A 111,739-nucleotide genomic window follows, 5' to 3' on the forward strand; every position below is an offset into this window, starting at 1 on the left:
TGTGATTGTGGCATTTGAGAGGCTTTTAGATAAGTACATGAAGGTGGCATGGATAATGTGCAGGCAGATGAGATCCGGGTTCAATCCTGACCGTGGGTGCTGTCTGTACAGAATCTTACAGAGTTCTCCCCGTGACCGCATAGGATTTCTCCGGGTGCTCCGGTTTCCTCCCACATTCCAAAGATGTATTAGTTTTTGGATTAATTGGCTTTGGTAAAAAATAAATGTAAATTGTCCCTAGTGTGTAGAATAGTGTTAGTGTATGGGGTGATAGATGGTTGTCACGGAGTCGATCAGCTGATGGGCCTGTTTCCGTGCTGTATCTTGAATCTCTACCTTTGTCTGGTCTCCTACTAAAAGCAGAATGAGGTGAACGGGAAATGGCCATTTGTGGGATTAAAGTAGTTTATTTACCCATGATGTGTAACTCTGTTACTAACTGCATCAAGTCCAAGTCAACGACGACTACCTGATGATCGACTCTGAGAGCGAACATTTTGTGTACACACCAGTGTCCTGAGGATGAGCAGCATTGTCCGTGGCTTTGTCTGCCACACAGCTGCTGCTTTGCACTTCCCTGGCATGTTAATTAGCGGAGCAGACTTCTGGGCACCAACAAGGTAAATAAATCTGTGTGTAATGGCTGCCTCCAACTGATTCACTGACATCTTCAAGCTGGTAATGAAACACTTGATCCCAAAGTCCCAACAGAAACAGTGTAGGCATTAATGAGAGATGCTCTGTTAATCCTTCGCATATTTGGCAATGGGGTTCTGGCTCTTTCTCCAGTGTCATGAAGCCTGGTTGCCCAGTTGTGGAGAGGTTAGTATCAGTCTTTGTTGTTCCCTCTCCTTCGAAACATAGAAACATAGAAAAATAGGTGCAGGAGTAGGCCATTCGGCCGTTCGAGCCAGCACCATCATTCAATATGATCATGGCTGATCATCTAAAATCAGTATCCCATTCCTGCTTTTTCCCCATATCTCTTGATTCCTTTAGCCCCAAGACCGAAATCTAACTCGCTTCCTGCCTTTCTTCCTTGTTATCCATTCTTGGAAAAAATAAAACTTCAGGATTTTCTTTCACAGGTCACTCGGGACACAACAGTTATGATGGAATCCATGACTATACATGAGTGTAGCCATATTTATCTATTTTTATTATTTCCCATAAAAGATACAGTCAGATTCTCTGTAGCAGTTGTTGGAAAAAAGGAACAATGATAACGAACCTCAGTAGGACTTGCTCCTTACACTTCTGTTAAATTGTTGTGCTGGTTATCTTTGGTCATGTTTGAATGGCGTTTAATAGTTGTGACCCTCTTCTGTGAAATATCTCCTTGTTCCATGAAAAGTACGACATTCTTTGGTACACATACAATATCAACACTACCCATATGATTTTTGCGTCCTTTACAACTTTCATTCAGTATAAGCAAAAGTGAACCTGTGAATGTTGTCTTTAGTAGCGGCTTATTCAAGCTTGCCATGTCTTGCAGCTTTTACACATGCAGAGTGAGAAGCATGGTGGAGACCACATCCAGAATGTGAGATGTGAAAGAGAAGCACTCAAACATCCTGGGAGTAAATAACACCATCAAGCTTCTCAGCTTTTCATGGATGAGCCTTTGGTGGCAATTTTAGAATCACCTGTGAATATTCAGATCACTACATTTAGGTTAGTTTAGTTTGATGGAGCTGTGCAAGTCTTTGATGAAACCACACTTGGAGTATTGTGTGCAGTTTTGGTCGTCCAGCTACAGGAAGAATGCCATTACGTTGGAAAAAGTGCAGAAAAGATTCATCAGAATGTTACCTGGACTGAGAGCTTGAGTCACAGGGAGTGGCCGGGACCTTTTTCCTTTGGCGTAGAAAGCTGAGTGACTTTACAGATGTGTACAAGATTATTAAGGTCATGGATAAAGTGAATCCTCATATCATTTTAATAAGTTTATAAGACATTGGAGCAGAATTAGGCCATTCGGCCATTCAAGTCTATTCCGTCATTCAATCATGGTTGATCTATCTTTCCTTCACAACTCCATTCTACTGCCTTCGCCCCGTAACCTTTGACACCATTACTAATCAAGAACCTGTCAATCTCCGCTTTAAAAATACCCAATGACTTGGCCTCCACAGCCACCCTTGACAGTGAATTCCACAGATTCACCATCATCTGGCTGAAGAAAATCCTCCTCATCTCCTTTCTAAAGGTACATCCTTTTACTCTGAGGCTGTGCCCTCTAAACTCTCCCACTAGTGGAAACATCCCCTCCACATCCACTCTATCCAGGCCTTTCATTATTTGGTAGGTTTCAATGAGATTCCCCTCATTTTCCCAGAGTAGAGGATTCTAAAAGTAGATGCCTGTTTCCATACTGTTAAGCTCTATGACCCAATGATTCTAGTAAAAGGAAAATAAATCCAAAATCAGTCAATCAACAAAATCTTGAAATATCAATGCTTGGTTGTTTAAATTTAATTTCACATTTCTCTTAACCATTCATGTATGTCTATTTTACTCAAGAATGATTATTACTGGGTGTAAATGATGGAAAATGGAAACAATTGCTTTATTCTTTCACATAAGAAATTTCCGGAGAATTGTGGCCAGAAATTATGTGAATGCTGAAAGGGATGGTGCAAAAAGTAAGCAAAGAAGTTAATGATCATCTTACGTCTTCTGAAATGCTTGTGGTCAGGTGGGGCCTGTGTGCAGTCTGTTCCAACGCAGATGTTGGTTGGGATTTTCCTTAAGGAGGTTGGAATGCCAAAGTGAGAATGCCATGCTTCAATTGCACAGACTTGTACAGATCCCATTTGGAATACCTCGTTCTATTTTTGATATCAAGTTACAAAAGTATCCAAAACTTTAAATACTGTAAATCTGAAATATTAACAGAAAATGCTGGAAATGTTGAGCCATTGTCAGCGGGAATGCAAACCAGATGAGCACCATCCTTAATGCCGAGAAACGTTGACTCCTGATAAAAGTTTTATGCTCTGTGCAGCAGATATCTTTTTTTTTCCATTAGGAAATTGACAGTAGAATTGGTCTATCACCATGGCTTGTGACACTTTGAATTACCTTTAAGTATTTAAGTATTTTAAGTATGAGGTTAGAATGAAGAGAGAGATAATGTGCACCAATGAATTGTATAGCAGTATGATGCTCGTCCTGAAATAAAATGCATACGCTCACATTTATGTTATACTCTCACATTTATTGTTGTTCCTCACCAAAAGGTTCTTGCCAGCAACCATCAGGCTCTGGAACACTGTACAACACTAACTACTACCTCAGCAAATATGATCTTTAGACATAGAGTCATCGAGTCATCCAGCACAGAAACAACAGGCCTACTTGTCCATGCCAAGCAGTTGCCCTATTTACATCAATCCCACTTGTGTGTTTGGCCCATATTCCTCTAAACCTTTCCTATCCATGTACCTGTCCAACAAATGTTTAAATGCTCATCCATGGACTTTATGGACTTTGGTTTTGCACTATTTTGATTCCCTGGTATTACTGATTATTAATCCATTTTGTTATTGATTATTGTACATTTATTTGTGATATTGTGCTAATTGGCCTGTTAGACTACAGCGTGTAAAATGGCATTGTTCTGTTGCCTGTACGTATGACAATTAAACAGCCTTGACTCTTGAAAAGGAATAAAAATATCTGTTGAGAAACTCACTCATTAACTACAGTCGATAAAACATCAGTGGAAATATTTCACAATCTGGAATGGAATGGCAGAAGCAAACAATGGTAAGAACAGCTTTCATGAGAGAATTTTATAAAAGACTGAAAGGGAAACATTTATAAGACTATTGGGAAAAGACAGTCTCACTTACAATATAGTGAATGGTGTCATTCAGTGCTATGTGATTTTATGACTCATTATGTTAGAAATTTGTCTTCAGCTTTTTAAGCTGAAATTGTAGTAAAGGTGAACGAGCTTGGTGATTTGCTCTGTAATGGAAGTACATTTTGGATGCAGAGAACATGCACAACTACCACAATATTGTGCAGTAGTACTAAAGACCAATAAATAAATTGTATTCAATGATTCATCACTGAATATCAATTCCATTTCTGTAATGCTGCTAATACTTAATCCAGGCATTTCCACACTCAATGGATGTTATTATTTCACAGAGGGAACTTTACTACAATTCAGAAATCAGTGTGCTTAGTTTGGACAGAAAGGTAACATTTAAAAAAAAAACGTGAGACTGAAACCCACTACACTTTGTGTCCACCCATTTTTGGCTTTAATGGAGCAACAACATGAATTCATGATCAATACATGCAGCATGATTCTTCTTCACAAGCTTTCATATGGTCAGTCATGTTTCTCAGCCAGTTGGAATCCTGACCTTTGTAAATAAATCTGGATCTAAAAAATCACGTTGTTCAACAAAATAGGTTCAGCAAAGTATTTTATGCAAGCTAATCTTACTTTATGTGATTCTATGTGTAGACAGTGCACGATTATATCTCATGGAACTTATTTTGCTTTGTGCCTTTGGAGTTTAATACTTTCTTCTTCAATTTATATATAAAGGTGAAATTTCATATTCATGTAAAAATGATGTAAAAAAATATGAAATTCTCCATGATTTTTAAATTTGAATATGATTCAACATAGAACAGCACAGGAACAGGATCTTCAGCTCACAATGTCTCTGCTGAACGCTGCCATGACCAACTCTTATTTGCCTGCACATAATCCATATCCCTCCATTCCTCTTCAAAAGTCTCCGAAAGTGACTATTGTATTTCCTCATTTCAGTCCTAAATGTCCTACCCCTTATTCTTAAACTGTAACCCCTGGTTCTGGAATCCCCCAACATCAGGAACATGCATTCCTGTATCTAGCCTGTCAAATCTCCTCTCATCCTTCTAAATTCCAGTTAATACAAACCCAGTTAATCCATTCTTTCATCATATGTCAGTCCCGCCATCCCGAGAATTAGCCTCGTGAACCTACGTTGCACTCCCTCAATAGCAAGAATGTCCTTCCTCAAATTAGGAGACCAAAACTGCACACAATACTCCAGGTGTGGTCTCACCAGAGCCCTGTACAACTGCAGTAGGACCTCCTTGCTCCTATACGCAAACCCTCTCACTATGAAGGCCAACATGCCATTTGCTTTCTTCACAGCCTGCTTTACCTGCATGCTTACTTTCAGTGACTGATGTACAAGGACACCCAGGTCTCGTTGCCCTTTCCTAATCTGACACCATTCAGATAATAATCTGCCTTCTTGTTCTTGCCACAAAAGTGGATAACCTCACATTTATCCACATTCTACTGCATCTGCCATGCATCTGCCCACTCAGACAAACTATCCAAGTCACCCTGCAGCCTCATAGCATTCTCCTCGCAGCTCACACTGCCACCCAGCTTTGTGTCATCCGTAAACTTGGAGATGCTACATTCAATTCCTTCATCTAAATCGTTAATATATATTGTAAATAACTGGGATCCCAACATTGAGCCTTGCGGCACCCCACTAGTCACTGCCTGCCATTTCATTCATATTTTAATTAGTTTCACTCTCAATGTCCTCTTTTAGCTTTTGTATTCCTGGCATAATTTCTAATTTCTGTTTGAGAGAAAATGCAAATAAAGTAAAGCTTCAATCCTGAAAGGTAAGAAGCAATTTTTCTCCAGTGGGTTAATAAGAGATAAGTGACTTTCAGTCTATTGCCACACTGCATTGTTCCAGTCTTAAATAAGGTCATCAATGCATTTTTGTTATTTATCAAATGCTCAATCCTCCTTATTCTCTGTACTCTTCATTTCCCATGCTCTTTGATCTTTCTCATTTTAATTGGCATTTCTTTATAAGAAACACGGCAGTTAAGCTATTGGCATGTCTGATTGGCTTTTGTATTTATGTCTGAGTTACTTCCCTAATATCACTGTGACTTTTGTATTGAAATAGCCCATGTGGCTTATGGATAACCAAATATTACCCAGTTGTTAAACTATCCAAACATAATAACAACTATGAGTTTTATGCATTGCCCATTTGTGCAAGAATATTAGAATCTGATACAATTTCATCTATTAGCATACATTTTAACTTTAATGTCCTACTTTAGGAAATTCAATTCTACAGCTAATTGTTATGTTGCTGGATCCTTTTAACGATCCTATCTAAAAATTGTAATTGAGTATGAATTGAATGGTTAGATTGCTTTGACATAAAATTGTAGTATTTTGCAGCATTTGAACAGAAGCTCCATTTTGAGGTGTTACTAGCCGGGCTTGGACCCGTTGGGCCCAAACCTCTCCTGTGGGCCCGGCAAGCCCCGTTGTGTCCAAACCTCTCCTGCAGGCCCGGCAACCCTCTCGCAATTGACGACCCGTGGACTCGTTGCCGGCCTGGAAGTCTCCCCCGAGCCCAGGGGCAGGCGAGGAGGGAGAGGAAAGAGGAGAGGGAGCCACTGATCCCGGCCCCCTGCGGCCATCGCGGTGGCCGCAGCAGGAGAGCTCTCCTCAACCCCCCCCCCCCCTCATTGGCCGCCACTCCCATAACTCGGGCGGGTACAACCAGCAACCTTCCCCCAACTGCGCACGCGTGGATCCAGCGGGCATCTTACGTAAGTATTACATCAACGGGCCCCTACTGCGCAGGCGCAGAGCCGTTGGGTTCCCATTGTGACGTCGAACACGGCTGACGGGCAGGGCAAGTGGAAAAGGGATTTATTAAAGTTTAAAAAGTGATTTATTAAAGTTTAAAAAGTGAAAAACCATTAAAATATAACAACCATTTGGACGTGTAAGAAAATAACTGCAGATGCTGGTAGAAATCGAAGGTATTTATTCACAAAATGCTGGAGTAACTCAGCAGTTCAGGCAACATCTCAGGAGAGAAGGAATGGGTGATGTTTCGGGTCGAGACCCTTCTTCAGACAACCATTTGAACCGCAGGTTGAACTCTCATCGTTAATTCAAGAAACAAGCCGATCTTATGTGTGTTTTACAGGACATATTTACCCCTCTGAGAGGAAGCTGTCTACCATATTTCCATGCTTATCCATTGCAACCCAAATAACCACACACGAAGAAAGGAAACAAGAAAAGGGAAGTGGGAGAGTGGAACTGCTTCTGTGGTTTCAAGAATTAAAGTTTAAAAAAATTACATTTATACAGTGTTTATTGTAGCAATTTGTGACAGGATGCCTGGATATAATAGGCCTGGCTTTGAAGCCAGTGGTAAAGGAATCACATTCTCCAGTTATCTAAGAACTGTCTGCAGCTTTGAGATCCATCTTTAAGTTTAGTTTAGTTTAGAGATACAACGCGGAAACAGGCCTTTAGGTCCACCGAGTTCGGTGCCGACCAGCGATCCCCACACATTAGCACTACCCTACATGCACTAGGGACAATTTACAATTTTACCAAACCTATTAGCCTACAAACGTACGTCTTCACAGTGTGGGATGCAATCAGAGATCCTGGAGAAAAGCAACGCGGTCACGTGGAGAAGGTAAAAACTCCGTACAGACAGCACTCGTAGTCAGGATCGTACATGGGTTTCTGGTGCTGTAAGGCAGCAACTCTACTGCTGTGCCACAGTGCTGCCCATGTGTTGTTTATGTGATCCAGCGTAATGCCCTCTGGAAGGAATCTATGTGAAAGGCCAAGTGGGTGCCTGTCATTTAACCAATAACCTCATTGTGGGGGATGTTAACAGGATGAAACGTATGAACCTTGATGCGGGTACTGGGGGAAGGCCAGTAAAGCATGGCAAGGTCTGACCTACCAACGCCTGGCTTTCACTCTACTGCTACATTACTTACATGCAACTCTCTGGAGAGAGCAGGAACACCAATTGATATTTGCTAGTTGCGCAATTAAAGTGACACTCACATGGGGTTTTAAATTGAACATGGGGTCCATGGGGTTTGCAACTTTCATGAAATCAAGACATTGACAGCAATTAAGAAGTGCCCAGATAAATACTTGAATTGCTAGGCATAGAAATCCGCAGGCCACGTGCAGGAAGTTGGGATAATGCAGATGGGATCCCACTGGGCAGCAAGGATGTGGTGGGCCGAATGGTCTGTTTTGCATGTTGTATGTCTTTATGACTTTAAGTGAGAACATTATGGTAATTATGGTATTGAAGTTATCTTATCGAAATATGACAATAAATACTCAAAAATTACAGTTGGTTTCTTCACTGAAAATGGGAAAGAGTTTGTTGATGTTATCTTTGTAGAGGGTTTAGTTTCCTTGCTAAAGTCCATCATAGTTGAGAAAGGATGAAGCAGCTGAGAGGCCAATAAAGAGATTGGGCAAGGGTAGAGCAGCAGAAGAGAGGACCCAGAAGAGGGGGGAGCAGCGAAGGAATGAAGGACGAGAGGGAAGCAGAGAGGGAAGCAAAGGAATAGAGAGAAGAGGGCAACCGCACAGAGGGAATCAGGGAGGGGAGCAAAGAAGTGCAGTAGAGAAGGAGAGCAGGGAGGGAGCAGAAAGTGGTGCTGGTGGGGAAGAGAGGAGTGGGGAGGGGGGAGCAGAGAGTGGGGCTGGTGGGGAAGAGTGGGGAGGGAGCAGAGAGTGGGGCTGGTGGGGAAGAGAGGAGTGGGGAGGGGGAGCAGAGAGTGGGGCTGGTGGGGAAGAGTGGGGAGGGAGCAGAGAGTGGGGCTGGTGGGGAAGAGAGGAGTGGGGAGGGGGGAGCAGAGAGTGGGGCTGGTGGGGAAGAGAGGAGTGGGGAGGGGGGAGCAGAGAGTGGGGCTGGTGGGGAAGAGAGGAGTGGGGAGGGAGCAGAGAGTGGGGCTGGTGGGGAAGAGAGGAGTGGGGAGGGGGGAGCAGAGAGTGGGGCTGGTGGGGAAGAAAGGAGTGGGGAGGGAGCAGAGAGTGGGGCTGGTGGGGAAGAGAGGAGTGGGGAGGGAGCAGAAAGTGGGGCTGGTGGGGAAGAGAGGAGTGGGGAGGGGGGAGCAGAGAGTGGGGCTGGTGGGGAAGAGAGGAGTGGGGAGGGGGAGCAGAGAGTGGGGCTGGTGGGGAAGAGAGGAGTGGGGAGGGAGCAGAGAGTGGGGCTGGTGGGGAAGAGAGGAGTGGGGAGGGGGGAGCAGAGAGTGGGGCTGGTGGGGAAGAGAGGAGTGGGGAGGGAGCAGAGAGTGGGGCTGGTGGGGAAGAGAGCAGTGGGGAGGGAGCAGAGAGTGGGGCTGGTGGGGAAGAGTGGGGAGGGAGCAGAAAGTGGGGCTGGTGGGGAAGAGAGGAGTGGGGAGGGGGGAGCAGAGAGTGGGGCTGGTGGGGAAGAGAGGAGTGGGGAGGGGGGAGCAGAGAGTGGGGCTGGTGGGGAAGAGAGGAGTGGGGAGGGAGCAGAGAGTGGGGCTGGTGGGGAAGAGAGGAGTGGGGAGGGAGCAGAAAGTGGGGCTGGTGGGGAAGAGAGGAGTGGGGAGGGAGCAGAGAGTGGGGCTGGTGGGGAAGAGAGGAGTGGGGAGGGGGGAGCAGAGAGTGGGGCTGGTGGGGAAGAGAGGAGTGGGGAGGGGGGAGCAGAGAGTGGGGCTGGTGGGGAAGAGAGGAGTGGGGAGGGAGCAGAGAGTGGGGCTGGTGGGGAAGAGTGGGGAGGGAGCAGAAAGTGGGGCTGGTGGGGAAGAGAGGAGTGGGGAGGGGGGAGCAGAGAGTGGGGCTGGTGGGGAAGAGAGGAGTGGGGAGGGGGGAGCAGAGAGTGGGGCTGGTGGGGAAGAGAGGAGTGGGGAGGGGGGAGCAGAGAGTGGGGCTGGTGGGGAAGTGGGGAGGGAGCAGCAGGGTGAGGGAACAGTCAATTACAGGTCAGGGAAGGTAGCAGCTTCCAATGTAGGAGAGGAGAGCAGCAGACGAGTATCAGAGACACAAAGTGCTGGAGTAACTCAGCTGGCCTGGCAGCATCTCTGGAGCACACGAGAAAATGCCACTTATCCAGAGGTGCTGACTGACCTGCTGAGTTAGTCCAGCACTTTGTGTCTTTATTACTCCTCTGCTGCTCCCCTCTCCTACATGTCCTCTTGTGTATTGACTAGCATGTGCAGTTCCTTGTATCTACCGAGGAGTAATGAGGGCAGCAGAGAGGGGAACATCAGTTAGGGGAGTAACAGCTCTATCGACAGCTCATAGAGTGATACAGCGCGGAAACAGGCCCTTCAGCCCAACTTGCCCACACCGATCAACATTTCCCAGCTACACTAGTCCCACCTGCCTGCGTTTGGCCCATATCCCTCTAAGCCTGTCCTATCCATGCACCAGTCGAATCGTTTCTTAAAGATTGCGATAGTCGCTGCCTCAATTACCTCCTCTGGCAGCTTGTTCAATACACTCACCACCCTTTCTGTGAAAAAAGTACCCCTCAGATTCCTTTAAATCTTTTCCCTTTCACCTTAAACCTATATCATTTGGTCCTTGATTCTCCTACTCAGGGCAAGGGACTACCCGATCTATTCCTCTCATGATTTTATACACCTCTGTGAGATCACCCCTGAGCTCCAAGGAATAGAGTCCCAGCCTACTCAACCTCTCCCTATAGCTCAGACCCTTGAGTCCTGGCAACATCCTTGTTAATCTTCTCTGTACCCATTCCATCTTGACAATAGACAATAGACAATAGGTGCAGGAGTAGGCCATTCAGCCCTTCGAGCGAGCACCGCCATTCAATGCGATCATGGCTGATCACTCTCAATCAGTACCCTGTTCCTGCCTTCTCCCCATACCCCCTCACTCCGCTATCCTTAAGAGCTCTATCCAGCTCTCTCTTGAAAGCATCCAACGAACTGGCCTCCACTGCCTTCTGAGGCAGAGAATTCCACACCTTCACCACTCTCTGACTGAAAAAGCTCTTCCTCATCTCCGTTCTAAATGGCCTACCCCTTATTCTTAAACTGTGGCTCCTTGTTCTGGACTCCCCCAACATTGGGAACATGTTTCCTGCCTCTATTGTGTCCAATCCCCTAATTATCTTATATGTTTCAATAAGATCCCCCCTCATCCTTCTAAATTCCAGTGTATACAAGCCTAATTGCTCCAGCCTTTCAACATACGACAGTCCCGCCATTCCGGGAATTAACCTAGTGAACCTACGCTGCACGCCCTCAATAGCAAGAATATCCTTCCTCAAATTTGGAGACCAAAACTGCACACAGTACTCCAGGTGCGGTCTCACCAGGGCCTGGTACAACTGTAGAAGGACCTCTTTGCTCCTATACTCAACTCCTCTTGTTACGAAGGCCAACATTCCATTGGCTTTTTTCACTGCCTGCTGTACCTGCATGCTTCCTTTCAGTGACTGATGCACTAGGACACCCAGATCTCGTTGAACATCCCCTCTTCCTAACTTGACACCATTCAGATAATAATCTGCCTTTCTATTCTTACTTCCAAAGTGAATAACCTCACACTTATCTACATTAAACTGCATCTGCCATGTATCCGCCCACTCACACAACCTGTCCAAGTCACCCTGCAGCCTTATTGCATCTTCCTCACAATTCACACTACCCCCCAGCTTAGTATCATCTGCAAATTTGACAACATCTTTCCTCTAACATGGTGCCCAGAACTGAACACAATACTCTAAATGCGATCTCACCAACTCCTTATATAACTGCAACATGACCTCCCAACTTCTATGCTTAATACTCTGACTGACGATCAGCTATCAAAATTGCTATTGAGGGCGTGCAGCGTAGGTTCACTAGGTTAATTCCCGGAATGGCGGGACTGTCGTATGTTGAAAGGCTGGAGCAATTAGGCTTGTATACACTGGAATTTAGAAGGATGAGGGGGGATCTTATTGAAACATATAATATAATTAGGGGATTGGACACATTAGAGGCAGGAAACATGTTCCCAATGTTGGGGGAGTCCAGAACAAGGGGCCACAGTTTAAGAATAAGGGGTAGGCCATTTAGAACGGAGATGAGGAAGAACTTTTTCAGTCAGAGAGTGGTGAAGGTGTGGAATTCTCTGCCTCAGAAGGCAGTGGAGGCCAGTTCGTTGGATGCTTTCAAGAGAGAGCTGGATAGAGGTCTTAAGGATAGCGGAGTGAGGGGGTATGGGGAGAAGGCAGGAACGGGGTACTGATTGAGAGTGATCAGCCATGATCGCATTGAATGGCGGTGCTGGCTCGAAGGGCTGAATGGCTTACTCCTGCACCTATTGTCTATTGTCTATTGTCTATTGTCTATTGTCTAAAATCACCAATGCCCTCTATCTATTGGCTTCATACTGCTCCTGGGTTGTGCAGCAGGCATTTGTCAGATTTCCAAGTCAGAGTTTCCCAAACACATTGGGCAGATAGGTTGCTCTCAACTTTGCCAGTGATGGAGACAGTCAAAATGAGCAAACGCTTGGCTTTGTGGCTTTGGCTGGCTTCCCACAAGTGTGGAGCTTCATTGACTGTAGCATGTGGCAATCTGGCCAACCCGACATCAAACAGGAATAATCTTCAACCACATCTATGTGCAGCTAGTGTGTAACCACAGAAATAATTCTGCAAGGCTGTGCCAGATTTATGGTGAGCTTTTATCTGTTTATTAATAGCCTGAATTTATTCTCCACATTTATTCTATGTTCTGACCCCTAAGGTTTACAACAGAACAGATACCCTGTAAAGAACTTGCCACTGTTTAATGGTGATAGAGTATGACTGCAATGAAGAGTCTCGACCCAAAAAGTCACCCACTCCTTCTCCCCAGAGATGCTGCCTGTCCCGCTGAGTTACTCCAGCATTTTGTGTCTATCTTCGATTTAAACCTGCATCTGCAGTTCTTTCCTACACATTGTTTGATAGGAAGTTGGGTTCTAATATTCCACTCCAAATAAGCTCTGAACTACATAGACTTGGGGACATTGGTTTTGCTTTTTGCACTATTACTGTTTAAAAAAAAATTGTACTGCATGTGTGTGTATATATATATATATATATATATATATATACACACACACACACACACATATACATATGCAACTATATATATATGCACACACATACAGTACACATTTAAAAAAATGTGTAACACATATATATGTGTCTACACATTTTTAAAAATGTGTACCATATGTGTATATGAATATATACTGTATGTGTGTATGTATGTATGTGTGTATATGGAAATATATGCACACTGAACTTTTTTTTTCTCGTATATGATATTGTTTAGTGTACTATGTTTGCATATTCTGTTGTGCTGCTGCAAGCAGGAAGTTCATTGTTCTATCTGGGACGTATGGCAATAAAACACTCTTGACCCTCTTGATCCGTACACAACCGTGAATGAATGTGGGAAGCATTGAGAAAGCTGGGAGCTTCTGAGGTTGTGGCTTGGAAGACAAAATGAAAATTGAGTCAAATGGTAAAAAATATATAGTTTATGCAACATCCCTAGAGACTGCTAAATAGCCACACTAATTCAACTAATTTATTGCAAATTTTGCAAATATTGCAAATTTACTGATGCCAAAGTGGGACTGATAATACTAAGGTGTTAATTTTGGTTAGAACATAAAGTGCTAGAGTAACTTGGCGGGTCAGGCAACATCTCTGGAGGACATGGACAGGTGACATTTTGGATCAAGACACTTCTTCAGGGGTACAGGACCCTTCTACAGGGGTGATTGTACTGGAGGGGTGGAAGCTGGAAGAGAGGTGACAAAGCCAGGCAAGTGATAGGTGGATCCAGGTGATGGATTTGATTGGCAGATTAGAGGAGAAAGGCTGGGGTAAAAATGAGTCCAAAGGTGACAAAAAAAGACAGAAGAACACAAAAGACTGTCAGATCAAACTTTTATTCCATATCTCAATTTTTTTGAGTCGGTATTTGTGCTTTCTGTGAAGGCATCCGTTACCTGAACTAATGTAACAAGAGAGTTGCCTGTATCCTACAGTAATAGGATATACTGATGTTTGAAGAGATAACAATATATACATTTTATTATGTTTGCTGGTTAGTAAGTAGTTAATGAATAAAGCCAAGCATGCTCGTAGGTCAGTGCATTAGAAATATTTAAGCAGATTGGCAAAAGTTATTGTAGACTCAGCTAATCACTCCAAATAAAATTAGCGCTATTTGGCAAACAGCATGAGTCTTGGCTCTGATGCTTACGCGGAATTAAATCCGAGTGTATTTGGTCATAAAGAAAGAATTTGCATTAACAAAGAGCTATCAGCACATCAGGGCTAAAGCGCTGCACAGCTTTGCGTGGGCTTTCAGACTTTAAAGCTTTCCCAATTAATGTCTTGCAGCTCCAGGCACAGCTACAACTTGTGCCTTCCTCAGGATAGGAGACCCCTTGCATCAAAAATGCTTCCATTCAGTTCCTTAATTGTACGGCTGCCCCAATGGATTTTCTAATAAGATGTCAGTTAATAGATAATCCATTTTACCGAAGCAGCTCACAGATTTCATCTAATTGAATCACAACTGCTTAGATGTATGCCAGTCTTAATCCCAGCTGATGCGCCGATGGAAATCATTCACATAACATCAGAACACGAATGCACAGATGGATACTTCCATGCTGGACCTTGGCATTGATTGTTTAATCATATGATGGAACTGGTGTTGGTCATTTATAGTTGGTATGTACCATATGGTTTGGGTATGATTGTCCTTAATTAACAGGGCAGCACAGTGGCGCCATGGTAGAGTTGCTGCCACGCAGCGCCAGAGACCCGGGTTCGATGCTGACTACAGGATCCTGTATGTTTGTATGTTCTCCCTGTGACCAAGTGCGTTTTCTCCAGGAGTTTGCAGGTTAATTGGCTCTGGTCGGCACGGACTCAGAGTGCCGAAGGCCCTGTTTTCACACTGTATCTCTAAACTAAAATAAATATGACTAAACGAAATACAAAGCAAATATGGGGCTGTATGATATGTTTCGTTAGTGATCCACAAGTTGACTTGGAATAACTAATAGGAATCTGCCAACAGAAAATAGGAACTGGAGTGGGTCATTTGGCTCTTCAAGACTTCGCTACCTTTCTGTGTGATCATGGCTGATCAACCCTAGGCATCAGTTATAACATTCAGTCCCCCAATCTTTCAATCATTTATCCATCTCCACTTAGAAACATAGAAACATAGAAAATAGGTGCAGGAGTAGGCCATTCGGCCCTTCGAGCCTGCACCGCCATTCAATATGACCATGGCTGATCATTCAGCTCAGTGGCCTGTACCTGCCTTCTCTCCATACCCCCTGATCCCTTTAGCAAAAAGGGCCACATCTAACTCCCTCTTAAATATAGCCAATGAACTGGCCTCAACTACCTTCTGTGGCAGAGAATTCCACAGACTCGCCACTCTCTGTGTGAAGAAATGTTTTCTCATCTCGGTCCTAAAAGACTTCCCCCTTATCCTTAAGCTGTGACCCCTGGTTCTGGACTCCCCCAACATCGGGAACAATCTTCCCGCATCTAGCCTCTCCAACCCCTTAAGAATTTTATATGTTTCTATAAGATCCCCCCTCAGTCTTCTAAATTCCAGCGAGTACAAGCCCAGTCTATCTAGTCATTCCTCATATGTAAGTCCCGCCATCCCAGGGATCAATCTGGTGAACCTTCTCTGTACTCCCTCTAAGGCAAGAACGTATTTCCTCAGGTTAGGAGACCAAAACTGCACACAATACTCCAGTTGCGGTCTCACCAAGGCCCTGTACAACTGCAGCAGAACCTCCCTGCTCCTAAACTCAAATCCTCTTGCTATGAATGCCAACATACCATTCGCTTTCTTCACTGCCTGCTGCACCTGCATGCTTGCTTTCAATGACTGGTGCACCATGACACCCAGGTCACGTTGCATCTCCCCTTCTCCCAATCGGTCACCATTCAGGTAATACTCTGCTTTCCTGTTCTTGCCGCCAAAGTGGATAACCTCACATTTATCCACATTATATTGCATCTGCCATGCATTTGCCCACTTGCCTAATCTATCCAAGTCACTCTGCAGCCTCCTAGCATCCTCCTCGCAGCTAACACTGCCACCCAGCTTCGTGTCATCCGCAAACTTAGAGATGTTGCATTCAATTCCCTCGTCCAAATCATTAATATACACTGTAAATAACTGGGGTCCCAGCACTGAGCCTTGCGGTACCCCACTAGTCACTGCCTGCCATTCCGAAAAGGACCCATTTATTCCTACTCTTTGCTTCCTGTCCGCCAACCAATTTTCTATCCACCTCAACACTGAACCCTCAATACCGTGTGCTTTAAGTTTGTACACCAATCTCCTATGTGGGACCTTGTCGAAGGCCTTCTGAAAGTCCAGATATAACACATCGACTGGTTCTCCCTTATCCACTCTACTAGTTACATCCTCGAAAAATTCTATAAGATTCGTCAGACATGATTGGCCTTTGGTAAATCCATGCTGACTTTGTCCGATGATTTCACAACTTTCCAAATGTAATGCTATCACATCTTTAATAACTGACTCTAGCATTTTCCCCACTACCAATGTTAGGCTAACTGGTCTATAATTCCCCATTTTCTCTCTCCCTCCCTTTTTAAAAAGTGGGATTACATTAGCTACCCTCCAGTCCTCAGGAACTACTCCAGAATCTAAAGAGTTTTGAAAAATTATCACTAATGCATCCACTATTTCTGAAGCTACTTCCTTAAGCACTCTGGGATGCAGCCTATCTGGCCCTGGGGATTTATCTGCCTTTAATCCATTTAATTTACCTAACACCACTTCCCGACTAACCTGGATTTCCCTCAGTTCCTCCATCTCTTTAGACCCCCGGTCCCTCGCTATTTCCGGCAGACGGTTTATGTCTTCCTTAGTGAAGACAGAACCAAAGTATTTGTTCAATTGGTCTGCCATCTCCTTGTTCCCTATGATCAATTCACCTGTTTCCGACTGCAAGGGACCTACATTTGCCTTAACTAATATTTTTCTCTTGACATATCTATAAAAGCTTTTGCAGTCTGTTTTTATGTTCCTTGCCAGTTTTCCCTCATAATCTATTTTCCCTTTCCTAATTAAGCCCTTTGTCCTCCTCTGCTGGACTCTGAATTTCTCCCAGTCCTCTGGTATGCTACTTTTTCTGGCTAATCTGTATGCTTCATCTTTTGTTTTAATACTATCCTTGATTTCCCTTGTTAGCCACGGATGCACTACCTTTCCTGGTTTGTTCTGCCATCTTTGACTACTTATGATCTCGCCTCCAAAACTCTCTGTGATAAATTATAGAAATTATAGAAATTCCATTATCCTCTGCGAGAAGAAGTTTCTATGGACCTCGACTTCAAATGACTAGCTCTTATTGTGAAACACGACTCATCTACTGAAAAAACATCTTCACATCTATCCTGTTGGATCACCTTGGAATCTTACATGGTTGAATCAGATCAGTTTGTATTGTTCTAAACACCAAAGAAAACAGACCCAACCTGTTTAACCTCTCTTGGATACAAAGTGCTGGAGTAACTCAGCAGGTCAGGCAACATCTCTGGAGAACATGGATAGGTGACATTTTACACGAAGACCCTTCTCCAGACTTTTTAACATCTCTTGATTGTACAATCCTCTTAACCAGGGAAATAACCTGAAGAATTTCCTTTGGACTGGTTACAGTATTCTTCCTTAGGTAAGGGAACCAAAACTTGGCGTTGTATTCCAGGTGTGGTCACACCAATAGTATAAATATAAAATTTCTCACTTTCTAAATTCAAACCCCTTTGCTATAAAGGCCAAAAGGCCATTTGCCTTCTAAAGTACTCGTCGCACCTGCCTGCCAAGTTTTATGCTTAAAAACACCTAGATTGGAAAGCAGTGATGGAATCGGTCAAAGTCAGCATGGATTTATGATGGGGAAATCGTGCTTGACTAATCTTTTGGAATTTTTTGAGGATGTAACAAGTAGAATGGATAAGGGAATGGATAAGTGGATGTGGTGTATCTGGACTTTCAAAAAGCCTTTGACAAGGTCCCACACAAGCGATTTGTGTGCAAAATTAGAGCACATGGTATTGGGGGAAGGGTATTGACATGGATAGAGAAATGTTGGCAGACAGGAAGCAAAGAGTAGGAATTAACGGGTCCTTTTCAGAATGTTAGACAGTGACTAGTGGGGTGCCGCAAGGCTCGGTGCTGGGACCCCAGTTGTTTACAATATATATTAACAATTTAGACAAGGGAATTAAATGTAACATCTCTAAATTTGCGGATGGCACAAAGCTGGGTGGCAGTGTGAGCTGCGAGGAGGCTATGAGGCTGCCGGGTGACTTGGATAGGTTGGGTGAGTGGGCAAAGCATGGCAGATGCAGTATAATGTGGATAAATGTGAGATTATCCACTGGTGGCAAGAACAGGAAGGCAGATTATTATCTGAATGGTGTCAGATTAGGAGAAGGGGAGGTGCAACGAGGCCTGGGTGTGCTTGTACATCAGTCACTGAAAGTAAGCATGCAGGTGCAGCAGGCAGTGAAGAAAGCTAATGGCATGTTGGCCTTCATTATATCAATATACTTTTGCTGGTGTTGGATCAGCCTTGGTCAGGAAATAATTTCCAGTGGAGTGGAATGTCAACACTTGGTTTGGGCTCTGACATAATTGAATAGCAAATTGAGGAGAGATTTGCCAACGGCAGTTGGACAGTGCCCTGAAAAAGATGTTTGCCTTTATGTGAGATGCAAGCAGAAAAAAACGGAGCGAAAATCCCAAAAGAAAAATCTTTTTCACAGAATTAAAGGACGTTCTTTTAGGAAGAAGATGAGGAGAAATTTCTTTTGGCAAATCTGTGGAATTCTTTGCCACAGAAGGCTGTAGAGGCCAAGTCTGCGGATATTTTTTTAAGGCAGAGATAGATAGATTCTTGATTAGTACAGGTGTCAGAGGTTATGGGGAGAAGGCAGGAGAATGGGGTTGGGAGGGAGAGATAGATCAGCCAAGATTGAATGGCGGAGTAGACTTGATGGGCCGAATGGTCTAATTCTACTATTCCTTATGATCTTATCATGATATCATCATAACATATCATATATATACAGCCGGAAACAGGCCTTTTCGGCCCTCCAAGTCCGTGCCGCCCAGTGATCCCTGCACATTAACACTATCCTACACCCACTAGGGACAATTTTTAAAAAACATTTTACCCAGCCAATTAACCTACATACCTGTACGTCTATGGGTTCAGACACATAGGCATCTATCCTCCTGATCTGCTGTTGGACTCAGTCAGAACTCAGGACAGGGCAGGGGTGAAAGATAGTCATGCTGAGGGAGAGAGTGGGGCCACTTTGCATTCCTTCCCTCACCATTACACCCCTTATATTTGGCACATAGCTTGGTATTGTTTGAATGGTATCATGGACTTGAATTTTAAAGATAAGTTTCCTTTTCAAGTCAATCTTAATCATTTTAATTAAGTTGCACTACTTAAACATTACCATGCTGAGATGGCATGGTCTGGATCTCCATTTGATTTGTGGGGCTACAAATAGTAAGTGTGACTGCAGCAATTTTGTTGGGATAGGAACACGGAGAGTGAGAAGTGATCTGGATCAAGCATGACTTGGACAAATGCCTGTCTGAATATTATAATGGTGAAATGGTGGAACAACATTCATTGGCATTTGTTACTTCCCCCCTTCCAAATAAACTTTATTCAGAATAAAAAATATATACAAAATAATAATCGTGCATAAACTCCAGACAATCTCAGCGTCTACACATTCATGAGTGTCGTACTCAGTAGGTTGGCACCTATCTTTAGTTTAGTTTAGAGATACAGCGCGGAAACAGGCCCTTCATCCCACCGAGTCCTCACCGAGCCGAGAGCCCAGCATATTAATACTATCCTACACCCACTAGGGACAATATTTTTACATTTACCAAGCTAATTTACCTATACTGTATACCTGTACATCTTTGGAGTGTGGGAGGAAACCGAAGATCTCGGAGAAAACCCACGCAGGTCACGGGGAGAATGTACAAACCCCGTACAGACAGCACCCGTAGTCGGAATCGAACCCGGGTCTCCGGCGCTGTAAGCGCTTGTAAGGCAGCAACTCTACCGCTGCGCCACCGTACTGCCCTTCAAACACACCTCTTTAAACAAAACAAAACACTCTTACCACTCATCGGGCCCCCTGGAGTGATATCAATTCCATTTTTTGATGGGTGTCCCTACCAGGCCCTGCTGGCTACTGAACCTATTCCAAATTCGGGCACTTTTTGTTTAAAATTTCAGAATTCAAGATGTGGGCTCGACTGTTCTTGATGTCAATGAAACAGTTGATTAAGTATGACATCAAGAACCACTGTGAAATTGAACAAAATGGAAATCAAGGGAAATATTTTTCTCCCGGCACATATTTTGTGGTTGTTGAATGTCAATCGTTTCAGCCTCAGTCTTCCCTGCCCTTTCCCCATGCCTCTGTATCTTGTTTCTTATTCAAATGTTTAGCCAATTCAGTTTGAAGACTATTATTGAATCTGCATCCAGATCTTAACCACTTGCTTGAAGATGGTTTTCCTGAAGTTACCTCTGGTTCCTTTATCGATCACCTTTACTCTCCGTTTTCTGGTTACTAACTCTCCAGCCTCTGTAAACAATTTGTCAATTTACTCTGGGAACAGCCTCTGCCCCATGGCCCTTCAGTCAGTTTCTGTTCTGAGAAGAAAACCACGGGCCTTTCCACTTAACTGCAATCCCTGGGATTCATTCCAGGAAGTCTTTTTTGTAACCTCTTCAAAGCTTTCAAGCCTTTCCTAAAAGTGCTGACCAACATTTTACTGAATAAAACTTACAAAAGGTTTGTTCTAACATTTTGGCTTTTGCACTGTTTGGTGTTTACTTATAATGTTCAAGATCACAATTGTTTCATTAACTATTTCCTGCCATCTTCAAAGATCTGGAAGCAAACACCCACATGTTTCTTTCTCTTTCAATCTCATTAAATTGTCCCTTGTGGCAAGCAATGTATCTTCTCATATTTTTCAACAAATTATATCTGCTCATATTGTTTTGCATTGAATTTGGGCTGCTGCAGACTGAGGCAGAGCCTTCCGACACTGGAGTTACATTCTCACAAATTTGATTGATTTTTTAAAGAAGTAACCAAGAAGTGAGAAGGGCTTGGCTAGAGGCACCGTCTATATCTCACGTTTCTCTTATCCCTAACCAGTCTGAAGAGGGGTCTTGACCCGAAACATCACCCATTCCTTCTCTCCAGAGATGCTGTCTGTCCCCCTGAGTTACTCCAGCTGTATGTGCCTATCTTTGGCTAAAGACATAAACTTTCTGGACTTCAGCAAGGCATTTGATAAGATTCTGCATGACATGCTGCTCTGGAAGGTGGGATCACATGGGATCCTAGCTCTTAATGATCTATTGTACACTTGATCTCCATCCCTTTTGTCTTGTTTTCACGCCTTGCACTTCCTTATCTCTGTATCTCCCTCTCCCCTGACTCAGTCTGAAGAAGGGGCTCGACCTGAAATGTCACCCATTCCTTCTATCCAGAGGAACTGCCCGTCCCGCTGAGTTACACCAGCATCTTCGAGTGAATGCAGTCTTTTTCCCAGGGTTGTTAAAATAAGAACTAGAGGGCACGGGTTTAAGGAGAGAGGGACAAGATTTAATAGGAACTTTGTCCACACATTAGGTGGTGGGTATATGGAATGAGCTGCCACTGGTACGTGGATAAGAAAGGTTTAGAATGATATGTGGCAAGCACGGGTAAATGGGCCTAACTTAAATTGGGCATCTTCGCCTACATGGATGAGTTGGGCCAAAGAGCCTGTTTTTGTTCTGTATGACTCTGAATCTAAATTCTAAGGAATTTCCTCAATACTGAGCAGATGCATTAGGATGCTTTTACTTTACCTTGTGGAGTTTATTTCATTTCATTCATCACACGCTTGAGAAATAATATTCTTTCCAACTGCTGAATGTAGTCAGAGCTCCCCTGAGTTCTCAGCAAGAATACCTGCAGGGATTGAGGCTAAATCCAGTGCTTTCCGAGCTAATGCACTGGCAATCTTGTGGAAAATCCTTTAAGGAGTTTTGATATTACAAGACTTGAATTCACTGCTGGTATTGTTGTTGAGTAAATGTTTAATGTACCTGTATGATATATTTTTCCTTTTACAATTTAAACTCCAGCTGGAACCTGTTTTAATTACATGGGTAATTTGTCCTTTCTGTAAAAAGAGAGAGTGGGGCTTTACCGAAGAATGTCCTGTTAAGCTATGCGGACTCTGTAAGTCTTTGCAGAGTTTGAAATGAATAAATTATTAATTCCCAACGATGTAATAGTCATATCATTGAAACTTTGATTGATAAATATGCTATAAATGTGAAGATTAAGTGTTTACCCACCAGCATTTAAAAACATATAATTTCATTTTTTATTAAAAATCTGTATAGCAGCCTGACTCATGTGAATGTACTGAACAGTGATTTTTATTCATCAGTTTAGCTCTGGGGTCAATTTAAAAAATAAAAGACTGCCAATAAAAAAGTCACAGAATTCAACTGTTAAGTTTCACCTAATCTTCACCTAGATATATACAATTGGAGCCTCATGGTGTTTTATACAGTTCTTCCATACATGGAACTTATAACGATGAAGAATCTGTTCCTTCTGTATTGTACAATTAGTTGGATTGTTCAATCCATGGTTGTGTGTTACACTCCCCTCCCCCAACCCTCCCTGCCCACCAATCCCACACAATTACCAGGGGATTATGTTAATCAAGGGATGTTAACAACGTAACGATTGTTGGAGCAATAAATAGCTGCTGTCTATCTGTAATATTGGTATTCAACAGAAAAAAAAAACTTCCCAGGATTTGTTTGAGGAACAGGACCTCACAGTAACGGAGTAAGTTAAAACAAAATGGACCCGCCAACTTGCATCCTGTCCTGGTCCTGCATATAACTTCCTGTTGGACATATTTGTAACTATTACCAGATCTTGCTGTGAAAGTCTGGTTTATAATATATAACTGGACCAAGTGGACGTGTTGGGCCCAAACCTCTCCTGCATTGGTGCAGCACCCTCTCCTCCCTCTCTTCCCCTCCCCTCCCCCCCTCCACCTCCCCCATTCCCCTCCCCCCCCCACTATCCCCCTCAACCCCCTTATCCTCCCTCCTCCCCTTCCCTCCCAGCCTCTCCCTCCCTCCCCCCTCGCTACCTAGGAGATAGATTTAAACTTTAAAATGTGAATAACTTAAAAAATATAACACTGATTTCAATGAAACTTTTTCCAATAGCACCAAAGGGACGACGGTGAGTAAGGTGGGCCTAAAATTGTTGCGCTATCCTGTACTGTTTTGGCTGTAGTTCAGGAACAAACAAACAAACAAACGAGAGTTTAGTATATAGATTAAATCAATCACATCGCACACCTGAAATTTTAATAATGACCTGATTGCCTGTAGAAAAAGGACACCAGTTTTTAAAAAGGAATTTTAATTTTCCTCAAAGCTGGTCTCAAACTTGGCCTGCTGATTTTGTATTAATGTCATAACGATCTTCTGCCTGAACACTTCTCCCACCAATGTATTTTTGATCTTTTTAACAGAAGGGAGAATGCAGTAAGTCCTGTCTTCCCGCCTTCCTTCTTGGTGTTCCAGCCACACAAATTACATATCTCTCCGTGTGTAAGGAGTTAATTCTGCTGAGGAAACCACCTTTGTTAGGCTGGAGATGACTTGGAGATCACCACCCCATCTATAAGGAAAAGTTGCTTGGGGTCACTGGCTGTGAGTGAAGAAGAGCAGTACCCTGCTGTGTCCTGTTCCCACCAGGGTAGGAGGCACTTAATGTTCCACATGACGGGGAAGGAGTGGGTTGGCATTAATGAGTTCTCTTCACAACAAATTATCCTCGTTCCTTCCCTCTCTCTTGATCTTAATACCCACTGTGCAGCTGCATTCCAAAAAAGTTTTTGTCCCCTGATCTTTCTTGACGCGAATCTTAAACCTTCGTCCTCTTATTCCATTGCTGGTCCTGAATATGTAGAAAGCACAGAAAGAGGAGGGCCCATGTTTAGTCCCATGAAAACTAGAGTAGAGCACATAATGTTGGTGCTGAGAGCGGCAATTCTGACAACTTATTTGGAGCACGGATTTCAAGATTCAAGATTCAAGATTCAAGATAGCTTTATTTGTCATCCAAATTGGACGAAATTCAGTCACCCACAGTCCAACAATAAAAGCATTAAATAGGCATTAAAATTACACAACCCCAAAAACACACAAAAAAAGAAACATCCATCAAAGAAACATCCATCACAGTGAGTCTCCTCCAGTCCTCTCCTCACTGTGATGGAAGGCCACAATGTCTTTCCCTTCTCCTGCCGTCCTCTCCCGCAGTCAGGCTGTTGTGGTTGGAGGCCGCGCCGGACGGTCCGCAGCGGCCCGAGCCTAAGGCGAGTCGCAGCCGCTCCCGCAGCCTCCGAAGACGGCCGGCTCCGGTGATGGTAAGTCCGGTCCGCGGGCTCTGCGAACCGGAGCCCTGGAGGCCGCCAGCTCCAGGAGTTGGGCCGATGGTAGGCCGCAGCAGGAATGGAGACAACACCCAGAAAACAAAGGTCGGGTCTCCGTTCGGAAGGGACACATATTTACAGTTTTACAGTCCCCCCCCCCCCCCCCCCACATACACACATAGTACACAAACACAAAAACACGACATCACAACTACAATTAAGACAAAAAAACAACAAAAACACAAAGACAAATGGACCGCAGGTAAGCCGCAGCTGCTATGGCAGCGCCGCCATTTTGGGACCGTGCAGGAAGATCATTAGTTTGTGAACTTGGGCCTGGGATAGAGTTTAGTTTAGAGATACAGTGCGGAAACAAGCCCTTTCGGCCTACCGGGTCCACGCCGACCAGCGATCCCCGCACATTAACACTATCCTACACCCAATAGGGACAATTTTGCTTTACATTTACCAAGCCAATTAACCTACATACCTGTACGTCTTTGGAGTGTGGGAGGAAACCGAAGATCTTGGAGAAAACCCACACAGGTCACGGGGAGAACGTAGAAACTCTGTACAGACAGCACCCCTAGTCGGGATCGAACCCGGGTCTCCGGCGCTGCATTCGCTGTAAGGCAGCAACTCTACCGCTGCGCCATCACAAGTTGATGGAACGGTGCATCACATCACAATGCATCATATCTGCGTTGTGGCAGGTGTTGCATGTATATCATCTTCCACCTACGTTATCTGACCTGGAGTAGGAACTCATTCCCAATTTAATGAATAAAACCATGAGCTGACCTAGTTTATAAATCCATGAAATTGAGCATGTTCCACAAATGTGACAGAAATTACAGAATCCAATTCAGGTCACTTTGATTGTTTTTTTTATTGAAATTCAAACAAGTAGTTTTGAAGGTTCACTGTTTTCGAGAATTCAGCACAAATGCACATTCACTTAGATTCATTTTAACTATCTACAATCAGATTTGTTTGGATTTTCAATTAACTTTCTCTTCTTAAGGGGGCACTTTTCTTATGCGTCTTGTAATTTGTCAGAAATGAACTAACCTTGCCGTTTGATATGAAATTGTCTCATTGTAATTGTTTATGCTGACGAGATGGTCTTTGCCCATTTAACAGTCTTGCTCTGAAACTGATCAGCAATTGAGTAGTATGCATTAAGTCTGCATTATTTAAGTTATTCTGTTTTTTCCCACACTCTGACCCGAACCTTAAAAAACCCATTGGAGGTCTTCAATAGAAAAATTGTTTTTTTAATTTTTAATTTACTTTAATCTGGAAGTCAAGAGGTGCAGGAATTGTTAATAAATTCATATAAAAATCAGACTATTTCCATTTTAATGAAATTGAAATATGTTCATATTTTTGTTAAATAATGTAAGCAGAGAGATTTCATTCTCGGAGATTAGTGTGTGCTGTCTATCGTAAAGAATCATTTCAACCGATACATGATCTAATTTACATCAGACCTTCTGTTCAGTTTCAAATAAATGAACACAATAATCTTGTATTCTTTCAAAACACAAATTTCTTTCCCTTTGCTTTCACTCAATTTAAACTTGCCGATTTTATCTTTGTCATCCATTGCAAAATCCATACCAAACAAACCTAAGGTATTTAAGAAGGATAGCAAGGATAAGCCAGGGAACTGGACGCCAGTGAGGCTATCATCAATGGTGGGTAAGTTGCTGGAAGGCATTTTGAGGGACAGGATTTACCAGCATTTGATAGACAAAGACTGGTTACGGTAGTTAGCATAGCTTGGGAAATCGTGCATCACAATTTTGTTCAGAGTTTTTCGAAGAGGTAACCACGAGGATTGATGGGGGAGGTTAGTGGCCGTCGTGTATATGGACTTTAGCAAGGCCTTTGACAGAGGCCCGCGAGGTAGGCTAATCTACAAAGTTAGACCGTATGGAATCCAGGGAGAATTTGCAAATTGGGTACATAATTGGCTTGATTGTAGGAAGCAGAGGGTGATGATGGCAGACTGTTTTTTGGACTAGACTCCTGTGATTTGTAGTATTGCAGAGGGACTGGTGCTGGGCCCATTGGCGTTTGTCATTTATATAAACGATTTGGATGACAATGTACAAGGCATTGTTAGTAAGTATGCAGATGACACCAAAATAAATAGTTTTGTGGACAGCGATGAAGGTTATAATAATAATAATAATAATGCATTACATTTATATAGCGCTTTTCATATACTCAAAGACGCTTTACAGAGATTTAGAGAACATAGGGAAATGAATAAATAGATAAATAAGTAAATAAGTAAACGATCAGAGAAAGGAGACAGAAGGTGAGGTGACCTTCAGAGGTTGAAGGCAGTACTGAACAGGTGAGACTTCAACGATGTTTTGAATGTGGTGAGTGTGGAGGAGTCTCTAACGGTTTGGGGTAGTGAGTTCCATAGGGTGGGAGCAGCGATGGAGAAAGCCCTGTCCCCCCAGGATCTGAGTTTGGTCCGGATGTGGGGGGATAGGAGATTGGCAGCAGCAGAGCGGAGGGTGCAGGTGGGAGTGTGCCTGTGGAGGAGGTCGTTCAGGTAGGATGGGGCCAGGTTATGGAGGGCTTTGTAGGTTATGAGGAGGATTTTGTACTGGATTCTCTGGGGGATGGGGAGCCAGTGGAGTTTGTAAAGGACGGGGGTGATATGGTCACGGATCGGGGTGTGGGTGAGTAGACGGGCAGCGGAGTTTTGAATGTATTGAAGTTTACTGATGATTTTTGAGGGTGCGCCATAGAGGAGGCTGTTGCTGTAGTCCAGACGGGAGGTGATGAAGGCGTGGATGAGGGTTTCTGCAGCTGTGGAGGAGAGGGATGGACGGAGACGAGCAATGTTTTTGAGGTGGAAGAAGGCTGTCTTTGTGATGTGTTTGATGTGTCACAAAGTATAAAGAGATCCTGATCAGCTGGGTATGTGGGTTGAGGAATGGCAAATGACATTCAATTCAGTTAACTGTGAGGTGTTGCATTTTTGTAAGTCAAACATGATAGGATTTTTTTCAATGAACAGCAGGGCCCTTGGGGAGTGTTGTAGAACAGAGGTACTAGGAGTACAAGTACATGGTTCCCTGAAAGGGGCAGCACAGGTAAGAAAGAGTTTGACACACTGCCCATCATCAGTCAGGACATTGAATATAGGAGTTGGGATGTTATATTGCAGTTGTATAAGATGTTGACGAGACCACACTTGGAGTCTTGTGCACAATTCTAGTTATACAAGTTTGTTAGACGTGCCAGCGAAGGAGAGAAGGGCATTTTCATCGGGGTTGCCAGCCGAGAAACGGAGAAACATAGAAAATAGGCGCAGTAGGCCATTCGATCCTTTGAGCCAGCACCGCCATTCAATAAGATCATGGCTGGTCATCCAAAATCAGTACCCTGTTCCTGCTTTCTCCCCATGCCGCTTTGCAACTTGTGACTGCAACTTACAACTGTGCAGCTAGCGCCTGCACACAACGCCCTGCACACGGCCGCCCTGCATGACCGCCCCGTACACAGCGCCCCGCACAAAGATACTAGAGGAACAAGATGGACCACTCTGTTGAAATTGCGTACACTGAGGTGTAATACGCAAAGGAGTGGAACGGCCACCATTTTAGTAGGCAAAACCAGCTGTTCGCTATGCCTCTCGCAGTGTAATCAGTGTTGTGGGGGAACAGTATGTGTGATGATACCATTAAAATGCAGAAAATATCTCATCTATCAACTATTTTTTTTAGTTGTTTTTATTTTTAAATGTTTTCCCCTTGCTTAATTTCTCTGATTTTATTCTTAGTTTCTGCCCATTTTCCTCCCATCCTTCCTCCCCAGCCCCCTCTTTTGTGCAGTTTCCTTTGTTTCACTCAATCACACACTCTGCACAAATTTAACTTATTATATATACGTTCCTTCTCATGGATCAGAAGCAACTTTGATTTAAAGCAATGCTCCATTTCTCTCTTCATCTTATTCTTCACATGATGTACATAAACCATAAAGGCGATTCGATCTTTATGGTTTATGTATATTCATATATACACACACCCATATATATATATTCATATAAACACACACCCATATATATATATATATATAGTTTATTTCTTGTGAATTCCTCTAATTGTTTATTTAGCAACCTTTTTCTTTCAATCTCTCTCTCTCTCTCTATATATATATATATATATATATATATATATATATATATGTATAGTCATGCACACACTTCTCAGCACATGGTTTTCCCTATCATGATCACTGTTCTCTCACATACATTTCATTAGGGCCTACCCATATACATTCTCAATCAGTAACATCAAACTTATTTCCAGAAATCTTAATAATGTGAATAAAATAACTATGAACACAAGTCAAAATATTTTTTTATTCTTTTCATTCTATAGTAGTGTAATAAAATGTAATGCATACATACCTACACTGATACAGAAGTGCTAGCTTTAGACATGAATAATGTACATTACTACCATAGTTAAGTTTTGAATTTAACATATAATTGAGGGGGTCGGTGAAATAAAGTGCTAATCCTCACTTTTATGAAAAAAGAGTTACATGCATTAACACGATCCTTACCCACTAAATTGCATATTTAAATTCAACCGATAAGTTGGTCAAATAACATAGGCACCTTCTTGTTTTTTTTGTGATTTATGGATTTTTCAAATGTGAATATCTCATGACACATTTGTGGGTTAGCAGTATATTGCACCACCCCCTTCAATTTTACATCATTCAAAAATGAACTTCATAAACAAGGATAACACTTTTTATTTCTGTCCTTCATGGTAAGATTGACATCATTTTGTGTGCGAGATATACAGGGTTGCACTGTTTCACATATCGGCTAACCAATTAAAAGATCAGGTCCTGATTTATACCAGCTCTTCATCTCCTCCCTCTCCCCCCCCCCCCCCTTGACTGAAGAAGGGTCCCAACCTGAAACATCACCCATCCTTTTTCTCCAGATGCTGCCTGACCTGGTGATTTACTCCACCACTGTTTCTCTTTGAATTGGATTCATACTTCTGTATCACGTCAGGCAGCATTGGTCATTTTAGTAGCTGTCAGGGGTTTTTAACTAATCAATTCACCAATTCAAATTTTCTTGTCTCTAAGTATAAAGTTTAATGTCTTTTCAATTATATTGTGGATGCAGTAGAGTTCTATTGTTTGCAAATGCCTAATTGCTGCTTCCATAACTTTTAAAAAGAAAACAAAAAGAGATACAGCTTGTGGAGGTGAAATTAAAATTAACAGAGAAAGCAAATAAGAACAGTTCATTAAATATGATCAATTGGCTTGATAGAGAGTGGATCTCTGGTGGAAACATTCAATCAGTAACATCCAAAGTTTAAAGATCACGAAGCGAGAACTCTTGAAGAAATAGTTATAAATGTCAACTATCAACCTATCCAAGAAGTTGAACGAAAATAATTGTTTGCAAACATTTAATATACGAAGAAATCGCAGAAAGTTGTGAATACTGTCCAGTCCAGCACACAGAATCTGCCTGCTAAAATGGCGCTGAAATGTACCGATGACCTACTCCGGTGTTTAGGGTCGAGTGATCTATCTTGCTCCTCTAGTATCTTTGCCCCCGGGTCCGCCCTCCCCCTGCAGTCCCCGCGCCGCTGCGATTGGCTGCCGCGGCACGGGCGGGCGGGCGGGGTGAAGGGTCGCGGGCGGGCTCCTGGCGCATGCGCGGCGGTCCGGTCCGGTGGCGGTCCCGCTCCTGGCGGGGAGCGCGCATGCGCGCGGGGGAGGGGCAGGAGATCTGTTGCTGCGCTCGCACTTTGTCGGTTCATCTTCAAACCTTTTTTTCTGTTTGTGCCGGAAAGAAAGAGGCCAACGAATAATATACTCCCTCCCCCCACTCTCCCTTGGGTTTTGTCTCAGACTCAGCGTTAGTGGAGAGTCGGGGCCTGTGTGGGTTGGCGGCGGCGGCGGCGGTGGCTCTCTGGGGCGCCCGGCCCTCTCTCTCTCTCTCTCTCTCTCCCCCCCGCTCCCCCTCTCCCCCCTCCTTCTACCCCCCGCTCACTCTCTCCCCCCACTCACCCTCTTACCCCCTCTCACCCCCTCGCTCCCCTCACCCTCTCCTCACCCTCTTCTCCTCTCCCGTCGCCGGCCGGCTGCCCGCAGCAGGATCCGGGCAAACACACCAGCAGGAAGGCAAAGCGAGCACGAAACGCACACAACAACATCCCCAGAACAGCGGGGAATGTGCGGCAGAGTGAGAGGAGCAGCTCCGCCTGAGTCTCCTGGTGCCAACACAACAGTCGGTGGGTGTTTGTCCCCGTTCTCCCCCCCCCCTCCCCCAAGAGGGCAGCAGCCGGGTGGATAGGTCCTGCTGCATCTTTATCATGGAAAACCTGCCTTTGAAAACCTACCTTTTCCCCTCTGAAAAGAAAGGTGTAAGGCTGTCGCGAATGACAGGTTTTCTATGTGTTTTCCGTTGCACGAATCCTTTTGTTTTCTGTGTGCATAATAATATGACAATTTGAATGATGCCTTTCAGGAGGTTGTGAACATGATTTTGTCGTTAAAAAAAAACTGGTCTGTAAATTAGTATATGTTTTCATAACATAGTTGACTGGCAAATATGTGTCGGAGCTGTTTCCATGCTGTATAATAATAAATTAATAATAAATTTTATTTGTCATATGTAGGTTGGCACAGGGTCAACGGTACAATGAAATGTATTTGACAAGACAACGGGTCACCTCAGCAGTAATATTCCAAGGATAAATAAGATAAAAAATGACATTAGTAAGGTAAAAAGACAATATTAAAAATAGGTAAAAAAGACAATATTATAAATAATCAACATATATGATTTGAAATGTGTTTGAGTTCAGAAGCCTGATGGCCTGATGGTAGAAACTGTTCTTAAGTCTGGTGGTACCCGCAGTCATACTCCTGTATCGTCTGCCTGACGGTAACAAGGAGAACAGCCTGCGTGCTGGATGGCGGTGGTCCTTGATGATGCTGCGTGCCTTCCGCAGGCACCGCCGGTAGAAAATGTCCTGAATGGCTGGGAGACAGTTGCCAGTGATGTGCTGTGCCGTCTTCACCACTCTCTGTAGTGATTTGTCGCTGTGGGCAGAACAGTTCCCGTACCAGACTGTAATGCAGTCCGTCAGCAGGGTCTCGATGGTGCATCTGTAGAAGTTTGTGAGGATGCTGGCGTTCATGCCAAACTTTCTCAGTCTTCTCAGGAAAAAGAGCCGCTGGTGGGCGTTCTTTGTTATTGTGTCCGTGTGCAGTGTCCAGGAAAGGTCCTCAGTGATGTGCACACCGAGGAACTTAAAGCTGCTGACGCTTTCAACCTCAGCATCACCAACGTGGATGGGGAGGTGTCCACTCCCCCGCTGTCTCCTGTCGTCCACAATCATCGCTTTAGTTTTGCTGACATTGAGAGAGAGAGGTTATTTTCCTGGCACCAGCTGTTTAGTGCCTTTACCTCCTCTCAGTAGGCCGTCTCATTGTTGTCTGTGATGAGGCCCAAGATGGTCGTGTCGTCAGCAAACTTTAGGATGCTGTTTGAGCTGCGTTTAGCAGTACAGTCGTGCGTGAACAGGGAGTACAGGAGAGGACTGAGCACACAGCCCTGTGGTGTGCCTGTGTTGAGGATCAGTGAGGAAGAGGTGTGGCTGCCAATTCTCACCACCTGTATCTCTAAACTTTAAACATCTGTCACCATGGCTTTAAGATAGTGCTGCAATCTGTTGAGAAATAAGACTTATTAATTGCATGAGGTATTTGAATGACTTACAGTTTCATTTCAGCAGAAATATTTAGCTATTTAACAAAATCATTGTGACCACCGCCTGAAAAATATCATTCAAATTGAATTATTCTAATTATGGGACTAAAGTGAATCGTCCTATTAGGCTAACAATCATTCCAGCAGCACAGTTGATAATTTTGATTTTATGTCGTTGAACAGTATGTTTAAAACGTGATTATATTTCCCTTTTGCAATTTTAACATTTACAGTCATTTAACTTGTAAAGGTATCTTGTTGACAGCAGTTAAAGAATGTTTGCAGCTTGTATGGAAACTGGATTATTTCAGAGCTTACCAAAAATAACTGCTGCGATAAATGCAAACTTTTACTACAGATTACCTATTGTAGTGTAAAACTCCTTGCTATGTTCTCTCTGTCATATTAGTAACCAGGCGAATAGGACTGTTACTTTAGTCCTAATCTTGGGTATTTTATGAAGAATTTGACAATTATAACTCCTTTTTGTATTAATAGGTATCATATTTCTTCATGTGCATGTTAATTGAAAACTTTTTTTAGTGTAATGAAGATGCAGGGTAACTTAGTAATTACAGCAGCAGTGTTTTTAAATTAATTGTATGTGTAATTCTTTGGAAAATGTGCTAATTTGTGCTTTGGATCTTTACTCGTGAGTTTGCTTTGAATATTTTATAATTATTTAATATAAAATTATTGCAACTGGTTGACCACTATTCAAATAGAATTTGAGCCCAAGTCTGCTGGTTAATTTGGCCCTTAAAGCATTCATTGCATTGTGTACTGCATTTTGGCAGTAGTTCATCAAATGTGCTATTGCCAAATTTATAATTGCCATGTGTTATGAATTTTTCTGCTGCAGATCAGAATCTCGTGTATAATCGTATAAAAGATATGAAAAGGAAGTAATGTGTGATAAGTTTGTTAGTTGGTAAAGATTGGAATCAGGTAGAATAGAGAAGAGGCAACCACTAGATTTGATGTATTTGGACTTGAAGCCCTCCAGTGAGGTATTGGATAAAATATTAGTATGAATAGATCATTTTTTGGTTGAGAGACTGAGGTTCATGGCTTACTAGAGGGCTTAGTGGTGGGAACTCAGCTATTCATATATAATTCACGACATGGTCAAGGGCAATATGTCCATACATGCTGCCGATACACCTATGGATAATGTGAGGAAGATGCAGAGGGATTTCAGGCTAGATGAATGTGTGAGAGCATGACAGATAAAATTTAAAGTGGAAAAGTGCAAGGCCATCTGCTTTAGTAAACTTCTTTACATCGGCGAAACCAAACGCAGGCTCGGCGATCGTTTCGCTCAACACCTTCGCTAAGTCCGCCTTAACCAACCTGATCTCCCGGTGGCTGAGCACTTCAACTCCCCCTCCCACTCCCAGTCTGACCTTTCTGTCATGGGTCTCCTCCAGTGCCATAGTGAGGCCCACCGGAAATTGGAGGAACAGCACCTCATATTTTGCTTGGGCAGCTTGCAGCCCAGCGGTATAAACATTGACTTCTCCAACTTTAGATAGTTCCTCTGCCCCTCTCTCCCCCTCCCCCCTTCCCAGTTCTCCCTCTATCTTCCTGTCTCCACCTATATCCTTCCTTTGTCCTGCCCCCCTGACATCAGTCTGAAGAAGGGTCTCGACCCAAAACGTCACCCATTCCTTCTCTCCTGAGATGCTGCCTGACCTGCTGTTACTCCAGCATTTTGTGAAATAAATACCTTTGCTTTAGTAAACCAATATGTTTTAAAAAGATAAGCGAATGAAAGATGTGTTCAGAAGTAGGTGAATCCCTGGAGGTTAGTATACAAGTAGAGCGAGCATTTAGGAAGACACGGTGTATTACAACAGGATTTGCTCATAGGAACAAAGCAGTCTGACTGACATTTTTACATGGGGTCAAGGTGATTCTGCACCTAGAATGTTGGGTAATGGTCTGGTCTCCCCATTTACATGCCATAGTGTGTGTAAAACAAAAAGCTTGCCAAATTGAAAAGCAAAGGGCTAGCATTTGTGGAGAGAGCAACAGTTAACATTTCAGGTTGCTGACTCTCGTTCTGATGAAGGGTCGTTAACCTGAAACAGTAACTTTATTTCTCCACAGATACTGTCTGGCGTGCCAAGAGCATACGGTATTTTCTGTTGTTTCATCAGTTTGATTCTTTAGATGGAGTCTTCATTCATTATGTAAAACTAAGCAGAATGGGCTTATATCGTATTCACGAGAAGAATGAGAAGCAATCTTACTTAAACATAACATTTTTGCGGTGCTAGACCCCTTGCAATTTATGTATAGGACAAATGGGTCTATGGAAGACACCATTTCTCTTGCACTGCATTTGGCCCTGGATCTCCTTGACAATAAGAATACCTATGTCAGGATGCTATTCATTGCCTTCAACACCATAATAACAAATAAGCTCACCTCAAACATCTGGATCTATGCCTGGGGGTCTCCATCTGTAACTGGATTCTGAACTTCTTGATCAGCAGATGTCATTTGACTAGAATTGGTCATAACATTTCCTCTGCTTGACTTTCAGCACTGGTGCTCCTCGGGGTAGTGTGCTCTGTCCCTTGCCTGACAGACACCCTGGACACCCATGACTGAATGGCCAAATACCACACTGATGATACAACAGTGTTGCCCAGATCTACAATGAGTCAAAGTACGAGAGAAATGTATTGTCATGGTGTCAGAATGATAATCCAGTTCTTAATGTCAGCAAGACAAGGGTTGATAATTGATCTAAGAAAGTGAGGGGGAGAGCACTGCCCTGTCCTCATGAATGGACCTACTATAGAGATGGTTAGTAGCTTCAAATTCCTAGGCATCCATAGCACCAGCGACCTAACGTGGTCCATTCATACTCGTGCAGTGATTGAGAAAGCACATTTAATTTGGCATGTGAGAAGATTCATGTGCTGAAGATTCTTCAAACCTACAGTTTAGTTTATTGTCACGTGTACTGAGGTACAGAGATAAGCTTTTTTTGTTGCGTGCTATCTAGTTAGCAAAACAATGATATACATAATTACAATCAAGCTGTCCACAGTGTACAGATACAGGATAAACGGAATAATGTTTTCTGCAAGAGCAGGTCCAGTAAAATTCGAATAAAGAGACTAAGAGGGTCTCCAATGAGGTAGATTGTCGGTCAGGATCACTCCATAGTTGGTGCTAGGATGGTTCAGTTGCCTGGTAACGGTTGGGAAGAAACTGTCCTTGAATCTGGAGGTATGCATTTTCATACTTCTGTACCTTTTGCCTGATGGGAGAAGGGAGACATGGGCGTGTCTGGGTTGAGACTCATCCGTGATTATGCTGGTGGCCTTGCCGAGGCAGCATGAAGGTTAAATGGAGTCAATGAAAGGGAGGTTGGTTTGTATTATGGTCTGGACTGTCCACAATTCTCTGCAATTTCTTGTGGTCTTGGATGGCGATATTCCCAAACCATGTTGAGATGCATCCCGATAAAATGCTTTCTACGGTGCAACTGTAGAAGTTGGTGAGAGTTGTTGGGGACATGTCGAACTTCCTAAGCCTTCCAATGAAGTAGAGGCATTGGTTTGCTTTCTTGGCTATTTCTTTGATATGGCTGGTCCAGGACAAGTTGCTGATGATATTTGCTCCTCGGATCTTGAAGCTTTCAACCATCTCTACTTCGCCGTCGATGTAAACTGGGGTATGTGTACCGCTTCGCTAACTGAAGTTGATCACAATCTCCTTTGGCTTGCTGATATTGAGGGAAAGGTTGTTGTCGGCACCAGGTTACGAGGTTCTCAATATCCTTCCTGTACTCCTCTCATCATTATTTGATATCTGGCCCACTGATGGTGGTGTCTGTGAATTTGTAAATTGAGTTGGATTTGTATTTGGCTGCACAGTTGTGGGTGTATAAGGAGTAAAGGAGAGGGCTGCGAACGCACATTTGTGGGGCACTAGCTTTGAGGATTATCATAGAGAATGGTTAGTCACCTCTCCTCACTAGTCTGTTGCTTAAAAAGCCGAGGACCCATTTGCATTGATGAGTTCTGACTCCAAGTTCCATGAGTTTGGAGATGAGCTTGGATGGAATAATGGTGTTGAAAGCAAAGCTATAGTCTATGAATTGAAGTCCGATGTAGGTGTCTGTCTTGTCCAAGTGTTCTCGGGATTAATGTAGGACCAGGGAGATGGCATCAGCCATGGACCTGTTGTGGTAGTAGGCGAACTGCAGTATGTCAAGATTTCTTGGTAGACTGGATTTAATGCGTACCATAACCAGCATCCCAAAGCACTTCATGATGATAGATGCCAAGGCCACTGGACAGTAGTCATTGAGACAGGACATCTTGCTTTGGCACTGGGATGATAATGGCCGTCTTGAATTGGGTACCTCAGAACAGAGAAGGGAGAGATTAAAGATATCTGTGAACACTCCTGCTCGTTGGTCTGTTGTCAGTGACTCTGTCCGGGTCAGTAGCTTTCCGTGGGTTCACCCTCAGGAAGGCCGATCAGAGGTCTACAACAGTGACCCTGGGAAGAGGCTCACTTGAGCATCACCAGTGATATTGCCTGACTTTGCTTTACAGCCAGTTATAGTATTCAGGCCTTGCTACAAACAGCAGGTATCCAAATGATGATGGTGAGACTCAGGTTTTTCCCAGTATTGTCTCTTGGCATTCTTGATGGCTTTGCAAAGATCAAGCAAACCTTCTTGTACTGCTCGGGATCATTTGACTTGTCTGCAGAGGAGCTGGCTTTCACCAGGGAATGTACCTCACGGGTCGTGGTTTCCGGTTGGGGAATACTCTAATTGTTTTTTCTTTGGCAAGCATTTCTCAACACACTTGCTGATGAAGTCAGTCACAGCAGTGGCGTACTCATTCAGGTTGGTTGCAGAATCCCTGCATGTGGAACAGTCCACTGACTCTAAAGCAGTCGCGTAGGATATCATCTGTGTCAGCCAGCCAGCATTGAAAAACTTTTTGTACCAGATCTTCCTGCTTCAGTTTTTGTTTGTAGGCAGGTAGTAGGAGCACAACTATGTGGTCAGATTTCTCAATGTTGCTGTGGAATCTAGTAGACATTTGTTAGGGATGTGTAGCAGATGCGCTATGGAAAGTATTCTGATGGGATGCATCTAAGCCTGATGTCTGTTCTACTCTTGGCTGCCCAAACCTGCAGAGAGAGGTGAACACAGCCCAGTACTTCATGCGCTCAACACTTCCACCCATCCATTCCATCTTCGCTTGTTGCATCAGGAAGGCTGGAAGTCTTGTCAGTCTTGTAGAGGCCCAATGCTGTCAAAGGCTCATCATATGCTAACCCACTCATTCCTGGAATCATTATAAACCTCCTCTGGACGTTCTCCAGAGCCAGCACATCCTTCCTCGGATATGCGGCCCAAATCTGCTCACCGTACTCCAAATGCGACCTGACCAGCGCCGTATAGAGCCTCAGCATTACATCTCTGTTTTTGTATTCCAGTCCTCTTGATATAAATGGTAGCATTGAATTTGCCTTCCTTACTACTGATTCGACTTGCAAATGAACGTTTTGGGAGTCCTGCACCAGCATTCCCAAGTCCCTTTGTACCTCCGATTTCTGGATTTTCTCTCCATTTTGAAAATAATCTATGCATTTATTCTTATTACCAAAAAGCATGACCTCGCACTTTGCTATACTGAATTTCATCTGCCACTTCTCTGCTCACTCTCCTAACCTGTCCAAGTCTTTCTGCAGAATCCTTGCTTCCTCTGGGACAGGCACTGCCTGCCCCTCCACCTATCTTTGCATCATCTACAAACTTGGCCACAAAGCCTTCAATCCCCTTATCCAAATCATTAATATACAATGTGAAGGGAAGTGATCCCAGCACCGACTATTGCAGAACTCTACTAGTCATTAGCAGCCAACCTGAAACAGCGCCTTTTATTGCAACTCTTTGCCTTCTGCCATCCAGCCAACTTGCTATCCAGGCTAGTATCTTCCCTTCAATACCATGGCTCTCATCATCCCTAGCAGCCTGATGTGCGGTACCTTATCGAAGGCTTTCTGAAAATCTAGATAATCAACATCTACAGCCTCCCCTCTGTCTGTCCTGCTATTAACTTATCATCATATCATCATATCATATATATCATATATATACAGCCGGAAACAGGCCTTTTCGGCCCACCAAGTCCGTGCCGCCCAGCGATCCCTGCACATTAACACTATCCTACACCCACTAGGGACAATTTTTACATTTACCCAGCCAATTAACCTACATAACTTCCTCAAAGAACTCCAGCAGATTCATCAGGCAAGATCTTCCCTTCACAAAACCATGATGACTTCGGCCTATTTTATCGTGAACTTCCAAGTACTGCGTAACCTCATCCTTTACAATTGACTCTAAAATCTTACCAACCACCGAAGTCAGGCTAACCGACCTATCGTTTCCGCTCTTCTGCTTTGTTCCCTTCATTTACAGTGGGGTGATATTCACAATTTTCCAATCTTCAGGAATCATTCCTAACTCCAGTGATTCTTGAAGTAGCACAACTAATGCCTCCGCAATCTCTGAGGCGACCTCCTTCTGAACCCTGGGGTGCAGTCCATCCAGTCCAGGTGACTTATCCACCCTGAGACCTTTCAATTTTCTGAGCACCTTCTCCAACATTCCAACTGGAAAATGTCAAATTTTGTTTGATAATGTCTGCTTGAAATGCTTTTGATATTTCCTGGCTTATAAGCAAGCACCTTGTGAGTATAACTTTGATCAAATTTCTATTTGGTTTACGCAGGCAAAGTGTATCAGCGTAGCTAAGCATCGGGGTGGACATGGGCGAGATGGGCCGAAAGGTTCTGCTTCTGTGCTGCATGATTGAGATTCTATGTAAAGCTGCAATAAAAGTATTTAACAAGTCAGATACTATTGCAGGGAGTCAGATCTTTTAGCTCAACAACCACTCATTAATATTTTTTTAATAAGTACTGCAGATGCTGGAAATTTGATCTTAAAAACAGAATATGCCAGAAACACTCGTCGGGTAGCACCTGTGGAAAGAGATCTAGGTGAATGCGTCCTGCTGAAGGGTCTTTGACTGAAATATTAACTTTTTCTATCCATGGGTGCTGCTGAACTTATTGAATGTTCCCTGCAATTTTGTTTTTATTTTAATGTTTCATGAGAGCCAGTGGAAATGATTGCAGTTGAAACCACTATAAATGTTTCAATATTCTGACGTTTATCAAATTTCTTTATGTTGTAAAATTAATTACACTTCAAATGGTTATTGGATTTGCAAGACCCCAAAATGTTTTTTTTTAAAATTGAGCTTTCAACTGCAGCATTAATTCAGAGATCCTTTTGACTTTCTGGATGCTTAGGAGTGACTATTTTCTGAATTATGGTGCATGTAGGCTCTGTTTACTTCACCCCCAATCACGTGTTTCCTACAAGGCAATATTGACAGTGACTGGAAGCAAAACCCTTCCCAAGTGCAAGGTCAATGGTCTAACATCTCATTAGGAAAATGATACCTCTGATCATTCCCTCAGCATTGCAATTGGTAAATGTCCCTCATGGGCCTGCTTTCTCCCCAAGATAATTGATGGAAGAAGGATTTGAACGGAATCAATCGGAAATTGTGAGATTCAAAGACAAGATCCTTCTGTTCATTAACATTTCTTCGTATCTTACCCATTACTCGACATGTCCTGTCCCTGTTTGACTTCCAAAATGTATCACCTTGCATTGGAGTCTGAAGAAGGATTCTGACTCAGTGTAGTCTGTCCATTCATTTCGCAGATACTGCCCACGGAGTTCCTCCAACACATTTTGTTCAAGATTCCAGCATGTGTACTTTCCTGTGTCTCCTCCTTTCACCTTTCAGGATTAAATTCCGTCTGTTAATGCTCCATGTCGCTTTCTATCTCATCTATATTCCGCTGTGGCCTCAGAAAACCATTCTCACTATTGACAACGGCAACTTCCATGTCATCAACAAACTTAATTAATTATACCTTGTATGTTCACGTCTGAGTTGTTAATTTATATTGACAACGAACAATGTCCATGCATCGATCCCTGCTGTGCACCATTGATCACAGACTTCCAATCGGGGAGAACGTCCTTTCCTCTGCCTTCCATCTCTCTGCCAATTTTGTATGCAAACTAGTCAGCTTGCCTTAGATCCTATGCGTCTTAACCTTCTGGGCCAGTTTACAATGTGAGACCTTGCCAAATAGCTTTTTGAATTCCATGTTGACAGCATCTATTCTTAACAGCTTTTTGGCTTCTCTACTCCTGCATTTGTCTATCCATCTGCCATTCACCCCCCCCCATCTCCTTGCCTGTCTACACCTGTCACCTGCCCAACAGCCAACAATCGACCATTATGGGCTCCACCATTTCATTGTTGCTTTTTGCATTTATTTCATTTGTTTGTTTATTTACCTTCTATATCTCTCATTTCCCTTTTCCGTGACTCTCGGTCTGTAGGATCCCGACCGGAAACGTCACCTTTTCCTTTTCTCCAGAGATGCTGCCTGACCCGCTGAATAACTCCTGCTTTTTGTGTCTATCTTCAGTGTAAACCGGCATCTGCAGTTCCTTCCTACACACCAATCACCTGCCTAGCTTTACCCCGTCCCCATCTCTTACAGCTGGTGATCCAAATGCTGAACCATGCTCCAAGTTCATCCGATTTACCTGTGAGGCTCCCAGCACTAAAGTCAATGTCGTTGAGCCTAACAGCCCTAACCTGTTCTCTAACTTGCCTCTGTTTGCTCTGCCACTGGACTTGCTTGATTTATTCTTCCCCCAACTTCCTGTACTGCTAAAATGCTGTTAGGGTGCAATCTCTCCTTGTATGGTTCCCAACTAAGCCAGTGGAGTTCCAATGCTCAAAGCACCTAAAGTCCTTTCTCCTGCACCAGCTCATTAACCACATGTTCATCTCTCAATCTCTTCATGTTTTTACTGTTTCAACTGGCAATAGAGGGAGGAGGTACAATGTGACTGTCTTTAATAGATGTGTGCAAGCCCTTACTTTGTAAACGCCACAACAGAATAGTATGTAAACGTGATTGGGGAAAATTGAGTAGAGAAACTGACCATCTAATGATTACTTTGAAATAGAAGTAGAATGATGATTGACCTGCTGCATGGATTGGAGGGGAAAATAGTATTTGGTATGGTGCTTTATTGGTATGGTACTTTATCTATCACATGTACCGAGGTACAGTGAAATTCATTTTTGTATACAGTTCAGTACGTATCACTATGCATAAGCACTCAGACACATATTAGATAAGCATCTCAGATGCAGTTCAAATGTATAGTAGCAGTACACTGGGACAATATACAGTGTTGACAGCTTGGCGCCATTTTCAAGACCCAGTTGTAAGTGCAGGGACCTTGATCTGACCATGAAGGTCTATTGTCCTGGCAGCGTTGCAGGGTCGGCCTGGCTAAGCGTAGCCGTCGTGTCCTCCACCGCTGTAGGCCACGTCTGGTCCGCATGCTCGGCCTCTGGGAGCGGCGCCCGGACCAGCCGAGCCCCAGGCTGCTGCAGGGCTTCCAACCGTTGAGGCGGTGCACTCCCTCCCACAGCTGGTCTGCTTACCGGCTCTCCAGGTGGGTTCCGTGGATCCTTGATTCGAGGTGGGCGAACCGGTCCTTCTGGGCGGATTCCGGTCCACGGGTCCTCTGTCCTTGGAGGGCGAGCCAGTTCTGAGCGGGTTTGGATTGAAAGCAGTAGGGAGATTAGGGAAACTGCACGCTCTGGTCCTGTGAATTATTTGCAGCAGTATTGGTGTCTGAAATAGCATTATAGGAGTGAGTGCATTCATCGGGCTGCTTTAGGTGTTTGTGGTCTGTGTAGGTAACGATTAACTCAGCCTTGATGTTGATCAAGTCTTTGAAAATAAGTTCATCCCTTCCAGAGATCGTGCTAGTCTTTAAAAATGTATCTCTTTACTTTCTAAAAATCCACATTTAACACAACATTTGCTTTTAATATTAAACTATCTTTTAAATGTGGCTTAGCTATCATTCAAAATAATACAACTTGTGCATCAATTCACACTGATCAGGTGAATGTGGAAAGAAGCAGAAATGTAACTTTCATGAGATTGTCTTCTAAGCATTTTAAGTGTTACTGCTAGATGCTGTGCCATTTAATTATTAAAATGATTAGCCCTACTACTGAGGTGAGGGCCCAACTGCCCGATTCTGCAGCAGTCCAGGTCTTTGTTGTAATGAGTTAGAGTTTGTGAGAAGTATCCTTTAAGTTGTGGCATTGCTTCCACAGAATATCCTTCATGGCCTTAAATTATGAACCCAACTTTGAAATATTTGAAGGGTCGGATTGGTAATATAGAGGATCAATCAATGATCCTTAAACTTTATACAATTCCAATGTAGATTTTAGTTTCATGAAAATATTCTGGTGTATCATAGAGTTCTGTGTAAATGAAACCTGCCTTGCAGGAAGACTTTCACATTGCTTGACTCTTACCAATGTTTATTGAGAAAGGATGTTTTATTTTAAGATTTACGAGTTATCTAATGAGTTTTTGAGCTATGTAAAATATTGTGCAAGTCTGCCATTAATAATGACAATGAACAATGACTGGATTTAAAGCCACTTAAGTGAGTTGAAAATTTAAAATTATACTTCAATCAAAACTGATGCTGCTCAGGGCATTAGTTTCAATAAATTGAGAGAGACTGTCTTGTGCAATGTAACGATAACAAAACCTTGGCATATTGCCTTAGAATATATTTGATGCTTGCACTATGGAGAAAATTAAAAGCTTGTAATTCATTTTAGAGTCATAAGTATACCACACAGAAACAGGCTCAATAGCCAATGCTTCTGCACTCACCGTAAAGCACCTGTTTACACCAATCCCATTGTTTTAATTCCAACATTCCCTTAACTTCCTTGGGATTCAAACACTCAACTATATGCAAGGTGCAATTTATATGGGCTAATTAATCTATCAACCTGTGCATCTTTGGGATGTGGGAAGAAACCAGATCACCTGATGAAACCCACATGGCTATGGAGAGAATGTTTGAACTTCACACGGGTAGCACCGGAAGATGGGATTGAACCTGGATTGCTGGGGCTGTGAGGCAACAACTCCGTTGGCTGTATCACCTTGCATCATTTCCCTCAAATTTTAGAAGCTGGGAATAATAGTTTATTAGTACTTCATTCACCTTAGTTTACCATATTCTTTGTTCATAATTAATTTGCATAGAGGTGCCCCACTCAATAGTCACTCAGTTCACATCAAGTCCTGAGTTTCCTGTTGCTTTAACTCTCCATTCTCATTTTGATCCCTTTGAACCTCTCTGAAGCTCAGTGAATGTTTAAAGAACAGTAGTTTATTTTTTGATTATGCACAATTGAGTTCTTGGTCTAATGTTTGAGTTCAGCGATTTCAAGAATCATAGAAAACGTGTTATTTAAAATGAGCTACCCAAACTTATCCCACTGAGAGCATTTGATTCATAGCCTTCAAGGCCACAGACGTTCAGATACAAAATGTGGTGTTTAAGTGTGGTGAGGACTTTTTTTTATCATCTTCCCTTCAATCCTTTTAACAATTACTTTCAATCTGTGTCCTGTGTTTTGGAATTGGCTCAAGGAAATGGCTCTTTTTTATAATTCTATCTCCACCTGTAATAAGTTTGGACACCTCAGTTAAGATTCCTTTTAGCGAACTGTGCTCTAAAGAAAACAACTCCAGCCTATTCAGTCTAACTTCACAGCTTAAATTCTATAGTCCTGATAATATTCTTCTAAAACTTCCTTTGCCATCCTGTCCCATTTTGTGCCTTTTTCCTGTAGTGTGAAGAGCAGAACTATACTCGTTACTTCCTAACCAGCATTATTCAATTCTGGTATAATCCCCCCATCTTCTGTGCTGTCTGAGAAACTTTACCATTAGGCCAAAACTGCACTTTTCCTTCGTCAATCCCTTTGAAAGATGGCTTATCAAATAACAAAATTAATCAAGTTCTAAAGCTTTGATAGTTCATAAACATTGTCTGAAACAGGAGTTTTGATTGAAGTTATTCAAAACATTTTTTTCTGCTGATTCTAAGAAAGGATTCTACATCATGCCTTTCAGCTAGGGAAATATTTGTATTTCTTTGTTCAGAGCAAACTTCTGTTTCTGATTATGGTTGTGGTTTTATAGGAGATAGAGGCAAGTTAGAAGCAGGACAAAGTAGAAATGTGAGACACACTAAGTAACACTAAAGAAGACAGCTAGTGTCTACAGAGTTTTCAGACCATGCTTACGAATTTACAATAGATTTCACAAGAAATTGGCAAAGAAGCATAAAGTAACCACATCGTGTTCCAAACTGATGTACAAATCACTTCTCAAATTCAGTGAATGGGCAGATGTATTTAAGAACCCTCACTCTTGTCTTTCAAAGCTGCTTTAATATTCATGGATTTGCACATGATACAACAATTAGTCCTGGTGTCTCCTTTGTAATTTGTTCATGTGCTAAAATGATCTAAGAGTTAAGGTTCTAAGTGCTTAGCTGTGATGAGATTTTGGGAGCCTGTTGGAACACATTTTCTTTTTTGTTAACGGGATTTTTCATGAGGGTCCAGACCCATTTGTGTGATCAACTTGATCTTGTTTGATGAGTTTTGCAAGTACAGCCATCTGTTGAAACACCTGGGAGATCACATGGTGTGTCATTAGGAGAGAGGACATGTAGGAAAATAACTGCAGATGCTGGTACAAATCGAAGGTATTTATTCACAAAATGCTGGAGTAACTCAGCAGGTCAGGCAGCATCTTAGGAGAGAAGGAATGGGTGACGTTTCGGGTCGAGACCCTTCTTCAGACTGATGTCAGGGGGGCGGGACAAAGGAAGGATATAGGTGGAGACAGGAAGATAGAGGGAGAAGGGGGAGGGGGACAGAGGAACTATCTAAAGTTGGAGAAGTCAATGTTCATACCGCTAGGCTGCAAGCTGCCCAAGCGAAATATGAGGTGCTGTTCCTCCAATTTCCGGTGGGCCTCACTGTGGCACTGGAGGAGGCCCATGACAGAAAGGTCAGACTGGGAGTGGGAGGGGGAGTTGAAGTGCTCAGCCATCGGGAGATCAGGTTGGTTAAGGCGGACTGAGCGAAGGTGTTGAGCGAAACGATTGCCGAGCCTGCTTTTGGTTTTGCCGATATAAAGAAGCTGACATCTAGAGCAGCGTTGGAGGAGGTGCATGTGAACCTCTGACTCGCCTGGAAAGACCTTTTGGGTCCTTGGATGGAGTTGAGGGGGGAAGTAAAGGGACAGGTGTTGCATCTCCTGCGGTTGCAGGGGAAAGTGCCCCGGGATGGGGTGGTTTGGACATGATCAAGACTAACTGTGATTGTGGAACTCAGATCGTTATTCCATCTTGTAGCCAAAAGATTGTGTTGAAAGTGTAATCTGAGGCACCACAATTATTTTTGTAGCATCTGTTAGGAGATAAATGCTTTATGATTGTTATCATAGCAATGTATGAAATCCTCACAACAAATATCAAAAATGGAAGATAGACACAAAAAGCTTAAGTAACTCAGCGAGTCAGGCAAAAAGGAATAGGTGATGTTTTGGGTCGAGACCCTTCAGATCTTCTTCTCGACCTGAAACATCACCAATTCCTTTTCTCCAGAGATGCTGAGTTACTCCAGCTTTTAGTGTCCATCTTCGGTTTTATCAGCATCTGCAGTTCCTTCCTGCACAAATCAAAAATTGAATTGTCTTGTTATCTTCCTGAGGTAGCTCTAAGCCTTTGTGTGTGCCGCTTCATCACTTTTTTTTCTGAGCATTGTCTTATCTTATGGCTGTTTGTGAATCAAGGAAGTAACACACTACCTCTTGCATTCCTAGATTCAGCAGCAACCTGATTTTATAAAGCTTTTTGCAGGAATTCCCTGGTTTCATTTAGCTGGTTAAAAGAGTAAAGGGCCTGTCCCACTTAGGCGATTTTAAGGCGACTGCCGGTGACTAGGCAGTTGCCGAATGTTCGCTGGGATGTCGCGGGCATGATCGTGAGGAGTCTTCAATGAATCGTAGCGGATCTCGACGCGTCGTGGAAAAAAATTCCAGATATAAATTTCTCGGCGACAGCTGGCTTGTCGCCAGGTATCGTAGCTTATTGCGGGCGCTGTCGCATGCTGTCTCCAGGTTTGCTAGGTTGTCGCAGGTGCATTTAGAAGCACGTAATATTAAATTAAGAAAAGACATTTGAAGATACCAGAAGATAGTTTTGATTAACCAATTTATTTACCGTCAGGACATTTTACAGGTAGATTGGAGGCGACAGTTTGACACGGTCAGGTAAGCGTTGGAATTTCGCAATGTTTCCGAAGACGGTGTAATCTCTTAGCCAGGTGCTAGTTTCACAAAAAAAGTAACTTGTGTCGACCTGACTCGGCATTGTCGTAGGGTAAAAGAAAATTTCAGCGATCTGCTATGACTTTGACAGTCGCTGGCAGTCGCCTAAAAAATTGCCTAAGTGGGACAGGCCCTTAAATTAATGGCCGTTGAAGTTTTGCAGCCAACAGCGAACTATTTTTAGTGTAATTGTAACCATGTGAGAGGTTATTTCCAGGTTTGGGTTAAGAGATGATAGATAGTTTGAAATGATTAAAGACTGTGTTTAATAATTGATACACGATACTAGGAGGTAACCCGTAATGATCAGTGATTGACTATGAAGAGGCCACATGTTTAAGCTCAAAAGTCATTATTACCATGATCAGACTTTTCTGCTTCGCTCCTTTATTTCTTCTAAATTATTTTTTTAGGTTAAATTGCACACAAAGGCTGGGGATACAGCTGGGTAAGAATCCTCCAGGAAGCACGATGCCATAAGATAAAATACGTTTTGGTTCTAATAAGCTTGCAAAATTGTAAGACGGCCAAAGCAAAGTGTTCTCTGGGATTATGTAGTGGGACAGTGCTTAATTGGGTATTTCTAAAACCATTTATTTAATATTGAAATGTTTAAAAATTAAGAATATTCATCTCCCTTCTCTCTCAACTTTTGAAGTTGCATATTAACATGTGCAAATTAGGAGTGGGAGTAATTTTATTACCAGGCCCCTCAAACCTACACCACCTTTTAATAAGATTCTTGGTCTGATTGTAACCGTACAATCTATTTAACTTCCAGTGGTCTTTCACACCCTGCCTGCTTATCAAGAATCTATTTCCCCCTCTAACTAAAATTCAAAGTCTGCTTCCATCATCTTTTGACAAATAACATTCCAATGAGTCGGTTCTGAGGAAAACACATTGTCCCCAATCTGTCTCAAATTATTGCTCTTTCCAGATCTTCCTACACGAGGAAATATTGTTTCCATATCCAGACTTGCAAGATCCGAAGAAGGGTTTCAACCTGAAACATCACTATCTGCCATATTTTCCAGAGAAGCTGCTGAGTTACTTCAGCACTTTGTGTCTTATTCCGTCAAGATCACTTGGTATATTTTACATTTTAATTAAGTCCCCTCTCGAGCAATTTAACTCCCAGCCAAAGGAAACATTCCTCATCAGACAACTAGCTCATTCCATATACTAATCTTAATGTAGTACATTTGCCAAGTTCTCATTGTTGGAGTGTTCTCTTGCTTGTAAGTGTTCTTCAGTATGCATTTAATTTGGGGAAGCAATCAGTATTCCAACAAGCAAGACCAAAGTAAATAATGCTTTATCTGTATGGAATTTGAATTAAATCATTCCCAGAACAGCAGCTGAGGTGTTAATTTGTTGGACACTGAGAACTTGACAGCACCTGACGTTGAACTGAGTTAAATTATTTAAAGCGTACACCAAGAGAAGAGAACTTGTGTTGGCAAGACAAAGAACTAATGCCTTTGGCAATACTAATTAAACTTCAGAGGCAAACTCAGTCCAAAATGGGAGGTAAAAAGTCTTGATGTTCTCTTTAGCCCTGAACTGACTTTCCTGTTGTCCAGTTTGTCTCAAAGATGTGTTTTTTTTTTCTCATCTCAGGATTTGACTTGTTTATCCTGCTCTTTGGAAAATCCCAACCATGCCCCCACCGCATCCCACTCCTACCTTTTGGATCTATTTCTTGGACAGTTATTTCTCACTGCCTTGACTATTCAAAAATGTCAGCCAATCAATGAATTACGACCCTTTCTTAATAAGGTCCTGTATATTTAAGGAGACATGGGACTGCTGAGCTGTAAACTGGAGCAAACAAATAAAACTGCTGGTGGAATTCGGTGGGTTGAGCAGCATCAGTGAAGGTAATGAGAAGGTTGACACTTCTGATTGAGACTGCATCAGAACTATAATGTAGTCTTGACCCAAAATGTAAACTATACCTTCTGTCTCCTCAGATGCCACTTGATTTGCTGAGTTCCTCCAGCAGTTTTATTTTGCTTCTGTATATCTGATACTTCTGAATTTGCCTGTTTCAATGAAACCTTGTGAATCGACTTCAATAGCTTCGTTGGTAACTATGCCTTGCTGGATTTAGCAATTGAACATTTGTTTCGTACCTAGATGAGGATGTACCACTCAAAATACAGTCAGATCAGTGTTCTTTCACATTTGATCAAATATTTTAATGGTTCTGATGGTTTATATCTGATTAGAATTTGATTGGGTTTATTGAGAGTCACATCCACTGAGACTGATACATCTCATAGTTATTGCAATCGTGGTTACTTTATGATCGTGGTGCAGTATGTTTATTTTCCTTATGTTTGCTTAAGTTGCTGGATTAAGTTGCATCTGTGAATGCTGCATACTTTTTATGCTGTAGTTTCTTTCGGTTGGATTAGTCTTCAGATTTACTTCACTTATGTTTTCTTAATCCTACATAAGGCTTTTAAGCAATAAATCTTCCTTTGTTCCAAAAATCACTGCTTACCTGCCTCTGGGCCATGCTATTTAATTTAGCAGGGTTCCAGGTGCGGACTTTCAGCAGGATTCTGGCTCCTAAGGCTTTGGTGTGACTGAGTGCAACTTGAAGGCTGTCGCATTCAGTAGGTTGTACTTACAGAACGGTGTTAGCAGCTGGCGAGGCCTTGTCCTCCAGGCTCCTAGGCTCATTCCTATAAATGTGACTTGTATATAAATATGTGCACAAACTAAAAATAATTAAAACATTAAAATTAACACTAAGTAATTAAGAAAATCACATTATTTTCATCCAGCAGCTGATTTCTCACATTCACTTGAATAGGGACTATAGAACCCAGGCTTTGAAAATCCTAATCTCTGGCTTCTGTGAAGAGTTCAATGCAGTATGGGCATGCAGTCCCTGCTGGGAACTGGGACTTCTACAGGTATTCCTGGATAGGACCAGATCTAAGTGCTGCTGGCCGGGTAGATATCTGTGTGTGATGGTTATGTATTGATTAGATGTTTTTCCCTAGAACGAAGGGAAAACAAAAACTTTTTGCTCAATTATGACTCAGTGAGGCCTAAAAGCACCCTCTACCCGAGCATAGTTATATCAAGCAAATCTCCTATTTTCAAATGTTTCAATTTGTATGGCATTTAATATGGCAAATTCATTAATATCGCCCTTTAAACTACTATCTTTGCCACATTGACTTAAAAGCTCCGATGGAACAGTGACTTCCAAACTTTTACTAATTTATCCCACTTCAGAGAGCTTTGTTTCTTCTGCATATCCCACCTCTCCCCAAATTCATTTCCCCCTCATTAAAACATTGACTTGAAAGGTGATTTTATAATTGCTAATTTAACCCACTTTCCAAATTGAAACTCTAGTTTGTAAGATTTTAAGTATGCTGCACAGTTTAATGCCTTTAATTATTGTAATCTAACATTGTCTTTCATAATTTAAATCCAGCTGCACTGATAATACACTTAGAAGTACTTTTGTTTTACACATAGTTACTTGTGTCTCCTTTAGATTATACTTGTTTTAACATTTTACATCTTCGACACTTTTAGTTCGTTTTAGACTAAGCTTCCTTTTCTGTAATCATTGTGGGTTTCTTCCCCATTTTAGTGGGTATGTTTTATCAATGTTGATGACTGCATATTTTATTCACAGTTGTCTTGGGTATCTAACTGCATAACCCTTTCCACCACAGAAGTGAACTTCCCTTTGCTTTATTTTGGTATTCTTAAATATCTTCATTTTGTGTTTTCATTATAAATTCATTTGATTTTGCTCTGATATTAATGTTTTAAAAATTGTTTGTTTGTGGTATAGCCTGCTATTGTAGAACAATGGAAACATTATTCCACTATGTGTTGCTGCAATATTTGATGGGCTTTTTTCTGTTTCTTGCAGTCGCCCAAAATGAATCACTCGCTGGAGAATTCGATTCCTTATGAAGAATATTTAAGAATGAAAGCGCGGACAATACCGCAGCATCGTATGAAAGAATTTTTGGATTCTGTGAATGGGAAGGGATCTGAAGAAGTCCAGCAATTTGTTCAAACTCCTGTTACAATGTACCAACAAAGAGGACACTACATATATATGGACAGTGCTGATGTTGCTGGATCATTGCTTGAATTATCAAGACCTATAAGTTCTCCAGTTCAGCAACATACAGCCCAGGGATCGCCAATAGGACAACAACAGATGCAGTCTCACCCTGTACAGGTGCAACAATCGCACCAGCTGGAAATTCAAACGGATCACCAGTCCCTGCAAGCGAAACAGATGCAAGCTCAGTTGCAATCACAAACATCTGAGGAGCCACAATCGGGCAGTAGGGTAATCAACTCTTTGGCACAAGAAAGAAGGCCTAGCTCTTCAGGTGTTCCACAGCCTGTGAAGAAAAGGAAAGTTGATTTGCCAGTTGAAGAAAGCTACGCCATGAGTCAATCTTTAGGGCAAAATACAGTAACGACTGTGCTTACTTTACCATCTCAGGTCCAGCAGCAAGGTTACATTCCTGTTCGCCAGGAACTGCTTACAGTGGACAGTAGTCAGTTGTATAGCGTTGTTCCAGCTACCACCTCGACATCTGGCCCATTATCCAATGCTGAATCGTGGACTATATATACAACACCCACATCGTGCTCTGAAGGTCAAACTGTGCTCCATACTACAATTCCTCCTGATGGCTGTAACCTGGTCCAAATTGATGAAATTCCAATGAACGTGACTGGAATCAAAATAGAAGAGGACAAAGACAGGACTCTGGCTCTGTCAGATGCAGGGAAAACCCAACAGGATAAAATGATGCATCCATCCGCGACAGCTGCATTCTCAACACAGTTTGTGAATGTAAATGGAAATCTTCACATACCTGTTACGATACAGGCTGGTGGGAGAGCTTATCAATCTCTGAAATACTGGGATCCACAGCAAGCACAGGTATTCCTTTAAATTGTTGCCTTTTATGTATATAGTTAACAAGGGAACTAAATACAAATTTAAGTATTGCTATTGGTTCTGCAACAGAATTAGGGAAAATGTACTGTTGTTTAGCATTTGGGCAGTGTAATGGGTCAAATCTATGAAAGCTGGTGAAACAATACCTTTATTGTAAATGATATGAAGATTTCAAGTATTTTTGTCAAAATGTACATTTAGGGAATTTCAAGAGTTTTCATTTGAAAAGAGGAAAAATCTGCCAGTTGGATCATACATCTAAAGAGGCCATTGATAACCAACAATAGAATGATTATCTGAAATTCAAAACTGATTGAACTTTCACATCAAGATGTCACATCACACAGCGATGCAATTAATGATAAACGCGCAGGAATGGCTTAGTGGTTCAGCCACTGATAATCGGGATTTTTCATTGAATTGTGGAGCTTCAGCATCAATTTATTCCGTTACTCCATCCAAACAAAAAGCTTCATTTACCACATCAGCAACCAAGTTTGGAAGCAAGTTTCACTTTTCTACAGTTCTTTGAATTGAATAATTTTATTGGCCAAGTATGTGCACGTACAAGGGATGTGCCTCTCACAAGTAACAACACGGACATACAGTAAACAATTATGTTGCCCCTTCTGACTTCCAAATGGTCTAGTTCTTTATGATCCTCTGGGATTTCCCTCGATAGAGAATAGTTATTTATGTAATAAATTAGTGAATTCTTTATCAGTTTAAGCATCTCTGGAAGATCAATCCTCAGTCTTCATAACTTGAGGAAACCTGAGGAGAAGTAACTCATCAATATTTAATCCTTTAAAAACTGGTGGAGTTCTGGTTAATTCTCGTTATTTATTTTCCAATGTATATTGCTGAAATTTAGTGTTCAAAACTGAATTTAGTAAATCAGCTGAAGCTTGACCAAATGAAGCATTATTTCAAGGCAGCTAGCAGCAAAGAATCAAAGGTTGACATTTTGTTGGTCTTCCTTTTATTAAGCACATGACCCAACCTTTATTGATTGTGCCTATTGGGACTTGAGCACTCCTTAGCTTCAGAAAGCATTCTGGTTTCACTTTCCATGTACTAGCATAGATGACCTGCTGGTACCTTGAGTGGAACACAGTGCTGGAGCGACTCGGCTGGCCAGATAGTATCTCTGGAGAATGTAGATAGGCGATTGTCAGGTCGGGACCCTGACCCAAAACGTCGAAATATAGAAAATAGGTGCAGGAGGAGGCCATTTGGCCCTTTGAGCCAGCACCGCCATTCATTGTGATCATGACTGATCATCCACAATCAGTAACCTGTGCCTGTCTTCTCCCCATATCTCTTGATTCCTAGCCCCTGGAGCTCTATCTAGCTTTCTTTTAAATTCATCCAGTCAAATTCAATGAGACGCTGCCTAACCCACTGAATTACTCCAGCATTTTATGTTTTAGATAACTTTGCTGTTCCATCCCGTTCCCCCAAACCCCAGAGGAGATGAGTATAGGATTGTTGGCTATCAGGAAAAGCTATTTATTTCTCAGTTATGATGTTTCCCCATTTTGTTTTTTCCCCCACTTTATTTATCGTACTTTTCTGAGAAACCTGGTTGTTAAGTAAAAGACTAGATGTGGAGAGGATAGGAAATTGAGAAGTAATCTAAATGTTACTCAACTTGTTTTTTTTGCATGTAGATTGTAGGTTGAGAATTTTGATAGTTTATGTTCTGCGGGGGGAATAATAATGTATTTGAAGAGATGAGTTTGACAGCTTATAGAAACTGGGTATGATCTCCAGCAGCAGCACACAGTAAGACACAAGGTGCCTGCGGACTTGCTGTGCCAACATTCGAATCGAACTACTATCTGCCAAATCAAGCTGATCGATTTGGATTAGAGCGAGTCTGTTTTACAAAACCTGTAATGTATCGTGAAGGGAAAAAACCCAGTCATATGATGCACGTACATTAAAAAACCCTTGTTATTGTATTGGGGGCCACAACTGACCATCGTTTAAGAGGATGACGTTGGTACCGTTTTGTAAGTTCTGATCACTATGTGATGAATTCAGAAGAGAAGTGCTTATGGCTTTTGCTGAGTGCAGATAAATTCTCCCTCACCTGCTGAAAATGGCCACCACTCGATATTGAGAGGATGGGTCAGATGAAATATGTTGTCAGTATTTGCAGTAGGGTTATTTATATCCACTACGAACGACTCTTGTAAAGTAGCAGATTTAAAAAAAAATTGCTTGAGATCACAGAATCATGATATATTAATGAATGGATTTATATGTGAGATCTCAGGACATTTAAAGAAGGTAAGCTGTTTGCTCTGTACTTTTATTGATGATCAATAATTTATACAGTTTATGTCAGTTATGCAGAAGCCTTCTGTTGAAAAGCAGGCTGTTGTATGACAAACAATATGCATCCAATGTGAGGTTAAGACTTTTAAAATAGTTAATATTTCTGAACTGACTAAATCTGGGGGAAAACGGAAGCATTGTGTAAACTGATCAAAGTGAAAGAGAATGAAACCTCTGGTCTGGATGTATTACATTCTCATTTTAAAATGACCTGGGCAGATTTAAAAAAATGACACATAAAGCTGCAGTTGTGGAAGACTGATGGATAACTAAAAAAGTATCTGCAATTAAGCAGCAAGATGGAAGAAGTTAAAATCAACATTAATGGCAGGAGAATAAATGGAAACCCAGCATAAGGGGGGGGGGGGGGGGGGGGGGGGGGGGAGAGAAAGTAATTTTAAAACCAAAAAAATAGCTAAGTATGGTTAGTACTGTCCTAAAAAATCCATATGGATTGAAATGTATTCAGTCTGACCTGAAACAGTGACGTCCATGTCCCTCCCCTGCTGAGTTCTTCCAGCAGTTTGTGCTTTTATTTGAAATAAATATTGGTTGATCAACCTAAATTAAATAACAGCAGGCAAGGGGTACAGTGGTGTGATTATTCTAGGTTTCCAAGAGACTTCCAATAAAGCAAAATATAAAAGATGAGTGGATGTCAGAGCACTTGAAGTTGGGACCCATAGCTGAATAGATTGCTAACTGGTTTTGTGTAAGGTGTTGTCGTGAGGGTTAACTCTGCAAAGTGTAGAAGGTAGACGGTATGGTCCCACAAGGAAGGAATTGGGAATGTTGCACATAATTTGTCCTTAAAGTTAAGTGTTGGCATAAAAAACACACAAAGTGTGGCGAGTGGAGATGGTCAGCGTTGAGGAGAACTGGAAAAAGATTGCATTAATTAATTTGTAGAATGAATACTATTGGTAAATGAGCTTTTATACAGGCATAAAACATGACGATACATTTTGGAAAGGAAAATAGTTGACAAATAAGATTGCAGGGTGTGCAGAGGGACAAAGAAATCTTGGAGGAATCTCAAATTAAAGGAAAAAAAGGCACTTGATATTTAGGCATTTTAACAATCAAAACAGTAGAGTATATTTCCAGATGATGGAGTTCAAATGTAGGAAAGTGACGCTAAACTTGTGATGAATATTGACTAAATTCTGCTGGAGATAGTATACAGTTCTGGTACTGATTCTTGAGAAAGTAGTATATGCTCAGTGCCCATTCTTATGAAGCTGCACTTTTGTTTGTTTCTTGTTGTAGACTCAAGCACTACATACCCAATCGACGGATCAACAAATTGAAGTGCAGACTGATTTAATGCTGCTTGATACTCTGAAGCCTGAGGAAGGAGCCACTGTCTGGCAGAACTGGGCTCAAATAAAGAATGCAGAAATAATGAAAGAAGCTGAAAGTAAACCACCTTTGCCAGGAAGTAATGACTTACTTTGTATCTTAAAAGTTTGTCTTAAAGGATTGCAATAGCTTAATCTGTTTTGCATATCACTCTTTACGATAATTAAGTGTTAGATTTTTTTCAGTTAAGGGTATTAGAATTTGGTGTCAGAACTTGCATGCATGTTAGCACATATTGTAAGGCCATTTTGTGGATCAAAAATAAGCCAAGCGGATTACAATGTTAAATGTGAAATTTTATATTGGAGCAAGAAATTTATCCTGTAGAGATGATAGTGAAACGCTTGGCTTCAGTTTTTTTAAAGATTGAGTTAGAAATTAATATAATTTTAGTATTGGAGTAATTCAATATTTAAAATAACCATTTAAAAACTTTATAATCCAAAAATCTGCCAGTGTCTTGCTCAGTAGGGTGGGGGGGGAGTGGGGGGGGGTGTCGGGGGTCGGGTCACATTGCTAGAAAATCTCCATATCGTGATTTTTGCATTACGTGAAGCCACTTCATCTGTGCATGCTTCAAGAAACGAGGGTTGAAAACAATATTTTTTGTTTTCACAAATTCTGAGAGAATTTTATTCTGTCAAATTTTTGGTAGTGGTGTGTAAATTCTATCAGGGCTTATTTCTGTTACCTGATTGGATGTAACTGGGGGATTGCCTGTTATTAGATACACAAATGTGACCAATTGTGTTTGGATGAAACAAAGTGTTTTTTAATAGTTAGTTTTACTTGCATTTCTTTCCATTTGCACATTAGGACGCCAGCCAATGAAATTCAGAGAAGATGCACTTTGTGCAACATTAGTAGAACTCAATTATGGACTTTGTTTGATGACCAAAGAAGCAAGAGATTCAGATGGTGTTCCCTATGAAGCAGACTTGCTGTATTATTTCTTTCTTTGTATTCAAAAGGTAGTCTTTGTATTTGTTTCCCTGTTGGGTGGGTGGGGAACTAGTGGTTGAAGAACATGCTTGTAATATTTCCTTTTAAATGTTTATTGTAACTTGAATTTAATTTCTATTTGAGCAAAATGTTTTTTCTGTGTGTAAACATCAATTATTTATTTTACAGCATATGTTTGAAAATGGAAGAATAGATAATATTTTTGCAGATCTCTACTATTCTAAATTTACTGAAAGATTGCATGAAGTCCTTAAAGAATGGCATCCTAAAATAAATCTTCTTGGTAAGTGGTAATTTGTTTGTTTTCATAATGATACAGTTTAAATTGTTTTATGGGATTGTATGCAAGTTGTTAGTGGAGCTAGCTGTCTAATGTAAATCTATAATTTTAAGATTATCAAAGATTGGCATTTTTATGTTGATGGTGGATGAGAAATCAGCAAATTTCCTGAAACCTAGGAACCATTTCTTAATGTTCTTTTTTTTTTTTGTCCAACAAAACACATCAGAATGTTCTCCCTCTGTCAGTATTGAGCAATTTCTTCACCTCGATAATTCTAACTACCATTTTGAATTCACCCTTGTCTTGCTCTGATCTCATAGGTATTCGGTACTCAACCTCTCCCTCCCATGTTATTCTCCTGACCCTGAGCAGCCATTCTCATGATTTTTGGAAGTCCTTTGGTCCTGGTATTCTTTTCACCTTCATCAGTCAAACTCCTCTTTTCCCATCCCCAGCCTCTTCTGTTTAAGACTGTAGAAACATTCTTTCCACAAGTCTCTTGTAACAACACTTTAAAATTTCTCTCACTAATAATAGGATTGACCAAAGTCAGTGTGAATTTATGAAAGGAAAATTGGGGTTGACTAATCTGCTGGAATTGAGGATGAGACAGTTAGAATAAATTAAAGGGGAACCAGTGGATATGGTGTATTTAAATTTTTGCAAGGTGTTTGGTAAGATACTGCATAGGGGTTGAACAACGACATTGGAGATGATGTATTTGGGATTAAAAAAAAAAAAGGATTAAAAATTGGTTATTAGGATTTATTGGGTCATTTCTTGGGTTGACAGCAATAACTACTGATGTTACTAGCTGGGTTCTGTGACTGGACCCAGCATTCTGCAATCTATCAATGATTTGGCTGAAGAGACCATATGTCATACTTTCATATTTGTTCTGATACTAAACAAAGTCAGATTGTGAGTTCAAGGGATGTAAAGATGGTTCAAGAGGATGTGGATGAATTGAGTAAGTGGGTGAGACCTTGGCAGATGGAATGTCATTTGGAAGCGGTGTTTTATTCACTTTGGACATTACCAATAGAACCAACTATTCACTTTGGACATTACCAATCTCCCATCATTTATTAAATGGTGGGAGATTGGGTTGCATTGTAGCCTAGAATTTGCTTGTACACAAGTAACTAAATGCCAATGTGCAGGTACAGCAAGTAATTGTAATGTATACTTGAGGTATAACTCAAAATTATTCTTTATTTGGTTTTCTTCACCTTCAAAGATAAGTTGATGTGATGTATTTCTTGGTGCACAGTACGTTTGCTCAAGAACTTGTCCTAACAGATTGTTTCCAAATCTTATGAATCTTAAGATCTTTTATTCCTATTACTTCATTGTGTATAGGATTAGTATGTGAATTCCACATTTTTAATTGTATTGTTAAAGTTTATATATTTAAATGGTTTCTTTTTGGAAGGCACCACTTAAAGCAGCTTTGTTAAAATGAATTAAATTCTTTTGATAGGTTATGTCATTCCTAGTCGTATTACCGAGGAGATGCTGTGGGATTGTAAGCAACTGGGAGCACATTCTCCAGCTACTCTTTTGTACACATTGATGTATTTCAATACCAAGTATGATTTTGCTTTTTCATTATTTGTTTATATACTCCAATTTGAGAAATAATTCTGTACTGTGTACTTGAAGGATTTAATCTACTGTAGAAATTGTGTTCCTGTTTTTTCAAATTGCGGTTTACAAATGACATCTTCTGTTTAAGCAAGACTGTTATGGTAACTTATTTCTTCAATTTGGTATACTTTTTTTTTGTTGTAACAAATAATATTGAAAGGGGCAAGGATTTTGCTTCAGTGCGTTCTGTACTCTAACAGTGAAATGTTTTTACAGGTATTTTATGCTGAAAACAGTAGAACAACACTCCAAATTAGCTTTCTCAAAAGTATTAAAGCAGATGAAGAAGAATCCTGGCAATTCAAAGGATAAGTGTTCCAGTATCCGATATCTACGATTATATGGGCAAATTCAAGCTGGACAGAAAGGTGGTGTGCACTTTCTTTAAAAAAAAAAACGTAATTAAAATTTTTGTAACCAATAAGTGATTGTGACCAGAGACTGCAGATGCTGGAATCTGAAGCAAAAAACCAAATGTCTGAGGAACTCAGCAGGTCAGACAGCATAAGTGTGAAAAGGGGTCCTGACCCAAACGTCATCTATCCATGTCCATCCACTGACCTGTTGAGTTCCTCCAGCATTTTGATTTTTACTCAAGTGGTTGACTTGATGGCTAAATAGCAATAGATAAATGTGGAGATACAATATGGAAATTGCTAATGTGTTTTATGCGTATAGGTAATGTTCCAGTGAGCAAATGTTTCTACTGTGACCTTTGTCTTTATCTACTTTCCTTTGTCAGATAAGCTTAGAGTATTTGATTGAAGCATTATAGAAAAGTGCTCAATGCCCCTTTTTCACTACTAGAAGTTAATTTGAAGCCTCTGCTGTTATTACTTACTCCAGATATGTAAGTGTTGCTAAGTTGATTTACATTTAGTCATTTACAAGCAGATGTTACTGTTACAGCATTCCTGTTACTTCAGATTTATTATTACATTTTGACTCTATTTTGAGTACTCGTTTCGCAAACTGGTGAATTCAGTGGATTAAACATTCCTGTTGCTTGTGATAAAACTCTTTAGCTGCAGTATTTAGTGACATTATAACTTAAACTCCTGTCTACCCTGTTGGAAACTTCAAGGTGTTTACGTAGGACTGATTTCAGTGGGCATCCATGGATATGGAACTTTATGCCATGCTCAGAAAAAGTATTTCAAGGCTTACTTTGAAAATGTATTCAATGAACTACATGAGTACCTTGTTGTTACATGAAAAACCTGTTGTTGATTGGAAGAGAAATTATGAATTTGATGTTTTTCTTTCAGTTACAGAAGACATGTATGTTGAGCAACTTGAAAATTCTGAGAATCCTTTGAGGTGTCCCATTAAACTCTATGACTTCTACCTCTTTAAATGGTGAGGCATACCAGGTTCCTTTTGTGTCCGATTTCCAGCAATTGTGATTTTCTTTTAAGTTGCATTGTTCTCTTTTCTTGATGTTTCTCAGTTTATTATCATATAAAGGATTTATTTTAGTCCTTGCATTGTATGAGCAGGCCAACTGAGTGAAATTATCTTTTAAGGTTATTAAAATTGGAAGACTTTAGTTATACTTGTACAACCCTTTTTTTACTCCATGTTGAATATGAAGCAATTAAGTTCAATTTTTGAATCTTTTTGTCGTTTGGTTAGGTTTCTCTCATTTTGTCTACTAGTTGACTTTCCTCCAATTATTCTAGCATTTGGTGCTGATGCCTCACATATATTGTGACATACATCAAGTTATTTGCCACAACAGCCCTTGTCTGCAACCTGTATTGTCTTGGTTCACGCAGGTGTAGAATGTTTCATTTTTTTGTGGAGTTGTGAATAGAGCTGAATATTCATGGTCATCAGTGGTGATGAAGTAGCCTAAGATGGATGGCCTAGGACACTGTCCTGAGGAACTACGAAAGCAATATCATGAGCCTGGGAATGATTTTACCTTTGATAACCACAACCATCTTTTTTGTTGGAGATATGACTCCACCTATTGGCATGTTTCCCCTTGATGCCCATTTAGTTTGGTTTAACCAGGGCTCCCAAGTTCCATACTCTTATCAAATCATGTGAAGTTTCTCTTGACTTCCCTCTGAAATTGGGCTCTTTGTTCCATGTTTGAACCAAGGTTGCCTCAAGCTGTGTGCTCCTGATTGGGCACCAGTAATGTGGTTATTGGTGACGCACTGGTCAACCTGAGGAGTACTTTCAGCAACAGACTGGTTCCACCAAGATGCAGTACAGAACGCCACAGGAGATCCTTCTTCCCTCTGGCTATCAAACTGTACAATTCCTCCCCCTTCTGTCGTGGGGAAGATTGACCCCCCCCCCCCCCCCCAGTCTTTGCACATCCCCAATTCTTTCTATTTGTCACTTTAATTTCATGCATCTTGTGTTTTATGACTGTTGGCAGATCAATTTCCCTCTTGGGATATATAAAGTTCTATTGTATAGTGACCAAGTGTTACTTGGAATTGTTCATTCTATCATCTATACCTTTGTGAGAAGACTGGGTGATCATCAGCCTGATTGGATTTGACCTATGTTCTCGCTTTTTTAGAACTTTTACATAAAACATCAGTGTTTTTTTTTTTGCCTTCCAAACGTTAATTTTGTTAGAAATTATGTAATTAACCAAAGAATTAGGCAGATTCACATTGGTTTTGCTTAATATTATTCCATGCATGAGAGTCTAAAATTGGACTTCTCTACAAATGTTTAATGTTAGCTATATGACCTAATTAATGAAAGTATAATGTTTCATTCTTCCATGATGCAAGGTTGCATTTCCAATTCTCTTGAAATTTTGGATTTGTCTCAAAGACTGAGAGTTTAGTTTAATTTCTTGCTTTAATTTTTCTTTATTCAACTGAATAACTCTGGCGTGTCATTTTCCATTTTAATGTAGTCCACAGAGTGCTAAAGGACGAAATGATGCCTTCTACTTGAATGCTGAACCAGTGGTTGCGCCAAATAGTCCAATATGGTATTCAACGCAACCTGTCAGCTATGAAGCAATGGAACAAATGTTGACCAGAATCCTTATGATAAGGGAGGTCCAAGAAGCTTGCGCAAATACGCATATTCCTTCATTCCAATGAAAAATTCCCCAAGCTGCATGATGAGGGAAGAAACTGCTTGCCAGTAGCAACTCATAGGAATATTATTTTATGGAAGACGAGTATCTTGCCTTTTCCTGCGCTCTCAGATGTTCATGCACGATGTGCTTGAGAACTTGTCAATTATGAAAATGGATGTCAAAATTTGTAAACCCAGTGGAAATTTTGGGTGGATTATGTTCCAGTTCTGAAAGCCTGAGCAGTTTTATTGTTTCTTTAAACTATACTGAAATATGTAACGGTTTAACTGAACAAACTGTAAATAAGAGGAAAATTTTAAAACTATTTCTAGTTGGTGGTAGTAAAGTTTGCTAATTATCTTTAAATTTAACAAAGCTTTGAAATTAAATATAAATTATGTGCATTCCAATTTGTGGCAACACAGATAATTGTGATCATTGTATAACTTAATTACTTTGGATCTTGACTCCAATTCCGTCTCTACCTGTATTAATGATGCTTCCATGAACAGTCGTCTTTTTAGCAGACTGATATGTTCTTTAACATGTTTTTGTATGTAATGTACCTGGTGTACTTCTGTGCCTAATGTGGATATTCCACTACAAATTTTGAGAAGAAACTTTATAAAATATAAATATTGCATTTGCATGAACAGAATTAAACTAGGTTTAAGAAAAAATGTTGGCTTTAGGTTTTAAACCATATCAACTTTACCTCACGAAACCTGTGACATTACAGCTTGGTATCAGATGGGCACAGGATAATTTCTTACAGGCTATAGTGTGCTAGGAATATTTTGAATAGTTTGGTTTGGTGGTTTTTGCTTTTATGGGGACAACTTTTTTTTCCATTTTAGTTCATTTTGAATCACTGATTAAAATAAACAATGTTATACTCATGTAGTGCATACCAGGGTTGTCACATTACCTTTGTAAGTTTTTTAATATAAATCATTCACTAATTTCGTTGGTCTAGGTAGAAACAATAAATTTTACCTATAAAAATGTAACAACTTATTGGTTTTGAGTATGAAGTTTTTGTTTTGAAATCTAAGAAAATAAGAACCTTCTAAAGGTTGTCTAAATATCTTGCATCCATTAACTGGATTAAAAAAGGCAGATCGGTAATTAAAATTCATTACTGCTGATTTAGACATTCTCCACAAGTTGTCAATATTTTCCCTCCTGCTTGTCTTTTGCATAAGGAATTCTTGGCACAAGAGAAACATTGATGGATTTTTTTTTTAGTTATTTGCAAAAGGACAGTTAAAGTTTTGGTTTGGGGATGAACTTGCCTTTTGTTTGAGGTCAATATTTAGTCTTAAATATTACAAAAAAGATTCTGCTTTAATTTTATGCTGTTTCTATTGGGTGCATTTAATATTTTGGATTTATTTTGTTTTGTTGGCTTTTACAATCTATGATTTCATTTAAGTTATTATGTCTACTTGTCATTTTTTCCTAGCATGCATGTGAACTTTTATGGCTGTAGATTTCCAAAACTATCGGAAGCATACCTTAAAATCGATGACATAGTTAAAAAAAATGTTATTGAATTAAGTTTCATTATAATACATACATTGAACTTTAAGAACCTCACTCATTTCAGTAATACTTGGCTACTATACTTTCATCTATATATTTTTCATGTCTTGTGCTTTTAATGCCTCTAGTGTTCCCCAAGGATTCACCCTTGGTTCCCTTTTCATTCGAGTGCAGTCCTCAATAACATTGTACAAGTTGTGGCAATGAGCAGAAACTTTGTCATCTCAAACTCTAGATTACCAAGCCAGAATCTCCATCTCTCTACCTGGGAACTATCTGAAACTGTGCCAGATTGTTTGAAACTTTAGTGCCCTGAGATGCCTTTGATTAATATACCGTTGCCATCACCAAGAATGTCTGCTCCGTTAAGTGATCCTACTCTGGCCCTTGTTCATTAGTTGCAGAGATCCTCATTCGTGCTTTTATTGCTTTTTTTGTTTTTGATTATTTTAATGTAATCTTAGCTGGGTCTCCCTCCATCCGTTCTCTGTAAACTGGATGTGTGACAGCTGACTATATAATATCTTGCACCATATCCCACCCTGCTATCCATTCTAATAATACATCTGTTTCCCCTTTTTGTTATATGGTTTTGTTAATGCTGCACTGTTTGGTAATAGCATCCTTGTAAATGAACTCTAACAGCAGTTTCATCATGTCTTGGAGCCTCTTTCTAAACTACTACATGACCAGTTACTGAAAATGCAGTGTTCAGGGAAATGAGAAGTTATAGTATGTATTATTATTGTTTCGTAATGTGATCTTAAAGTATTTTTGTCTTGCCTTTTCATGGTTTATGTGTTAACCAACTTTCCTCTGATTTCAGGGACATTAAACCCAATATTTAGAAGATAAACTATTCTGTTCACTTTATAGTATAATAACTGAGGTTAAGTTTTTGAGACAGTTTGCTAATCTGCAAACTGTTTGTATTCATGGAATTGTGCCATTGCAAATTAATTTAAGGGGGTTTATTGTGAAAACTATGTGCAAAAGGTATAGTTAAACAGCTTTAAGGCTGAAATGAACAACAGCGTTCACTGCACTACTTTTAATTGAATACAGGAAAACTACAGGCGTAATGTGATTATAGGACAGATTCAGTTCATTTAATATTTTTTAGATTATGAATTATTACTTTGTACCATGTTGAAATATATGATGATACCCCTGGCGAATAATCTTTGAGAACAGGACATTACACAAATATGAATGGTTGAGCACATTCTATAATGCATGAAAATGTACTGTATGAATATAAAAATATTAAAAATGTTTCCTTTTCCTCATGCAGCATCACAACAGGCATCTGTTACTTGCACAAGGATTTCATTATACAAAGTACCTTTTTTCCCAAATATTGAATTGAATTAACTTCTAAACAATGGAAGGACTACACAGCAGGTTAGGCAGGAACAGACCAATTGTTGAAGCTTATTTTGAATTGCAACTGAAAAATTGCGCTGTGAAAAGTTTTAAGCAAGTACAGAGGTGGGGAAATTGAAGGCAGAAGGAAGAAAAGAACAAACTCACTGGAAAAGTGTTGAAATGATTAAATGACTTATGGTATATGAGAAAGTTGTAGGTAATAGATAAGGACACAAACAGCAACATTCCCAGCCTTTTGCCGAAAGGAGAATCGTGCTTGTAAAGTGAAATAGTTGAACTTTTAGTTCAGAAAACGCCATCGTTTCTAACTAAAAGAGTTGCAGGAACAGGCCCTTTGGCCAACAATGTCCACACAGAAAACAATTCCATGTTAAACTGGTCACTTCAGTCAGTATGTACTCCATATTTCTCTATTCCTTGATTATGTATATTTCTAAAAAGCCTCCACTCCTGGCAGCATGTTTGAGGAACTGTTTAAAAAGAATTGCCATGCCCATCTTTAAATTTTGCCCCTCATCCTAAAGCCATGCTCTCCAGTCTTTGACATTTCTACACTACGGAAAATTCCTGTTAATCCTATTCATGCCTCTCAATTTTATACACTTCAACTAGGTTTCCTCTCAGCCTCTGGCCAAAGAGAACAATCCAAGTTCTATCAAATCTCTCAAAGCTAATACCTTATAATCAAGGCAGAATTCTGGTAAACCTCTTCTGCATCCTTTCCAAAGCCTCCACATTCTTCCTGCGAGGGGAGGGGGGGGGAGCAACAAACTGCACAATGGAACACATAAACTTGGTATTAAGCCTTCAATAACCTAATACCAAATAAGGTCATGTCTAATCTAGACCTTGGCATCGTGACCTCCATCTGCAATTGGCTTCTTGACTGTCAGACTTCAGTTGGTTATAATTGGCCATAACATCTCCAACTGTGGTCCTCAACACTGGTGCTCCTGAGGGTTGTGAGTTTTATCCTCTGCTCTACTCCCTGTACACCTATGATAAGGTGGCCAAGTATAGTGCTGACAATCTTTCAGCATGTTGATGGTATAACTTGTTGGCTGAATTGAAAACAATGCGGCAGATTGCAGGGAAGAGATTGGGAACCTTGTCTCATGACATCAGAACAACCTCGCAGCCCTTAACGTTAGTAAGAATCGAAGTTTGCACTGTTGCACCTAAGTTTGAACTGATTGTATCTATGTATGGTATATCCGTTCTGTTTGGATTGCATACAAAAGAAAGCTTTTCACCACCTTGGGACACGTGACAATTCTAAGCCGAGCTGAAGGAGTTGGTTGTTGTCCTAAGGAGGGTGATGGTGAACACAATCCTGACCTCATCAACAGAGCTGCTATTGAGTTGGCAAATCACTTCAAGTTCCATGACTTCCATTTAACAGCAACCCAACTGGTCCCTTAACAGTGATCAAGAAAGTGCAAAAGTGTTTTCTTTCTTGGGCAGCTGATATTTAGCATATTAATGGGGATTTTCTTTGTACAGATGTGCTTCAGAAAATATGCTGACAAGATGCATCTTAGTCCAGTATGGCAGTTACTCTGTTCTTTACCATTGGAACCTGCAGTGTGGTAAGTGCAGCCCAGTTCATCGTAGGCTCGACAGATCCTTTCATCTAGTCCACCTTCATGGTGCGTCCATTAAGAAGGCTGGAAGTATTGTCAAGGATTCCTTCCACTTGACCATTTTATATTTTCTACCTTCTTAGAGAAGACACGGGTGGTGGCAAGCTCAGGTGTCCAACCTTAAGAACAGATTCTTCCCCACTGCCTTCTGACTCCTGAACGAATGGCTTTTGCTATAGAGCCCAAACTGGAAAATCAAGACAAGAGACTGCAGATGGTGGAATCTAGAATCTAGAACCCATCACATCAACCTCTATCCCATTCCCTCTTTGTACTGGCAAGTGCTGATGCAGGGTCATTAGGTGCAAATGCTTTTCACCCTTTTGACTCCACATATTCCGTTTGCAGAATTTTTTCATCATTATTTTTGTTTTGAAGTAGTCAAACTATTCTACCTTCCTTCCTTAACTCTTTGTTGATTTTCCTATTGGGGTAAACTGTTGACCATTAGTCATTATGGATGACTGACTTCCAGAATATATTTTTCCAGAGCTTGGTCTCGAAATGACCATTTTCTGTTTTTGTTCAATGAAAACTTTTGTTTTCCTTTCTCGGTTGAGTATGACGCTGCACCTTGATTGATAAGACCTTCAGCCACCTCTGATCTGCACTCACTTTGACCTGACGTAAACGTTCTCTTCCCACAGATGATAACTTCTTGTATGTTTCTAGCCTGTTTGTTCCTTCCGTATTCTATCTTACCAACTCTGTCAACAAAGTTGGTATATTATGGGCAGCACAGTGTGGTCCAGCTAGTAGAGCAGCTGCCTCAGCGTGCCAGAGACCCGAATTCAATCCTGATCCTGGGTGTTCTCGGGAATTTCTTTCCCGATGATGGAGTCCAGAACCAGGGGTCACTGTTTAAGAATGTGGTAGGCCATTTAGGACTGAAATGAGGGAAAAACTTTCACCCAGCGTTGTGAATCTGGAATTCTCTGCCACAGAAGGCAATGGAGAACAATTCACTAGATGTATTCAAGAGAGAGATATAGCTCTTGAGGCTAACGGAATCCAGGGATATGGGGAGGAAGCAGGAACGGGGAACTGATTTTGGATGATCAGCCATGATCAAATTGAATGGTGGTGCTGGCTTCAATGGCCTACTCCTGCACCTATTTTCTATGTTCTCTGTGGAGTTTGCATGTTCATTCTGTGATTGTGGGTTTTCTCTGGGTGCTCCAGTTTCCCTCACATTCCAAAGATGTGTAGGTTTGCAGGTTAATTGGCTTCCATTAAAAAAATCACTAATGTGTAGGGAGTGAATGAAAAAGTGAGATAACATAGTGAATGTGAACGGTTGATCGATGGTTGGCGTGGGCTCAGTGGGATGAAGGGCCTGTTTCCATGCTGTGTCTTCCAATCAATTATCTCCCAAATACAGATACTTGAGCAACACAGGAGTTGGGGAACAGTAAATTATGACATTCTTCCTTTTGGCAGAAGAATCAAGAACCACAGGACATAAAATGAATGCACCAGAAGTAAGATCATGAAAATAAATCGCACATTGAGTGTTTTGAATCTGGAATGCACCACCAAGGAATAGAGAAGGCAGATTCAATTATGATATTCCATAAGGAACTGTTAAATACTTAAAGGAGAAACTGCCGCCTGTAGCGAGGGGGTAGGGGAGTGTGACCAGATGTATGGCTCTTTCATGCATGGTGTGATAGGCCGAATGGCAACATCCTGTGTTGTATTCTCTTGCCTTTTGTAATAGGATGGCTATAGCAGTGTTGGATGTTGTCCCTGGTCTGGAGGGAATTCTTAGCTTTTCTCCAATTTATCATATATCATATCATATATATACAGCCGGAAACAGGCCTATTTCTGCTGCATGTGTTGGTTTCTGACTGATACTGTACTTGTATTTGCTCTCAAGTTTGAACAGACTTTCATGTATATCTGGTCCAATCTATTTCAAAAGTGCTATAACCTTTGAATACCACCTGATGGATGGGTAAAATGCCGATTTCAGTTTGCCATTTGCCTCTGTTTCAAGGGTTTGTACAAATAATGGATATTGAATTTCATAAATTAGAACTGCTTAATTAAGAATTAGAATGATTTAATTGAACTACACTGCTTGTGCAAGTTCTAGCCACATTACTCTACTTGAACATAGAATCATTGTTGGGCCGGACCCTTCTTCAGACTGAAAGTAGAGGGAAGGTAAAAGGCCAGAACAAAGCTGGGCTGGCAACAGATGACCAAGGAAGGGTGGTGCCCATTGTTGGCTGGGGATGAGGTGATAACAAAGAGATACAAGGATGCATACAGTGGAAATAGTAACATGGGAGGGAATGCAGGAGTTACTTGAAATTACAGAAATTAACGTTCATACCGCTGGGTTGTAAGATGCCCAAGCAGAATATGAGGAGGTCTTCTGTGGCTGGCTCTGATTTGAGATATAGAATGTGTGGTAGTGTGTATGCAAAGGAAAAGGGAAGGAGAGTTAGTTTTGATGCATTATCCACTGCTTGTGCAAGGGACTGTCTTACTTGGATGGCCATTAGCTTGAAGTACAACGAGTATGTTCATTCGTTTGGTTGATGAAAGGGAAGAAACATGGCTTAATTCCACTAATAACAAAAAGGAGCAGGAGGAGGCCACCTGGCAAATTGAGCTTACTCCATGGCTGAGCTACCCCAGCACCATTTTACTCTGATTCTTTTGAAGTTTAGAAACCTCAATTGGTTTTGAAATGAATATACTATTTGAACTTCCAGGATAAAACATTTCTAAAAGGTTCACTATTCTTTAAGTGAAGAAATGTTTTGTCATTTCATTCTTCTATCTGACTCTTCTCTGATGATGTAAGCTGGTGCTTGATTCCTTGACCTGTCGGTGATGCCTGAGCTCACTTTTCTCCCAGGTTGTAGTTTAGACTTTCGACATCTACAGTTTTACAATGACCTAATTTTCCACTTGCTATGGGCTTGTAAGTTCAGCTTGTCTGTATCTCCTTGATATCTTCTTCCACACTCACAATCCCATATTTAACAAAATGCATAAGAAAACTTGGGAATGTGACATTTTGTTCCTTAAGATTGATAGATTGTGAATAGCTAGGGCCCATGTACTGACCACACCACTCAAAGCTGGACAACCCAAGAAGAATGTTTTATTTTGTTTCCTTTTCAGTCAATGATCAGTTCACTATATGCATATTAATTTTAGATGGCATATTTTACCTTTGGAAGGGTATTATGAACTGCAGTGGTCCAAAGCGGTTGAAAATAATCATAAAATAGTGAAACTGAATACTTCAATCATTTTGTTAAAATATTTTGATCTTTGATTGTTTTCTCTGGAGTGTCAGAGGCGAGATCTGATTGGAAATATATAAAATTGCGAGGCATTAATTGGGTGGACAGAACCTTTTCCCCCTAGGGTGGAAATGTCAGTAGAATGCGTGGAACATGCTGCAGGTGGTGGAGGCAGATAGGATAGCGGTGTTTAAGAGACATTTAGATGGGCATATATAGGTGATAGAGAACATCGGAATTGAGTTGTATGATTCATGGAGAGTACTTTGCTATGTTCCATGTTTATTATGTTGTGTTCTATTTTATCCTTAATTCTATATTGCTGCAGAAACCGTTTGTGTTCTATTTTATCCTTAATTCTATATTGCTGCAGAAACCGTTTGCTACGGATGCAATTAAAATATTTTAAAAAAGTGAAATAGAACACAAAGTGCAATTACAGTCTATTTATTGCAGGTGACTTGTCAGGTTTTCTATGTCTTGCACCAGTGCTCCCTCTTGTGGCAACTCCAATTACGGTTTTGGTGATTTCCAAGATGCAATCAAGGCCACATTGTGAAACACTAGGGTGAGTTCCTTTTTTTAAATAGATGTATTATTTATGGTATACAATAGTTACTAATGCCATAAAAGAAACCTCACGCTAAATACATCAGCTGACATTCAACATTTCTGCCAAACCAAAGAGATTTACCAAACTTCAAACTTAAAGTTTCAACAAATTAGAGTTAAGGAGTGCTCTCCATTTATAACTTAAACCATCAGAATCAGCAACACCAAACGTGATGGCATCATTTTCCTCAGAAGTCTTCTCTTGTTTTCAAGTTTTGAAAATTGCAGCCTTTTCTAAGCAGGTCCTCTCAGAAATAGATTCGTATATCTGAAGATAAGAAAAAAAAAATCAGAAGTAGTGCAAGCAATTGTTTAGGCAGGTGAATTTTATAATTAGGTGGATCTTTCAAAGTTTTGACTCAGGAAGATGAACCAAATGGTCTATTCTATGATAGCACATAAATGAAGCTATAACTGAAACACTCAAATTTAGAATAGCTTCAAATAAACTCAACAAAAGCTGGCCATAATTAATTCAATGGTTGGTTCAACCTAACTCTAGTAGCACTGCACAAATATCTAGCGATGGGTGCAGAATCAAACCATTGTCACTGTATCCACACCAAATCTTCCGGAAGATTTACCCAAATCATTTTTCAGCTGCTCTTTCACCAATAATTCAGTAAACTATCCTCTTACAATTTCATTACTGTACCCAGAAGCACAAGTATGCGGTGCTGAGGGTAGTAGAAATCGTACCCTGAGGGTAGTAGAAATCGCGCCGGAGACCCAGGTTCGATCTCGACTATGGGTGCTGTTTGTACGTTCTCCCCGTGACCGTGTGGGTTTTCTCCGAGAACTTCGGTTTCCTCCCACACTCCAAAGATGTTCAGGTTTGTAGGTTAATTGACTTGGTATAGGTGTAAATTGTCCTTTGTGTGTGCATGGGAAAGTGTAAATGTGCAGAGATCACTAGTCGGTGCGGACTCGGTGGGCCGAAGGGACTGTTTCCACACTATCACTAAACTAAATACCTTTTGTTTTCCACCTAACCCTATCAAAGGTGAATCTTTTTCCTGTGGGTATATTTCCAAGTTTACTCTCTTTATTAACTTTCACTTTAAATAGTCACCTGCTGGATTAGACCTTTCACTGTTTGTTATCCGGAGTGTTTACAGATAATGCCCAAGCTTAGTTTTAGTTGAACTATTAGCATTGTTTAAAAAACAATCATAGAAAAGATGGGATCATGAATTAATGGGAATTTAGAAAACAAACTTGCCTTCACTGGGTTAGAAGTTCATTCGGGAGATTGCAACCAACATATGCATCATTTAGAACACAGTATTCCAGAAGTGTGCCCCAGCATTGGTCCTATAAAGAATTACACATTTTAAAATCAGCCTTAAATTCAAATGCCACAACACCATCAAGGTGGTGCTAGTTATTCTTTAAGTTCAGGTTTCATGCAGCTACTTTTTATAAAATTACTACATTCGCAAACAAATTAGGTTATAGTGCCCTCCATAATGCTTGGGACAAAGACCCATCATTTATTTATTTGCCTCTGCACTCCACAATTTGAGATTTGTAATAGAAAAAAATCACATGTGGTTAAAGTGCACATTGTCAGATTTTAATAAAGGGCATTTTGGTTTCACCATGTTGAAATTACAGCTGTGTTTATATAGTCCCCCCATTTCAGAGCACCATAATGCTTGGGACACATGGCTTCACTGGTGTTTGTAATTGCTCAGGTGTGTTTAATTGCCTCCTTAATGCAGGTATAAGAGGTCTCGGCCCCTTTGGAAACTTTTATTGCTGTTCATCAACACGAGGACCAAAGTTGTGCCAATGAAAGTCAAAGAAGCCATTTTGAGACTGAGAAACAAGAATAAAACTGTTAGAGACATCAGCAAAACTTAGGTTTACCAAAATCAACTGTTTGGAACATCAATAAAAACAAAGAAAGCACTGGTGAGCTTACCAATCGCAAAGGGACTGGCAGGCTAAGAAAGACCTCCACAGCTGATAACAGAAGAATTATCTCTATAATAAAGAAAAATCCCCAAACACCTGTCCGACAGATCAGAAACACTCTTTAGGAGTCGGGTGTGGATTTGTCAATGGCCACTGTTCGCAGAAGACTTCATGAACAGAAATGCAGAGGCTACACTGCAAGATGCAAACCACTGGTTAGTCGCAAAAAATAGGATGGCCAGGTTACAGTTTGCTAAGAAGTACTGAAAAGAGCAACCACAGTTCTGGAAAAAGATCTTGCAGGCAGATGAGACGAAGATTACCTTATATCAGAGTGATTGCAAAAGCAAAGTATAGAGGAGAGAGGGAACTGCCCATGATCCAAAACATACCACCTCATCTGTGAAACACAGTGGTGGGGGTGTTATGGCCTGGGCATGTATGGCTGGTGAAGGGACTGGCTCACTTCATTGATGATACAACTGCTGATGGTAGTAGCATAATGAATTCTGAAGTGTATAGACACATCCTATCCAATCAAATTCAAACAAATGCCTCAAAACTTATTGGCCGTCGGTTCATTCTACAGCAAGAGAATGATCCCAAACATACTGCTAAAGCAACAATGGAGTTTTTCAAAGCTAAAAAATGGTCAATTCTTGAGTGGCCAAGTCAATCACCGGATCTGAACCCAATTGAGCATGCCTTTTATATGCTGAAGAGAAAACTGAAGGGGACTAGCCCCCAAAACAAGCATAAGGTAAAGATGGCTACAAAACAGGCCTGGCAGAGCATCACCAGAGAAGACACCCAGCAACTGGTGACGTCCATGAATCGCAGACTTCAAGCAGTCATTGCATGCAAAGGACATGCAACAAAATACTAAACATGACTACTTTCATTTACTTGACATTGCTGTGTGCCAAACATCATGATGCCCTGAAATGGGGGGGACTATGTATACATGCAACTGTAATTTCTACATGGTGAAACCAAAATGTATAAAAATGGCCTTTATTAAAATCTGACACCCAGTTATTCATTAAAACGATGTCAAAAACCCTATTACACAGAGTTCTACCCACCTTAAGGAGAATATGTGGATTCCCAACCACGATCAGTAATGCTTTAGCTCTGGTGATTGCCACATTAAACCTTTTGGGATTTGAAAGAAATCCCAAGATGTGACGCTTATCCTCAGACAGATTTTCTTCACTCGACCGGACCTTTGCAATAAGCATATTTTGTTTAAGATTTCTGACACAAAAAGGTAAACAAAACTGCATTTTTGTGAAAAAACCACAAAGACCACACTTTGATTTGCTCTGCATTTTATATCCTCCCGAAAACAAACTTGTGAAATATTTTAAATTTATGTAACCTATTGGAAATATCACTAGTGTGAAAAATTAATGCCACAGGAGCAGAATCATTACTTGTGGTGGGTTGCTTTACCTCTAATCAACATTTGTACACGTCTGGTTAATGGTTTTCAACCTCTGAGTTCACAACTTGAAATAAACTCATGACCAATGAAGGAATGTTGTTACCCCATCACCACCATAAACTTCTTATTCCCAACATTTATGATACAAATATTTAATAAAATTATATAAACTAGCATCTGCAGTTCCTTGTTTCTGTGTTTATTTTAATCAGTAGATATTAGAACTGTAATTAAAAAGGATTTTGCTTCAATTTCAAGTATTCAGCTTCATGAGCAACACTGAATAAATCAGGTTTTTTTGAAAAAAGATAACTCGGGTTTCTTTGATCTGCGGATTTAAGTTTAACAATTACAGCTCTATTGAACACTAATGCACCATATTTTCTAGCACTAATCACAAAATTACATCACCAATGCTGAATCTGAAAATTAGATCTATTACCGTCTTGATATTATCAATCGTTATGATTGCCCAAAATATTTTCTATTGTGGTGTTGTATAGATTAACAATTATTAAATGATCAAATACTAGACAAACTAAATAGTTATTCCCGTTGACAGTACTGGCCGATGTTTAGAGGTAACAAAATAGGGTATTTGGGCAAAACAAAGGGTTGACTGCCTTTTCCATTGAGTGATACCCAATTGTTAATACACACCTAAATTAGTGTAACTTACTGTTGAGACAATTATAACCATTTTCTCCTGGCCTTGAAATTCTTCAACAGATCCAACCTTTAAGTCGGTAAGATTTACACTTCGGAGGAGGACTCTAATTTTTTGTACCTATGTACACAAAAAAAAAGTTTTTTTCATACAGTAGCCTCAAGATGATCTAGGTCTGCGGAATTAGATATTTCAATTCTACGTTGTTGTGCACCCTTGCTCGCAATTAGCACTAGGTCTGGATATTTTCTCTTGACACATTTTCTGCTATTTTGTGTTTTCAGTCTTTGTCTTGACATAACTTTAATAAGGAAGCATTATTGGCTAGTAACAAATACCACAGCATGTTTGCAGTGTACAAATCTCATACGTGCTTAAGACCCACCGACTTCCAATGTAAAAACAAAAAAAAAGTTTAATAATGGCACCCGAAAACAGAAAAGAATAAATATGAAGTTACTGTGAGTACCTGCTTTTGGTAGGGTGCTATGATCCCAATGTCTGAAGGCTGCACTGGGCTTGTACAAAGTTTTACTAGCAGACAACAATAGCGCATGACTTGAACTGCCTCTTTAGGGTTGAACCATGATGGATTGCTACCTTCTCTCATTTCATTTCCCTGAAAATGAAAACAATCAGCAGTTACAACATTAGAATCTGAGAATACCTATCAGAATGAAATGTCATGCATCCTTTCTGGAAACTAACGTTGCAAGGAAACTAATAGTGCATTTCATTTTGCATCATTCCGTGCATGTGTGTACTTATAATTCAAAGGTATATGAACCATTGCCATATGAATATATTTGCATAGTGAGTAAAATGAACTTGTTTTCCTGCCACCATTGCTAAAGACAGTTTAAGTGCTCAATGTTTTTGGATTAATTATTGGATTAATTTTGGATTAATTATTTCATATTGGGCTGGAAGTCAGAAAGATGGACATCAGGAAGGAAAACAAAAAATTACTGGAAGCACTTAGAACAGGCAAAGCCATTATGGAGGGAAATTGAGCCGACGTTTCATATTGTAACTGGAAATGTTAGAAGACGAGTTTCAGGTTGCAGAGAGGAGGAAGGTCGGAGTGAACAGAGGGAATGGCCATGCTATAGTGTCATGCAAAGTTGTCAAAGTAACAACTCCTTACAAATCAGCAGCTGGAGACAGGAGAGAGAAAGGAACATGGAGATGGAGATGAAACGCCACATCTGTAGAGAGAGCAATGGAGCAGTCGTTAGTTGAGATTAAACGCAGTATTAAATTCATGGGCTGCAACATACCCAAATGAAAGAGGAGGTGTTTTTCTTTAAGCTTGCATTGGACATAATTGAAGGAAGCATAAAGGCAGAGTATTCGGAGCAGGATTGGGCATATGGAAGTAGAGTTATCGGCAACTGAAAGCTCAGCATTGCCCTTGTGGACTTGCAAGTGGCCACCCAATCTTCAGCTGGTGTCCCCAATGTAGATCGTGTATTGTGTTCACAACGTGGTCACCCCTGCACTGGATAAACCAAACAGTGGTGATCATTTTGCAGAGCACTTGCAGCAGCCCCTAGGATTTAGAACAACTTTAGTATTTCCAGGTAATAATCCTTCAAACCTCTCCACAAATGTGGCTACGCCTCTCTTTTAATATGCCTCTTTATTCTTTACTCCAACTACTATTCTTTAAAAAAATTATCTTGACAACTTTCATCTACACTTTTTCTTGCCATCATTCCCCTCTGCAACTTAAACACAAATTTCTTGTTTTGCATTTCCAGTTCTGATGAAGGGTTCTTGACACCAACTTTGTCTTCCAACATTTGCTGCTCGACTTGATGAGTACTTCCGTTTAATTTTCTGTTACCTATTTTCCGGATCTGGTTGAAATGCTTATTAAATGCTCCATCAGAGTTTAAAAATAAGTAGGGATGCACTATCAGTCCCTGGATCTTGCTCCAACATTTAATAATATCATGGCTAATCTTACTGCACGTTCTGCCCGAGATGCTGCCTGACCTGCTGAGTTACTCCAGCATTTTGTGAAAACCCCCTCCCATTCCCAGTCTGACCTTTCTATCATGGGCCTCATCCAGTGCCATAGTGAGGCCCACCGGAAATTGGAGGAACAGAACCTCATATTTCGCCTGGGCAGCTTGCAGCCCAGTGGTATGAACATCGACTTCTCCAACTTTAGATAGTTCCTCTGTCCCTCTCTTCCCCTCCTCCTTCCCAGATCTCCCTCTATCTTCCTGTCTCCACCTATATCCTTCCTTTGTCCCACCCCCCTGACATCAGTCTGAAGGGTCTCGACCCGAAACGTCACCCATTCCTTCTCTCCTGAGATGCTGCCTGACCTGCTGAGTTACTCCAGCATTGTGAATAAATTCCCATTTAGTTAGTCACTCCATTGTTTATCAAGTATCTATCTACTGTAACTACTGTATCAAGTATCTATCTACTGTAACTGTGTCAAAAATATTCAAAGGCCCAATTGCAATCACTAATTTTGAAGACTCAACCATCTGAGACACAACATTTCCCCTTGGCCTTGTCTAAACTACTTACTCAGGTTCTAGGTTCTCATACAAGAGGAAACATTCTCTCCATATCCACCCTGTCAAGGGTCTTCAACCATCTTATACTTCAACTTTCTAAACTCCAACATATACAAGCCTAGATTTAAAAACAAAGTGCCAGAGTAACTCAGCACGTCAAGCAGCATCTCTGGAGGACATGGGTCAGGACCCTTCTTCATACCAACCTAGCCTTTGCAAACCTTTGTGATCAGACCATCACTAGGTATTACGTATAAATCTCTTCTGAACTACATCTGATGTATTAACATCCTTGCTTAATTAAGGAAACCAATATTGCATACATACTCCAGATCAGCACCCTTTATAGATGAAATAACAACCCTACTTTGCAGAGATTAATAATTGAATCTTAAAATTCTTATTGTATAAATAATGAAAATGAAAAAAAAACATGCAATGTTTTAATTATGAATGAGGCTAGTAATATACTGTGTTCAACAACATACCCTCAGTCCATGAAAAATTATTGGAAATCCTTTCTTTGGCAATTTTTCCCAGTTACAAAATGTATTGGCCACAGACTGATCCATACACATCTTAAGTTCATTTTGATAGAAAAGCTTAGCAGGCAAGGCAAGCAAACATGAATGTGATCGATAATTGTTCACCAGTTTAGTCACCTAAAAAAGAAATACTATTTCAACTACAAATCAGAATACATTTACAGTTTGTCTTTCACTGTCGTATTATTTGCATCTCTGGGGTATTTCTAAATCGTCCTAAATTAAATTAAAACCAATTTTTTAATGAATTGTTATTTTTAAAGTAGTGCAGTTCAAAATAAGTAGCTCCGACTCATGGAGTCGGTTGGGTTGCTACAACATATGTGCAAATAAAAGGCTAATTACTTAATTGGCATTCACAGAGGTGCCTGGGCTTGACGGGTACTGGGGGAGATTTTATTATAACTTTTAACTTCTGCTTTTCTTTTGCCTAGCAACGGTGCAAGCTCTTGCTCCCCTCAAAGTCCCGGTGAGTGCAAGATAACTGACAAGACAATTATTAATGGTTGACATAATTAGAAACGAACTGTACTCTACATTTTATTATTCTGTTTTTACATTAGATCTTCTTTAACTTAATTTCATCAGAAATTACTGCATGTTCTGCAATCACCATGTGTAAACTGAAGAGTAAGCTAAAGTGCAGACATTGGTAAAGCTTGGCTTCATCAGTTATTGATCAATATAAAGAATGGTCTACTTTAAAATTAAATTATGCTCTTAAGCGTGGCCTCCAGTTACTGCTCTGCAACCTAGTATTGTTTTACAAAATGAAATATACATTCTGAAACTCTCTTTTCTTTTCATCCCTCAAGTTACATCTGCAATTGTGTGAACTGGTAGTCAAATCAAATCACTCTCCAAAGCTACTCAAAAATAAATTATTCTGCAGAAAACAAGATGACACTCATGTACTCAAGCTGATTACTACAACGAGATGTTTCATTCCTCCCCATGCCGAGAATGCACAATTATTTGAGGCTCCCAGAGGGAGGGTAATGGCCAACCACCAGAACAATAGCACTGAACTAATCCACAGGCCTCGTACTAAGGTTGGGGCTTTGGTTTATAGCCTTGAATGCAGTTGAGATTGGTGACATGACCCATGGTTACATGGCCATTTTAGTATTGCAGTGCAAAAATAGACTGAAAATGGGCAAACGACGCTTTGAATTTGATTCATCATGTCTATGTCGGCTTTTGTGCCATCTGTAGAAATTCCCATTTGTCCACATTGGAGAACATAACATTCTATATTCCTGCCTATTCCCATGTCACCTAAATGTCTCTGAAGCATAGGTGATTGTACTTGACTCCACCATCTCCTTTGGAGCAAGTTCCAGATATTACAGAAATACTCTCACGTACCCTCTAAAACCTGTCAGAGCCATGTGGTTCCTTTTTATTCCTGATCAAAACTTCAATATCCTTTGTAATCCAAGATTCCCTTCTTGCCCTTACACCCTGACTAGAACATACTAGTTGGGAATTTTTACTAGTTCTCTTTTATAGGACTCCCACTTGTCAGCTGTTTTACCTGCAAGCATCCATTCTCAATCTACTTTTGCTAGGTTCCTGCTTACACTTCGCAAATCAGCTTTCCCCCAATTTAAGACCTTAACTTGAGGACCAATCTCACCCCTATCCAAAACTCCCTTGAAAGTTATAGAATTATTCTCACTGTTCAGTGTTCCCCCAGCCACACTTCCACCACCTGCCCAGTTTTATTTCTGAAGTTAAAGTCATGTGCTTCCTTGACTCATGAAGGACTCTGCATATTGTCTCAAATAACGTCCTTGGAAGCACGTAAATTCTGCCCATCTAAGCTTCTTGCACTAAAACAATCCCAGTCAGATCTGGGGAAATTAAAATCCCCCACTACTATAAGTTTTGCCTGTGTTATTCTTTCACTGTTTAGGATTTGTTTATAAATCTGTTCCTCAAACTCCCATTGACTATTGGGAGGCCTGTATTATGAACCAGAAAAATGATTGTCCCTCAATTATTTCTAGGTTCCACTCTAAGTGCCTTTTTGGATGAGGCCTCCAGGATATCCCCTCTAAGTACTACTGTTATGTTCTTCACAATTAGTGAGACCACTTCTGTATTCTCTGCTCACATCTAAAATATCTCCATCGCAAGGCATTGAACTGCCAGCCCTGGTCTTTCCTCAACCTTGTTTCCATGGTTGCAAGATTACAATTCCAACTACTGTGCAACATGGCAAATGCTAACAAACCACCTTGAACTGAATATTTATATGGGACTTGTATTTACAGTGAATAAACATTTAAACTTACCAAAAGTGGATTGAATGATCCAAGTGGATGCAAGGTTTTATTTCTAGAATACAAAGGCTGGGTCATTAGCCTCTCCAAAAGTGAAATAGATAGACCATAGGTTTTGGCAATTCTCGACTTTATTATCGGTCCCAGCTGCATTGGGTCTCCAGCAAGCACGATCTGTTGGTTTATTAAATAATTGCACAAGGCTAATTATTGCTGCAAGTTACAGAAGCCAATATTCAATTATCCTGTACCAGCCAGACATTTCAAACCATCTCAGATCACAACACTACCTTCTGTTATAGTCCAAAATACTTCCTTAATCAGATTGAAAGTTTAAAACAATGAGTTAATGTAAACAAACCAGAATATAAACCTGTTATACATCTTTACTGCAAGCTCAGGAAATACTTATTCCAGACCCAAAATGTTCCATAAAATGGGATGAGCCAAATGTAAAGCAGTACTACCTAGTTTGTTGGGTCAAAGAACATTAAAAAAAAAAATACTACAGTAAAACAATCATGAATATTAAATCAAGAAAAATGTGCCACGCTCTACTCAATTTACTGCAGCACCAACGTTTAATAATTTTGGCTCAGCCCATTCGATTCCCTGAAGGATGAACAAACTATTGCTGGATTTTGATTGTTGAGAACCAGGAATACGAGAAAATTTAAAAATAAAATTTTCATCTGAGGATTTACTGTTCTGATTGATGACATCAATACAAATTGTTCATTTTTGGATATTGACCAAAACTGAGTAACTGAGTACTTTTGTAATCAATCCATCAAAACACTATGCACTTCGGCAGAGCTAAATATAAATGATCCCCATTCTGCATAACGGAGGCAGAATACTGCAGATGCTGGAACTCAAACAATAGGAGAAAATGCTGGCAATACTCAGCATTCCAAGCAGCATCCAAGGAGAGAGAAACAGAAAGAATGTTTGAAATCTGCAAGGTTATATCAAAATGTACCTTTCCTCCTCTCCATCCATTACCCAACCCCCTCCCCCCACGCTAATTTCACAACATTCACCAATCAATCAGTAGAAGATTTTTAGCGGTGGTGCAGTAATGGAGTTGTTGCCTTACAGCGCTTGCAGCGCCAAAGACCATGGTTTAATCCTGACAATGGGTGCTGTCTGTACGGAGTTTGCACGTTCTCCCCATGACCGCGTGGGTTTTGTCCGAGAACTTCGGTTTCCTCCCACACTCCAAAGATGTACAGGTACACAAAGATGTAGGTTAATTGGTATAAGAAAATAACTGCAGATGCTGGTACAAATCGATTTATTCACAAAATGCTGGAGTAACTCAGCAGGTCAGGCAGCATCTCGGGAGTCTGAAGAAGGGTCTCGACCCGAAACGTCACCCATTCCTTCTCTCCCGAGATGCTGAGTTACTCCAGCATTTTGTGAATAAGTAGGTTAATTGGCTTGGGTTTGGATACTTGGTATAAGTGTAAATTGCCCCTAGTGTGTGTAGGCTTGTGTTAGTGTGCGGGGATTGATGGTCGGTGTTGACTCGGTGGGCCGAAGATTCTATTTCCACACTGTATCTCTGAAACAAAAAAACAAACAAATCTAATTATTTTGTGCTATCGTGCCATACCTGTCCATCCTTCTCAGATACCAGCAGCAGAGGGATGAGACATTCCGGTTCACTTGCTTGACCAGCTTCATCCACAAATACATGAGTAAAATGTCCAGTTCTTTATTGCATTTGTGAAAACAAAAAAGTGCAAAATCACGTGCTTTGGAAAGAAAGTGTTACCTTTCTATTCAACAACCAACTACAACAAAAAGGGATCTTGTCACCAAAGAAATAGTTTTATCAACTGTTGCACGTTCTTTTTCTCTTGATGTATAATTGGCATCATGTTCTGCAACAGTTTAGGGTGGCACAGTGGTGCAGCAGTAGAGCTGCCTTACAGCACCAAAGACCGGGTTCGATCCTGACTATGGGTGCTGTCTTTTCGGAGTTTGTGCGTTCTCCCCATGACCTGCGTGGGTTTTCTCTGGGTGCTCCGGTTTCCTCCCACACTCTAAAGACGTACAGGATTGTAGGTTATTTTGGCTTCGGTAAAAATTGTAAATTGTCCCTAGTGTGTGTAGACTCAGTGAGCCTGTTTCCACACTGTATCTCTAAACTAAGTTTAAGTGAAATTATTTTTTTTATCGATTTTTGAGAATGCTGAAAACAGAAAGGCAATTGCACTAGCTGAAAACCAATCACTTGGTGCACTAGCTTTTCAGCACTAGCTGAAAACCAATCACTTTCATCTCTTCTACATATTAAATAACTGGCTAGTTTCACAAAGTTTAGATGCTTTTCTCAGTACATAGTGTCAAATTTGCAAGGCCAGGTCAATATTGAGACAACACAAGACAGAGTGGATTATATATTTTTCATAGAATACAAATGTTGTTCTATAGGCTATTATATTACAATGGAATTTCATTACAAGGTATTTCATTGCCACGTGCTTCTTTGTACCTCAATCCAATTTGATAGAATAATCCGGCTGTGCTACAGGTGCTTATTATTATCCTAAATCGTGCTGCATCCCAGAGATCTTCTCCATCTTTACTGTACGGCTGGACAGTTTCAGGAATATACTGGAGTGGAAATAAATGGGGTCAAATCAGAAAATTATCAATAGACAATAGATGATAGGTGCAGGAGGAGGCTATTCGGCCCTTCAAGCCAGCACCGTCATTCAACGTGATCATGCACAATCAGTACCCTGTTCCTGCCCTCTCCCCATATCCCTTGACTCCGCTATCTTTAAAAGCTCTATATAACTCTCTCTTGAAAGCATCCAGAGTATTGGCCTCCACTGCATTCTAATAATAATAATAATAATAATAATATTCATTTATTGTCATTGCAACGAGTACAACAAAATTAAAAAATAGCCAATCCTGACGGTGCGTACAAACATATATGCAATAAATGCAAAAACAAATAAATACATAAATACAATTAAATACAATTATATTAAGTACAAGATTTTTTAACGGTGTTGCCTAGTGCAAAGGTAGTGTTCAGTTCTCGTATGGCCCTGGGGTAAAAACTGTTCTTAAGTCTGTTTGTTCGGGATTTGATCGACCTGAAACGTCGACCAGAGGGCAGATGAACAAACAGACGGTGGCCGGGGTGGGATGGATCTTTTATTATTTTGCCTGCTCTACTGAGGCAGCATAGGCTGAACAGGTGCTCCAGGGAGGGCAGTGAGCAGCCGATGATCTTCTGGGCCGTCGTGATGACCCTCTGAAGGGCCTTCCTGTCCTTTTCTGAGCAGCTGGCATACCATGTGGTTATACAGTATGCCAGCACACTCTCGATGGAGCAGCGATAGAAGGACAACATGAGCTTCTCCTGCAGGTTGGTTTTCCTGAGGATCCTCAGGAAGTGGAGTCTCTGCTGTGCCTTCTTTACTGTGGTGATGGTGTTGGTAGACCAGGTAAGATCCTCTGCGATGTGCGTACCCAGGAACCTGAAAGCTGGTACCCTTTCCACACAGACCCCATTGATGTAGAGTGGGTCGTAATCTCCACTGGTTTTTCTAAAGTCAATTATAAGTTCCTTTGTTTTGGAGGAGTTCAGGACCAGATTGTTCACTGAACACCATGCTGCCAGCCTTTGGATTTCATCCCTATAGGCTGTCTCATCTCCTTCTGAGATGAGTCCAACCACAGTCGTGTCATCCGCGAACTTGATGATGGTGTTGGTGGGATGGGTGGGAGCGCAGTCATGAGTGTAGAGGGAGTAAAGGATGGGGCTCAACACACAGCCCTGAGGCAAAGATGCAAGCAGGATGCAATCAAACGATTACTGAAGAGTGTTAAATTTAAACACAAAACTTCTGTGCTTTTTAAATGCAGGAAATAGTCATATCTGGGTATTCCCCATGTGTGTGTGTGTCCTCACTGGGGAAAATCCCAGCCAATGCGTTTTGTGCAGCGAGACAGGCAGCATCTCTGGAGAGAAGGAATGGGTGACGTTTCAGGTCAAGACCCTTCTTCAGTCTGAGAATATGTAATATTATGAGAGGCATAGATAGGGTAGTCAGCAGATAGAACAGCACTATTTAAGAGGCATTTAGACAGATATGAACATGAAGTTCCTGTATTGTGCTATGTTCTCGCTGCTCACTAGACCCAACGTTCTTGAACATTTCTGAGATGTTATTTATTTTTTCCTTTGTGAAGACAGAACTAATTGTTCTGTTTTTTAATTCCGATTGTAATTTCTCCAATTTCGGGCTGGAGGGGACCAAGACTGGAATTCACCAAATATTCTCAGAAATGTGAGAGAACGCTGGGTCTAGTGAGCAGGGAGAACATAGAAAAATTGCATCCTTCTGCAATTGGATCCTCGACTTCCTCATCCACAGACTAGTCTGTTCGAATTGGCAGAAATACTTCTTCCTCATACCAAATACGTCAAGGCTGCGTGCTCAGCCCCCTGCTCTACTCACTCTATACTCATGACTGTGTAGCCGGGCACAGTGTGAACTCCATCTTCAAGTTCGCTGATGACACCACTGTTGTTGGTTGAATTACAGATGGTGATGAGTCAGAGTATAGAAGTGAGATCGACCAATTGACCAAATGGTGCCAGTACAACCACCTGTGTCTCAATATTAGTAAAACCAATGAACTGATTGTGGACTTTGGAAGAGGAAGGATGAGGACGTACAATCCTGTTTATATCAATGACGATGGTGCAGAAAGCCAAAAACTTTAAATTCCTGGGCCTGCATATTTCCGAAGACCTTTCCTGGACCCAGCACACTGATGCAATGATAAAGCACATCAACGCCTCTACTTCCTGAGAAGATTACGGAGATTCGGTATGTCAGAGAGGGTTCTTTTGAACTTCTACAGGTGTACAGTAGAGAGCATATTGACTGGTTGCATCACGGCCTGGATCGGCAACTTGAACGCCCAGGAGCGGAAAAGACTGCAAAAAATTGTGAACACTGCCCAGTCCATGGCTCTGACCTCCCCACCATCAAAAGGATTTATTGGAGTTGCTGCCTCAAAAAGGCAGCCAGCATCATCAGAGACCCACACCATCCTGACCACACACCCATTTCACCCCTGCCATTGGGAAGAAGGTACAGGAGCCTGAAAACTGTAACGTCCAGGTTCACGAACAGCTTCTTCCCTACAGCCATCAGGCTATTAAACACTACAACCTCAAATAAGCTCTGCACTACATTAGACTATTATTATTATTATTGCACTACTATTGTTTGTTTTTTTGAGTGTGTGTGTATATGTATGTGAGTATGTATTTACATATATATATATATATGCATGTGTACTTGTGAGTTTGTGCATATATACACACTGAACTTTTTTTTCTCGTTTATCATATTGTTTACAGTGTACTATGTTTACATATTCTGTTGTGCTGCAGCAAGTAAGAATTTCATTCTATCTGGGACACGTGACAATAAAAATCTCTCTTAACACTAATCTAACAATATCTTGAACTGGTTCTAAGCACAGTGGATCCTTTCTATCCTGACAGCAAATGCCCCCAAAACCCTTTTCGCAGAGTATATGATCGCACCTCTTCCAGTCTGCAGGTAGCATTAACCCGCACCATGTCTCCTTGCTTCAGTAAACCACTTTCGTGTAACCGCATGCAGAGCAGGTCAGCAGCACTGTTAGACGGAGCAGCAGCCAAGATCCGACTGTCAGGCAAAGTAAAGTGAATCTGCATAGAAAATCAATACCAGCGTTAAAACTTTGTTAAAATAATAAAGGACATTATATACTGAAAGTCACTGTACTACTGAAACCCCAATCTTCATGCACTTTTTTTTTTCCTGTACATCTCAATGATTCTTTTATTTCATCAAATCTACCTGCCTTAAAGAGCATTACTTGGAATTCTGTGAGCAAGTGGATTCCTACACAATTCGCTATTAAGTGGTCAGCATAGATGTAACTGTGAAGCACATACACTATTTCATCAAATGGCAGGACTTGAGTTGTGTACTGGAAGGTGATTCACCACTTTCACTTACAGATCAAGCATGTGTACAGGTCCACATCTTTCCCCACAGGGAGGATAGAACAATCACCCTTTAGTACTGATGAAGGCCAAGATGAGACTATTACACCAAAGAAATAAAGGGAAGCGGAAAAATCCACCCTTCTGATGATCCCTGCTGATGGCATACTCCGAACGCAGACAGCAAATCCATTCACTGGATTTTAGAGGCTGTGAAAAGCCAATGTAATACCTGCAAAATGGCTTCAAGGATGGTAACCGTTTTCCCGGTGCCTGGTGGCCCAAACACAATGTACGGTGTTGGCCGGCACTCTCCACGGACAATCTGTCTGACTGCGAACTTCTGATGTTCATTCAGCAACGAATTGTAAAATTTACATTCTTTTTGGCATGACGGTCCAGCTCCAAGATTTTCTCCTGCAATGTTTTTGTTAAAATTGTAAGCAACTAAACCTTCTAACACTCTACCATCTTGAAATGTTAAACGCTCTAGGGTGATCCACAAGCATAATTAAACAAAAAGTGACTTTAGCGTTGTTCTCTGCAAACACTAACGTGATACATCACATGGAGCATGCGGAGATCAGAGCAGACGCTCCACGTGGACTATACTCCGGGGAGGATGAAAATGGTTGTGCAAGTTACAATTACCAAACATTCTATTTTTAAAATTGCGTTTAATTATTGATCGTGGAAAGTGTAATATAGTAATTTATAAAGGTTTTGCATCCTGTGGAAGTCAGCACTCTGACTGGGGACCCAACTACAAGTGGGGCTTTGAATTCAGTCAGATCTACATCTGATAAAACATATAGGTTCAGGTTGGGCAAGCATGATTTGCCTAATATTACTGCACACAAATAGCATATTTAAAATTGTTATTTTACTGTGAAACTTGGGCCAGGTTTAAAAAATATTAAAATTCCGTGGGCTTGGTTTAGGTTTCAGTTCAGATTAGCCGTGGTTGAATCAAGTTTTATTTTCATACTCTTAACACTTCAGGGGGTGACACTGTGGTGCAGCGGTCGAGCTGCTGCCACACAGCACGAGTGACCCAGGTTCGAACCTGGCTGTGGGTGCTGTCTGTGCGGAGTTTGTGCATTCTCCCTGTACCATTGTGTGTTTCCTCCCACAATCCAAACACTTGCAGGTTTGTAGGTCAATTGGCTTCGGTAAATTGCCCCTAGTGTGTAGGATGTGAAAGTGGGATGATGTAGAACCAGTGTATGGGTGATCGATGGCCAGCATGGACTCAGTTGGCCGAAGGACCTGTGTCCACGCTGTACCTCTTTAAAAAAAAATCCATCTCTATGTTGAATACATGGTTTACATTTTTTAGAAAATGTAAATGTTTGATGTGAATTCAGACTGTAATGTGCAGAAATAGGCAATCTATTATGCATGAGCAGTTGATCCTTACCAACTGTGTTTCCAGTATCCTGTGGCGAGTCCCCTTTACCTGCACAATAATTACTTAACTCTGCATTCATATCCTTCTCCTGGAAAAGTGTTAGAATAAAATATTGCTGTAAAAATCTGTTATTGACAATATTTACTAACACAGCAACTAGTCATTTAACAAAACAAAGTGGTGAGGAACTCATCAAGTCAGACAATAGACAATAGGTGCAGGAGTAGGCCATTCTGCCCTTCGAGCCAGCACCACCATTCAATGTGATCATGGCTGATCATTCTCAATCAGTACCCCGTTCCTGCCTTCTCCCCAAACCCCCTGACTCTGCTATCCTCAAGAGCTCTATCTAGCTCTCCCTTGAATGCATTCTGGGAATTGGCCTCTGAGTGCATTCAGAGAATTGGGTCAGGCAGCGTCTACGGACGGAATAGATAGGTGATGTTTTGGGTCGGGGCACTGCTTCAGATAGATCTAGCAGGGGGAGAAAACTGGAAAAGAGGGATGAGAGTGAGACAAAGCCAAGCAAGTGATAGATGGATGCAGTTGGAAACACAATAACCCATATTCAAACAGATCAAAGAAAATGCAAAATATGTGTTTACAAATTGTAATATTCTATTGCATATTTTTTATATTCCATACATTTGATAAAACTGCCAAAATGTTCTTACATTCTTCATCTGACCTTGAGACTTGCAGCAGTTATTTCTTTCTATCATGACCATATCAATATCATTCCATGTGGTAACAGTCTGTCGAGATCTGGGCACAATCTTTGCTGGGAGCAAAACTGTTGTTGGAATGGGTAAAAAGCATCAGCAGGTTACTGACTGAAAGAAAACTTCATATTATTTGAAAGAAATATGAAATTATTCAAAGCTGTGGGATTCCATTTGTTCCATTACAAAATTGTCTGTCTTCGGAAGAACAATTTCTGCTGAATTTCATAAGCTCAGTAGCATCCTTATTCAAAGGAATAACTCCATTACCAAAAGGTTCAACATTAGAATTATTGTCCACTGAAATACTTATTTTGAAACCAAACATAAAGCTCACTTCATTTCCTGCAGCATTGAAGTATTTGCTAGAAATCAATTCCATTAATCACCAGCTTTTGCAAAATGATTACAATTGCTAATAAATCAGATGCATGGTCATTGATTCTTGTAAATACCGCAACTACATATTCTGCCTCTCATCATTTTCACGTCTTTGATCCCTTTAGACGAAAGTATGTCCCCAACACTAAGATTCACGTCACATAATGATTGTTTGCTAAATTTTAATACTTTTAGTATAAAATGCACCAATCCACAAAAATGTACTTGAATTATCTATAATAATCATAGCAGTACACAAGCACAGAAACAGGGCCTTTGGCTCACCTTGTTAATGCTGACCAAGTTGCCAAACTGGGCTAGTCCTGTAGCTAAGTCCTGTAGCTATCCAAATATCTGTCCAGATAACACTCTGATTCTGTTTGAAGAAGGGTCTTGACCCAAAATGTCACCTATTACTTTTCTCCAGAGATGCTGCCTGACCCGCTGAGTTACTCCAGCATTGTGTGCATAAGTGTCCAACTGTCTTTTAAAAGTCATAATGTATCCCCTTCTATAGCTTCCTCGTGCAGCTCATTCCAGATACAGACTATCGAACAAACAAAAAAAGTTGCCCCCGAGGTCTCTTAAATTTCTCCCTTCTCACCTTAAACCAATGTCCTCTCACTCTACAATCCTCTATCCTGGGAAAAGACAGTCCATTTAAATCATGCCTCTGATGATCTTGTACATATAAATAAAGCCACCACTCTGCCTCCCACCCTCCAAAGAAGAGTCCAAGCCTTTCCAACTTCCCACTATAACTCAAGCCTGTGAGCACAGATAACAGGAAAATCTCTTCTCTGCCCTTTCCAACTTAATGACATCTTTCCAGTAGCTGGATGACCAGAACTGCACACGTCCAAGTGTGGTTTTACCAATTACTTGTATAATTGCATTTTGTGCCAACGTTTGTCCTCAATACCATGCCCAATGATGGCAAGTGTGTCAAACACCTTCACCACACTGTCCACTTGCCTCGCCACTTTTAGGGAGCCATGCACCTGCACTCAAATATCTTTTGTTCTGCAACACTCTCCAGGATGCTATTATTTATTGTGTATGCCCTACTCTGGTTTGACATACCAACGTGCAATACCTCACACCTGCCCGAGTTAAATTCCATTTGCCATTCCTTGGCCGGTTTCCCCAAGTGATCTAGATCCAGTTGTAAATTTAGATATCACTTCCTCACTGTCGACAACACCACCAATTTTGGATCACCGGCCTCCAATTTAAAAACAATAACAACCCTCCACAACTATCGTTTGTCTCTTTCCTTTAATTTCAACCCATTGGTTAACTTACCTTGGATTCCATGCATTCTAGTCAGTTTAGAACATTTTATTTCATGTGCTAATCAAACATTTTTTACTCTGGATGTCAAGATTTGATAACCGTTTAATCAAACCACAGCAAAAGTATGTTCTTTTTCTATTTCTGGGTATCAATTTAAAATACACATCATATATTGCCAATTGCACTATATTACATTTCATCACAGTAAAAACCTAGTTCGGCTCAATTAATAAACATATTCAGATTACGAGACATCCTTCCCTAGAACTCCCCTTTTCATTCATATATAATCTTAAGAGTTTAAAGCAATGTCTTTTGAAAATCTAATTTATATCAACTGGGTATTCAACTAAATTATATCTCTTTTCACAGAATCTAATTTGAAAAATAAAGTTCCACAAAAAACAATAACTATTACAAGTTTGAAATCTGAATTCTAAACACAGACAACCATTATTCCTTTCCCTTCTCAGCACAATTTGTTTCTTGATGATAGCACAATTGAACCATTGAGAAATATCAAGATAATCTAATAACAAATTAGTTTTCTTCAGGAGCTCAGATTTTACAGGTTTTTCACATCTATAAAATGTAATTGTCCCTCAAGGCTTAAACATTGTAATTTGATACCAGAGGCAAGAAATGCTAAAGTTCCATCCATTTTTGACATTTGCTGGAAAACAAACCCAGAGGTCGTTATACCTGCTTCACCTAGGTAAACAGCTTGTTCCACTGCAAAGTGACATCTCCGAGCCGAAACTCTGAAATGGAAGCATTCCGAATCAATAAAGATCATTGGCTATACCGATACCAATTCTGGTAAATAATAATTTTAGTATCTACTTGAAGTTATGGTACATTTTCCAAAATACACCTCGTGTTTACCTGTTATAGGTGAATTCCACATCCACTGGCTCGCTGCCGTATGTCTGGAGAAATGCCGAATTGAATTTCAGCACCAGTTCATCATCGTTCACCTAGAGCAGGAGATTTGGGGGCAGGGAGGAGTTGAGAGAGGAGAGGAGTTATTTTTGAGTTACACAAAGACCTCATCTTTAAACATCTAACCCAAGACAAATTTAAAGAAGACTTTCGACCAAATGAGGCATGGAAATACAAAACTCCAAATCTGATCCTCAAGTTGAAATAGTCAGCTTTGATTCATCAGTAATGTAAATTCAGTATCCTCCTTTCAGGATAATCATGGTGGAAGGGTTGACTCTTTAGATTGTGCGCCTTATTTTCAAGGCCCTGTCCTTGATGCAGAGAGGGAGTGACTGCTAGGAGTTGTATGAAAATGTCACAACACTTGAAAAAGTAAATGTTCTTTCCATGGAAGCTACCCGACTTGCTAGGGGTTTTCCAGCATTGTGCTTTGTCGCCAAGTTGCCAATGAAGAATGGATATCTTGGAGCTATCGTTGAGTCAGGGCTATTGGTCTCTTGTTCCCAGTCTGCGTCCCTCTTCCATGAACATGCCCTAAACTTAGTCGTTCATCATTGTGAGTTTCTGCTATTTGCACTTGTGTGTGGGGTTTTGATGAGATTCGCAATGTTAATATTTTTCTATACATGCAACAGCACTAATAGATACGGGGGGCTGGCGTAAGTCAGCGGTCAGACAGCATCTCTGGAGAGAAGGAATGTGTGATGTTTCGGGTCGAGACCCTTCTTCAGACTGGCCCGCTGAGTTCCTCCAGCATTTTGTGTCTATCTTCGGTTTAAACCAGCATTTGCAGTTCCTTCCTATACCTTAAATAGATCAGTTTTTTAAAATCCAAAGAAAGATCTGTTCTAAGGCAATGACAAATTCTCATGGCACCAGGCAGCCATTGTTTGATTAATGTGCCAAGATTCATGTGGAATTCTCAGAATGAATGCAATTTTGACTGCAATTTCCACCCACACCGTCAAATATTTAGGCAAAAGAAATGTGATCTTTTCCCCGCTGTGCTTAAATTGATTAGTGAGTGGCAACATTCCATGGAGGATGAGATAAGATTGTGGGTGAGGATGTGCTTCAGTGGTAAATTCCATTCTATGTTGCTTGCAAATCCCAGAGAACAGTTTTGTGGCCCAATAACAATAACTGTTTACGTATATGCTGTTATGTTTGTGTGCCATTGTATGTTCGTTTCTTAGTACTTGAACTGATGTACAGCACTTTGGTCAACGTGGGTTGTTTTTAAATGTGCTATACAAATAAAATTGACTTGACTTGAATACCAAGTGGGTGTACATCTCTGTGTAAGATAACACAAAAATAAATAATAATAAGTCTGAAGAACGGTCTCGACCCTAAACGTCACCCATTCCTTCTCTCCAGAGATGCTGCCTGTCCCGCTGAGTTACTCCAGCATTTTGTGATACCAAGGCTTTGAGTCTGGACAACTTTCTGAAATGCTGGATGCAGGTTTATTTTCCCCATTAAATTCCAGTTTCATCTGCACCTATAATTAAAACATTGATTTAAGCACACTGCACCACTCCAGTAAGACTGAGAATGATTTTAATCAGTTACTGAATTAGTTAGACACAAAAAGCTGGAGTAACTCAGCAGGACAGGCAGCGTCTCTGGAGAGTAGGAATGGGTCTCGGGTCAAGACCCTTCTTCAGACTGATGATTGTTGCCCAATTATAACTGGTACTCAAGAACACTGTTTTATTGTCCATTTACCTGGATTACGTAGCCAAAATACTGCACTTCAGCTACCATGGAATAAGAACTTTTCACTATCACTCGATCACCTAAAGTCAAACACAAATACATTCTCACAGTACTCCAATTAAATCATGTGAACAGCAAGACGATTGGACAAATAAGGCATTTAAAAAAATCCATCATATTCAGAATATGCCCCAAAATATTGCCCTGAAGTTTCAAAGGAATGCAGGCGTTTACATCCGTCAGGCAGAGTGATCGCGATTCCTGCAGATTCATGTCATGGAGTCATACAGTGTGGAAACAGGCCCTTCGGCCCAACTCAAACACATCGACCAACATGCTCCTTCTACACTACTCTCACTTGCCTGCGTTTGGCCCATATCCCTCCAAACCATTAGCCTTCAAGAATAACTCTCGACTCTCCACACAAGGGAATTAATATCCATGTTCCCCTCGGTTCCTTAAACGTTGCAATAGTCCCTGCCTCAACTACCTCCTCAGTCACAAAATTGAATACTTTTCCCCCCGAGAGGACTGTGCCACTCTGAATGGTCACCAGCAATGCAGCACCATCTTCCTGAACTGTCGTAGCACAATCAGGTGATCTGCAAGCGTGACCTTGCGATAGGTTAGACCAGGGTTGGTTTCAGCTACCCCATTCATTTCAATGGAGAGCATCAGCTGTGATGGATGGGCAAACCTTTTGGTGTTCACAGCCAATTTTCATACAATTAACCGACTTAGTGATTACGCACATTTTGAATTAAGTATTTTATATTTTTACATTTTAAAAGCATTAACAGATTTGAATATTATAAGTGTGCAAGTGTCCATCCTAACACATGGCATCCCTGTGTGGTATCTCAGCTGTACGGAGGCAGAGAGGAAAGCACTTCAGCGGGTAGTCCATAGAGCTCAGAAGACTATCGGAACACAGCTACCAGCCTTGGAGGGCATCTACAACACACGATGCCTCAGAAAAGCCACCAGCATCCACAAAGACACTTCACACCCCTGCAACAGTCTGTTCGAACTTCTACCATCGGGCAGACGATACAAGGCCTTGCGACGCCTGCACCTCCAGACTCAGGAACAGCTTCATCCCCAGGGCCATAGCTGCTATGAACCAGCTATGGGAGTTGACATTTGAGGTCAGGAAGCTTGGTGGTGGTGGGGAGGTCATCACAAATCAGCTGCTGCCTCCGCTGTCACTTAGGTTCAATTGTGCTGAGGATGTTTCCACTAGTGGGAGAGACTAGAGGTCGTAACCTCAGAATTAAAGGATGTTCCTTTATGGAGATGAGGAGCAATTTCTTTAGTCAGAGGGTGGTGAATCTGTGGAATTCTTTATCACAGAAGGCTGTGGAGGCAAAGTCGGTGGATATATTTAAGGCAGAGATAGATTCTTGATTAGTACAGGTGTCAGGGGTTATGGGGAGAAGGCAGGAGAATGGGGTTAGGAGGGAGAGCCATGATTGAATGGCAGAGTAGACTTGATGGGCCAAATGGCCTAATTCTACTCCTATCACATGATCTTAAGAATTCTGTCCTATTTCGTCCCAAAAAACCCTCAAGCCCAGGAATTAATGACCAACTCACCAATAATCACAGATGGTCTTCCTTCAACTAGCCCAGGCACCTCTAGAGCCAGGAAGTCTCCGAACTTTTTCAAAATCACTCCCATCATGTTGAACTCGCTTATCTCCAACTCGGCATTAACTTCTTCCAGCCACAGAAGTGTTGAAAAACGATTTTTATAGCTCGACATACTCAAAGGCTGGAAAGATTTTAAGTAACAAATTTTCACTTTAAAAGCAGGATATGTTTTCTTTTAAATCGAAAAAAGTAAGCAGAGCTACGAACCTCGGCAAGATTTGGCTCTATGGTGAGGACGTCAGCACCCTTACCAATGCATTCCTTCAGTCGCTCGGGTATGGGGTATTGTGGAATGAAGCTCGGTATGTGTCTTCTCGCAAGCCTAGACAGAATATACACAGTATTATAATAATAATAATAAACATTTATTTTATATAGCGCTTTTCCAAATGCTCAAAGACGCTTTACAAAAACAGTCATGACATAAAAACAAACAAACTGACAAACTGATGGAGAAGCGGCGAACAAATAGCGCCAGCGTCCTCTCACGTCAGGGTCCGGCAGTAGACAATAAAAACACAAGACACACAATTACAATTTAACACAAACAGCCATCACAGTGATTGCTCCAGGCACACCCTCACTGTGATGGAAGGCAAAGAAAAGTCTTATCTCCTCCTCATTCTTCTCCCGTGGTGCCACGAGGCGATCGAGGCTCCCGACTTTTGAAGCCCCCACTGGGCGATGGAAAGTCCCAGGGCCGAGCCGGGCAGGCCGATGAAGGTCCTGAGCCCCCACCGGGCGATGGAAAGTGCCGCGGCCGAGCCACGCAGGGCGATGAGGGGCCTGCGAGCGGGTCAATCAAACCTCGCGCTCCGGGGCGGTCGAAGCTGCTACGGCTGGAGCTCCCGAAAGCCGGTCGCCAGCCAGGGACCTGCGAACTCCCGATGTTGCGGTCGGCAGGGCCCACGGCCGAAGCCTCCGAGATGGTAAGTCCAGGCCCTGCGACCGGAGTCTTCAAGGTCGATCCCAGCTGGAGGCCGCCGACTCCACGGTGTTAGGCCGTAGCGCGAACGGAGATATGACACGGTAAAGGTCGCATCTCCGTTGAGGAGATTTGAAAAAAAGGTTTCCCCCACCCCCCACATATACAGAGTTAAAAATAAATCAAAACATACATTTAACGATAACAATAGACAAAAACAAAAACACAGAGAGACTGCCGGTGAGCCGCAGCTGCAGAACGCAGCCACGCCCCCAGAAATTATAAATTAGGACATCTGACACCCTACCTTCTGAAAGGGCTTTCCATTTGGATTTCCCCTCATGACATGCAGGAAAATAGCTGCAGATGCTGGTACAAATCGAAGGTATCACAAAATGCTGGAGTAACTCAGCAGGTCAGGCAGCATCTAGGAGAGGGGGAATGGGTGACGTTGCGGGTTGAGACCCTTCTTCAGGGTCTGAAGAAGGGTCTCAACCCGTAACGTCACCCATTCCTTCTCTCCTAGATGCTGCCTGACCTGCTGAGTTACTCCAGCATTTTGTGATCCCCTCATGACATGAAAGGTAGAAATAGTTTGTGTTGACTTTCAAAAATGAAGTATCGAGCTACGCATTCTCCATTTAAAATCTGCCTTTAAACTCATTTGCAAACATTGTAAATTTCTCGGGAGAAAAATGGGGAGAACGTACAAACTCCGTACAGATAGCACCCTTAGTCAGGATCAAACCCAGATGTCTGGCGCTGTAAGGCAGCAACTCTACCGCTTGAAAGTCAACACAAACGATTTCTATCTTCTATGTCATGAGGGGAAATCCAGATGGATAGGAAATAGAAAGCTCTTTCAGAAGCTAGGGTGCCAGCTGTCCCAGTTTTACATGGATCTGGTACACTGTAACATGATATCCCATCTCCTGGACTCAATACCCTTACCAATTAAGACAAGCATACCAAACGCCGTCTTCACCACCGTGTCTACCTATGAACCCACTTTCAGGGGACTGTGTACGTATACCCTAGGATATCTCTCCTCTGCAATACTTGTGTGATCGGCAAACTCATTGATCAAAACTGGATCCATCTTACCTGTACTTGATCCCTCATCATTAGCCTCCAAGAATAACTCTTGACTCTCCACACAAGGGAATTAATATCCAACCTGAACAACCTGCTAAACATTTTATATTGCAATAAGATCACTTCTAATTCTTCTAAACACCAGAGAACGTAAGACCACCCTACCCAGTCTCTCTAGAAGCGCTGCAATTCCTCAAATCAAATTTATAAACCACACGCTGCAAAGTACTCTTATACGCGGCGCATTTTTTTGCAAAATATTTCATGGCACCTTTTAGGATATTGCACTGTTACTATCGTGGCGGCGTTGGTTTCCTTTTGATTGGTTTGATGTGGCCTGTGTTGTGCGGGATAATACTGTGACCTTGGTGCAAGGAGTGATTCCTCATCAGTGATCACGTCTACCATCACATAGCGACCTATCATAAAGTTGTCAAAATAGAACAGGAGAAGATCTCTGCAACGACCAGGATTTCTGTTTGAGAAAAAAAATATATATATTTATTTAGAAACAGCAGAAACAAAAAGAGAAAATTGCTGTCATGTGTTCCAAGAATTTTAATTTCATGTAAAATCTTAAAAATCCAATGCTATCACAAGTAACTGCAGTAACAATATATTATACCAATTCCCTTTAAATTCATACTTTGGAAATCTATTACACTTTGTTTAAAAATGTCCACGTGATGTATGTAAAGAAAGGAACTATATCTTGGATCAAAAAGGCATGTGTAAAAGGGTAAAATTGGCAAGTGCTTTCACATGGTGTGACACCATTTTTGATCACCTCCATTAGTTGCATCCAATATTGTTTATGAAATAAAATTACAGTTTGCTACTCTTTAAAGCTACAGATACTGATCAGCATATTAAAGCTCTTTTCAGCAATGCAATATTTCCAATAAATAGATTCTTACTTCGCTTCACAAGTTAGGTTTATGCAGGCCTTTCCACCAGGAGATATTTGATGTGCTCCTTCACCAATTTCTGTATCCGTATTGAGGTGCAGGTTTATCTTCTCAGTAGGATGGTTAGCTTGTGGACAATTTATTTGATTACTCATACTCTCTGATGCTTGTGGCATGTCCTTCAGCAATTTAGCCAGAGTACTTAGTGAATCATTTGCCAGATCTTTGCCGGAAGTTCTTTCACAAAGTGTTGGTCCCTGTGTGTGAATGACAGTTGCAGAGGGGAAATGAGAATCTGCCTGAGCCATTGTTCTGGGAAGAGGAGAGGCAAGGTTTTTAGACAACGACTGGGACCCCGCCATATCACATCCTGAAACTATTTCACAGAGTCCCTGTTGTTGCTTGTCTTTGAAGGAGAATGTGGCTGGAACCATTTGCACTGATGCCAAAAAGAACTGATTTTCTCTTTCCCACCCAGCCATTGAATAATGCCGAAGGGTCTGGTTCTCTTTCCCTTTGTTCCTAAAGTTAAAAAAAAAAAAATCACAGATAAATAATGCAGAATAAAACCAAATATGCTTTAATGCCATTACTTCCACTGTTAACAGAACCTAGTCATAAATCAATAACTTTCAGACTCAAGTCACAGTATTTTTTTTTAAATACACCCACTGCCACTCAAATTGGACTTGGTAAGTTCTTCCTTCTCAGCTTCCATTTTAGGAACCACAATTAACACTCAAATCTTCTGCCAACAGAATGCTCTGCTCCTGGAGTGGCGCAGTAGTGCAGTTATTAAAGCTGCTGCCCCAGCCATAGGAACCTGTTGTCTGTGCTGAGTTTGCACCTTCACCACATGGCTATGTGGGATACGGTGGGTAGAACACTCCAATCAAAAGTGATAGGAGCAGAATTAGGCCATCAGCCCATCAACTCTAGTTCGCCAGTCAATCATGGCTGATATATCTCCCCCCCCCCCCCAACTCCATTCATGTTACAGCCGACCGCACCTTATATTTGATTACATTATTTCTTTTATTTTTTTAAAACGGCACTTGCAATATGTTAGCTCTCATTGCTGTGCAATAACTTGCTGTCTTGATTGCACTGTACACTGCCTCGACCGTGTTGTAGTTGTTTTGTCTATATTGTATTGGAGGTCAGTTTGTTTGATTCAGTAGATTAGGTTTAGCTTGTTATGGATAGAGGTTTGTCCTTTGTACTGTCTGCTGTGTGTGATTGCATCATCTGGACTGCTTTAATTTCGCTGTACTTTGTGTAGTGACAATAAAGGTTTTTTACAATTTACAATTTACAATTCTCCTGCCTTCTCCCATAACCCCGGACACCCGTGCTAATTAAGAATATATCTCTCTGCTTTAAAAATATCCATTGAGGGCCTCCACAGCCTTCTGTGGCAAAGAATTCCAGATTTACTACCCTGACTACCGAAACTATTTGGGGGCCTATAGTACAATTCCAAATCATCCCCTTTATTGCTCAGCTCCTCCCATACAGCCTCACTGTACAGGCACTTCGAATTACTGCCATAATAGTAACCATTTGATAATAGGCCTCCTCCATAGGAATGGAAACAAGTGAATGAAATCTAGAATAAGTACCAGGAAGGTCAAGATTTTCCTCGAAGAAATAATTCCAGATGATACTTCCTGACCTGCTGGAAGAGCATCAGTTCTGCCTACCAGACCCAAACACAGTCTGAAGAAGGGTCTCGACCTAAAACGTCACCCATTCCTTCTCTCCAGAGAGGTTGCCTGTCCCGCTGAGTTACTCCAGCTTTTTGTGTCTATCCTAGGCCCAAACACATTTTGTTTATCTGCACAATCCTAGATTAATGGACATTCACTTCCGATTATTCAGTGCAGTGTGCACAGAAGTGTTGGCAATTTATTCACTCATTGTGCAAACATATTCAATTCACTTCCGTCTCTGCAAACCTGCAATAACATTTTATTTTTTAAGTGTCTTTTTCAAATAAAAGTGAATGTGAATCATTACTAAAGATTTCAACTATTTCACTTAGTCAAAGCAAAACCCTGCCAATGCAGGTAATGCTTATACCCAAAACACAAATCATATGAGGGGACACGATGATGGGTTTCCCACAGATAACAAACATATAAACTTACTCAATCCACACCATCAAGTCTTTTCTCTCCCCATTCTTCATAGTACCAAAGTCAAGATTCCTTGTAAATTCCAGTCCTCCTTTGTCAGAGAATAATTCCAAATCAATTTGTTCAAGATTTTTATTGTTTATTGCCAGCACTGGAAAACTGAAAGAGATTTTAGAATTGGAAGGTGTAATTATTTCCCATTCTGTGCATTCCCACTACCTGCACCACAATGAACAGGTTGGTCTTCATCAGACACGAAACGGAAATAAAATTTGCTTAATTTATATTTGGTAAATTTAAACAGCAGCAAAGTTCGTTTGTTTTTTTGGTTTACCATGGGGGATTACAAACTCTGTTTTCTAGTCCTTTTCCAGTAATGTGTTTATATCAGGTTCATTCCACATTTGATCCACCCCACCATCGGTAGATGAGAGAGCAAGGATTTTAGGTATTAATTTGTGTCTTGCCAGTTCATTTAAAGAACAGCAAATTCTTCTATTTTGCCTGGTATGATCTATCACCATTTGTTATTTTTGAGTTTAGTTTTTCCAAACACTGCTGCTGCTGAAATATAGATTAACAATGGAAGAAAATGCATTAAAAAATTCAGAACTTGAGCATTTAGAACTAAGGTAGCCAATCTCCAGAATTCTGTGCCAAGATCAGTATTTAATTACAGTTTGTAGTTCATCTAAGCTTATTGTTCTAACATGTTCTACTAAAGACTTTTCCCATATTCTTGATTTATCAGGTGAAGTCGGATCTGAATAATACTTAATACATTCAAGAGAGAGCTAGATAGAGCTCTTAAGGATAGCGGAGTCAGGGGGTATGGGGAGAAGGCAGGAACGGGGTACTGATTGAGAATGATCAGCCATGATCACATTGAATGGCGGTGCTGGCTCGAAGGGCCGAATGGCCTACTCCTGCACCTATTGTCTATTGTCTATTAATCTGCGTTCAAGTGAAATTGAATGTTATCCTGTTTCTTTGACCATGTTCAACAATCATTTCCCACGCAGCTGTGCAAAAGCTGCCTTGTTGGAGAAGGGCAAAGACTTAAAGCTTGTTTGCTATTTACTCTGTAGCCAGATAGCCAACCAACATTCACTACATAGAGGACACTTTGACATGGCACTTGAGAGTGACCAGGAGGAGGAAAATTATCAAGAAATTAAATAATGTGATGCAGAGAGGAATGACACGTTTAATTCTAAAATCAGTCTCTCATCACACGGAGAGATGGAGGACTGAATTTGTTTTAAAATTACAGATTGTGATTACAGCTCACCTCTCTTGCTCTGCAGGTGCAATGCATATAGCTCTCCACTGGTGCAGAGATTGACTACTCTCAACAGCCACAAGGTTTACCACATCATTCTTTCTTGGAACATAATTGAGGGGTAGCTGGAGAGACTCAAGAGTGAAGAATATGGCATCATCCACCACACCACTCCGATGAAGTATGCGAGTTATTGGAACCTTAACACAAATACAGCGAAATAAAAAAGGCAGAATGTTTAATCTGTACAGGAAAACCACAAGAATATCAAGAGTTTCTGTTTATCCTACGCTCAAGTTTAAAGAGAAAATTAAAAATATTGTTACAATATAGTCACTATAAATCATAGTGGGCATCTTGAGCGGAACATAAACATGAGAGCAAAGGTTGATCTGACAAATGACAGTGTTTGTTGTGCTACTTGCAAAAAAGGAAGAGATGAGTTAAAAGAAGAACATAGCTGATGCCAGCAAGTATGTGATTATAGAAAAGGAAGTTGAGGAATATGGTGCATGCACTTGGCATTTGCAAATAGCGTCACCATAAACACAAACAAAAATGAGCAAAAACATTTTACACAAGGCAATTCAAGGAAAAACAGAAATTGAAATGAAAATTTTCTCGTCCCTAAAGTGCAAGTTTGTTTAAATCACTCACGTTGTCTATTCTTTTATATCTAAGTGGCCTCACGGAGGAAGCGTGACTTTTCCACGTTGTCTGTTCAATGAAATATTGTGCTTTAATCCAGTCACCTACAAAGGGTTGAAAACCTGCACAAATCCAGCAGAGGAAAAATATCAAGAGAGGGCAGCAAGACAAGGTAAAAATGCCAATAAACGCACATTAAATAACTATCATTCTGCACAGAATTATTTAGCAGATTCACCTCTATTTAAAATAAAAGCACACTGCCCACATCACACGGAAATCAGTCCACAATCTAGAGATGGCAGAGTGTTTCACTGATTAGTTGGGTGCATGTTTGGAGTTCCAAATTGCCAAATCTTGCATTGCCTGTCCAGCAGAGGGCGATGGCAGCACGTTTGACTCAGTATTTGCCTCGGTAGAATGAAACTTAAGCCGAAGAGATGGTCTGGGATCCACTGATCTCTCTGGCCTGGCTTGAGCTGCATGTTGTGCAGTAGACTTCTATTTCCAGCAAGGGGGTGGGAGGGGGTCGTGAGGTCATAAGTGATTGATGTAGAATTAGGCCATTCGGCCCATCAAGTCAATTCAGCCGTTCAATCATGGCTAATCTATCTCTCCCTCCTAACCCCATTCTGCTGCCTACGCCCCGTAACCCCTGACACCCGTACTAATCAAGAATTTATATATCTCTGCCTTAGAATATCCATTGACTTGGCCTCCACAGCTGTCTGTGGCAATGAATTCCACAGATTCACCACCCACTGACAAAATAAATTTCTCCTCATCTCCTTCCTAAACGAATGTCCTTTAATTCTGAGGCTATGACCTCTAGTCCTAGACCCTCCCACCAGTGGAAACATCCTCTCCACATCCACGCAATCCAAGCCTTTCACTATTCGGTAAGTTTCAATGAGGTCCCCCCTCGTCCTTCTAAACGCCAACGAATTCATGCCCAATGCCATCGTGTTCATCATACGTTAGCCCACCCATTCCTGGGGGCGGGGGCGTTACTTGATAAGGTGTAAGGTACAATTGCAACAGATGTTCTTCAGCTGAAATGAACATCGGCACAAAATCCGATCAACTCAAGTGGTTTTCCAGCAATGGTCAAGTATGTTCTGCTACATGCCTAATGAAATCAAAGCTTATCAGATGAAGTACTACCACACAGCAATTATTTTCACCAACGTAATACGTGACATATTGACAATCATCCACAGACAATTTATTAAAGTTGGATCTTTTGAACATTTACCTTTTTAACGAGTGGACCCCCAACTGTTACGGAGCAAAACTGGTGTGCCGCATGTGGTATTTTATTAAAAGAAAATGCTGTATTTTTACCTTCACAAACATTGTCCATGGTAAAATAAGTGCTTTCATTAATGTAGCCATCATCATTGGTACACAAAGTTATCATGCCAATCAGGTTGTGAGCCTCCATTTGGTCTGAAGGATCTGAATATAGTGTACAGATGCCATCGTCATCCCACTGATTAGTTACTAGCTCCACCTGGAATTAAAAGTATAATAGCAGTAGAAATACTCTGTTTTGAACATTTGGACAACTTAGGTGTTACATTTCAGAAGCACTAACATGGGCAGTACCTACACAGTGAACAGCAAGGCTCTGGGGTATGTAATAGAGCAGAGGGATCTAAGCATACAGGTACATAGGTCTTATCATGAATCTATATAATGTAAATAGTTCATATCCCTCTAAACATGTCCTATCCATGTACCTATCTAAATGTTTCTTAAACGTTGCAAGAGTACCTGCCTCAGCTACCTCATCCAGCAGCTCGTTCTACACACCCACCACCCTTTGCGTGAAAATGTTACTCCTCAGGTTCCAATCAAATCTTTCATGTAATTAAACGTTACATGATACATGAAATATTCTGTAATATCTAACCAGGTGCACTGACAATGCCGAGATCCTTACCTCTATACTGTGTTACATTTGCAATCCAAGAATTAAAAGCAGTGAGATAATGTTACAACATTTAAAGTCTGCTTTGCAGTGGAGTTCTGTTTTATCTGAATGAAATACCCAATCAGTAGATCGCACCCTACCTTGATTGCTTTCCATCCTCCGTAAGGGTCGCTCTTTTGGGCCAGTATGTTCACCTTCTGGCCCACCTGCAAAGGCACGCCTCCCAGCACCTCATTAGACGTGAAATAGATGGAGTCGTCAACTAAACCGTATTTATCACAAAACCTGGTCACGGTACCTCCAAACACATTTTTGTACTCTAAAATGGTAAAACAATGTTTCAGAAGTTTCGTATATGACTTCTATCGCCCACTTATATTGGTACAAGGATGGGAGAGGATATTTGATATCTTGCACTGGATTAGGCTAATTTAATGTTGAAAATTCATCGGCATGCTGTATTTCTCAAATTAATTACCCTAATTACAAATTATTTAGCTTTTGGAATAGGTTTTTGGAATACTTAGGAATTTGAATTGCCTATTGGTATTTCTACCATAATCAATAGTCGGCCAGCTAACCTACAAATCCACACGCCTTTGAGATTTGGGAAGAAAACGGCGCACTTGGAGGAAATCCAAGCAATCACAGGGGGAGTTGGGAAGTCTTTGAAACAAAAGCAACATTTTCTGATTCTGCTGTAACGAATTTAAAAAAAAACCCAGTAATAGACAAATCCAGTGTTCACGTCCTAACTTTGCATTTCCTGATCCAATCCAAGAGTTCACAGCTACAATAAGGTGAGCACAAGATGACTGTGAAACCCTCAATGTTCAATGACTCAAATAAGACCAACAAATCTTGTGCCAATGAAGAACAGATGACGACAACAAAGATACCATGCGTGACAAATAACCCAATGACAATGACAATCCATTAAATAAAAGTAACTCCTTTCCGAGTGGAACTATTAACTTTGGTTCATGGAAAATGAAGCAGTAACAGCTGTGCACTGTTAAACAATGAGACTTTTTTTCTACATAAATGAGGTAAAAGGAACTGTGGACCAGTACCTCATCGAAACTTGCTGCCTTCAACCTAATCGCCATGAGGGAAAAAGGAAATCAGGTGTATATGTACTTTACCATTCAAATTACATTTGACTACCTGACAGAAAATGTTTGCCTAAACTGTGTTGTTGATAATCATAGTCTTACGGTGTGGAAACAGGCCCTTCGGCCCAACGTGTCCCTTCTACATTACTCCCATCTGCCTGCATTTAGCTCATATCCCTCTAAATCTGGCCTATCCATGTACCCATCTAAATGTTTCTTAAAAGTAGCGATAGTACCTGCCTCAACTACCTCCTCTGGCAGCTCATTCCATATACCTACCACCCTTTGCATGGAAAAGTGACCCCTCAGATTCCTATTCAATCTTTCCCCTCACTTTAAACCCATGTCCTCTGGTTCTCGATTCCCCTACTCTGGGCAAGAGACTCAATGAACATTAAGTTTCAAAACAACTCTCATCATATTAGGAATCTAAGAGCACTGAGAAACTTGGACTAAATGCAAAAAATTGCAAATATCACATGTGATATATATTCAGAAACTAAGGGCAGCACAGTGGTACAGCTGATAGAGCTGCTGCCTCACAGCACCAGAGACCTGGATTCAATCATGGCCTCCGGTGCTGCCCGTGTGGAGTTTGTACGTTCCCCCTGTGACTGCTTGAATTTTCACCAAGTGCACCAGTTTCTTCCCAAATCCCAAAGAAGTGTGAATTTGTAGGTTAGCTGGCCAATTATTGAATATGGTAAAAATACCAATAGGCAATTCAAATTCCTAAGTATTCCAAAAACTTATACCAAAAGCTAAATGATTTGTAGTGTAATTAATTTGATAAATACAGCATGCCTAGGAATTTTCAACTTTAATCCAGTGCAAGATATCACATATCCTCTCCCATCCTTGTATCAATATAATTAGACATATTCTTGTTCTCTCCAAGACTATGTGCTGAAACCCACCATATAATCAATGCCAATTCTGTACATAACCCAGGACACATAAAGTTGAAGAAAGGTCCGGAGTGGCAGTAGGTTATCGAAAACAATGTAGGTCTCAGTCGCTATTGATATTAACATGCAACTACCATCAATGCAGTGAAAGGGTTAACCAGTGAGAGGGGTAACTTTTAGGTAATCAAGTCTGAAAACAGCTAGATTTCAATAATAGCGACATCCTCACATACGTAACCGATTTCATTCTTTGAAACTACGAGTCACATTCTCCATTAATCGCAAGAATGTTGAGTAAATTCCAGTACCTGCTGCTTCATATTTATCCTGTTCCAAGTCTTCATCAACTTTTCTCAACAAGAGGGTGGCAGCTTTCATCAGAAGTGACAGCATCGTAGTATTTCCTCACGTTATCACAATTTGATAGAAAGAATTAATACGGAAAAAAACACAGCCTGCTTGGATGTGCTTTCATAGGTAATCAACACAGCAAAAAGTTCCGCAGATGCAGGTGACCTGATGAATCTGTACAAGAAAATGCTTTAGAAAAATAGTGAACACGGCCTCATTAATTTAGCAGCAGGAGGAGTTAAGAATGTTAATATACTTATTGTCCTTTAACAAACAGATGAGATTTAAGGCAGTTCAGTTAAGTCAAACACAAGAGGTCTGGACATCTGGACATGATAACAATATATTTTAAGAATGATTATTTAAAGAAAATTGTTAATTACACCAAACAATTTTTTCTGCAGCAACTATGTATTTAGTGTCAGGTGAAATAAACTGGAGGATGTGGTCTAACTTCATTCTACAGTGAAGTTTTTATTTGAAGAGTTAAATTCCAAACAAATTAGGAAAGTCAATTAATTTGATAATATTTTTCAACTTGGCATATAGAAATGTTACCAGTTAGAGACACAGACCTGAGCCTTCCTTTGGCCAACAGGCAACTTAATTATACTATTCATACCTCCCTTCCAAACGTGCTTATTAAAATTTGGGCATTGTCCTAACTCAGTAATATAACACACCTAGAGACATTTACCAAAAATATAATCAAAAAGATAAGTTTTAATCTCAAGTTAAGGTAGAGAATGAGAAAGGGAATGATGTACCCGAAACTGTCCAATCCCAAAGTTACAACTATCCATGGAAGAATTGGAGGAGTGCAAGACTAGAGGCCAGATATAAAAGCAAATTGAATTAAAATTAAAGAGTTAAAAGTGGAGGCATGACGAGACTCACTGTCTAATTTAACTTGTTCAATGGAGAGAAATATAGTTAATGAGCCTTTTTAAGGCAAAAGGGTTGAGGCAGGCACTATCACAACTTTTAAAAGACATTTGGACAGGTACATGGATAGGAAAGAATAAGAATGGTGCAGCCAAACATAGGCAGATGGGACTAGTTTAGATGGGACATCTTGGTCAGCATGGGCAAGTTGAACCAAGGGAGTTTGTTTCCATGATGTAAGACTATAACTACCTAGAGGCTGGTTAGAAGCAAGTTGAAACAGGAAACTACAGCACACAGTAAAGTGAACATACTAAATAAACAAAAAACAAATACACCTGGTCTGATTCAGGGCCCTAACTAGCCAGAAAATGTCAAATGACTAAATAAAGATAACATAAGAGTACTTGGCATTATATTTAGTACGTAATAAATTCAAATGTTGAATTTAATACTGCTCCAAGATATTTGCAACTGTAGACGAAACCTGATCGGAAAACACGTTGCTTCATTACAGCATCTTAACTGCACACTATTTTAAACAGCCCCACTTCACATAATCATAAAATACCTATTCAACAATTAAATATGCTCATGATGCAGCGACGATGACACTGAAATCATATTTTAAACGCTAACAATTTCGATCAAAATGTTTTCTGACATTTGCATCAGCATGTCTTAATCCGTCTACAATACATAACTTCATACGAGTTACTTTTTGCAAGCATGCGTCAGGCCTGCAAGAAGGGAGGGGGTTTTAAATGAAGAGGTGGTGAGCTTCTTAATGTAACACGCACGCAAATGCAGTCACTGTTTGGTGGGGGTGGGGGGGGGCTTTGTGCTGGGCGTGGAGTGGTGCAAATTGAAGGTTATATATAGAGTGAGAGAGAGATATATAAATGTCTGATAAGTGTAAGGAGGCATTAGCACTAGCAGCACTGGCACTAGTACCGGCACTGGCACTGGCACTGGCACCAGCACTAGCAGCAGCATCGGCATTGGCACTAGCACTGGCATTAGCAGCATTGGCATTGGCACTAGCACTGGCATTGGCACTAGCACTGGCATTAGCAGCAGCACTAGCAACACCCCTTGCATTGCACCTGCACACTCTGCTCGGGTGCCGGCGCCTCCTGCAGCTCACCTGTCCCGCACGCGGCCCGCCGGCCCGTGACGCCACAAAGGCCGGGGCACTGTCGCGCGCAGACCGCTCCCGGGGCCGGGGCCGGGGCCTGGTCAGGCACGTGGAGCATCCACACCCCAGCCTTTGCACTTTGCAGCAAGAGTGCTATTCAATGCATTGCCTACATTCCTCTTTTTGAAAAAAAAAAACAACAAATTTCACGTTTCTATTCAATTTGATTGGGGATGAGTATTTTTTTTAAAAATGCCACTTAACTTGTAGGATAACCATTTTTTTTAAAAAGTTGCTGTAAACACTGGATCACTGGTGTACATAATCTGCCATTCAGACCCAGTCTGCTTTATGTGTGAAGCCAAGGCCACAGCATTGGAGATGAGTGGGGTTGAGAGGGAAAAATTAGATTAGCCAGCAGTAGAGTTGCTGTCATAAGATCATAAGCTCATAAGTAATAGGAGAAGAATTGGGCCATTCGACTCGTCAACTTTATTCTGCCATTCAATCATGGCTGATCTATCTCCTTCCTCACCCCATTCTCTTGCTTTCTCCCCATCGACCCTGATACTCCCTACAGCACCAGAGTCCTGGGTTCGATCCTGACAGTTTGTACGTTCTCCCTGTGACTGCATGGGTTTTCTCCAGGTGCTCTGATTATCTCCCACACTACAAAGATGTACGGGTTTGTAGATTAATTAGACAATAGACAATGGGTGCAGGAGGAGGCCATTCGGCCCTTCAAGTCAGCACCGCCATTCAATGTGATCATGACTGATCATTCTCAATCAGTACCCCGTTCCTGCCTTCTCCCCATACCCCCTGACTCCGCTATCCTTAAGAGCTCTATCTAGCTCTCTCTTGAATGCATTCAGAGAATTGGCCTCCACTGCCTTCTGAGGCAAAGAATTCCACAGATTCACAACTCTCTGACTGAAAAAGTTTTTCCTCATCTCAGTTCTAAATGGCCTACCCCTTATTCTTAAACTGTGGCCCCTTGTTCTGGACTCCCCCAACATTGGGAACATGTTTCCTGCCTATTGGCTTGGTATAATTGAAAATTGTCCCTAGCGCGTGTACGATAGTGTTAATGTGCAGGGATCGTTGGTCTGCATGGACTGGGTGGGCTGAAGGGCTTGTTTGCGTGCTGTATCTCTAAACTAAACTAAACTAAATAATGGAATGGCAGAGTAGACTCAATGGGCCGAATGGCTAATCCTGCTCCTCTGTTCAGTTGTATAAATTACTGTAATAGTTTATTGTACTGCATTTATTTAACTTAGGTTTACATTGCCATAACTCACACTTAATGGAAGGAAAAAGTTTAAGAAAGGTCTTTAACATTTTAGCAATGAATGCAAGAAGTCTTTTAACTGGTCCAAGTGCAAGTTGGTAGAGATAAATTTCTTCAACAGTATTTAATTATTACTCCTATGTTTAGTCTCCTGGTTATCAGTCTAATGCAGCTGTACCTCTATTAGAAGAACATGGCTGTTGGTGAAAATAGACGCAAAATGCTGGAGTAACTCAGTGGGTCAGGCAGCATCTCTGGAGAAAAGGAATGGGTGATGTTCCGACTTCAATTTCCCTCAGATGAACTGTAACAGAAAATGATCCAGGACATATTATGATACAGGATAGCGCTTGAGAAAATTAAACAGATATTGTGATATAACTGGGATCACAAAGCACAATTAAAAATATTTTTAAATGTTTTTTTACCCATTCCCTTTCATTCAAAAAGAGTAAATCTTTTGACACACTGGATCTCTTCAGAAATTTAGTTTAGTTTAGTTTAGAGATACAGCGCGGAAACAGGCCCTCTCGGCCCACCGGGTCCGTGCCGACCAGTGATCCCCACACATTAACACTATCCTACACACACTGGGGACAATTTCTTTACATTTACCAAGCCAATTAACCTACATACCTGTACGTCTTTGGAGTACTGCTGGTTACAGAATTAATTGCAACTGCAACCTTGTAAGAATGAAAACTTTGAACATTTGTTTTGTAATATAACATTTACCGCATGTGGTTTAAATACAGCTTGATACATTCTGAACATAGCACAGATATTATGTCCTTGGGAAAGCCCCACATTTCTGCATCGTTATCTCTTTGTTTTGTATTTTGTCTTCATTTTTCCCACTTCTCTATTTACTGCACGAGAACGCTGTGGTCAGTATTCTATATTTGGTGAGATAATAAAGTATATGATTGTTTCAAAATGATCCTATTCAAGCAGGTATTTAGTTTACACATCTTGAATCGGCAGTTGTCATGCAACCCAGTGAGACAAAGGAACAATGTACTATTGTATGAGAATATTGTGGTTAAAAGAGGGAGATATGAAGGAGGTTCAGAACATCATTACAAAGTACATTAAAAACACATTTCATTCTATACCTTCACATTTCATTCTATGCCTTCATTAAAGTAATATAATATGATAACATTGTTATGCCATTATATTCAGATGTGTTTCTATTTTAATTTTTGAAAAAGAAAATCACTGTAATGTATATGATCACTCATTCTCTTGGAGAGAATCTTTCGTCTCTCAGCATTAGCTCCAAGAAACTCTTTCTTAGTCTTAGAGTGAGTTATTCAGCACGGAAACAGGCTCTTTAGATCCATGCCGACCAAGATGCTCCAATTGTAACAAAATACAAGTAGGTTTCAAGAATTCGGATCAATGACTGGAGAAAGAATATTTTGAAGAGTACAAACAATTATAATTATTAAAGCAAATTGCAGGAAAATTATTAATAAAGCAATGTCTCACGTCCCTTTGAACATCCGAGATGCCTGTCTGCGATGGGTGACCTGGAGACCTTGATAGTGCTGGCACTGGCATGACCACAGTCCAGGCGCCCTCTCCCTCTCCCTCTCCCTCTCCCTCTCCCTCTCCCTCTCCCTCTCCCTCTCCCTCTCCCTCTCCCTCTCCCTCTCCCTCTCCCTCTCCCTCTCCCTCTCCCTCTCCCTCTCCCTCTCCCTCTCCCTCTCCCTCTCCCTCTCCCTCTCCCTCTCCCTCTCCCTCTCCCTCTCCCTCTCCCTCTCCCTCTCCCTCTCCCTCTCCCTCTCCCTCTCCCTCTCCCTCTCCCTCTCCCTCTCCCTCTCCCTCTCCCTCTCCCTCTCCCTCTCCCTCTCCCTCTCCCTCTCCCTCTCCCTCTCCCTCTCCCTCTCCCTCTCCCTCTCCCTCTCCCTCTCCCTCTCCCTCTCCCTCTCCCTCTCCCTCTCCCTCTCCCTCTCCCTCTCCCTCTCCCTCTCCCTCTCCCTCTCCCTCTCCCTCTCCCTCCCCCTCTTCCCCCCCTTGCTTCCTCTCCCCCTCTCTCCCTCCCTCTCTGTCACTCTCTCTCCAAACGAGAGATCCTCCTCTCTCCCCGCAAAGGTGATTCCTAACAGCTTTGTCAAAGCATGCATTATGTAATAAAATAAGCTTGCGTCTCTACCCTAATCTAAGAACAACAGGTGACTATGTTTTAAAACTAGCTATCCTTTTTAGTGGCGAAAACATGTTATTTGTCGTATCAGATGCCGAACTGGTCTCGGATGTCTCTGTGAAGGCAGAAGCTTATCTTAGTGACCTTGCATGTGGCCTCATGATTTACTCATCCTTCTAAGTTAGCCTAAACATCCTCCCAAAACATCTAATAGTTTTACCAATGAAGGCTTGGCACTGTTAATTTAGCTGACAATTCCATTGCAGGTGACACAGTCTGTTTAACCCTTACATTACATCATCTACGCTAGCGCCATTTGCTTGCATTTTAGCCCATATCCCTCCAAACCTTTCCTGCCCACGTGCCTGTCCAAATGTATTTAAAATCTTCTGATAGCACGTGACTCAAATACCTCCTCAGGCACCTTGTTCCATGTACCCACCAGTGCCTGAACTCATTCAAGCTGTAGAGCACAAGCTCAATCTTTTACCACTTGGTCTGGTCATTGGTAAATGGGGTTCAATCCAGAGAAGTGGGAAGTGATGTATCTGGGGTGAGTTGGCAACGCAAAGGAAGGCACCATAAATTAGAGGATGCTGTGCCTTGTTGACAAATAGAGCAATATATGTCCTGAAATCCTTAAAGGTGGCGATATTATTTATTTAGGTGGTGTAAATGTCCTGTGGGGGAACTTTTCTTTGTTTTGAGGTGTGACTTTAAGAACAGGAAGCTTTTACTGGAATTGTACATAATATTATTCAGATCACAGCTTCAGTACAGTGTACACTTCTGGTCATCACATTACAGGGAACATGCACATGGATTATGTAGAGGAGATTTGCAATGGTGTAAGCAGGGTTGGGCTATTTACAATGGAATGGAAGAGGTTTGGGAGGCTTAGTTGAGGTGCATAGAAGATATATTTTCCTGAACAGAAGGATCAAAAACTGAGTATGTGGCAGAAGGCTTAGATTAGACACAAGGGAAATTTCTCTCACCCATAAGATGGTAGGGGTCTAGAATTCATGGCCTGAGAGGGGTGCAGAGGCAGAAATCCCAGACTTGAGCAGCCACATTCTGAGCTAATGGTGAAAGATGGAAATAGCTGGTCGATCTTTCATGTAGTGTGTACACAAAGAATCCAATTGCTTCCTTCTGCGTGATAGCGCTTTTATGCTTGTGTGTTTTCATATTTCAAATCAAAGCATGAATCTATTTGTTTTGAGATAACATTTGGAGTTGTGCCACTTTTGCCTTGAGCTGAATGCCTGACTGCAAAATGCTTTTGTGTCTTTCTCAGTGTTCCAAATATATACAGAGAGAAACCTGGCAAGAGTACTGAAATATCAAAATACACAGAAATTGTTTGTATTGAAGTGTTGTTGTGTCAGTTTGACAAATGCTGCTTTGGCAGACTTAAGAAAAGTTAATCCTTTTAAGAAAATGGTGGCACTTTGCTGCAGTTTTCATCTGTAAAGTAGAAGTTGGACAAGTATTGATCATTCACCAGGAGTAAACCACCTCCCATTCTCTCAATTCACAATCCGAATTTATAAGTTGCAAGAACAGCAAAATTAATGGGTTTGCCTAATAATATTTTCCTTCAATGTGATTGAGGCTTTTTTCCTCACAGTTTCGGTAATAAGGCATCAAAATAAAAACACA

At 41.1% G+C, this 111,739-nt stretch overlaps 2 protein-coding genes across 3 annotated transcripts; one reads left to right on the forward strand and one right to left on the reverse strand.

Annotated features, from left to right (window-relative positions):
• Positions 1–30,180: 30,180 nt before the first annotated feature.
• LOC144604915 (transcriptional regulator QRICH1-like) lies at positions 30,181–64,056 on the forward strand. 2 transcript variants are annotated; one of them, XM_078419782.1, is made up of 9 exons: positions 30,181–30,746; positions 50,544–51,581; positions 55,215–55,386; positions 56,124–56,278; positions 56,439–56,553; positions 58,037–58,145; positions 58,420–58,571; positions 59,472–59,562; positions 61,094–64,056. In XM_078419782.1, exons 2-9 carry the CDS (start codon positions 50,553–50,555, stop codon positions 61,284–61,286), a joined length of 2,016 nt encoding a protein of 671 aa, XP_078275908.1. In that variant the 5' UTR covers positions 30,181–30,746; positions 50,544–50,552; the 3' UTR covers positions 61,287–64,056. The 2 variants fall into 2 exon arrangements, with proteins under 2 accessions (XP_078275908.1, XP_078275909.1); XM_078419783.1 differs by having other exon boundaries at positions 59,478–59,562.
• A 6,890-nt stretch (positions 64,057–70,946) lies between these two features.
• On the reverse strand, positions 70,947–104,647 carry mov10l1 (Mov10 like RNA helicase 1). The gene is made up of 25 exons (XM_078420155.1): positions 104,563–104,647; positions 102,372–102,550; positions 101,640–101,808; positions 100,305–100,417; positions 99,657–99,847; positions 98,378–98,524; positions 96,237–96,749; positions 95,591–95,794; positions 93,507–93,621; positions 93,243–93,420; positions 91,656–91,726; positions 89,865–89,956; positions 89,682–89,740; positions 87,255–87,373; positions 86,590–86,665; positions 85,402–85,586; positions 84,723–84,869; positions 81,633–81,754; positions 80,748–80,847; positions 79,142–79,303; positions 76,785–76,958; positions 74,226–74,375; positions 73,769–73,876; positions 72,728–72,868; positions 70,947–71,036 (listed from the first exon to the last, which is right to left on the reverse strand). Exons 1-25 carry the CDS (start codon positions 104,645–104,647, stop codon positions 70,947–70,949), a joined length of 3,690 nt encoding a protein of 1,229 aa, XP_078276281.1.
• Positions 104,648–111,739: the final 7,092 nt, after the last annotated feature.

The sequence above is a fragment of the Rhinoraja longicauda genome, chromosome 23, assembly GCF_053455715.1.
Source record: "Rhinoraja longicauda isolate Sanriku21f chromosome 23, sRhiLon1.1, whole genome shotgun sequence".
NCBI classification, from domain to species: Eukaryota; Metazoa; Chordata; class Chondrichthyes; order Rajiformes; family Arhynchobatidae; genus Rhinoraja; species Rhinoraja longicauda.

Coding starts and splice junctions, on each gene's coding strand:
- mov10l1 (XM_078420155.1), bottom strand. CDS start 104,647: ATGCTGTCACTTCTGATGAAAGCTGCCACCCTCTTGTTGAGAAAAGTT. Junction 89,957..91,655: donor ATTTTGGCTACGTAATCCAG/GTAAATGGACAA, acceptor CTCCTGCTCTAG/GTGAACGATGATGAACTGGT. Junction 87,374..89,681: donor TGTTTACCTAGGTGAAGCAG/GTATAACGACCT, acceptor TTCCAACAACAG/TTTTGCTCCCAGCAAAGATT.
- LOC144604915 (XM_078419782.1), top strand. CDS start 50,553: ATGAATCACTCGCTGGAGAATTCGATTCCTTATGAAGAATATTTAAGA. Junction 56,554..58,036: donor TCCTAAAATAAATCTTCTTG/GTAAGTGGTAAT, acceptor TTCTTTTGATAG/GTTATGTCATTCCTAGTCGT. Junction 58,146..58,419: donor TTGATGTATTTCAATACCAA/GTATGATTTTGC, acceptor ATGTTTTTACAG/GTATTTTATGCTGAAAACAG.